Source organism: Drosophila takahashii, chromosome 3L (genome assembly GCF_030179915.1).
Source record: "Drosophila takahashii strain IR98-3 E-12201 chromosome 3L, DtakHiC1v2, whole genome shotgun sequence".
NCBI lineage: Eukaryota > Metazoa > Arthropoda > Insecta > Diptera > Drosophilidae > Drosophila > Drosophila takahashii.
The window spans coordinates 32137786-32281964 of record NC_091680.1 but is presented as its reverse complement, the minus strand read 5'-3'; the positions used below and the strand labels follow the sequence as shown (position 1 = coordinate 32281964).

At 38.7% G+C, this 144179-nt stretch overlaps 2 protein-coding genes and 1 long non-coding RNA gene across 10 annotated transcripts; all 3 read left to right on the top strand.

The window, feature by feature from the left end:
* Positions 1 to 27055: 27055 nt before the first annotated feature.
* Positions 27056 to 32157, top strand: LOC123002396 (uncharacterized). The gene is made up of 5 exons (XM_070215006.1): positions 27056 to 27437; positions 27655 to 28993; positions 29076 to 29588; positions 29754 to 30707; positions 31008 to 32157. The coding sequence occupies exons 1-5, from the start codon at positions 27056 to 27058 to the stop codon at positions 32155 to 32157; spliced, it is 4338 nt and encodes a 1445-aa protein (XP_070071107.1).
* A 24368-nt stretch (positions 32158 to 56525) lies between these two features.
* LOC108064316 (calcium/calmodulin-dependent protein kinase kinase 1) lies at positions 56526 to 129535 on the top strand. 8 transcript variants are annotated; one of them, XM_070214667.1, is made up of 8 exons: positions 56526 to 56676; positions 58894 to 58974; positions 96014 to 96335; positions 108110 to 108464; positions 128331 to 128518; positions 128592 to 128825; positions 128884 to 129173; positions 129234 to 129535. In XM_070214667.1, the coding sequence occupies exons 3-8, from the start codon at positions 96117 to 96119 to the stop codon at positions 129322 to 129324; spliced, it is 1377 nt and encodes a 458-aa protein (XP_070070768.1). In that variant the 5' UTR covers positions 56526 to 56676; positions 58894 to 58974; positions 96014 to 96116; the 3' UTR covers positions 129325 to 129535. The 8 variants fall into 8 exon arrangements, with proteins under 8 accessions (XP_070070768.1, XP_070070765.1, XP_070070769.1 ...); XM_070214664.1 differs by having other exon boundaries at positions 96014 to 96965; XM_070214666.1 differs by having other exon boundaries at positions 56618 to 56636; positions 96014 to 96965.
* A 1218-nt stretch (positions 129536 to 130753) lies between these two features.
* On the top strand, positions 130754 to 134012 carry LOC138913160 (uncharacterized). Its single transcript, XR_011418801.1, has 3 exons — positions 130754 to 131782; positions 131840 to 133185; positions 133242 to 134012. It is a non-coding gene; the product is annotated as an uncharacterized lncRNA (long non-coding RNA).
* The last annotated feature ends 10167 nt before the right edge of the window (positions 134013 to 144179 follow it).

Genomic DNA, 144179 nt, shown 5'->3' with positions numbered 1-144179 from the left:
GAGAAGAAAGCAACGGAGACATGCTTGGAGTATTTGTACAGTCTGATGGAACTGAACAAGCCTATTAAGATAGAGGAAGAGAGTTTGGTATCTTACTTTATCGAAGGAGTCCCTGACAGCAAATCAAACAAAGCTGGCTTGTATAAAGCCAAAACGGTAAAGGACTTAAAGGTTGAGATTGAAATCTATGAAAAAGTCAGAGGCAATGCTATACAAAAGGAAGAAAAGAAAGTATATCAGCACAATAACCAAAAGCAAGCAAAGATGGTTCAGAGCAATTCGGCAAAACAAGTGCTACAAGTGCAAAAAGGAGGGTCATTTTGCAAAAGAATGCATAGATGAAGTTATTTGCTACAAATGCCTCAAAACTGGGCACATTTCTAAACAGTGCGGTGAATCGTGCGTGTATGACGTGCGTGTCATAATCGTCGTCGTAGTCGGACGTGTACTTTATCGCTCCTCCATCTGATCGAACTGTACCCGTGTAAACTACATCGATTAATGCCGAATCAGGACATCTTGACAATTTTTCGGTTATCTTTATCATACTGACAAGTTTTGATAGCTAAAAGACAGTGACTTTATACGTAATTCGAATGATTACAACGTTTTGTGTTTTTGCTTTGTTGTTTTACTCTATTCTCGAGTTTACCGCAAACTTCTACACTGGTGTTGTTGTTAGTACATTTGCTCTCTTATCGTTTCGGCGCGAGCATCACACGCGCGGAAAGTTTATCACTGAATAAACTGCAAGCTGCGCTTTCTACATCTACATCTAAATCTACGTGGTTTTCTACACGTATTTTCTCAATTACTTCGCTATGTCTGCCTTCTGCATGAAACCTGGCCTTTTAAATGGCAAAATCACCTCCCGTCAACCCACAATTGGTTGCTGGCTGTGTAATAACATTGCTCACCCTGAAGGTGCCGACCTTGGACACAGTGCTGGCCTAGTCGCAGACCGTACTAAATCCAATTCTGGCCTGGATTGGACCTGCCCCAGTTGCCATCATATTAAAGTCAATATTTCATAAGGCAAACTGATCTGGAGTACCAGTCCTTACTAGCTGGATTTAAGGACTTATTTAATAGGTTTGAAAAGGCTGAATCCAACTTTAAAGGCCGAATCCTGGCAGCTGCTTGCCACAATGCTGTCGCTACCTCGGATCGCGTTCCCGTTGCTGCCGATTCCGGACCGGACACCGGAGCATCTTTTTGTCTGCAATCCGCGGCTCATTCATCTACTGCTTCAACTGCTGTCAGCTCTGGTTATGTTCCAACACTGGAATCCTACCGCTTGGCTACCAGTAATGCCTCTACTGTTGTTACTGACGGCTGCGCGGCAGACGCTTCCCCTGGACTTACAACTGCCGTGGCCTCTTTTGGACCGCCCGATCCCATCGCACCGGCTGATCTACATCCCGGCAACTTTGATCAGGCATCTACGTCGCATGCTGCTGCAGTTAGCTCTGGCATAATTTTGACGCCTGCTAATACGAACACGAGTCCATCACAGTCAACCTTATGTGGAGTAGCTCCAAGGGTTCCCATGCCCTTATCGGGCGTTGCACAAAAAAAACTAATTTTTGTCTCCCGCCTTAATCCTGGCGCTTCTGAAGATGACGTCAAAAACTACCTGAGCAGCAAACTGAATGTTTCTCGATCCGTACTTACCGCCTTGAAGTTCAAGTTTAAGGAGAGACGTGAGATATCTTCGTTTAAAATTGGACTTCCTGAGGAACATCTTGAAAGGTTCTAGATGTTTCTATATGGCCTGAACATGTAATTGTTCACGAATATGTACACAAGCACAATCCTCGGGTTCACGGGCCTCAGATTCCTTCAACCAATGCTTCAAAAAACTAAATAATTCGTTTTCTCTACACTACCAGAACGTTCGCAGTTTATTGGGCAAACTTAGTAAACTGCACGTGAACAGTGTCTCCTTTAATGTTAATGTGATTGCTTGTACCGAAACGTGGCTTAATTCTTCTGTGTCTGACTGCGAAATCTTTTCTGGTAATTATGTTATCTATAGATGTTACCGCTCAGTGCGTCTTGGCGGTGGTGTTCTCATTGCCGTCAAGTCCAATCTTGTCTCTCAACGTATTCCAATAATTGGTACGGATAGTACATTAGAGTTTGTCGCTGTTCGGATTAAGCTTCATGATTATTTTGTTTTCGTAACATGCTCATACATTCCTCCCCGGTCTGATATAAGCCTCTACCTCCAACATTTGGATCGAATACAGAGTATTCATACTACCCTTGGCAATAACGATCATCGTATTGTTATGGGTGACTTTAATCTCCCCGCCATTTCTTGGATGCCCTCAACTGATTCAAGTGCTCTTGTTCCTACCACAGCGCATGAGTTTGTACACGGTCTTATTGATCTTTCATTAGGTCAACTAAACTCAGTCATTAACTGCTCTAGCAAAGTTTTACACCTTATTTTTGCCTCGGAGTTCGCAAATGCATATGTAACTCGAATTAGCCCTCTCTCCAATCCTGAAGATGCGTATCATCCTACACTTGAGGTTACTTTAGAAGCATCAGCTCCTTTACTGTCATGTCCCGAAATCGAACCAGCAACTTTTCGCTGTTTTCGAAGAGCTAAATTTGCTGAAATGAATAGGCATTTATCCCAACTCGATTGGTCTTTTATGGATTCAAATGATAATCCCTCACATATTGTAGAACAGTTTTATAGCTTACTATATTCAGCCTTCGATAAGTTCGTTCCCTCATTTCCCACTGAAAAAGCGTCTCATAAGCCTCCGTGGTTCTCTCGTCGACTCTCTTTCCTTAAAAACACCATGTCTAGACTTTTTAAGAAATATAAGAGAACTGGGCTGCAAGTTGACCATTCTAGGTATCTAATTGCACGTTCAAATTTTTTAGTCCACAATTCCGATTGTTACAACAGTTAACTAAACCGTTGCAGAATCGAATTCCAAGACAATCCCAAGCAGTTCTTCGCATTTGTTAATTCGAAACGAAAATCGCAACTATTTCCATCATGCCTTAATCTTGATACGGTATCCGCCTCTAGCGACTCCGATATTGCGAACTTATTCGCACAATTCTTCCAGTCCACGTACTCTTCTTTTAGTTACGATAACACCTCTTCCTACCCATACCCTCTTCCTCATTCCAACTGCTTTTTCACAACCCTAATTAGTGAGGACGATGTTTTACAAAACTTGCAAGGAATCTTTTATCATTCCACTTCATAAAAAGGGAAGCGAGTCGGGCATTAAAAACTACCGTGGTATTGCAAAACTAAGCGCGATCCCCAAGTTTTTCGAACAGCTAATTACCGCTCAGCTACAGCACCAATGCAGTTCAGAAATGTCCCCAACTCAGCATGGCTTTATGAAACGAAGATCAACGACTACAAATCTTCTTGAGTTTACTTCAGTCATCAGAAGCGCTTTTAAAAATGATAATCAAACCGATGTTATTTTTACGGACTTCAGTAAAGCTTTCGACTCCGTGAACCATCAGTTAGGATTCCCGATCACGTTAACTAAGAGGATCTCAGCCTACCTGACGAACCGAACTCAAAGAATTGCTTTTAAAAGCACAGTCTCAAACCTTGTTTACGTGACCTCTAGTGTACCGCAAGGGAGCCACCTAGGACCCTTACTGTTTGGAATTTTCATAAATGACTTGCCCCAAGTTGTTCTCTCTGCTCATGTTATGATGTATGCTGACGACGTAAAACTCTGTTTGCCGTTATCGAATCCCGATTCCCAGGCACTTTTGCATGCTGATCTGAACAATCTGAATTCATGGTGCATCCAAAATTTGTTGTTTTTGAACAATTCTAAATGAAACTTTATGTCCCTTTATCGGAAGAAGCTTCTCCTCACTACATATTCCATTGGGTCGAATGAACTTGAACGCATAAATTTCGTTACAGACCTTGGAGTGTTATTCAACCACAACTTAAATTTCTCTAATCACATTGGTATCATAGTTAGTAAAGCAAAAGGGGTTTTTGGCTTTGTTAAGCGTTGGTCGAAGGAATTTGTGGACCCCTACACCACAAAACATTTATACATTTCCTTGGTTCGTCCAATTCTTGAATACTGCTCGTGTGTTTGGTCACCCCAATATACCATTTATCAGGACCTTATCGAGTCGGTACAGAAACAGTTCCTTTTGTTTGCTCTACGTGGTTTAAACTGGGAAACCCATCGACACCTGCCATCGTACGTGGATAGACTGCGTCTACTTAACCAGGCCTCCCTCAAGGATCGTCGAACCTGCCATGGTTACTGGACTTGTAAATTTAAGCTACCTTCTTGGTTAAATTCGTTTCTCCATCCCTGTAAGGTCTACTCGGCACTTTCGACCAATTGCCCTCGATGTTTGTAAAACTAACTTTCAGTTACATGATCCATTTCGCGTTTTATGTTCGCAATATAATGAACTGTATTTTTTGATATTTTCGGAATGCTCTGTTAATTTAATTGTAACAAACATCCTAACTTACCTGTCCTTGCCCCCTCCCTTTTGATGTGAGTAGGGTACTATGTTTATGTTGGCAGATATTTGCTAACTTTAAATAAATAATAAATAAATAAATAACCCGAAAATTCTGTGCTTTCTCACTGATCTACTGGGCGGTTACGTTCTATATAAATTTGGTGGGACGAACACACAACTATACTGAGCTAGCCGCACGAATCTCGTAGCGAGCAGACATAAATAATCAGTTCGTTACAATGCACACCCAAAAAAAAATAGTCATAGAAACGAAACTATTGTTACATGAATTCTACACTATTGGGTGTCAAATTTGCATCAATAAGATGAGTATACCTTCAAAAGTATTAAAATGACACTTTTGGTATAGAAATGAAACTACAAAATATTAGGTTAATAATTTTTCATATGAAATGGATACTACTGAGTATAGAATTTATATTATTTAGGATTGGGTCAATACCACTTTTGTTTTCTACATCTAGTATAGTTTTAATACAACGCTTGGAGAGTTAACACTTTCGATTTTTTTTTGGGTGTAGAAACTGTCTGAACGTAACGTAAAAATCTATTTTTTTTCAGATTTTTTGGGTTTTTTTTGGCTATTAAAAAATACTTTAACGTACAAATTTCTACATAAAGTAGTTTCAGATAGTGGCCAATTTTATTACAAACATTTCTTTAAAAGCAGCACGATGATCGAGGCATTACTTTTTGAGATACACGATCCGCAGCTAAGGAAAACGTGGTTTCGAGAAAAAGGCATTTAAAGTAATGGAATATATCTACTGCACAAGGAAGGTGGGTGCCGTCATCCTGGTATAAGTTCCAAAATAGGTAGAATTTCTTCGTGAAACTTTCATGACACATTTTTAGAGAGTTATGCTACCAATTTAAGGAATAAAAAAACTTGAATTTTTATTTTTTCTATATGTAAATCCCCCCTTAAAGAGTTATTACATTAAATGCGTTTTTCTTGAAACCATTTTTTCCTCAGCTGCGGTGTACCTCAAAAAGTAATGCTTAGATCATCTTGCTGGTTTTACTGTATGTAGAACTTTGTACGTTTAAGTATTTTTTGTAAAGCAAAAACAATAAGAAAAATATGAAAAAGAATTTATTTTTGACTTTGAAAGCCAGAGTTTTTGAGAGTTTGTAATAGTCTAGTCACACTGTGTGGGGTAACCTATCGAGTGATCCAATAACCCGATTACTCCAAAAAAGTGTTTCCACTTGGTTAACTCCAAATATCGAGTAATGACATCTAGTGTTTGTTGTTTGTGTTGTTCATTTGACTAGGGATGGACCTTCAACGATAGGAAATAAATACAAAATATACCGAAATATACAAAAAAATACTCCGAAATACCAAAGACCCTAAAAGTACCCCACTTTTGCCCACATCTAGTTGCCTATACACATCCTATGTAAAAAAAACAGGGTTATGTCAATAACCCCGTAACTCCATAACTCCACCCCAGTGTAAATAGACTATAAGTTTCTATGACAGTTTCTAGATTATTTCTAAAAGCCTAGTACTCAGTTCGGCTAAGAGTTTCACTAGTCGAAAAATCGTATTCTTTTAGTGTGTCCGAAGTTTTCGGTGTTCATCCGAAATGCATGTATCATGGTCTTACTCTCAGCAAACAAATCAACTGGCGCCAATTTTAAAATATTACAAAACGTTGAGCCGACCTGGGTCGCAAGCTTTAAATTCGCTGTTGGAATGGCGATATGTATTGCAGCAACTCCTACAGGCAGTTTTTCATTGGTTTTTGTGGTTTTCCTTCCATTTATAAATTGTTATTGGCACACCGCTTCTGCACAAACACTGCCAAAGATCTTATTCTTTGGGCCACAGCTAAAGGTGTTCATCGGAGTTCATCCGCTAAATCTAGTATTTTAGTGGTATTTTCTTACTATTTCCTTAGCTCAACTGAGTACCGCGTTGGAAAAAAGCCCCAGCTGAAGGCTTTAGCTACCTATTTGCCTCTCGCTTACTCCTATGCTTAGCTAGCAGTTTTCGTCGTACTGAGTACTAGGCTTAACAAAATAAATTTGGTTTCAAAAAATCGGATCTACACAGCGATCTGTGACCGATCCGCAGCTTACTTAGCTTACTTTTTGAAGTGTAACTTCTTTAGACGCGTTATGCATTTTCGGGGACGGAGTAAAACCAATTCATGACAGTCACGAAAATCTTCTTCTTCTCTATCACCGCTGACGAACGTTCTCTTTATACTTTGAGCGCTTAGAGCGAAGAGAGAAAAGAAGAGATATACGTACAATGTATATATATTTATGTGTATATATTTGCACATAAAAATATAAATATATATATTTGTATTTTTATGTGTATATGCGTATTTGCACCATGTGCGAGCACACTCAGAGTGAAGAGAAATCCATGTTTTTTATACAACCCTAGTCAAAAGTATTTTCACAAATTTGAATGTTAACTGTACTCATATTTTGAACTTATAATATAAACATTTTGGCACCTATGGAAAGAGCACTTCAATTCCGTTTAAATGACACATAAATTTTCTTAACCCATTAAGCACCCTTTGAAAAGTGGGCAAATTAGACAATTTTTTTCGAAAGTCAAATTTTCAACTTTTTTCCTGGGGCTTAAAACAAAAATGTTTTGATGCAAAGTTGTTCCCCAATCAAAATTAATAATAACTGCAAAAAAAAATGTTTCAAAATATTTTTCCTTGTATTTTTTATGATTTTTTGAAAATAGCTATTTTTGCCGCTTTTTCTTCCTTTTCATACAAAATTGTACTGAGAGGTCTCCATTCAAAAAATCATAAAAAATACAAGGAAAAATATTTTGAAACATTTTTTTTGCAGTTATTATTAATTTTGATTGGGGAACAACTTTGCATCAAAACATTTTTGTTTTAAGCCCCAGGAAAAAAGTTGAAAATTTGAATTTCGCAAAATTTGCTCACTTTTCAAAGGGGTCTTAATGGGTTAAGAAAATTTTTGTGTCATTTAAACGGAATTGAAGTGCTCTTTCTATAGGTGCCAAAATTTTATATTATAAGTTCAAAATATAAGTACAGTTAACATTATCATTTGTGAAAATACTTTTGACCACCCCTGTACATAAACAAAAACTGACTAAATTTGAAATACCATTTAACGGGATGCAGAATCCAAGTTGAAGCTTCTTTTTGTCAGAGGTAGTACATTTATATAATATATAAAAAGAACTCCCAGAATCGGTATAAAAAACCCGTGAGTTTTATTTTTGATAAAAAAAATTAAAATCAATCATTATTTTTGAGTTTTATTTTTTCCGATCAGAAATAATGATTATTTTCATGAAATAATAATTATTTTTGAGGAATATTATAAAAATCTTAAAAATAAAATGGATAGATTAACCAAAGAGGATTCCTATGGTGTTTTCCTTTTTTGCATACGTCGATCCTAAGTGCTTGATATCAATAATCATTATTTACGGTGCCTGGTAATTTGTAATTCTTATATTGTTGTTTATGTAGTTTTGCATAGGGGAGTGTATATCTCACATATGACGTCACGATAAGAATTTCGAATAAATGTAGTCGTCTCCTCTCATCGTGCCGACAATGTTTTTACAGTAATATTATTAAGAAGCCCCGTAATTTGTTCGTGTGGTAATTTTTTCTGAAAAGGTGATGCACAAACTTTGTGTTTCAGCTGTGCCAAAGCGAAGATGAGTGAAAAATAAAATCAGATAAATATGTAAAAGCTCGTACAAATGAGATCTTAATCAACAGTTTTTGGTACTTGGCGTTTTTTTTTGTTTGTGCCGTTTGAGAGTAACACCGTTTGTAGGGTATCGTGACGAACCTTTTGGTGACAAATATTTTTTATTCACAAATTTTAATTGTTATTGTTTATTTTGTGTAAAAAACTCTAATATTACCTGATAACATTAAATGCTGCAGTTTTATTGTAGTTTTGTATTGATTTTAGTCGTGCCGTCAGTTGGATGGGATGGCTCACGCCAAAAGCAGTGGGATCTAACTCCGATGGATTTTCGAATCGTACTTTCAAAAAAATATGCTCAGTAGATGTAAGCAACTTTCTGCTTTTACACTTTTAATAAATATTGATTTTTGGTAAAGTTACATTAAAAAACAAATCATTCGACACATTACCCTACAATTTTTAAAAGTGCAAAAAAAGAATGGTTCACGACCAACGCTGTAGGATTTAGCTGCGTTTGAATTTCTAATCGTACTTTCACAGAAATATGCTCAGTGGTTGTAAGAAACTTTTTGCTTTAACACTTTTGAAAAAATTGATTTTTGGAAAAATTGCATTCAAAAATCGAATCGTTCGTCACTTTACCCTACACTCCCCTACTATATGAAATAAGCCAAATCCATGCTTCGTCCTTGAATTATTGGACCTATAATCATCAAACTAAGGGGCTGTCCATATATTACGTAATCAGGTTTTTGGTGATTTTTGACCCCCACCCCCCCCTGGTGATCAAACGTAATCAATCGCTAAACAACCCCCCCCCCCCCCAATGATTACGTAATCCCAAGAATAAAATTTTTTTGTTTTAATCTGTGGATTCAAACGGAGATGCAACCCAATCTTATATAGGTATTGTTTATAAATGGAGTTTGGTATGACACATTCGGTTCGTCTACGCTGAAATTATCTCCAACATACTCTTCGTCAAGCCATTCCAGGTCTTCGCGTCCTTCGTGTGATTAAACCACTAAACATTTTCTTTTTCGCCGCCCAGCCACTAAAAAAATTTTTTCTCTGCTTTCCTATCTAAGTGTGTAGATATAATTAAAGGAAAAAAGTTTTTAAATAAATTCTTTAAATAAAAAAATGTATATAAAATGATTACGTAATCATTGTGCAAGACCCCCCCCTCCCCATGTAATCAAACATAATCATTTCAATGACCCCCTCCCCCCCCCTAGGTGATTACGTAATATATGGACAGCCCCTAACCTAAAACAGAAAAAAGAGATAATGAAATGATGGGAATACTACAAGTTTCACTTCTGTCGTGCGTAGGCTTGACATACCCATTTTTTTAAAAAGGCCTGACAAAAACATTCCCACGGCCGCCATTTAAAAGATACAAACAAAAATTAAAATTGGTTTTTAAAAAAATTTATTTAATAAAAATAAAAAATTATAAAATTTAATTAATTTTTTTTTTAATTTTAAAATAAATATTTAAAAATGTTTAATAATTACATAATATAAAAAAATAATAAATAAAATTAATTTAAAATTATTGTTTATTAAATAGACGGTTAAATAAATAGTTGTAAGTTTTTAATTGATTAAAAAATGACTTTTTACTTTTTGTCATTCAGAAATTGTCAAAAAACTTAAAACTTAACTTTTAATCATTAACAATTGTTAAAGGACTAGTAAACAATGAGAAAACATAAATTCCATTAGGATCCGATAAGAGTGAGAGAGTAGATCTACTTGCTGCGATGTTTTTTCATAGAAAAAAGCCGAGGCCCTGCTAAAACAAATTCGATATTTTAAAAACTAAAAGTGGTTCCAACTTTTTACAAAAACCGATTGTAACTAACAATATAGCGCAAGTATTAAAATAAAAAAAAAATTTTTTTTTTGTGGGGGCAATAGTTAAAATTTTTTTTAAATCTTAATTTGTTTTTAGTTTTAAGAAATTAAAAATTTTTTTTTAAAAAATTTTATTTTGAAAGCGGAGGTTTTAGAGGAATTAATGCAAAAGACATGAAGTCAATTGGATTCATATAACGGGAGATACAGATTTTCAATGAGAGGGTACTTTTTCAAATTTGACAATTTTTGGCACACTTAAAAAAATTCTAACTAGGAAAATAATTTTTTTTCGGTCAAGTCCTGATACACGTGTTTACTTATTTCCCGAATAGTACGTGTAAAAAAAGTTTCAGGCAAATCAAAAATGTGAGCCAATAAAAGGTGTTCGGTTTGTAAAAGAACCGCCCATATCCATCCGATTGGGCCAGTTTTAGTTTTATTTTAAAGTCAATAGATCAGAGCTTTAAGATAAGTAGTGGCAGCGCAGAATCTCGACAAAGATGAAAAATGTGTTTTTTGGTCGACTGTAAGTCGGCTGAATATATCGTAAAAACTCGAAATAAATCCGTTGAAAAATCATAATGGGTACAAACTTAAAGTTTACATCCTACCGAATAAAACAAGCCGAATATGGCCAAAATCCATGGAAAACTGGATTTATGGTGGATTTTTAAAGTTCGGATTTTTCTACTTTTTTCGGTTGACAGAGTCCAAATTTAAGATTTACCATAGGCGGCCACATGTAAACAAAAATAATTTGTGTTGGCAGCCGGGTCAAAAATAAGCTCTGATCTATTGACTTTAAAATAAAACTAAAACTGGCCCAATCGGATTAATATCTGCCAAGATATAAGAAGAAATTCGAAAAAAGTCCGATATTTAACATTTTGAACTTTAAAAAATCATCAAAATAAAACTGTGCCATCGAAAAAAAATTAGTGGTATTTTCGTGATTTGGGGGTTCAGCACTAGCAGAATTTGCCATCAATTGCTTTGAAGCAGTTTGGCTGTAAACTAGTGTTATTTGACTTAAAACAGTTTTGAGCGGCGAATTTTTCCTTTGTCATTTACCTAAATAAACTTTGCCACATTGGTTTTAAAATACGCATACGCGCAAATAACTGCATTTAATTGTACCCATTTACTCTACAAGTAATATTGTATTCGGCGAAAAGTGTGTCAGATTGGTTATCGCACAATAATAAATTTTGGCCTAAGAATAAATTAATCTGTTGTGCCATTAATTGTTCAAAGACCTCAGAAAGAGATGGAAAAATAGATATATATATGATGGACGTTGATGCACTACGAGCAGTACAACTAGTGGCCCAATGGCACCAAGCACGTGCTTGTTACGCGCGGGACCCTTTTATCAATTTTGGCAAGAATGCGAGTTCGCGAGGAAGAATACATAAAACAAATAAAGACAGGACACATAATGAGCTGAAATATTAGTATTTAATACCGGGATAAAAGTAGAAACGCAAATTAAATGATAAAGGTTGTTATAATTATTACATAGAGCGTAAAAGGGCTCGTGCAGACTAAAATTTGATGTACATCGTGGAAAATTAATGGCCAGTTTCTCGAGTGCCGGCTAACATTTCTCGTACAGATTAAGTCCCTGCTAAGGCATTTTGGCTTGCTCGAGCATTAGGGCGGTTTTTTATAAGGAATTCTTATCTCACCCTTTTAAACACAAGATATTTGTGCAAAATAGCTTAAACAAAAATCCAAAAAATTTTAAATTAAGTGTAAGGGCTTGCGCAATGGTCTCAAAGTTTCCAAAAAGATTACTCATACGGCACGTAAGCCAGTATGAGTTTTGGGTAGGCAAATCTTTTCCCATATCTAGACTTGTCAAATATTTGATTTCGTTCAAAATTTTTGATTTCAACAAAATGGAGAGCACCTTTTTTTTTGGTTGGAAAGCTGAATCTGAATTCAAATCTGAATGCAATATCAATCAAAGCGCCAGGAGGCATTCACCAGGCAAGGTGGATGGCCAGAGCCATTTATTCCATGAAAATACTTATGTTTCAAAGGCAATTTAACATTAGCAACGACGAAAAAATAGCTCTGGAAGACATTTGTGTGTTTGTCGTAACGGAATATTTAAAAGTGTGGTTTACCTGCACTATTGCTAAGAAATCGCCGTATCTAGATTTTCAGTTCATCGGACGAATGAAAAACTATGAAAAAATAGATCAAACTGCGTCTTCAGTAGCATTAAAAAAAATGTTAAATCATTTATGGTACTTTACAGATGAAACGGCTTCGCTTGCGTTTTTTGACGAAGAAATTCCAGTAATTGAAAAATCGCTAATGGTTAAAAGCTTGCAAAATGAAGAGAACTCGTGTGAAGAAAAGAATAACACGGCTTAACAAGAAAAGACAAACGGATGTGGCTTGATGGACTCTCCTGGTGATGCTCATCAAGAATATATATACTTTATAGGATCGGAAATGTCTCCTTCACTGCGTTGCAAACTTTTGACTGAAATTATAATACCCTATACCCTATAATGCAAGGATATAACAAAATAAATAAATTTATGAATTTTCGGTACAATTATATTGCTTTGTTTGTTTTTAATTATTGTTACCACTGTAATTTAAATTGTTAAGCCTGCCGCCAAATCGAATTGCCACTTATGCGAATATGGAACTACCAACATATAGTACACCCAGAAAAAAAAATTACCTTGATTTAAGTCCACGTTCCTTAAATTAAGGAACGATGGACTAAAAATGGCTAAATAAGGCTATTCATGGACTTAAAAGTTTTCATCCCATATACATTTTAAGTCTACATGGACTAATTTTGGACTTAAGGCCATATGGACTGTTACATGGACTTAGGTCCATTTTTAGTCCATGTAGACTTAAAATGTATATGGGATAAAAATTTTTAAGTCCATGTATAGCCTTATTTAGCCATTTTAAAGCCATTATTCCTTAAATCAAGGTCAATGGACTTAAATTAAGGAAATTTTTTTTTCTGAGTGTATGGCAGCTCTACTTGAGAAAAAAACAGCGAAGCAGCAACACAAAGTTTTTTAAAGCTCTCTATTATAATTTAAAATTTGATTTAAATAAAGACCGCTACATAAATTTGTCAACCCTAAACTGTTTCACCTATTATTAACATCGGTGCCACGATACACTCTTAAGAGGGTCACCCCATGTTACTTCTTTTAAAAATATGTTTATAGCTTTTTATCCACATATTCTGCATATGGCTTGGGGGCGATAAATTAAAAAAAAAATTTTTGATTCTGTGGTGCGACTCCCTTAAATATTGGAACTTATATAGTCATAGCAATTTTATTTTTCTTTACCCGTTTGTAAAGGTGACAAGGTTACCTTTATGTTTAGACTCAATAAGTAATGACAAGTCTACGCCACCTATATGAAATTAAAATTTTTGATCAAGGGCAACAGTACGTATGAGTGATAAACTTAAAGGTCAATGCGCAAGCACTAAATCGCATTTTTTTAAACTTTTTCTTTTTGGTATGTCTTAAATGCACCAATGCGCAAAGTATAAGGGGGTGAGAGTAGGACCTTAGAATTTTTCATACAAAAAAAAACCACCCTATCGAGCATCAATGTGAGAGCTAACTTTGACAGGGACTCGGAGTCTCTGTTAAGCGTTTTCGGCTCGATAGAATGACAGCTGATTTCCCAAAGCCAACTAAGAAGAAACGAAATCACAGCTGACTTTTCCTTTGAATTATACCCAAACAGCTGATAATATAATCGAACCACGCAATTTTTTGCGCTTTACAGCACAATTCTGTGCGTTAACAGCACTGTGTAATTGCTTCTCGTTCAAATCAATTAACGCAGTCGAGAAAGTGGATTTGCTTGAACAAACAGTTTATCTGGTCGTTAAGTTTTTCGGACAGATAGCTATCAGGGACTTTGACAGGGTCTCAAGAAACCGGAACCAAGAGGATTAATTAATAATTACGTGTTAGTCTAACTGGAACATTAAAAGTTAGGCGGCTTACAAGTTCTACAGAATCAATATCACCTCTTATAAGATTATGCATAAAAATAGTACCAAGCATTATTCTACGATTTGCAAGTGTTGGTAAATTAAGCAATAATAATCTACTCTGGTAGAAAGGTAGCCTTACGTTTTGATCCCAGTTCAAACTACGAAGAGCAAAAAGAAAAAAAATTTTTGTACCGACTCTTTACGGTCAATGTGCACTTGGTATTGTGGGCTCCAAGCCGAAGAACAATATTCCAATATAGGACGGACAAGGGAGGTAAATAGTAATTTGGTTATATAAGGGTCGTCAAATTCTTTTGACCAACGCTTTATAAACCCAAAAACACTCATAGCTTTGTTGACAGTCAGCATTATGTGGCAGTCAAATTTAAGCTTCGGGTCCAGAAGAACGCCTAAATCATTTACTGAATATATACGGTCAAGTGGCAAGTTCTGAAGCAAATATTATATAAACGTTTGAGGTACCCTATGAAAGGTCATCACGATACATTTGAGGCAGTTCAAATTTAAGATGTTATACTCACACCATACTTGAAAATTATTAATGTCTGATTGTAAGCCGAAACCAAACTCTATATTATTGTATGTCAAACAAAGCTTAACATCATCAGCATACATTAGTACTCGAGAATTTGTTATGATGGAGGGAAGATCGTTAATAAACAGAGTAAACAGCAAAGGACCCAGTTGCCAACCCGGGGCACTCCACATGTCACGTGGATCATTTTAAAAACAGCGTTCTTAAATATAACCCTCTGAGTCCTCCCGTTCAAATAACGGAGTCAAAGGCTTTACTGAAATCTGTATATATAACGTGCATTTTATTGTTAAACCCATTTATTACAATAGATGACAATTCAAGTAGGTTGGTGGTAGTCGATCTTCGCTTAACGAAACCATGCTGACACGGTGATATTAGCAGGAACATAAATGAGATGTGATGATACGTTCAAAGGCTTTTGGAATTGCCGACAATTTAGAAATCCCTCTATAATTCTGGGCATCCGCCTTCGCACCCTTTTTGTGAAGTGGAATAATAAAAGAGTCCTTCCAGATAGTCGGAAAAACTGATGATGAAATAGACAAATGAAAGAGTTTATGAATAGGTTTGCAGATGATTGATGCACAAAACTTAAGCACACACCCAGGAAGTGTATCAGGACCGGGAGAATAAGTTGGCGTTGTTGTTGTTAAATCTCTTAAGAGATTTTTACCATGAAGAGGACCTATAAGTAGATTGGAAAAAGTCGGCAAATAAATCAGCAATTTCAGAATCTGTCGATGCCTCCATTGAGTTAAAACGAACCGATGAAGGCAAAGCTGATGACTTACGTTTGGCGTTGACAAAGCTATAAAACTGCTTCGGATCATTTGTAAATTCAAATTTACAACGATTTAAATACATGGAATAGCAATGACTCTTAAGAATTACAATCAGATCAAGTCACCACATATTTCGAAAAATCGGATGGCTTACCCGATTTTTTATACTTTTTATAAGTGTTTGTTTTAAGATTTTTAAGTCTTTGAAGTGCATTTGTAAACCAGGGAGCCTGTTCGGCTTTGGAGGAAGCCTATCAGGAACGCATTCATTAAAAAAAGTGTTTAGAACGCTGTAGGAAAGTTCGGTTGCACTTTCGATGTCCACACAGTTATAAAGATCTGTCCAATTATATTGCTAAATCATTAGGTTAAGTTTATTATAGTCACATCTCCGAATGCTTCTCATTTTAGTTGGAGAAATAAAAGGAGAGGTGGTATCAAGATAGGGTCGGCAAACGGTCAATTCCATAGTTGGAGAAATTAAAGGAGAGGTGGTATCAAGATAGGGTAGGCAAACTGTCAATTCCATAGTTGGGTGGTATCGGTCTTCTGGTACCACAAGAACGTCAATTCTAGATACTGTGAATTCAAACGGCTCTGAAACAAACACAAGATCTAATTGTCTATTTAATGAATTTCGTATAAAGCTAACTTGCTGTAACGATAATTCTAAAAGACCATCCACAAAATCATGGGTGGATGAAGGTAATGCGTCAAGTGAGTCAGAAGGGGGGACCAAGATATATCAGGGAGATTAAAGTCACCCAAAGCAATGAAAAGGGGCCTATTGGAAAAAAAGGATAGAATAGATTTAATAGCAGATAGGCGTTGCTCATAAATTATTGGGTCAGAGCCAGGCGGAATATACTATTATGTAATAAAAATAGTCAAGGATTGCAGGAAAACTTTCACACAAACAAATTCAATGTCATTAGAGACATGAGAGTGACGGCAATTTAAACGCCGGCCCCCATACGGGAAAGGCGATCGGTTCTGTAGGTACTAAAGTTGTTTGACAGAACTTCAGAGTCGGTTGTCTCTGGTTTCAGCCAAGCTTCAGTAAAAGCCAAAAAATCGTCCGTAAACGACGAGGAGTCAGCATAAAGCTTGGGTAGCTTCATGTTAAGTCCTCTAACATTTTGGTAAGCCAAAAATAAACTTTTTAGTTTTTTGGAGTCGTGGAAGGCCTGTTATTTTTTCTCGGTTTATTTGGAACAAATTCTTTAATTACCAGATCATCATTAGGCCAAAAGCTTTCAGAAAGTAGTATATTAAACACATCAGGCGGAGCAAAAATATGAAAATCTAAATTGTTCCACCGCAATATCCTCGGATGGGAATTTTTCTCGAATAAATTCAAAAACATCCTCAGATGTGGTAACAGGCGTAAATCTTGAAACAAACAATTGCTCCCTATGTGGGACAACTGAAAGTATCTTACGCTCCCCAGCAGCAGTCTGAACATTACACAGCTGTGAGCCAGAAACGGCTCGTTTGGGTACAACTGGCAGTTTCTTTCGCCCCAAAATAGCAGTCTGAACGTCAACTGAGAGACAGAAACGGCACCTACTGAACCTGTGGGTATGCTCGACACCGAGTTGATTGACTCCTGCGGCATTTACATTCGCATTTACTGTCGTTGAGCTAGCTTTTCTGCGCTTGGGCGACTCGGTTAAAAGTTTTTTATTATTAAATTGGTCGCAAACGGGATTGAACCCGTCATTAAGCTGTTTAAAAACTTGTGAAAGGTTCAATAGGCCGTCTCGAGTCTGCCCCCTGCAGGACTCACAGACCAGTACGCAGTTCAATGTAGTCTTTTACTCTGCCGGTAAAACCTGCACATTTAACGTGCATCATCCCTTCGCAGAGCTAACAGAAAATAAAAGGGCCTTTAGTCGAAAGAGTACAATTTTTTTAGAACAGACGAGAGCCATTATAAGAAACAAGGTAATTAAAAAGAGTAAAAAAATAAAAATATGAATATGTGAAAATACCTCCGCACGAACGGTTAAAATGTAAAGAAAGTGAGAGAGAGATTATGAGAAAAGCACCCAAGAGTCTACAAGAAATTCGGCAGGTTACGAGGGACCGAAATTACAGTTATAATAGAGCGGAAAAGAGAGAGCGAGAGAGAGAGAGAAAGCAAGAGCAAATTTAGAGAGTGCAAATTACACTAACAAAGCCAAGATATTAAACCAATTTAATGAATTGTTAAAATAATTAATACCACATACCCGTTAACAGGGAGATCTATTTAAAACACTAACGCGATTGTTAGGCAACACTTTGTTAGTAAGCAAACATTAAGCACTTGCGAATAAATCACAGAAATAAATCAAAAACTCAGAGCACAAGGGTAAACACAACCTTTCACAAGCGACGCTAAATCGATACAGGATTTATAGGTCTGTATTCATCATTACCCTAGGGGACTGGAATAATTAAAAAAGAATTAAATACAGATATTAGGAAATCAGGCAGTCGTAAATACAGTTTTTAAATACAGTCAATGATTTTTGGCAGGATTATTTTTATGAAGCTAGTGTGTACATTATGAAGCCCTACCGCACTCGACTTCACTTTAAGAACCGAATCTGAAATATCACAAGAAAAAACACACATACAACTAAAGCTATTATCACAGATATTATTCACAATAATGTCAAGATAAGGGTTGGTCATAGTTTCGGGTAGTCTGCAGTTATATTGCTTTTGGACTTGCCAGTACCAGATTTTTTTAACTCCTTCCATTTCTGCTTCATCGACATGAAGGTCTGTTGTTTTTGTGAATAGTAAGAACGTTTCGCATCAACGATTAAGGTAGTTACTGTAGTTCGTAATGACTTAAATTCTTTATAGTAATCAGAAATTATGTATCTTTTCCATCTTCTGTAAGCAGTATCTCTTTGGCTTATCTTTAAAGCTATGGCATTTTTAAATCATGGATTTCCCGTGGCCTTCATAATTTTTTGTTCTCATACAACGACTCTATGCATTCTGTCAAAAAGCGTATTTGGGCATTAACGTATATTTAAGTATGCATATAATTTAGATCGAGGGCATCTAAATGCTGGCTAAGAAAAACAAGATCAATTATCTTAAAATCTCTGTAATTAATGGTGTGGTCAAGCAAAATAGGGCCAAATTCATATGTCAGATAGATTAAGTCATGCTTTGAAAAAGCTGGCACTGAGTCTTAGTTATATAAAATAGTTTTACTACGATTATTTACAAAGAAAACATCAATAAGACTGTATTTGAGAAGTGTGTAGGTATAGTAAAGTTCACAGGAATCAGTCCAACGCTCTCAATTTTTATACCCGTTACTCGCAGAGTAAAAGGGTATATTGTATTCGTGCAAAAGTATGTAACAGCTAGAAAAAAGTGTTTCCGACCCCATAAAGTATATATATTCTTGATCAGGGTCACTAGCCGAGTCGATCTAGCCATGTCCGTCTGTCCGTCTGTCTGCCCGTATGAACGCTGAGATCTCGGAAACTACAAAAGCTAGAAGGTTAAGATTTTTTACACATATTCTTGGGCCTCCTACGCAGCGCAAGTTTATTTCAGCCGAGCGCCACGCCCCTCTAACGCCCACAATCGCTCACTAACGATTTTAAAGTGTGTCCTGCGCCCACATCTTTAAAGATTTCCGAGAAGTATAAATGCAATTTTGTTGTGTATATATATACCTATCGAAATGTAGAAGACCATTCATTAAAAAGTTATACGCAATCAAAAAAACGTTATATGTCTTTCTCCCTCGCACTCCCTTTAGCTAAGGTTCGAATATTAGATAGTCGGGACACCGACCCGAGCACAGCGTTCGCACTCCCTTCAGCTGAGTGACGGGTATTAAATAGTCGGGACACCAACCCGACTATAGCGTTCTCTCTTGTTAATTTTAGATGTCGCTCAATAGGCAGATTACAATTAAAATCCCCGGTTATTACAACGTTGTTATATTTACAACATAATGAAACCACTACTTCAACAAAACTACTTCGGTAAACACACCTGAGAAGCATATTGGAAGCGCTTCGACTCCCGCTGACTTGTAAGAATAGGTATTCAACTGCACTTCCTGTTGGCTGCTTACATATTAGTTTTGAAGCCACTACTTCAACAAAACTACTTCGGTAAACACACCTGAGAAGCATATTGGAAGCGCTTCGACTCCCGCTGACTTGTAAGAATAGGTATTCAACTGCACTTCCTGTGCAGTACAGGAATTACAGTTATAATAGAGCGGAAAAGAGAGAGCGAGAGAGAGAGAGAAAGCAAGAGCAAATTTAGAGAGTGCAAATTACACTAACAAAGCCAAGATATTAAACCAATTTAATGAATTGTTAAAATAATTAATACCACATACCCGTTAACAGGGAGATCTATTTAAAACACTAACGCGATTGTTAGGCAACACTTTGTTAGTAAGCAAACATTAAGCACTTGCGAATAAATCACAGAAATAAATCAAAAACTCAGAGCACAAGGGTAAACACAACCTTTCACAAGCGACGCTAAATCGATACAGGATTTATAGGTCTGTATTCATCATTACCCTAGGGGACTGGAATAATTAAAAAATAATTAAATACAGATATTAGGAAATCAGGCAGTCGTAAATACAGTTTTTAAATACAGTCAATGATTTTTGGCAGGATTATTTTTATGAAGCTAGTGTGTACATTATGAAGCCCTACCGCACTCGACTTCACTTTAAGAACCGAATCTGAAATATCACAAGAAAAAACACACATACAACTAAAGCTATTATCACAGATATTATTCACAATAATGTCAAGATAAGGGTTGGTCATAGTTTCGGGTAGTCTGCAGTTATATTGCTTTTGGACTTGCCAGTACCAGATTTTTTTAACTCCTTCCATTTCTGCTTCATCGACATGAAGGTCTGTTGTTTTTGTGAATAGTAAGAACGTTTCGCATCAACGATTAAGGTAGTTACTGTAGTTCGTAATGACTTAAATTCTTTATAGTAATCAGAAATTATGTATCTTTTCCATCTTCTGTAAGCAGTATCTCTTTGGCTTATCTTTAAAGCTATGGCATTTTTAAATCATGGATTTCCCGTGGCCTTCATAATTTTTTGTTCTCATACAACGACTCTATGCATTCTGTCAAAAAGCGTATTTGGGCATTAACGTATATTTAAGTATGCATATAATTTAGATCGAGGGCATCTAAATGCTGGCTAAGAAAAACAAGATCAATTATCTTAAAATCTCTGTAATTAATGGTGTGGTCAAGCAAAATAGGGCCAAATTCATATGTCAGATAGATTAAGTCATGCTTTGAAAAAGCTGGCACTGAGTCTTAGTTATATAAAATAGTTTTACTACGATTATTTACAAAGAAAACATCAATAAGACTGTATTTGAGAAGTGTGTAGGTATAGTAAAGTTCACAGGAATCAGTCCAACGCTCTCAATTTTTATACCCGTTACTCGCAGAGTAAAAGGGTATATTGTATTCGTGCAAAAGTATGTAACAGCTAGGAAAAAGTGTTTCCGACCCCATAAAGTATATATATTCTTGATCAGGGTCACTAGCCGAGTCGATCTAGCCATGTCCGTCTGTCCGTCTGTCTGCCCGTATGAACGCTGAGATCTCGGAAACTACAAAAGCTAGAAGGTTAAGATTTTTTACACATATTCTTGGGCCTCCTACGCAGCGCAAGTTTATTTCAGCCGAGCGCCACGCCCCTCTAACGCCCACAATCGCTCACTAACGATTTTAAAGTGTGTCCTGCGCCCACATCTTTAAAGATTTCCGAGAAGTATAAATGCAATTTTGTTGTGTATATATATACCTATCGAAATGTAGAAGACCATTCATTAAAAAGTTATACGCAATCAAAAAAACGTTATATGTCTTTCTCCCTCGCACTCCCTTTAGCTAAGGTTCGAATATTAGATAGTCGGGACACCGACCCGAGCACAGCGTTCGCACTCCCTTCAGCTGAGTGACGGGTATTAAATAGTCGGGACACCAACCCGACTATAGCGTTCTCTCTTGTTAATTTTAGATGTCGCTCAATAGGCAGATTACAATTAAAATCCCCGGTTATTACAACGTTGTTATATTTACAACATAATGAAACCACTACTTCAACAAAACTACTTCGGTAAACACACCTGAGAAGCATATTGGAAGCGCTTCGACTCCCGCTGACTTGTAAGAATAGGTATTCAACTGCACTTCCTGTTGGCTGCTTACATATTAGTTTTGAAGCCACTACTTCAACAAAACTACTTCGGTAAACACACCTGAGAAGCATATTGGAAGCGCTTCGACTCCCGCTGACTTGTAAGAATAGGTATTCAACTGCACTTCCTGTTGGCTGCTTACATATTAGTTTTGTTTTTAGTTTTGTATTAATGTAGAGTGACGTGATTGTTCACCCCGCCGTGTATAGACCCAAAATAGGCGCTTAAGCGTCTGGCCCATGGTGGAACTATACAAGGTGGTCTCGTCAGCTCTGCTGAGGACGTTAAATATGTTTACCTCTTTGTCTCTCTTAGGCGATATAATGAGATAGCTAGATAGAAACTGACACAAATAACGTCCTCAAAAGAGGGCAGCTCTCGCGACGAGATCACCTTGTATAGTTCCACCATGGTCTGGCCTCTCTGAAGATTTCGTAATTTTCGCTTGAAAGCTGTTCATTAAGGTAAACAGCAGCCGGCGAATTCAGTCCCAGCAGTTGAAGGGTTAGTGGCTGCTAAAATGGCGGCTTTATCGCGCACGTGTTCGAATTTAATTAGGTGTAGGCCTTCGAAAGGCCTCCCGAATCTTAGAAGGCAGCGTGAGTTTCAGATTGAACCACAGTGAGTGAAATAATGACTTTAAGTTTTCATTCTTTATTTTGCGATGGACTCGTTCGCTTGTGTTGCCACCCGCGCTTCAGTCTTACCAACCTGCCCTAATAGAGCTTTTCCACCACTGCGACCTTCTTCTCCAGTTGGTGCACCCGTTGAGTGAGTTCTTTTATTTTTCCACTCATTACGGTTACTATTACGCGCATTTCATGTAAAATGCGATTCTCAGATTTTTGTATTGAGGCAGTTATCGTGGCAGTAATGTTAGCAGTTTCACAGCAAATTTCTGCTCTACCGACTCAATCAACGTAGGTGAGTGTGTATCATTTAGACGGTATTTTTGAAGGCCCGTGGACGTATTTTTACGCAAGCGTTTTGTTGCTGGAACCATTTGAGTGTTTTTTGTGGCAATTCAGTGAATGCCAGTGAGTTTTCCGGCTTCCGTTTGGCTTAGCTCGACGTTTTGTGTTTGCTTTGGCTGGCACTGGCAAATATAAATTTGCTTATTGCCAATGTATTCAATTGTTTTAGCAAAATTTACTGCACGAATCAAAACTACGCAAAGTTTACGCGACACTTTTCAACAATTTTGGATTTATTAGACGCGGAAATTTCACAAAAACAAAGACTTTTTGGTAAATCTATTTGTGTACGTGTGTCTAGTTTGAATAATAACACTGTGCAACATTTTTAGGGTTATAAAATGTAACCGCAATTCTGATTTCATGGACGGAAAGTACTCATCGAAATAAGCTAAAACCGATTTGGGTTTTTCGCGTTTACCTATTATAGCGAGTTAAAGTTTTACATACAAAATTTATTTGTAACGGCCATATCTTGTGAACCGATTAAAATTTCACTATCAAGTCTTCAGTGATTATGTAGCTATGAACCCAAGGAACTAAATTGACAAATGACTCTTGCAAAGAAGTGCACCTAGCGCGTTAAAAATCGAAAAATAATGAAGACAAACTAAAAGTTTACATCCTACCGAATAAAACATGCCGGATTTGGCTCAAATCCATGGAAAATAGGATTTATGGTGGATTTTCAAAGTTCGGATTTTTATACCCTTGCAGACGGTATTATGATTTCAGTCAGATGTTTGCAACGCAGTGAAGGAGACATTTCCGCCCACATAAAGTATATATATTCTTGATCAGCATCAATAGCCAAGTCCATCTAGCCATGTCCGTCTGTCCGTCTGTCAGTCTGTCCGTCTGTCAGTCTGTCCATCTGTCCGTTTCTATGCGAACTAGTTCCTCAGTTTTAAAGCTATCGCGATGAAACTTTCCCAAAAGTCTTCTTTCTATTGCAGGTAGTACATATGTCGGAACTAGCCAGATCAGACCACTATATCTTATGGCTCCCATAGGACTAATCAAAAAAATAATACAAAAACTATTGTACCTTTGTAGAAAGTAGGCGTTTTGATTTTTGACAACGTAAAAACAACATATTAAGGGCCGGTTTCTCGAGTGCCGGCTAACATTTCTCGAACAGATAAAGTCCCTGCTAAGGCATTTTGGCTTTCTCGAGCATAAATGTGAGAGCTAACTTTGACAGGGACTCGGAGTCCCTGTTAAGCGTTTTCGGCTCGATAGAATGACAGCTGATTTCCCAAAGCCAACTATGAAGAAGAAACGAAATCACAGTTGACTTTTCCTTTGAGTTATACCCAAACAGCTGATGAAATAATCGAAGCATGCCATTTATTGCACTTCACAGTGCGTTAACAGCACTCTGTAATTGTTTCTCGTTCAGATAAATTAAAGCAGTCGAGAAAGCGGATTTGCTTTTACGAACAGTTTATCTGGTCTTTAAGTTTTTCGAACAGATAGCTATCAGGGACTTTGACAGGGACTCGAGAAAGCGGCCCTAAGTAGGCATACCTGCAAGGGTATATAAACTTCGGCTGGCCGAAGTTAACTTCCTTTCTTGTTTTCACTTTTTTTAATCTTGAATTTAGACTCTGCCAACCGAAAAAAGTGGAAAAATCCGAACTTTAAAAATCAACCATTAATCCAGTTTTCCATGGATTTGGGCCTTATCCGGCTAGTTTTATTCGGTAGGATGTAAACTTTAAGTTTGTCTTCATTATGATTATTCAACGGATTTATTTCGAGTTTTTACGATATATTCAGCCGACTTACAGTCGACCATTTTAACATTTTAACATTTTAACATTTTAACATTTTAACATTTTAACATTTTAACATTTTAACATTTTAACATTTTAACATTTTAACATTTTAACATTTTAACATTTTAACATTTTAACATTTTAACATTTTAACATTTTAACATTTTAACATTTTAACATTTTAACATTTTAACATTTTAACATTTTAACATTTTAACATTTTAATATTTTAACATTTTAACATCTTAACATCTTAACATTTTAACATTTTAACATTTTAATATTTTAACATTTTAACATTTTAACATTTTAACGGCGAAACCCACCACTCCGCGGTCCGGGTCTTTTTTTCCTCTTTAGTTTAAGTTAGTCTTAATGGTGAAGCCTGAATAAAAACGTGAATTTTGAATCTCGCCGCGTTATATTTCGGGACTTGGGAATTTACCAGCAGCGGCAACCACCCCCATACGACTCCTACGGCCAACATCCGGCCACGATAGCCGGAGCTATATTTTGGACAACTCCGCCCACTCCATTTCATGGTCCTTCGTCGCCTGCGATCTATTCTGATCAGCGCCCCCTTTGCGGATTTTTCCAAGATAAGTACGACTATTTTCCAAACCTTTCGTCCGTGGTCGCCATATTCCTTTTCCAAGGCGTTATTTCCATCCGAGTCCAAATTCCAAGTGAAAAAGTGAAAAGTGATATATATATGCCTATATACAAGAATATAGGTATAAGAAACATACGCCTAGCCGCAGTGAATTTTTTTTCGATTTTAAATAGCAAAGTGCTTTGCCAATATTGGCCTTCTACATAGTTTTTTCACTGTGATCCGCTAGTTTCCAAGCGTACGTACATATATACATTCATATGTGCATATATATATTACAGCAAAATCACTTTCACATATCCACGTCCGGCACTAAACTGCATGTTGAAAATTCCAAAAATACACACACACAAATCAAACAAAGATTAAAAAATATTATATTCTTTACACATATCCAAGTATACACATACAAATTAATACATACACATATTGGCCAAAGCCATATAAAATTATTATATTATTTACACATTGTACATATATCTACATATATATTATTCCAAAGACCCATACACATATTAACAATTGAAAATCAAATTTACGCGCAATTTTTACATACACACAAATATAAAATATTTTTACGCCGAAATTTATAGTTTTATATTAATGGTTAAATTGTCAATTTATACGATTTATGAAAAATTTTAATAAAGAATAAAATATACCCAAAAACTAAAATTTCGTTCCAGCAATAAAATAAAAATATAATATTCATATACATATATCCAAAAAAAAAATTAATTGTGTTTTTAATTGCGATCCTGATATTCATATACATATATCCGAAAAAACTTAATTGTGTTTTTAATTGCTATCCTGACATACATACATATATATTCGCATACATAAGCTCCCCGCTATTCTGCGAGCAGCCAAAATTTTTCCATCAAATACATACATACATACATAAGCAGAGCTTAGCGCTATTCTGTGCTAAGCATCGAACTCCATATACACACATACATATATTTGGGCAATTTTTATTTCATCTCCGTTTTGTTCGTATGCAAGCATAGGCACTTATTCGATTCAAGTAGTAACGAGCAAAACACAGGGCACCAATCCTACATCCATACCAGAATACAAAATCGAGCGCAGAAACAAAAAATTAATATTTTTCGAATGATCGTCAAAGCAAATTTCAAGGTCGATAGCTATTTTGGATTCGTTTTTCAGCTAGTTTTTTTTAGCTTCTTTTTTCTTGTGTCGCAAAAGTGGTTAAACTTCGATTGTGTTCCTAAATTACAAAAAAAAATTTTTTGCCAGAGAATTCCAAATCTAAATTCTGCTCCTAGGCTACCAGCCATTTAATTTTTTTTTGCTATTTAATTTTTTTTTGATATTGATTGTCGAAGGTTTTTTCTTGCGGTTGATGTGTCGCTATTTTTTCCATCGTTTCGGTTGGTTTTGTGTTTAGCTGTTTTTCGTCAGGGAGCATTCAGCTATTGTTTGTTGTTTCCGTAACTCTTAGCTATATTTAGCTATATTTTTGTCAGTGGGCATTCAGCTATTGTGTGTTTCCCGAACTTGTAGCTATATTTAGCTATTTTTTTCCAATAAGCGTTCCGTAAGCGGTGGCTACATTCAGCTATTTTCCAGATATTTTCTAGCTATTTTTTTCTAGCTATTTTCTAGCTATATCAGCTAATCTGCTCCGAACCGAGTCTGCGGGTCAGTTTTTTCGTTTCCTACATTTTTTTTGGCGGCGGGCAGGCCGTCCGATTTGAAGAGCGTAGCTGAGTATGCCCGGAGAGGGTGACAAGAAGCCAACGCCAACACCAGAAAAGGAAACAAAAACCACCCTTTCCTCGCCGCTACCTTCTCGCGTCAAACAAGGGCCCAAGTCCGCTAGCCCGAGACCTAGAAGCTCGAGTGTCACGCCAAAAGGGAGAAACCTTCCGTCGACAAGCTCGAAAACAAGTCCGAGAATTGTCGTCTCCAAACCATTGGCGAAAGTGTCAAGCGAGTTTTCACTTGTGGCAGAGCCAGAGAATCCCTCTGCATGCGGGACTCAATTCCTGAGGGTCACACGCGCTAGTAGCAAAATGTCGGTAACCGAGCAGCCAACGGCCGCAACTGCTGCGTTGCATAAATTCATCGCTGTGAGCGATCGCGTCAGCGCTTTCGAGGATAAAATCAATACGCCTGGGCAGGATTCGCAATCTTCACACACACTGCAAGTCCGTCTTCAGCAAGTTCGAGCCTTATGGGATAAGGTTGAAAAAGAGTACGAGATCTGTTCTGACCTAATTGCCCAGGAAGGATCCCTCGACACATTGCCTCTCCTACAAGGAAAGTATGACTATTGCTACTCCGTATACGAGACGTGTGCCGCACAGATTAGCGAAACGCTCGAAAGAGTGACGCCTCAAGCCGTTCAAGCCGGACTACCTCCGATGGCCGACTTTCCGGGACCTATTCACGGCAGTTTATGTTAACAACCCCAGGCTGACACCGGTCGAGAAGCTTTTCCATCTCCTCATCAAAACTAGTGGCGAGGCAAAGGCCATAGTGTCCAAATCCCCGCTTACAAATGACGGCTTCGCGTCAGCGTGGGCAGCGCTTCAAGACCGTTTCCAAAACAAAAGACTTTTAGTCAACAGCCAACTCAAGCTTTTTTTCAACTTGAGCTCCGATTCTCAAGAGTCGGGACATGCTCTAAAGGAGCTGCAGTCTACGATTCAGGGGTGTCTAACAGCGCTAGCACATTCCAATATCTCCACTGACAACTGGGATTGTCTGTTGGTCTTCCTGTGCACCAGCAAACTGCCAAAGTTAACCCTTTCCTTATGGGAACAGTCGCTAACTTCGAAGTCCGAAATTCCGGCTTGGGAGGAGATGAACACCTTCCTGAGCGAAAGGTATCGGACACTGGAGGCTATCGAGGATATGAAGCCGACTCAGTCAGTTCCCAAAAGATCCTTCGAGACCAAGGTCACCCCCAAACCAAAGGGGTGTGACTTATGTTTTAAGGAGAATCATCCAATCAGATTGTGCCCGCGCTTTCTCAACATGTTTGTCGACGCGCGTTCCGGCTACATCAAAAAGAAGCAGCTATGCCTGAATTGTTTCGCTAGAGGCCATCAGCTACGTGATTGCACGAGCACACATAGCTGTTTCACGTGTAGGGGGAGGCATCATACTTTGCTGCATCGCGGCTCCCCCAGTTCCTCAAGCACGACTTCCTCAAACGCTCGACCCACGAGCTCTCCAACCTCGGCGCCCTCGGCGCAGCAGTCCTCCAGTCGCAATGCATCCGCGAGCACCTCAACGGTGCAAAATTATTTCGCTGCGAATACTACAGCCGTCCTGCTGAGCACGGCAATCGTTGACGTGTACCATCTGGGCACGAGCTACCGAGCCCGAGCTTTATTCGACTCGGGATCGGAAGCGACCTTCATCTCCGAACGCATGTTCAACCTCCTTAAGTTGCCTTTCCGAAAAACCCAAACCCAAGTCTCAGGGCTAAACCAATCAGTTTCGGCAAAGTCAACGAGACTCTGCCAGTTTGCTATCCGCTCCCCAACTAAGCCGGGTCTTCAACTAGATACCGCAGCCTATGTCCTTCCGGAATTAGCGGGCAAACTGCCCTCTCATCCAGTTCCCAGGAATTCTTTGCAAGACCTGCCCGATCTCCAATGGGCAGACCCAAACTTCTTTGAAAGTTCCCAAATCGATTTACTGATCGGAGCTGATATTCTACCGTCGGTGATGATGCAAGGCACTCGGAGAAACATTTGTGGCTCTCTCCTAGGCCAAGAGACCATCTTCGGCTGGGTACTTACCGGGCCGATCTCCAATACTAAGGCCAACAGAGTCGCATCCTTCACGACTCAAGTACACCACCAAAAGGAAGATTCGTTAGACTCGCTTCTCAGCAAGTTCTGGGAGGTGGAGGATCTACCATTCCAGATGGTAAAAGAGTCGGATTCCTATTGCGAAAGGAACTTCCTCCGGACTACCAAAGGAGACGCCAGCGGGAGGTACGTGGTTACGCTCCCATTCTGCGACCCCGAAAACTCGGGGTCCGATCTGGGATCTTCGAAACGAGAATCGTTTAAAAAGAGACTTTCCGTTAAAAGAGCAATATGACAGCGTGATTCAGGAGTATCTGGATCTGGGTCATATGCACGAAGTTCCATCGACTCATAGTTCCCCCACTTACTATCTTCCACATCACGCGGTAATCAAGCCCGAAAGTACTACGACAAAGCTTCGCGTTGTATTCAACGCCTCCAGTCCATCTGCGAATGGAACCAGCTTAAATGATATTCTTCATGCTGGTCCAGTCCTGCAATCCGATCTGACCATTCAAATTCTGAAATGGCGATATTTCCAATATGTGTTCAGCGCGGACATCACAAAGATGTACCGTCAGATCTGGGTCGATCCGAAGCATACACCCTTTCAAAGAATCCTGTTCCGAGATAAGGAGGGGGATATTCGAGACTTTAAGTTGAAACCAGTTACCTTCGGGGTCAACTGTGCGCCCTTCCTCGCTATTCGAGTGCTGCAGCAGCTAGCAGAGGATGTCCAAGGGGCGTTTCCAAAAGCCAGCCACATTCTTCAACAACATATGTAGGTCGATGACGTTCTGGCAGGGGCAAATTCCATATCTGAGGCCCATAGTTCAATCCAAGAGCTACAAGCAGCTCTTAGCTCTGCTGGTTTCCCTTTGAGGAAGTGGACTTCGAACCACATGAGCATACTACGAAATATTCCGGCCGAACACCTCCTTCATAGCGAGTTCCTCGATATCGATACCGAAAGCACGGCCAAAACACTCGGGATTCGATGGAGGGCTAAGTCCGACGAATTCTACTTCGTGCCGCCAGAAATAGTGGTGGAACCCTCCTTTACAAAGCGGGAGGTGTTGTCCCAAATCGCGAGGTTGTTTGATCCAACCGGATGGCTCGCTCCGTTTATAATACGTTCCAAAATGTTTATGCAGGAGATTTGGCTACAAGATTTAAGCTGGGATGATAAGCTTCCCAGCGAAATGAGTCAGAGGTGGCAGGCGTTTCTTCATGAGTATTCCGATCTCAACCAGATCCGCGTTCCGAGATGGGTCTGTTTTCAGCCTGAGATCAAAGTGGCGTATCATGGATTCTGTGATGCGTCCCAAAAGGCTTATGGAGCGGCGATCTACGTTCGCGTCGAAGTGGGTCAGAAAATACTTTCTAACCTCCTCACATCCAAGACCCGAGTCGCTCCAGTCAAGACCGTGTCCCTTCCACGTCTAGAGCTATGTGGCGCCGTGTTGTTAGCCAAAATGGTAACTGCGATTCTTCCTAATATGCCCACACCAAGTTCCGACATACGCTGCTGGACCGATTCGACCATCGTTCTGGCCTGGTTACGGAAGCCGGCGTGTAACTGGACCACGTTTGTTGCCAACAGAGTGGCCAAGATAACGCAGGCAGTACCAGTCGACTGCTGGGCACACGTTCGATCCGAACAAAATTCCGCCGATTTAGCTAGTCGAGGCGTGTCCCTACTCGAGTTAGCGGATAGTCAACTTTGGTGGCACGGGCCAGAGTGGCTGCAAGGGCCACAAGAGCTGTGGCCAGCCCAAAGCGATGTGCAACCGAACACAGAGCTCGAGCAGCGCGCGGTGGAGGTGCATTTCAGCCAGGTCCCTTCTGACGAATTTCTCGAACGCTTCTCAAAACTTGACAAAGCACTGCGAGTCCTGGCGTATGTTCGGCGCTTCCTAAGTCGCTGCCGTAAGGGCGCGATCTCCTCTACTTCCCGACCCACGAGGGAAGAAATCCGAGAGGCAGAACAAACGCTGATTTCCATCGCGCAACGTCGAGCATACGGCCAAGAGCTGAAGCACTTGGCAGAGAAAAAGCCCCTTCCGGGGGCAAGTCCAATTTGAAACTTGTTTCCGTTCACGGACCAACTCGGCCTCCTAAGGGCGTGTGGTCGCGTTACAGCTTCTAGAGACCTCCAGTATGATGAACGGCATCCAATAATTCTGCCCTACGGCTGTAGACTGTCTCGCCTTCTCGCCCAATTCACCCACCAGATTACTCTTCACGGCGGTAGTCAGTTGATCGTACGCCTGATCCGATCGAAGTATTGGATTCCTAAACTCAAGAATCTGGTCAAGGCAGTGGTGAATCCGTGTAAGATCTGCACAATTTACAAGAAGAGACTGCAAACTCAGCTGATGGGCGATCTTCCACAGGACAGAGTATCCTTCTCGAGGCCTTTTACATATACGGGCATTGATTATGCCGGGCCGTTCGAGATTAAAAACTATACCGGAAGAGCGTGTCTCATTACCAAGGGATATGTATGTGTATTTGTGTGTTTTTCCACGAAGGCTATCCATTTAGAGCCGACATCCGATCTCACCGCCGAAAAGTTCCTAGCCGCCTTTGCTCGTTTCGTAGCTAGGCGCGGGTGCCCTAGGCGGATTCATTCTGATAATGGCAAGACGTTTGTGGGGGCAGCTTCTCTACTTTCTCGGGACTTCCTTCAAGCCGTCAAAGAGTCTGTGACTGATGTACATAGCCATCAGGGACTTGACTGGCGCTTCATCCCGCCCGGGGCTCCGCATATGGGGGGTCTGTGGGAAGCAGGGGTGAAAAGTTTCAAAACTCTTTTCTATAAAGCCACGGCTACGCGCAAGTATACGTTTGAGGAACTTGCGACGCTCCTAGCCAAGATCGAAGATTGCCTCAACTCCAGACCCCTATCCCCGATGTCTGAAGATCCCTCCGATCTGCTAGCCCTCACGCCTGGCCATTTCCTGATTGGCGGGCCGTTGCTTTCCATGGCTGAGCCTGAGATAAAGGGCGAAGCCAAGTCGATAATCAATCGATGGCAACGTTTGAAAGCCCAACATCAGCAGTTTAGTGCGCGGTGGAAAGAGGAGTATCTCAAAGAACTCCACAAACGCAACAAATGGCAATTTCCGACCCGAAACATCCAAATTGTCGATATGGTGGTAGTCAAGGAGGATAATTTGCCCTCGAACGAATGGCGGCTCGGCAGAATTGTTTCTGTTTTCCCCGGAGCCGATGGCCGAGTTCGAGTGGCTGAAGTCCGTACGGCGCGCGGCACAATAGAACGCCCCGTGCATAAGGTTATCCTTCTCCCTATGGAGAGCAAGGAACCGGCTACTTCCAGCCATTAATCTATTTCCGTCTGCGAGGTCACATACTAAGCCAATTTTTTGTCTCTTTTCCTCGCAGAACAACTTCAGCATAATGGTACCGCGTCCCCGCACAGCCCAGGATTTGGACAGCAGACGTACCCGAGGTACTCAATCCTACCGCTGCCGAGTCTGCCGGGGCATCCATCCTCTTCGGAAGTGCAAGAGGTTCCAGAAACTGAGCGCTGAGAAGCGCCTTCGGGCAGTACTGATTAATAAGTACTGCTCGAATTGCCTCGCCCACGAGCACTCAGGAGGGACCTGCCGAAGCACCGAGGGATGTAAAACGTGCGGGGGGGACCATCATACGCTGCTCCACATGCACGAGGAGGTGCCATCGACCGCTCGTCCACACCCTGAACGCCCCGCTCGTCAGCCCGTCTTCAGGGAGCCTGCTCGGCCGGCGGCCCCCACTCCTGCGCCGGTTCGTCATCCCGTCCCAAGGGAACCAGCGCGTGCGCCGGTTCGTCATCCCGTCCCAAGGGAACCAGCGCGTGCAGTGGCCCCCACTCCATCTCAGACCGTGGCGGCCTATCTGCGCCAGAGGGTGGTCCACATCCTCCCGACCGCCTGCGTGCTGCTCGACACCGGGAGCACCACGTTTGAGATGGGGGCCCTGATCGACCCGTGCATGGCGGTCAGCAGCATTGACCGGTCGTTGGCGACGGCATACCGGCTGCCCGTCACGCAGGCAGGCGAGGATGAGGTCTGCACGCCGACCATCCGATCCCGCACGGGCGACTTCAGGCTCGAAGTCGTTTTAAGGCTTGATCCCAGCCTTAGGATTCGCACGCCAATACGGGTTCTGAGTGACACCATCCGGGCCAAGTTCGCGGATATCCGGCTCGCGGATGAACAGTTCCATCGCCCATCGACCATTTCTCTCGCGTTGGGATCAGACTTGTTCCCCAAGCTGATCCAACCGGGGTTCCTAAAGCTGGAAGATGGGCTGCCCGTCGCTCAGAGCACCGTTTTCGGATGGACCGTCTCCGGAGTGTGCCACGAGGAGTAATCCTGACGCTTGCTGCCGCAAGGGGGGGGAGAATGTTCGCGCCATAAGGGCGCTTAGTTTCGAGCGGCAGTGTAAGAGCGAGCGCTGCACTGGTGCTTGCACTCCCGCTCTCCGTTGCTCTCCCGCTCCCGGCGAAACCCACCACTCCGCGGTCCGGGTCTTTTTTTCCTCTTTAGTTTAAGTTAGTCTTAATGGTGAAGCCTGAATAAAAACGTGAATTTTGAATCTCGCCGCGTTATATTTCGGGACTTGGGAATTTACCAGCAGCGGCCACCACCCCCATACGACTCCTACGGCCAACATCCGGCCACGATAGCCGGAGCTATATTTTGGACAACTCCGCCCACTCCATTTCACATTTTAACATTTTAACATTTTAACATTTTAACATTTTAACATTTTAACATTTTAACATTTTAACATTTTAACATTTTAACATTTTAACATTTTAACATTTTAACATTTTAACATTTTAACATTTTAACATTTTAACATTTTAACATTTTAACATTTTAACGTTTTAACATTTTAACATTTTAACATTTTAACATTTTAACATTTTAACATTTTAACATTTTAACATTTTAACATTTTAACATTTTAACATTTTAACATTTTAACATTTTAACATTTTAACATTTTAACATTTTAACATTTTAACATTTTAACATTTTAACATTTTAACATTTTAACATTTTAACATTTTAACATTTTAACATTTTAACATTTTAACATTTTAACATTTTAACATTTTAACATTTTAACATTTTAACATTTTAACATTTTAACATTTTAACATTTTAACATTTTAACATTTTAACATTTTAACATTTTAACATTTTAACATTTTAACATTTTAACATTTTAACATTTTAACATTTTAACATTTTAACATTTTAACATTTTAACATTTTAACATTTTAACATTTTAACATTTTAACATTTTAACATTTTAACATTTTAACATTTTAACATTTTAACATTTTAACATTTTAACATTTTAACATTTTAACATTTTAACATTTTAACATTTTAACATTTTAACATTTTAACATTTTAACATTTTAACATTTTAACATTTTAACATTTTAACATTTTAACATTTTAACATTTTAACATTTTAACATTTTAACATTTTAACAGTTTAACAGTTTAACATTTTAACAAGCAAACAAATTTTGAAGTCTGTGCATCCACGCCCTCTTTTGCCTCCCATACAAGCAAATTTGTATTTCTATAAGCAGCCTCTGAATTAAAACTATTAAGTTACATTTATTTTGGGAAGGACTTAAATATCTTACATATACGAAATATACATTAAATAAAATATTGTTCTTTGATTTAAGTATCATCTTCTTCTTCGTCTAGTACTACAGAGCATCCCTCGTTAAGGTCCTCATCCGAATCAGATTCAGATTGCACGTCCAACTCTTTTTTAAATGTGTTGTTGTTTTCGGAAGACGGCAACTCCAGAAGATTTAATACTTCTTTGGGAAGAGGTTTTTATGTTTTTTCTTTCTCTATCATTTAAGTAGACACTTGATAGTAGTGGATCCGAGGAATCTATCGCCCTGTGAAAAATGTCAGTAATAGTATTGATTCGTCTATTTTTTCTTGCGTGTGAGAGTCTGTCTTTTTTGTAGATTTTATTTCGTGCCTTTGAAGCATTTTCGCCTAAGCATCCTAGTGGTACCAACGTCGAATTATTTATTTGAAAACCGTGGACCAATACTTTGTGAACCGTAGGTGACATTGGGTACCACGGGTATGTCTTCATATATAAGCAATATGTTTGCTCGCAAAAAGTCCGAAATTTGGTAGAGTTTATGTAATGGTTACAGGAAATTGCAATTAATATTATGTGAAAATGATTTAAAAGGGTTTCGTCAAAGCTGGTTATGGATGACAGTTGTTTGCTTTTCGCGAAAGCTCTTCTGGCCGTATTACCATCATTGCTGTTGCCACTGCCATTCTGTTTTGGAATGCTTATTTGGAGACCCATATCGTTCCAAATCTTCCAACTCTGCGGCTAGTGCGCTCCATTTGGCATCTACAGCCACCCTGTCGCCCTTAACGAATCCCCTCGCTATGTCCACGTTTTCTCCCATGAACTTAAGGAAGATTTCGTCCTGGACAGTAATTTTATGCTTCCGCCTAGCAAAGATTACTTGAAATAAATAAAATCTTGGGCGTTTTAGTTACTTACATGTTGTTCGCTAAACTTTGTATCAGGCCAGTTGTTTTGGTAGCACTTTTGTTTTCAAATAGTGTTGCAAACTGCTAAAGCATACAGAGATGCCAAAGTCGAAAAACAAAATCCCTATCAAATGTCCCCGTTAAAATTTTACATCAAATATTGTGGTATTCCGAGCCAAAACACTTATTTTGTTAATTAGGATAAATTATCTTTCTTATAAAAGAGCCACGAACCTTATCGGATAAGTTTAGAAAAAGTCCCAACGAAATATATACCTATATCCATACCGTGACAACTCTAGGCCATTTTTACCAAATCCGAGCGGAATTTAGAACAAGGGAGGCGGATTTGCATTCATTGTCAAGGCTAGAATTTACCAGGTTTTAAGGTGCAACCACAAAATAATTATTAATAAGTCATATATGCAAAAAATTTCGATTCCGATGATGCAATTAGGAACATAAAACATCAAGGAATAGCATAAAAATATTATTGACTTATAAAGCTATCGCGAAGTATATTTAAAAAATTAATTTTTATATTGCCGAATTTAAATCCGCCTGTCATATGCTTGGCGGAAAGTTTCCGTGTGAATTTTTCGGAAGTTAACAGAGTAACAACAGAGGGAAATTCGATTCCGTGCAGTTCTTTCGGAAGTGAGTCTTGGAACAGGTCTGGGAAATTCGAATCCGTGTGAAACTTTCGGAAGTGAAAACTAGAACAGGGCAGATAGTTTTTACAAATTTAAACTGATGTTGGGGGTACTTAAAATAATTTAAACCTATTTCTCTCATTATATTAACGGTTTTGAAGGTGTATAATTAATGTTGATTTAAAATTCGGTTCGCTCTTAATTATTTTTAATCCATTGGGAAGTTCGTTCCAATACCGAACAGAAAAAATAAAGAATTGTTTTTCAGAAAAAGTTCTTTTGTGTCTTATGCATGCAATGTTATTCGTTTGTCACAAACTGGTATGTGTTAGTTTTTTGTAGAGATAGTCGGGTTCTTTGGTGTTAATTATTTTGTGCAATGCCACTAATGCCCTGAATTGGATCCATGATTGAAGATCAACTTCAAATATCTTTAACGCTAAACTTGAAATCGGATGCCCACGCCTTACATTAAACACATATCTCGCAACACTATTAAACGCTACATTAAGTTTTTGTTTACTTGTTGCATCACTGTTTCCGAATATCTCGACGCCGTAGAATAATGCCGGTATTAAATAGGTTTTAGCTATAAGAAGTCTTGTCCCTTCTGGTAAGAGTTTTTGAGTATGGAACAGTGACCTTAAAGAACCATATGTTTTTCCAATAGCTTGGTTAATATGGTCGCTCCAAGTGAGTGATTTGTTGAATATGATACCCAGATTATTTGCTTTTTCAACATACTCAATTACTTCACCATCTATTACTAATGGTGTCAGGGCAGTGGTATCGATTAATTTATTTTAAATAACCAAACATTTAGACTTTTTTGGGTTTATTTGTAGACCATTTAGCTTCGACCATTTGTTTACTACCGACAATTCAGTATTTGACATAATTCAATTCAATTCGAACTGTTGACTTCCAAAGTGAACGGTTGTGTTTTTTTCGCGCTCCGAATTTTTATTTGTTTTTGTGTTTACCTTTAGACGGTTTTAATTAAAACTTAAATATTCGGTCCCTAATTTGATTTATCATATTGCATAACGCGCACTGCATCTACCTTTGCCTAAGCCGGTCGTGTTTTTCTGTTGCTCCAGAATCTTTTGTTTATTTGAGTGATAAAATTTTAAATATAATCGCTAAATTAGCCTACAAGTTCTGTGGTTCATAAACTCCTCCTGTTCAAATCAAATCCGAGCTCGAACAGTTAATATAAACGTGTTTAATTTATAAACAAACCAGAAAATTAACTTCAGCCAGCAAACAATAACAAAGCGCCTGCTTTGTCACAGCAAGTATTGTGTTGTTGTTTTTATTCTCCCGCTCTCCTGCTGTACGCCTCTCGGAGCTGCCGGTCCGTTACCACTCTAACGGCACTTTTCCCGCTCTCCGCTTTGTGCGTGTCGCCTAAATTCACCGATCAGTGCAAGCCCTCCTGCTAACTTACGCTCTTAAATCCGAACGTTGTAGCTTGCTGCTCTTGATTCCGCTGCTCTCCACGCGTTGCCTTAATCTTTCGCCGCTCTTACTTTGCTCTGCATAGTGACCTGAGTGCATTCAAAAATGAGTCTATCCTGCTCAGCCAAAAAATGCGAGTTCAACGGCGTTATTGCTGGCGAAACTTATTTGTTGTGCTGGCTATGTGAGAATACTGCGCATTGCAAGTGCGCCGGTGTCGGCGTACATGGTCGTATTGGGGATCTTATTTCCAAAAGAATTGGATTTCTTTGAACCTGCTCCGCGTGCCGTGAGATTACGGACGAGATGCGTTCCTTCATGCGGCAAACTCGAACTGGCTTCAGGGAGATCAAGAAGCTATTTAGTCACCTTCACGAGAAGCTGATAGCCGTTGAGTCCCAGTTTAATGGGCTAAATAAAAAATAAAAAACTCCAACAAAGCTTTCTTCTCCTCCAACTGGCCAATTAATGAACCACCTTACTCCTACTATTCCACCTTCATCCATGAGGGATCCTGGCTCCTCCAATAGCTCACTAATGTACGCTTCATTAGTTTCTGCCAACGCCAGTGAAAACGATAAAAACTACGTATCCTCGAATAACCTTGTGCCTCCACTGCCGGGTCCTTTATTATTGTGCCCTACCATTGAATCAGCCATGTCTCCTACTAGATTGGCAATTTCTGCTCCAGTGCTTAATTTTGTAACTTCTAGGTCTATCTGTGCAGACCTGGCCCCTGGCTCTCATCCTGAGCCTGATCCTGGTGCCTTACAATTCAACCTTCCACAATCCGCCAACGCGGTACCGTTATAACGGCACCGCCAGTATCCTCTGGTCAAGTAACGTCGGTTGTACATAATGTACATAATGGTCCTGGTTCCTCCAAAAGAAATCGCAGGCCCCTCCTGGCTGCGGTTAATAATGGTCATCTAGCAGGCGCAAACCGTAGACGCCTCGAAGCTGTAGCGCCACAAGCAATCATGCCAAAGAAGGCCATTTTTGTGTCTCGTCTAAGGCCTGATACTACCATCGATGAAATTAAAGGTCACCTAAGCGATGAGCTCCAAGCCTCTCCTGAAAACTTTGTTGTAACAAAATTTATTTTTGCTTACAAAAGGAAAGTTTCTTCATTTAAAATAATTCTGCCTGATACACATTTTTCCCGAGCTTTAAATCCTGCACTATGGCCAGTTAATACGATTGTTCACGAGTTTGATCGGAAAGAACCAGCTATAAATACAAATCCGTCAGTTCCAAAAAACTAGATTTTGTATTACATTATCAAAATGTCCGTGGCCTTCTCAGTAAGCTGTCCAGATTGCATACTGACAGTGCTGCTTTTGATCCCAGCGTTATTGTTTTTACTGAGACTTGGCTTAATCCCACGGTATCTGATAATGAAATACTTACCAATAATTTTTTCCTCTATAGACGTGACCGTCCCTCTAAACGAGGTGGGGGTGTCCTAATCGCTGTAAAGTCTGAAATATCATCCCAAGTTGTATCCATTCCCAATGTTAGTGATATTGAATTCATGTCAGTCAAAATATGTCTTCCTAACTGCAACATATTTGTAACCTGCTCCTATAATCCTCCATGCTCTGAGGCTTCGATCTATATGCGACACCTCTCCGCTATCCAGAATATCTCATCATATGCCTCTGACTCAGACCATCTTATAATATTGGGTGACTTTAATATTCCGTACCTATCCTGGTCTCCTTGTGTCGATCTAATTGCCCTCGTTCCTGGTGATCAAAACGATTTTGTCGACGGTCTTATTGACTTATCTCTTGGTCAAGTTAACTCAATTTCCAATGCGAATGGAAGATTTTTAGATCTTATTTTTGTGTCTGACCTTTGTGATGCCATTGTCACACGTACCTCTCCATTGACCACTCCTGAGGACTCTCATCATCCTACACTCCAACTATCCATTAGTGGCATTTTTCGGGTACCCAATTCCTTTGAGGCCCCATTGCGGTCTCGTTGTTTTCTGCATGTAAATTATTTGCAAATGTCGAGATCCCTATCTTCAGTGGATTGGTCTTGTCTTGATAGTCTTCATCTTGATGAGGCCATTTCAACTTTTTATAATGTCCTTTATTCCATATTTGATGAATTAGTCCCTTCCACAGTTGTTAATAACTCTAACAGCCCTCCGTGGTCTTCCAAACACTTGGCTCACTTAAAAAATATAAAAACTAAACTTTTTAAGAAGTACGCCAAATCAGGACTTCAGTCTGATTTTTCCAAATACAGCGTTGCTAAATCCAATTACTTCCTGCATAATTCTGAATGTTATAACAGCTACCTCCTACGCTGTAAAAACGAATTTCGCAGCAATCCTAAACTATTTTATTCCTTCGTCAACTCAAAGCGCAAAGCTAACAAATTTCCTTTATCACTACAGCTAAATAATGTATCTGCATCGAATGATCAAGATATTGGCAACCTGTTTGCGGACTTTTTCCAATCCACCTATTCCACAAATAATACCAGGATCAATTGTAGCTACTCCTACCAGCTACCCCACACTGACGCCATTTTCAACCCTCTAATTGATGGAGAAGAAGTTCTACGTAACCTATCCACGACTAAATTATCATTCTCTGCGGGTCCCGATATGGTTCCAAGCTGTGTCCTCAAACATTGCGCCATACCACTTGCAGTTCCATTAACTATGATTTTTCATAAGTCGATTGCTACTGGCACATTTCCATCTATTTGGAAAGAATCCTTTCTTATTCCGCTACATAAAAAAGGTAGTAACTCTGATATCAGCAACTATCGCGGCATAGTCAAACTTAGTGCTATTCCTAAGCTCTTTGAAAAACTTATTTGCGATCAACTGCAGCACCAGTGTCGCTCCTTAATATCCTCTAAGCAGCATGGTTTCACAAAGTGCCGGTCTACAACAACTAACCTGCTTGAGTTTACGACCTTCATTAGTCAAGGCTTTAAATCCACAATGCAAACTGATGTTATCTTTACTGACTTTAGTAAAGCCTTTGATTCGGTCAACCACGAGCTACTGCTCCACAAGCTCCTCCTCCTCGGATTTCCTCCAACTCTACTGACATGGCTTCGTTCTTATTTAACAAATCGTACCCAAAAGGTCCTGTACAACAGCATTTATTCAAAAGCTGTTTCCGTATATTCGGGTGTACCACAAGGCAGTCACCTCGGTCCTTTACTATTTGACTTATTTATCAATGATCTTCCTCAAGTAATTGAGTTCTCCAAAGTACTTATGTTTGCGGATGATGTCAAGTTGTGTATGCATCTGACCTCACCTAGTTCCTACATGCAGCTCCAGCTCGACTTAAATAACCTTCAATCCTGGTGCCTAGTCAACAAGCTACTGCTCAATCCTGATAAATGTAAATCCATGTAATTTTATCGATCCAATCCATATATTTGTACGTACTCAATAGATCACTCTGCACTTGAACGCATTGATACTGTTCTTGATCTTGGTGTCCTATTTGACCACAAGATTTGTTTTAATCGCCACGTCACTACCATCTCCAATAAAGCTAAATGCTTATTAGCTTTCATAAAACGCTGGTCTAAGGAATTTGATGACCCTTTCACCACTAAGCTCCTTTACGTCTCTCTAATTCGTCCTACACTTGAGTACTCCAGGAGGAGGGACGCCGTTTGCCATCTTATAGAGACAGGTTGCGCCTCTTGGATCTACCTACCTTAAAGGATCGTCGGACCTGTTATGGTGTGATATTACTTCACAAACTCATCACTGGCGCCGTCGACTCAGTTGATCTGTTAGTCACCCTCAATTGGAACGTTCCTTGCAGAGCTACTCGCAGATTCCGTCCATTAGCTCTTCCTGTGTGCAGGTCAAACTACTCCCGTTTCGACCCCTTCCGAATCCTATGTGATAACTATAATGAACTTTATCACCTCATATCCTATGAGTGCTCTGCCAAGGCTAATTCGCTAAAAGTCATTGCGTTCCTTTCTACATCGACTTAATTAGTTCTCCTACGGTACAATTTAAATTATTGTTTTTTTTAATTTATGATGTTTTTATTTTTATGCTATGTATATAATTCTAAGTCTTTTGAGCAGTTTTTTTTTTTTTTTTTTTTTTTTGATATGCATAACAAATATTTATTGAAGAGTGTTATGTGAAACTCAATTCACTTTCACCCATGAAAAAAAAAAAAATAAAATTAACAAAAAGTGAATAAAAAGATTGGTTACAAAAGTTTAGCAGTGTTGCAGTCTAGGCGTCTAAGTCTGGAATGAGTTTCCCACAAGCGTGCCGTCCAAGTATCCAATTGTCAGATGGGTGCAATCTCTTTTGAGCAGTACATTGCTTTAAATAAACAAATACAAATATTACTTCTTACTTCTGTGTTTTTTGTTTTTGTGATTTCTTTTGCCTTTCCTTTGTGCGGTGTCCGTAAAAGCTACAGTGCAGTTTGTGTTGTTGTTTTCTGCATTCGCATTAACTGCATTACGCTCCCGCTCTCACGCACTCTCGCACTCTCTCTCTACTTTTCCCTCTTTCGAAATTTAAAGCGTGCGGAGTCGGTGCTCTTGCGGTACTTTTAACTGCTCGTTCGCAAATTTCGGTCCCTACATTTCTGTTTGGTACAGTGGGCAAAATATTTACATTTATGGATACTTTTGTCTGCTCTATTAATAATTGCCATCAATTAATCAGAGCTGATCAGTCAAAACTGAAAAAATGTGCCGGTCTACCGGCACAAGTTGGCGCTGCAGAAACTCAATCTGCAGTACCAAAACCTCTTTCAGTGGTTCAACGTCTTTCGCCTAACCAAACGGCATCCGAGGTGTTGGACTATATACAGCACAAAACAAATGCCAAAAACATTAAAGTGGAAAAGTTTAATTTCACTTATGCGAGGGACACCTCATCTGTTAAGATCTTTGTTCCGAACGATCTCTTTTCAACCATTTGCTCAGAAGCTTTCTGGCCAGATCTTATGGTGGTAAAAGAGTTCGAAACTAGGAATACAAATAAAAGAAAAAGACCCGTGCAGACTAGACTCCCCAATCAAGGCCAGAGTAGTGCGGCATCTTCATCTTCTACCCTATCTTCGTCTTCAAAAAACTAAAAACTAGCTTAATTCTTTCCTATCAGAATACGAGAGGCTTGCGCAGTAAGCTATCTAAATTGTATTCGAATAGTCTTTCTTTTGCTTCCCATATTATTGTACTTACAGAGACCTGGCTAAAAGAGGAGACCTTAAACTCCGAAATTTTTCCTGGTAAGTACACCACCTATAGGCATGACCGTCCATCCAGACGAGGCGGTGGTGTTTTAATTGCCGTGAACTCAACTCTCACGTCAGAAGTGGTCACATTTGAAGAATTCTATAATATAGAGTTCATATGCGTAAGGCTGTCGTTTCCCGGTAGTTTTATATATATCACCTGCTCGTATATACCGCCTGCATCTGAATTTCCAGACTACTTAAATCATCTTTTTGCCATACAGTCAGTGTCGAACAAACTGACCGATAGAGACCAACTTTTAGTTCTAGGAGATTTTAATATCCCGGGTACATCGTGGTTAACAGATGAACAATCAAATGTTTTACTTCCACTAGCCCAGCATGACTTTCTTGAAGGCTTGCTAGATTTATCATTGTCTCAAATTAACAATATTAAAAATTCACTAGGTCGTTTATTGGACCTATGTTTCGTTTCAAATCCGGACCGCGTATTTCTATCCAAGATAGCACCTCTTACTCAACCTTAAGATCCATATCATCCGGCGTTTGAGGTTTCAATCGACACTGGTACTGTGATAGATGCAAAATCAGAGAAGTCTACTAAGCGACTACTTTGTTTTCGCAAGGCCGACTTTTGCATGCTAAACTCTTATTTATCTGCCTTTGATTAGTCCGATCTTTACTCATGTCATAATATGGATGATGCGATAAATATTTTTTATTCAACAGTAAATTCGTTTTTTAATTCTTGTGTTCCGTTGTACTATCCGTCAGTCTCCACCAAACCACCTTGGTTCAGTAAAGAGCTGACACACCTAAGAAACGTAAAGTCCAGACTCTATAGGAAATATAAAGATACCGGTTCTCAATCTATTTTTTCTAGATACTTAAACGCTCGGTCTAGTTTTACCGTGCTTAACGCTCTGTGTTACAAAAATTAATTGAACCGTTGTAAGATCCAATTCTCTCAGGATCCGAAACAGTTCTTCAATTTTGTTAACACTAAGCGTAAATCCACAAATTATCCTTCATCGCTATCTTTTGAAAACATGACAGCAACAACTGATCAGGCAATAGCCGATCTATTTGCTCCGTTTTTTCAAACGACATATTCTCCTCATCTCACTGTACACGGCCTTATTCTTACACTGTATCCAAGACGAACTTAATATTTTGTCCCACATTAAACGAAAGCGCCCTATTAATTGATCTCCAAAAAGTCAAGCCCGTCTATTCACCTGGTCCTGATGGAATTCCCGGCTGCGTGCATAGATATTGCGCAGAAGCCCTTTGCAAACCCCTTCTCAAATTGTTTACCTTGTCTTTAGAAACGTCTCAATTTCCTTCTATGTGGAAAGAATCGTTTGTGATTCCCCTCCACAAGAAAGGTAATAAATTGAAAGCAAACAATTATAGAGGCATATCTAAATTGTCAGCTATCCCGAAGCTTTTTGAAAATATTATTACACCTTATTTGCAGCACCTATGTAGGTCAGTTATATCTCCATGTCAACATGGTTTTATGAAACGTAGATCAACAATTACTAACCCTTTGGAGCTCACTTCATTTGTGATAAAGGGATTCAAAAACAATTTTCAAACAGACGTCATCTACACTGACTTTAGTAAAGCATTTGACTCCGTAAACCACCTACTTCTGGTTAGAAAACTCGATTTAATTGGGTTCCCAGTTGATCTTTTGAGATGGATCTCAAATTATTTTTAAAGGCAGAACGCAAAGGGTACTTTTCAAAAATTCTCTTTCTTGTACACTCCAGGTTACCTCCAGGTAAAAAAATTCAAGTCAAACGGGATTGAATCAATGCGAAACGAGATTGAAAACAGGGTAAGCCTGAATATGCTAAAATTGATCCAAAAAAGATTGAAGTAATCCCGTAGTTTTGCAAGCCAAAATAGATTGAATTTATCGTTATTGAGTAGGCCGGGCTCGATACTATCCCAAACGTACTAAATTTAATCCCGTACGGGATAGTTTCAATCCCGAAAAACGGGATAATTTTTATCCCAAACGTACTTGAATTGAGCTCGGCCGAGATTATATAAATTCCAATAAATCCCCAAAAACCCAAAAACCGATACAAAATTATGTTTTTGTTTAATTTTTTTATTTTAATATTAAATATACTTGATTCTAAACTACATATCATTTTGTGGATATAACCGTAAGGAAGGTGTTATCTGCCCTTGACTATCAGAAAAGGAGGTGTTTTTGGATATAATCTCCTCTATACGGTCTTGATAGTCGAATATTGTTGTCAGCTGAAGAAATGATCTTCCTCCGCGCCAGAAAGGGTCACTTTTTCACTCCTCTTTCCACTGTTACTCGATTTGAATTGGGCTGAGAATGGTAAGCAGCAGTGGCGGATCCAGGAATTGGATGTGGGGTGGTGAGTTGTTCCTAAAACAAGTTTGTTGGTTAATTATTTTTCATTCCATTATTTTTTCACAAGAGTGAGGCGCAATTTATCCCTTAGGGCCTTAACTTGGATTTGCGCATGCTAGTCAGCATTTTCAAAATTAATTCTTGACAATCTATTTATAAACGAAAAAAACAAGAAAGGAAGCTACCTTCGGCCAGCCGAAGCTTATATACCCTTGCAGATAAAATAATGCTCACTCGGTGAAATTCCAGGGATTCCAGATTCAGCGTTTCTATTTCAATTTTGTTTTTAAGTAGTCAAAAATCAAAACGCCTACTTCCTGCAAAGTTACAATGAATTTTCTTATATTTGTTCGAATATTCGGTAATACTATACATTAGCGGACTCACCCCCGAAATTCGCGAAAAAATTATCCTCGATGGACCGCGATTTCTTAAGAATTTACGTGCAAAAAGAACTTGGCGGTCGGCCATGGTTCTCTTGTACTTGAATTTCAAAGTTCCCGGGTTTGCTATAAAAAACAAGTATGCTTTTCAAACGTTTGCTATAAAAATCATATATGTATATATGTACCCTTTTCCTTTTTTGTCAAAATAGGACTATTTTAAAATTCCAAACATCTGAGTAATTGGTATTAGAGGGAAGTAGTCCTCACAACCGCGTAAAAATGATCCTCGATGGACAGCGATTTCTTAAGAACTCTCATAACCATGGATGACCACATGTGTATTTTTATTCTGATAATCAGAAGAAATCGCGGTCCAAGAAGGATTATAATCGCGCGATTTTTTCTTAAATTTTTTTCGCCTCCGACGCACTTTTTCTTGTTCTGTATTAAACAAGTAGTTTTAGCTAAATAAGGGTTGTTGTGTCACTCTGAAAAACAAATTCAATCTTTAAGTTTGGTTTTGGGTGGAAAAGACTAAAAGAAAGGTTAAAATATATAATCCTCCTTGGACCGCGATTTCTTCTGATTACCATAATAAAAATACACATGTGGTCATCCATGGTTATGAGAGTTCTTAAGAAATCGCTGTCCATCGAGGATCATTTTTACGCGGTTGTGAGGACTACTTCCCTCTAATACCAATTACTCAGATGTTTGGAATTTTAAAATAGTCCTATTTTGACAAAAAAGGAAAAGGGTACATATATACATATATGATTTTTATAGCAAACGTTTGAAAAGCATACTTGTTTTTTATAGCAAACCCGGGAACTTTGAAATTCAATTACAAGAGAACCATGGCCGACCGCCAAGTTCTTTTTGCACGTAAATTCTTAAGAAATCGCGGTCCATCGAGGATAATTTTTTCGCGAATTTCGGGGGTGAGTCCGCTAATGTATAGTATTACCCTTAGCTTGGCCTCACTATTACCGGATCACTTTCCACACAGTGAACTGACTCTCGGACACACTGAATTCAAATAGCACTGATTTATTAAACGTTTTGAATTATTGTCGTATAAGTAAAAGCAGTCTACACGAGAAGTTACCAGTTTGGTTCGATTAGTGTTGGTATGAGTTGGGGGTCTTTAATTATCGGAAAATTAAAGTTTTGGCTAAGGTTTTCCAATTTACACATTTTCACATTTAGATGGCGCTACCTTATTAGATAGTTTTTATTACTGTACGATGCAGTGCCATCTGTTGGAAAAAAAACAACGTTACTCCTTTAGACTAAAAACATTAAACGTGGTAGTAGTGTTTTGTAAATCATTTGGTTTATAAAAAAAAAACAGGTTTGTGAACAGTTTTAAATTCCTGTTGGGATCTAACAAAAATCTTTTTCAACCAACAAGTCGGATCGGAATTTAATCCCGTTTGGATAAAAAAAGTCATAATTTAATCATTTTAGGATGACATATATCTTTTCAGACTTAAAGTACAAATTTTTATTCCAGATTCGGATAAAAAAGTATTAATACAATCTTTTTATACCCTTGCAGAGGGTATTCAGTCAGAAGTTTGCAACGCAGTGAAGGAGACGTTTCCGACCCCATAAAGTATATATATTCTTGATCAGCACCAATAGCCGAGTCTATCTAGCCATGCCCGTCTGTCCATCTGTCCGTCTGTCCGTTTCTATACGAACTAGTCTCTCAGTTTTAAAGCTGTCGCGATGAGACTTTCCCAAAAGTCTTCTTTCTATTGCAGGTAGTACATATGTCGGAGCGAGCCGGATCGGACCACTATATCTTAAGGCTCCCATAGGAATATTCATAGAAATATAAGAATATTCATTGTAACTTTGTAGGAAGTAGGCGTTTTGATTCTTGACTACTTAAAAACAAAATTTAAATAAATAGAAACGCTGAATCTGGAATCCCTGGAACTGCACCGAGTGAGCATTCTTTTATCTGCAAGGGTATATAAGCTTCGGCTGGCCGAAGGTAGCTTCCTTTCTTGCTTTCATCTATAGTAGCCTGATATTTTCCTTGTTGAACTGAGACCTGTATACATACAATACATTTGATAATTATCACTGCTTCATTTAGCTATAAGCGGTAGGAAGCAGAAACTGCAGGACAGACTTCGGGTGCATGTCATAACGCCCGGTGTCATAACGCCCGCGGGCGCTATGGCACACTCAAAAGGCCTTCAAAAAAAGGGACATAGCGCCCGTGGGCGTTATGACACGCACCCGGAAAATCATTCGTAAACGGGTTGCTATGAGGGGGCCAAAATTTAAGGTGTTCTGCGTATAGAATATGTTCTAGAATATGTTCAGAATATGTTCTACAATTCGTAAATACTAACCAATTTTTATTAAAAGTGTACTATGTACTTCCATAAAGTTCCAAAGTTACGAAAAATTACCAAAACAGCACACATTTGGCTTTGTTTAAAAATTTTTCATATTTGTAAGCTGTGTAATTTCAGTATATAATATTATTTAGTATATTCAGTGCAATCTAGTATTAATCGATTTAGTTTTTAAGGAAATTGTAAATAATGTTGGACGGACACACTATCCAAGAGACGCCGATCGAGAAGATCAAAAACGTGAAAAAAATAAAAAGATTTAAAAATATAAAAACCTACAAGTTTATAAATCAGGTGTGGGGTTTGCCCAAGTGTTACGCGATGTTACCATACAGCGATGTTATTAAGATGTCCAAAGACGAACTGCTGGAACTCCTTTCCGAGAAGAACATAACGTTCGGGGCCGATGCAACAATTCACCAACTCCGTGCGGCGTTGAACCGTGCATAGAATCTAGAGGCTATCATCGAGGACAACGAGAATGCAGAGATCGAGAGTCAGGATGAGGAGCAGGATTCTTCGAACACACCGAAGTTTGCAAACCGCATGCTAACGCTGATCGGTGGTGAGGAATTGCAAATGGCCGACGCTGTGACGCCGTTCTCGGAACCTTCTGGAAGTTCGCAGCAAACAGGTATAAACATGTCGAGGCAGGAACCAGTTGGGCAGAACATTCGCGCAATTGCTCAGTAAACATTGGAAATCAATCAGATGATGCAACTGTACACCGCCAGAAAGAAACTAGCCGAACTGAAATTGAAAGTCGCCGAATTGGAAGACATGACTACACCGAATGCTTCCGTACATCAAGTCGATCTAAGGGATGTTGAGGCCATGATCCCGGAGTTCTCTGGAGATGACAACTTGTCAGTCCAACTTTGGATCCGTGTATTGGAAAAAGCTGCCGAGGTCCATAAACTAAGCGTTACACAATGCCTACCTATTGGCACCCGTCTTCTCCGAGGATCAGCTAGGCAATACATGCTGTACGAGAAAGTGTCTTCCTAGCCAGAAATGAGCGCCATGCCTTGGAAACAGAATGTCAAACCAGGAAATTGCGAAACAACTGCAAAAACGCACAATTGGGAAGTCCGAAACCTTGATGCAGTATTTTATCACGATGCGCAATATTGCCCAGCAAGGGAACTTTGATGAAGTAGACGTCGTAAAGTACATCGTCGATGGACTGGAGGACCACAGTGGGCGCGCTGCTCCACTCTACTATTGTATCACGTTGGATGAACTACGCCAAAAGCTAATGCGATTCCAGTCTGTACGTCCGGAGCCCAATCGTAAATCCGTCACCATGATCCCTCGCCCAGGAGCCGTAATTCCGAAGGATATTAGGTGTTACAACTGCCGACAAATAGGGCACACCGCCAAGGACTGCAAGAAGCCGAAAAGACCGGACAACGGATGCTTCATCTGTTTTGAAGTGGGCCATACGCACCGCCAGTGTCCCAAGCGCACCGTGGGCTTCACCTTGCCAGAAGCTGAAGAAACCATGGATGACAAACCGTTTATTCAGTTAGTAAGTTTAAGATTAAGTAGTTTAGCAGGATGCACTGTTATTAAAGATGTTTTCGCTTTATTAGACTGGAAGCCCAATAAGCTTTTTGGGAAAGTCATATTACCCATATTTAAATGAAGATCATCAGCTAAAGAAAAGCCCCTTTCGCGGTATTGGTGGCACATCAATACCCACGTACGGAAAAGTACCTTGTTTAATTTTGTTCGAGAAAAAGTATTATGATTTAGAAGTCTACGTTATTCCCGATCTCATCCTACCTACAGCGCTCCTTCTTGGCAGAGACGCCCTTAAGTTACTCAATATAAAATTTGTTGTGAAAAGAAATCATGAAAGAAATGAATCAAATTTAATTTCAATAAACAATCGTATTGCTTTCGTTAATGAATCATTCTGTGCATCTTTGCTAGGCGATATAAATAATAGATTAATTTTAGATAAAACACAACCTTTTAAATTAAGTACTGGTTCTGTAAACCCAAATGCTCCCTTGATTCCTGATAATTCCCTCGCTGATTGGCTTTTTGATATGAAAAGCATTTGTGGAGCTATGTCGAATGACCTTGATAATGTAAATATAGGCCTTGATTTCGGTGTTTCTTCGGCCGAGACATGTAGACCTAGTCAATCCCCTTATGCATCTCCCATCGTCCTTGTCAAGAAAAAGAATGGAGAAATCCGCATATGCATTGATTACCGAGCGTTAAATAAATTGACAGTTAGAGATAACTTTCCGTCACCATTGATAGAAGATTGCTTAGAATATCTCGAAGGCAAAAAGGTTTTTTCAGTTGTAGATTTAAAGAGTGGATTCCACCAAATCGGTATGGACCCCGAGTCCGTGAAATACACTGCATTCATAACACCCGACGGGCACTATGAGTATTTGCGTATGCCATTCGGCCTAAAAAATGGACCTGAAATGGACCTTGAAATTAATTGCAAGAAAAGTGTAGTTCTAAAAAAGCGAATTGATTATTTAGGATACAACGTCTGTATGAATGGTATTCTTCCGAACGAGACACACCTAAAGGCCATTCGTGAATACCCTGAACCTCTGAATTGTAAATCTCTACATTCTTGTCTAGGCCTTTTCTCATACTTCCGTAAGTTTGTTCCGTCATTTTCACGTATTGCTAATAGGGTCTTCCCACAGAGCTCCATCCACCATCTACCATCCGTTGAACGGATGGTCCGTAAGGTTTTGCCGTTCCGAAAATTTCCCAGTTAGTCCGCCATCCAATTTTGACGGACTTTGACGGGCTCTTTTATGCGATAGTTGGGCGATGTTTTCTCGGTGCAACTCTGAATTCTTCCTCTTGACTGTGAAAATTGGAACGATGACTGCGAGAACAAATCAAATCGATGGCGGGAAAAAATGAAATAATGCTTCAGCTCATTGTTTTTTGGGTCTTTTTGAATTATTTGTAGTTTGTTATGAGCGGAAAAGCGTTCGCGAGCAGGTTGCTATGTGTGGGCCAAAATGTGCGTACGAAAATATCAATGTTTGCAGCAAAGTGTCAAAATATGTTCTGCACTTCGTAAATATAACTAATATTAATTAAAAGTGTACTTTGTACTCCTATAAAGTTCCAAAGTTGCTATAATTTACCAATTTTGGTTTTGTTTACAAATTTTTCATATTAATAATGGCTAGGCAGGGGCGTAGTAAGAGCGGAGTGTGGGGTACGAGAGGTTAGGCTCCCCCCTGTCAGCAATATGTATGCATACTCGTTGTAGGATATGTTATAAACGTTCAGATATGTTTTTAAACTATTTTCTTAATCTAATTATTGTATTATTCTACAGTAAAACTAGGAGAGCGCAATTTTACAACAGTTTTCCCGAGTTGAAATCCCCCTTCGTTAATGTTGAGCTGAGCAACTGCTCTTCAGTCAGCTGTTATTGGATGGTAGATGGTGGATGGAGTTCTGTGGGAACACGAGTTTCACATTCGTCAAAAATCCCAACCGTTTCTAACGGATGGACTCTATGGGAAGAGGCTATAAGCCACTGTCCGATCTGCTTAAAAGTGGAGGTCCGTTCCCGATGGGAAAACTTGAAGAGGAAGCTTTCACTAGTTTAAAGAAAGCATTGTCAAGTCCGCCCGTTCTTTCCTTATTCAACCCTCATAGTGAAACCGAACTTCATACCGATGCGAGCTCTCACGGGTTTGGAGCCGTGTTGATGCAACTCCAAGATGATGGCAAGTTACATCCAGTCTTTTTCTATTCTCGTGAAGCAACAGCCGCCGAATCTCGTTATAATATCTTTGAGCTTGAGACCCTTGCGATAATATATTCTCTCCGTCGTTTCCGTGTGTATTTAGAGCACAAACCGTTCCGTATAGTTACCGATAGTAATTCCCTTGTTCAGACGTTAAGTAAGAAATCAATAAATCCTCGTATTGCGCGATGGTCTTTAGAATTGGAAAACTATAACTACTCTATTGTACATAGACCTGGTTCTAGTATAACGCACGTTGATGCCTTGAGTCGACAACCCGAATTGTTAGATCCCGTGGTAGATGAAATTTGCGATCCGTGTGTACTTTCAACTAAGCCGAAATCTTTTCATGATATTGTTAAAGAACCGATACAGCGGTATGATTCCTTGAGCCCGATAGATCCGTGTGAATCCGTTAGCCAAATGAACCCGGTAGACCCGCGTAAGACCGTTAGATCCTTGAGTCCGTACGATAATAATAAGCCGTTAGCACTGTGTGATTCCTTAAACCAGTTAGATCCCGTTAGTCGTCCCGTGTTAGCTGTCCCCGATAGTTCCATAGACCCTTGTGAATCGCATCAACCGTTTTCCCCGTGTGATGTAAATATCGATACCGTTGTAAATGTAGGGGGGGCTACTCCGGGGGATATAGATTTACTTTTACAAACCGAGCAGATTAGGGATCCGGAAATTGTCAAACTCCGTGATAAATTAGAAAGAGAAGCCGTTAGTTGTTTTGAACTTGTTGACGGAATAATTTACAGAAAGAATAATGCCGGAAGATTATGTTTGTATGCCCCAACTCAAATGGAAGAACAGTTGATCAGATTAAGCCATGAAAAGTTGGGTCATCTTGGTGTCGATAAGTGTGTTAATGACCTGAAAGACAAGTATTGGTTTCCATTGTTGAGGACCAAGGTTGAATCCTTTATCCGCAGTTGTTTGCCGTGCATCCTTCATTCAATACCTAAAAGTATCCATGACCGTACCCTTCATAGTATTCCTAAAGCCCCAATTCCGTTTGATACCCTTCACATCGACCATTTGGGGCCGTTGCCTTGCATCAATTCGAAAAGGAAACATCTGTTGGTCACTATCGATGCTTTTACCAAGTTCGTGAAATTGTACCCGGTTAATTCTACCAGTACCAAAGAAGTTATTTGCAGTCTTTTGAAATACTTTGAGTATTATAGCCAACCGCAACGAATTATTTCGAATCGTGGTACCTGTTTTACATCATTTGAGTTTTCTAGTTTCCTAAGTGAACGAAATATAGAACACGTTAAAGTTGCTACCGCTGCTCCTCAGGCAAATGGTCAGGTAGAACGCATTAACCGAGTGTTAACCCCGATGTTAGGAAAACTATCTGAGCCGTTGAACCAATCCGATTGGTACAAGTTAGTCAACCGAGTTGAATTTGCAATTAATAATTCCGTTCAGAAGAGTACCGAAAAGACTCCTAGTATTTTGCTTTTTGGTAGCAACCAGCGAGGACCCGTTGTAGACGAATTATCCGAGTACATTGAGGAGAAGTTTAGCCTTTTTAACCCGTGTGATATTACCTCTGAAAGGATAAAAGCTAGTGAGAATATTAAACGATCACAAGAGCAAAATGAGTTTCGATATGCTTTGAAACATAAGGCACCCCTACGTTATAAGGTTGATGATTTTGTAGCTATCCGAAATGTTGACGTTACTCCAGGATCTTGTAAGAAATTCTCGCCGAAATACCTTATAAAATCAACCGTGTGTTTCCGAATGATAGATACGAAGTCACCGACATAGAAGATTGCCAGCTCACCCAGCTTCCTTACAAGGGCATTCTTGAAGCCGCCAGACTTAAACCTTGGGTGCAATCGTGTACAAAAATCGTTAATCTGTGTTGTTGATTATGTAGTTAGTAAATATGTGAAGATCGAGATCGATCTAGAGTCAGGATTGGCCGAATGTAAGCTGTGTAATTACAGTATATAATATTATTTAGTATATTCAGTGCAATCTAGTATTAATCGATTTAGGGCCGGTTTTTCGAGTCCCTGTCAAAGTCCCTGATAGCTATCTGTTCGAGAAACTTAATTACCAGATAAACTGTTCGTAAAAGCAAATCCGCTTTCTCGACTACTTTAATTTATCTGAACGAGAAACAATTACAGAGTGCTGTTAACGCACAGAATTGTGCTGTGAAGCGCAAAAAATGGCTTGCTTCGATTATTTCATCAGCTGTTTGGGTATAATTCAAACGAAAAGTCAGCTGTGATTTCGTTTCTTCTTCATAGTTGGCTTTGGGAAATCAGCTGTCATTCTATCGAGCCGAAAACGCTTAACAGGGACTCCGAGTCCCTGTCAAAGTTAGCTCTCACATTGGTGCTCGAGAAAGCCAAAATGCCTTAGCAGGGACTTTATCTGTTCGAGAAATGTTAGCCGGCACTCGAGAAACCGGCCCTTAGTTTTTAAGGAAATTGTAAATAATGTTGGACGGACACACTATCCAAGAGACGCCGATCGAGAAGATCGAAAACGTGAAAAAAATAAAAAGATTTAAAAATATAAAAACCTACAAGTTTATATATTAATATTGGCTAGACATAGGCGTAGTATGAGCGGATTGTGGGGTTCTGGAGGTTAGGCTCTCCCCCAGTCAGCAATATGTATATATACTCGTTATAGGATATGTTATAAAAGCTCAGATATGTTTTAAACTATTATCTTATGCTACTTATTGAATTATTCAAAAATAAGATTAGGAGATGGCAATTTTACGAAATTTTTTGCCGAGTTGAAATCACCCTGCGTAAATGTTGAGTTGAGCAACTGCTCTTCAAGTCAGCGGATGGAAACTCTATGGGAACAAAATACAAACCGTTTCACACGGATGGACTCTATGGGAAGAGGCTTTAAAATGTATTTTTGAAATCACAAAAGAAAGAATTTTGGTACTAAAATGTAAAATGCGTGTTAAACGGTTGGGAATTTTGACAAATGTGAAACTCGTGTTCCCACAGAGCACATCCACCATCCGATAACAGCTAACTTGAAGAGCAGTTGTTCATCTAAACTTATAGCCTCTTCCCATAGAGTCCATCCGTTTGAAACGGTTGGGATTTTTGACGAATGTGAAACTCGAGTTCCCACAAAAATCCATCCACCATCTACCATCCAATAACAGCTGACTGAAGAGCAGTTGCTCAGCTCAACATTAACGAAGGGAGATTTCAACTCGGGAAAACTGTCGTAAAATTTTTTCGTTCTCCTAATTTTATTGTAGAATAATACAATAAATAAATTAACAAAATAGTTAAAAAACATATCTGAACGTTTATAACATATCCTACAACAAGTATGCATACATATTGCTGACTAAGGGGGAGCCTAACCTTCCGTACCCCACACTCCGCTCATGTAAACAAACCAAATTTATGTTGTTTTGGGTAAATTATAGCCACTTTGGAACTTTATAGGAGTACAAAGTACACTTGTAAATAATATTAGTTATATTAACGAAGTGCAGAACATATTTTTACACTTTGCTGCAAAGATTGATGTTTTCGTACGCACAACAGCTTACATTTTGGCCCACTCATAGCAGCCTGCTTGCAAATGCTTTCCGATCATAACAAACTACAAATAATTAAAAAAAACCCAAAAAACAATGAGCTGAAGCATTATTTAATTTTTTCTCGCCATCGATTTGTTTTGTTCTTGAAGTCATCGTTCCAATTTTCACAGTCAAGAGGAAGAATTCAGAGTTGCACCGAGAAAACATCGCCTAACTATCGCATAAAAGCGCCCGTCAAAGTCCGTCAAAATTGGATGGCGAACTAACTGGGAAATTTTCGGAACGGCAAAACATTACGGACCATCCGTTCAACGGATGGTAGATGGTGGATGGAGCTCTGTGGGAAGACCCTATAATTGAAAAAAATTAGTATAGAAAATTAGGACGGAAGCTAACTTCGGCAAGCCGAAGTTATAATACCCTTACAGATTTCACGATTGAAAACTTGAGTAGAATAGCAACATGAATTAATAAACAACGTTAAAAAAAATTCTAGCTTCTGTGTTTTTTCAAATATAACGTTCTACTCTTGGAAATATTACTTTTTATATATTTCTGAATTTCGAATAAAATATTTTTAAAATCGGATCACTATATCATATAGCTGTCATAGGAACGGTCGAAAAATTAAATGGAAATTAATAAGAAACAAGAAAGGAAGCTACCTTCGGCCAGCCGAAGCTTATATACCCTTGCAGATAAAGTAATACTCACTCGGTGCAGTTACAGGGATTCCAGATTCAGCGTTTCTATTTTTGAATTTTGTTTTTAAGTAGTCAAGAATTAAAACGCCTACTTCCTACAAAGTTACAATGAATTTTCTTATATTTGTTTGAAATTTCCTATGGGAGCATTAAGATATAGTGGTCCGATCCGGCTCGCTCCGACATATGTACTACCTGCAATAAAAAGAAGACTTTCGGGAAAGTTTCATCGCGATAGCTTTAAAACTGAAAGACTAGTTCGCATAGAAACGGACAGACGGACATGGCTAGATAGTCTCGGCTATTGGTGCTGATCAAGAATATATATACTTTATTTAGTCGGAAACGTCTCCTACACTGCGTTGCAAACATCTGACTGAAATTATAATACCCTCTACAAGGGTATAAAAACAATTTGTTTAGATTTAAGTAAGATCTTTTTAATAAAATCACGTTTCTTTGGTTAGGAACCAATTTTTGTTAATAAATAACAGTCTGAAATATATCGGTGTCTGTCACCGTCGGTCAACCATCGATACTATCGAGCAGCTCTGCATAAAGCTTTAAAAGCTGGCATTGAAAACTTTAAACTTACCTTTCATTTAAAGCTTAGCGAACAATGTTCGTACCTGCATACATATGTATGTATGTAATGCGTGCTTTTGATATAGATGAAGGACTAGTGTTTTGATGAAGTGCAAAAATATTTTGAAAAAAGTCAGCATAAATGTAAATGTTAAAAAGTTAATTAGTGCTTATAATTATTTATGTATGTATATGTTTTTTTTCCATTCAGCTTAGAGTACTTCATTTACTGTTTGATATAAACGGCGATTTCGAAAAACTAGATTTTCATACAAGTTAATTTATTTTACAATAAAATGTGATGGTTCGTATGAATACATTGCATCTGCATACAAGCATAAAAAAGTGAACTTACATATGTACATAAGTTAATATACATACATATGTATTTGTATTCCTTTACAATCTGTCCCAGAAATCGGTTGGCTTATTGCAATGACATATGTATGTATGTATGTACATAGTTTTAACTACAACCATTTGTACGTAAGAAACATCCTGCAGTTCCGTTCATCACCTTTTTAGAAGTAAAAAGCAGGGACCGTACCTGTTCTGAGTTTTATGTTAAAAATCACACTTTAACAGTTATTTTCTGATTTGTAAAGTAAAACTCAAAGAATAACTGTTATTTTTTGAGTTTTATAATAAAAGTTGACAATAACAGTTCTCCGTCGTGATCAAAAATAAAACTGAAACTTGATTTATGGCGATTTTGTGTGTAAAACAAATTTAAAAAAAATATAGTTATACAATATGCACGGTTGGCTGTTTTTTAAGATTTGTAGTAAGTTATATAAAACACGGTTAGCATGTTTTTTAAATTTTTTAACTTGTTTTTAAATGTCAAGGGAATAACTGTTATACATAAAAATCAACAAATAACAGTTATTTTTTGAGTTTTATTATAAACAAGAAAGAAAGCAAGCGTCGGTAAGCCGAAGCTTATATACCCTTGCAGATCATTCTATTAATTTACAAATGGCTAAAATGTTAAATTTCTTATTATTTCACATTAATTTTTCGATCGTATCTATCACATCTATATAATATAGTAGTTCGATCTTTTAAAAATTAAAATCGAAATTCGGAAATATTTCAAAATAGTCATATCCCAGAGTAGAAGGGAATGTAATAAAAACCAACAAAGATATAATTTTTTTCCCATTAATTTCCATTTAATTTTTCGACCGTTCCTATGGCAGCTATATGATATAGTGATCCGATTTAAAAAACAAAAAAACCGAAATTCAGAAAAATATAAAAACAAATATTCCCAAGAGTAGAAGGTAAAATTTCAAAAAACACCGGAGCTAGAATTTTTTTATGTTTTTTTTTTATCCTTCCTATGGGAGCTATAAGATATAGTTGTCCGATCCGGTTGGTTCCGACTTATATACTACCTGCAATAGAAAAAAGACTTTTGGAAAAGTTTTATCCCGATAGCTCAAAAACTGAGAGACTAGTTTGCGTAGAAACAGACAGACGGACATGGCTAGATCGACTCGTCTTGTGATGCTGATCAAGAATATATATACTTTATGGGGTCGGAAACGTCTCCTTCACTGCGTTGCAAACTTCTGACTGAAATCGTAATACCGTCTGCAAGGGTATAAAAATCAAATAAATAAATATCATTACGCATTTTTAAACTACAATGGCTAACAAAAATAATGGTGTATTTAAAAAAATGTTTGGACTTCTAAGTGCATGATTTGTTGGTAAGAAAAATTTACAATAACAGTTATTTTCGGTCCCTGGTAAAAAGTAGTAAGCGCTTTTTTTTTAAGGCACTCTGCTTTTTCATCCCCTTTAATTTCGTAGAGTCAGATTGTGAAAGAGGGGGTTGGTGACGTTTCGGACGATTCTGCCGGCGTCGCAGTCGGATTTGGTCGACGAACATTTTCGCGAACACAGGCAAGATAGAATCGTTTCTATCTTTGTCGAACAAAACGTCGAACAAATTTACATGAAATCTAAACGCGAACACTACCACCAACGATGAACACACAAACATGTTCGCCGAATATATTCGACTGTGGATGGCCTGCTTAAACGAGAACACTATCACGTTCGCCAGACAAATTCGACTGTGGATGGCCTGCTTTAGGCAAGCGCGATCGTAACAAAGGGAAAAAAACAAGAGAGATTGAAATTGCAGATGTTTTTCTCGCTCAGTATTCTTTTTCTATTTTTTCAAAAGCAGGGGCCTTTTTTCGCGGTTTTCAATTGCGTTTTAACTGTGATAAGTTGTTTTCGAGTTTAAACAAAAGTGCTATTAAGCAAGAATACAATTTTAGGTTAGTATTTTTCAAGGGTATTACAACTTTGTCTTGTCTAAATTATTATATCTTCTCATATTTATAATACGTATGTATGTATGTTTTATTTTTAATATTTTTAGGTCAAGGTGCATAAACAATATAATTTCAGATGAGATCATTTTGTCCTACAGCCCAGAAGGATGTTATTCTTGCACTGCTAAGTAAGTTTTTATCATTCTTGTCTAATATTCTAATATTATATAATAATAGAAGAGCAATTCAAATTCAAAATTAGATACTGGGTCTAAACTGTTAATGTCGCTCTTAATATTACGCTGCAAGGGTGATACACTTATACTAATTTCCCCAATCCTACAGTTGTTGAGATCAGACCTCCCAAACCTTTTTATTTTGAAAGGTTATTCTATTTTGCAATATTTTAATAAACAATGGATACAGTAAAACTTGTCTACTCCATGTCAGCTATACATTTGTGCAAAAGGTCGGTTTTGGTGTGGTCAAAATAATAAGTTCACTTGTGTTACTTATAATTTTTTTAAATATTAAATCTAGAATGGGGCTACGGTTAGTATTTTATCTTAAGTTAGGATCATGTTTATAAGAAGTCTGGGCCAATTGGACGATCCAAAAAGTTTCCAAGCCTGGATTTCTTATTTCAAAGTCATTATCCATGCTAAAATCTGATTTGCAGCTTAAAAGGAACTTTAACACTTAAGTATGGCTTGTGGTTTTTTGAATGGAAAGATCTTAGTAAAATTTTGTATGAAAAGGAGGAAAAAGCGGCTAAAATTGTGATTTGTAGTTATTTAAAAAATATCATAAAAAATACAAGGAAAAAAATTATGAACATTTCGTTTTTGCAGTTATTATTAATTTTGCTTGGGAAAAAACTTTGTATCAAAACATTTTGGTCTTAAGCCCCAGGAAAAAGGTTTAAAATTTGACTTTTACAAAATTTTCTAACTTTTCTAAGGGTGCTTAATTAAGAACATTTTTGTGTCATTTAAACGGACTTGAAGTGCTCTTTCTATAGGTGCCAAAATTTTAAATTATAAGTTCAAAATATGAGCACAGTTAACATTCAAATCTGTGAAAATACTTATGCCGACAATTTTATTGTGAGCAGGGACCGTAACAGTTATAAGTTTTTATCAATAAAACTCGCACTGAAAAACTTATTTCTGATTTTTATTTTTATTCCTCAAAAATAACAGTTATTTTTTGAGTTTTATTTTTGCCATGTAGTTGTAGTACAGATAATAAAGAAATGTATTTTAACATTAAACTAAGGTTAAGTATGGGCCTTTTTGTACAACTTTTTTGTGAAGGCAGGATAAATATTGGTTTTTATGGATCTGATAACTTTCGATTAAGTTGCAAGATCTTTGAAATTGTTCGCAATACAAAGTTAAGACGGAAGAACTCGCGAATTTTTTTTGATTCATTCTTTCATTAAATTATGACGGGAAAATATCATGGTCATAATTGAGAATGCATCAATATTTCAGTTATTTGAGTGCTTGCAATACTCGCGATTCATTTGACCTAAAGAATTTGCGTATTTTTTGACCTGAAGAATTCGCCGATTATTTTAATTGAAGCATTCGGTATGATTCATATGATTCTGATATTGTTAAAGTCAATTAATCTGCGAATTCTTCAGGTCAAGAGAATCCATTAATTCTTCAGGTCAATTAGCGGATGACAGGAACGCAGTGACTCTGGTTGAATTAAAATCATAAGACAAGAGAGAACGCTATAGTCGGGTTGTTGTCCCGACTATCTAATACCCGTCACTCAGCTAAAGGGACTGCGAACGCTGTGTCGGGTTGGTGTCCCGACTAATAATCGTAACTCAGCTAAAGGGAGTGCGAGGGAGATAGATATATAATTTTTGATTGCGTATAACTTTTTAATGAATGGTCCGATTTGAAAAATGTCTTCTACATTTCGATAGGTATAAATATAAACAACAAAATTGCATTTATACTTTTTGGAAATCTTTAAAGATGTGGGCGCAGGACCCATTTTAAAATCATTAGTGGGCGATTGTGGGCGTTAGAGGGGGCGTGGCGCTCGGCTAAAATAAACTTGCGCTGCGTAGGAAGCCAAAGAATATGTGTGGGAAATCTCAACCTTCTAGCTTTTGTAGTTTCTGAGATCTCAGCGTTCATACAGACGGACAGACGGACAGTCAGACAGACAGACAGACAGACAGACGGACAGACGGACATGGCTAGATCGACTCGGCTAGTGACCCTGATCAAGAATATATATACTTTATGGGGTCGGAAACGCTTCCTTCTAGCTGTTACATACTTTTGCACGAATCTAATATACCCTTTTACTCTACGAGTAACGGGTATAATAATAAGTGGTACAATTCATTATAGTTATTGCATAAAACTCGGAATGGGTCAAAACGGGAGCAGTTTGACCTGGCAATTTCCAGTGCTAATGGCCGAAATCGACGAGTTGGTCTAGAAGAAACATTGCAATTTATGGACGTTATCAGGTGAAGTGAATCCACACCGCCACTAAGGAGCTTGTGAAGGAAGATCACGCCAGTTCATATTCGACGGTGCTTTAAAGCTGGCAGATTTAAAAGTCGCAGCCTGTCTCTGTAGGAAGGTAGTCGGCTTCCAGAGTCCCAGTTCAAACCACGTAAGGCAAATAGGAGAAACTGCTTCTGAACAGACTCAATCATGTCTTGATAGTGCTCATACTGTGGAGACCATACGCATGAGCAGTATTTCAGCGTTGGACGAACTAAGGAAACATAAAGGAGCTTTGTGATATACGGATCAGCGAATTCTTTGGACCAGCGTTTGATGAAAGCTAATAAGACCTTAGCTTTATTGGAGATAGTGCTGACATGGCGATTGAAGCATATCTTATGGTCAAATACGACTCCAAGATCTAGGACGGTTTCAATGCGTTTTGGCGCGGATTGTCCAATGGAGTATGTACGCACAGCTGGATTGGAACGAAAAAATGTCATGGATTTACATTTATCTGGATTAAGCAGTAGCTTCTTGACTTGGCACCAGGATTGAAGGTTATTTAAGTCAAACTGAAGCTGCATGTGGGAACGAGGCGATGTCATATACATACACAACTTGACATCATCCGCATACATAAGAACTTTGGAGGCCAGGATAATTTGAGAAAGATCATTAATAAAAGGACCAAGATGGCTACCTTGAGGTACTCCGAAGCTTACAGATACAATTTTTGAAAGTACATTATTAAATTGTACCTTTTGGGATCGGCCTTTAAGGTATGACTGAATCCACATCAGAATGGTTGGTGGGAAACCAAAAAGGCGCAGCTTGTGGATAAGAAGCTCATGGCACACTGAATCAAACGCTTTGCTAAAATCAGTGAAAATGACATCAGTTTGATTTATTAATGTAGGTCGTAAGTTCCAGCAAGTTAGTTGTAGTTGAACGACATTTTGTGAAACCATGTTGATTCGGAGATAATAAGGAGCGACACTGATGCTGCAATTGATCGCATATGGACAGCGGAGTAAAGCGCGTTATAGTGGTATCGCAAAAGTTAGATACAAATATAAGGTCTAGGAATCGACCATTCTGATTGGGTATGGAATTTACTTGGCGAAGGGATAAGTCGATAACACCATCTAGGAAATCATTCTGATCGCTGGGGACTAGTGCAGTAAGATCATCATATGGCAGCCAGGAAAGTTGAGGAACATTGAAGTCACCCAAAACAATTAGGTGATCTGAGGCATCAGCGGATGAGGAAATGCGGAAAAGCTTCGGAACATGGAGGAATATACGAGCAAGTTACAAAGAGGTTGGAGTTTTGCAGGCTTATTTTTACAGCAATAGACTCAATATCGGCCGTGTCAGCAATTGACAACGCATGGGACGATATTTCGAATTTTACTGCAATAAGGACACCACCACCTCGACGAGAGGGGCGGTCACGCCTATAAATGAAATATTTATTGGACATTATTTCACTGTTGGATGCGGTAAAATTAAGCCAAGTCTCTGTGATGGCAATAATGCTCGAGTCAAAAGCAGCACTGTTTGCATGCAAACTAGTTAGCTTGCTGAGAAGGCCACACACATTTTGATAGTGCAAAATGAAATCTAGTTTTTTGGAGCCGAAGAAATTTTATCAGTTATAGTTCCTTACGAGCAAACTCATGGACTACGGTGTCAACTAGCCACAATCCAGGATCTAATGCTCGAAGTAAGAAAGATTCCGGAAGAAAAATTTTAAAAGAAGCAACTTTTCGCTTATAACTAAAATTGAATTTGGAAATTATGAAATTGTCGGAAGAGACCTGGAACATATCACATAGATGTCCCCTAACTTCATCTTCGGTGGTATCAGGACGAAGCCGAGAGACAAAGATAGCCTTCTTAGTTTCCTTTAAGGACACGGCAGCGAGATGTCTACGAGTACCACGTATGGGACGTGCATCCTGGACGTTCGGATGAGGCTTGGACGGATTTTGAGTACTATTAGAGCTTGTGGAGGGTTGAGTATGGACTTCGGATCTGCCTAGATTGACTGGATCTTTCGGCATAGAATTTGGTGGAATTTGTAAGGCCATAATTGTGGATGTTGCTGGCGTATTTAATACACTGTTTCTAGGGAGTATTCCCGGAGACAGGTTTGCTCGCTCAGAGGCTGGAGGCACAAAGTTTAGCAGTAGGTCATGTCCGGTTGGGGTCAGCATAGATGGGGACCCATCTGCCGGCACCTCAAGGCTGTTGTTGTTAGCGATTTTCCTTTTTTGAGATTCGTCCGAAATTTTGTATTCACGGAATTGCGATAAAACTTTGGAATCCTTATCAGTTAAGGCGGTAGCAAGTTTATGGACATCTTTGAAGTTATCACGCGTTTGTCTCATGAAAGTGCGCATCTAATGCGCCGCATCAAGGCAAGCGGTGCAGGTCCAAAGAAATCCTATTCTCTAAGAAAGTAGATTAGCGATGCGACCATTATCGTCGGCACCAGCGCATTTAATATGTGCACAATTGTCGCACAGCCAACATAGTAAATATGAATCACCAACAATGGTGCCATTGTATTCGCATTTTTTGGCAGTGCACGGCACACTCATTTTGGTAGTTAAGAGATTTAACAAGGGAGAACGCCATAGTCGGGTTGGTGTCCTGACTATCTAATACCCGTAACTCAGCTAAAGGTAGTGCGAACGCTGTACTCGGGTTGGTGTCCCGACTAATAATCGTAACTCAGCTAAAGGGAGTGCGAGGGAGATAGATATATTAACTATTTTGATTGCGTATAACTTTTAAATGAATGGTCCGATTTGAAAAATGTCTTCTACATTTCGATAGGTATAAGTATACACAACAAAATTGCATTTATACTTCTCGGAAATCTTCAAAGATGTGGGCGCAGGACACATTTTAAAATCGTTAGTGGGCGATTGTGGGAGTTAGAGGGGGCGTGGCGCTCGGCTGAAATAAACATGCGCTGCGTAGGAGGTCCAAGAATATGTGTGGAAAATCTTAATATTCTACCTTTTGTACTTTTCGAGATCTCAGCGTTTATACAGACGGACAGACGGACATGGCTAGATCGACTCGGCTAGTGACCCTGATCAAGAATATATATACTTTATGGGGTCGGAAACGCTTCCTTCTAGCTGTTACATACTTTTGCACGAATACAATATACCCTTTTACTCTACGAGTAACGGGTATAAAAAGATTAAGGGAACTTAAAGACCAAGTAGGCGAGCTCGGATTAAAGAGCGATGAAAGAGACTGCAAGAAATATTAGGCAGGAGAGCCGTTGATTATCCGGGCTACCGGTGAGTTTCAGCAGCACGCACAAAGAAAAACAGCGAAGGAAGTACCGTTAGAGAGGTAATGACCGCTCAGACAGTAATACGTGTTCGAAATTATAGCACGAAATAGCACGATTCGGAGAGCAACGGAGAATGTACACAACAACAAAACACAAGCGGCAGCAACGCGGAGTTATGCAAAGCTTTGTTTTTGTTTTGGTTTATGTTGATATTAATTCGTTAAATACGTTTTTAAATCACAGTCTAAGTTCGAAATGTTATCAAAACGACGATAATATGGAACTATCTTGTTTCTTTATAGATTTTTAGATAAGCGGATAGACTTTATTAATGAAATCGAAAAGAATTTAGGAGCGAATGAAAAACACGACCGACTTGGTGTAACGCTTGTAAATGATTCACGAATTGTCACCACTCGCGATTCATTTGACATGGAGAATTCGCAAATTTTTTGACCTGAAAAATTCGCGGATTACTTTACCTGAAGAATTCGATATGATTCATATGATTCTGATATTGTTTAAGTCAAATAATCCGCCAATTTTCCAGGCCAAGAGAATCCAAGAATTCTTCACGTCAAATGATTCTGATATTGTTAAAGTCGAATAATCCGAGAATTCTTCAGGTCAAAAAATACGCGAATTCTTTAAGCCGAATGGTGAAAATAGACACAACTTATATTTTTCTAAGTACTTATGTTTATCTAAATATCACCATGATATTTTCCCGTGATACATAAAAGTTTTGTTATCCTGCCCTCACAAAATAGTTGTACATCAGCCCCATTTTCCACTTTATTATATGTGTAAACTACATGGCCAAACGAACAAGAACCAAGTTAAACCATATTCAAATTCCCAATACAATGGCCGCAAAAGCGAATTAAGTTTTATTTTGAGTTTTATAAAATAAAACTCACACATAATCGTTATTGATGATTTTTTTTTTTTTACTTATCAATAACGATTACTGCCTGAGTAGTATATATATTCTTGATCAGGATCAGCCGAGTCGATCTAGCCATGTCTGTCTGTCTGTCTGTCTGTCTGTCTGTCTGTCTGTCTGTCTGTCTGTCTGTCTGTCTGTCTGTCTGTCTGTCTGTCTGTCTGTCTGTCTGTCTGTCTGTCTGTCTGTCTGTCTGTCTGTCTGTCTGTCTGTCTTGTCTGTCTGTCTGTCTGTCTGTCTGTCTGTCTGTCTGTCTGTCTGTCTGTCTGTCTGTCTGTCTGTCTGTCTGTCTGTCTGTCTGTCTGTCTGTCTGTCTGTCTGTCTGTCTGTCTGTCTGTCTGTCTGTCTGTCTGTCTGTCTGTCTGTCTGTCTGTCTGTCTGTCTGTCTGTCTGTCTGTCTGTCTGTCTGTCTGTCTGTCTGTCTGTCTGTCTGTCTGTCTGTCTGTCTGTCTGTCTGTCTGTCTGTCTGTCTGTCTGTCTGTCTGTCTGTCTGTCTGTCTGTCTGTCTGTCTGTCTGTCTGTCTGTCTGTCTGTCTGTCTGTCTGTCTGTCTGTCTGTCTGTCTGTCTGTCTGTCTGTCTGTCTGTCTGTCTGTCTGTCTGTCTGTCTGTCTGTCTGTCTGTCTGTCTGTCTGTCTGTCTGTCTGTCTGTCTGTCTGTCTGTCTGTCTGTCTGTCTGTCTGTCTGTCTGTCTGTCTGTCTGTCTGTCTGTCTGTCTGTCTGTCTGTCTGTCTGTCTGTCTGTCTGTCTGTCTGTCTGTCTGTCTGTCTGTCTGTCTGTCTGTCTGTCTGTCTGTCTGTCTGTCTGTCTGTCTGTCTGTCTGTCTGTCTGTCTGTCTGTCTGTCTGTCTGTCTGTCTGTCTGTCTGTCTGTCTGTCTGTCTGTCTGTCTGTCTGTCTGTCTGTCTGTCTGTCTGTCTGTCTGTCTGTCTGTCTGTCTGTCTGTCTGTCTGTCTGTCTGTCTGTCTGTCTGTCTGTCTGTCTGTCTGTCTGTCTGTCTGTCTGTCTGTCTGTCTGTCTGTCTGTCTGTCTGTCTGTCTGTCTGTCTGTCTGTCTGTCTGTCTGTCTGTCTGTCTGTCTGTCTGTCTGTCTGTCTGTCTGTCTGTCTGTCTGTCTGTCTGTCTGTCTGTCTGTCTGTCTGTCTGTCTGTCTGTCTGTCTGTCTGTCTGTCTGTCTGTCTGTCTGTCTGTCTGTCTGTCTGTCTGTCTGTCTGTCTGTCTGTCTGTCTGTCTGTCTGTCTGTCTGTCTGTCTGTCTGTCTGTCTGTCTGTCTGTCTGTCTGTCTGTCTGTCTGTCTGTCTGTCTGTCTGTCTGTCTGTCCGTATGAACGCTGAGATCTCGGAAACTATAAAAGCTAAAAGATTGACATTTTGCATGCAGATTCTAGGAGTTCCTACGCAGCGCAAGTTTGTTTCAAGAGAGTACCACTCCCCCTCTAACGCCCACGATCGCTTATACACGATTTTAAAAATTTCAATATTTCGGAAAAGTAAAAATGGAGTCTTATGGTGTTTATTTATGGTTTATCGAAATGTAGAAGAAATTTTTTTAATCGGACCATTTGTTAAAAATCAGTCGTCAGCTAGCTTTCAATGCGTTCGGACGTGCTTATCTTTCGGTATGTTTATTCCAAATTGCTCAGAGTGCAATTTGTCGGTCACTGCAGCCCAGCTTCTATGTTTTGATGCTGTCCGCTGCTCTTCGTTGTGCCGTCGCGCCTTCCACACTTCGTGTGTAAACATTTCGCCGGATGTGTCTAAATTGCTGACCAATTTGCCGAATTTATTGTGGCAATGTGACAACTGTCTTGTCGCTAATGATTCCCACTCCAAAATTGACGAGCTCAATGAGAAAATCAATAAGCTGGAAATATTTTGTATGGATCTCAATAACAAATTCTTAAGTGCGATCGCCCATAAACCTGGGGTCATTCAATCTCAGCCTCAGCCTCAGCCGCAGCCGCAGAAGAAAACTAACAACATGAACAACGTTAGTACCAGGCCGCGGACCCTTAGACCTTTGGCAGTGTCCGCCAGTAATGAGGTGCATGTTGCGGACCCGTTAACTGTGGTTAAAGAGGGTGATTGGAGCATCGTTCGTAAAAAGAGGAGGAATATTCGAAAAAACAACAAAAAGCGTTTAGTTGGAGAGGGTCCCAGCTGTTACGATTTGGCAGTAATGCAAAGCAAAAAATATTTGCATGTCGGTAAATTTGCCGTTGACACCGAGCCAGAGGCGGTGTTAAAAGATGTGGCTGAAAAGATTAATGTGGCCACTGAAACTTTTACATGCTTCAAGCTGGTCAAATTGGATGCTGACTTGTCGGTTCTTAAGTTTGTCAATTTTAAGCTGGGAGTTCCTGAGCATCTCCTGGCAGCAGTCTTCAATAATAAATTCTGGCCAATATCAGTTAAGGTGGGACATTTCGTTCAACGAGAGAGGTCCAAAGCGGATCACGTTGCTCTTCGAATTCCAACAACAGATGAATCTTCTACCCCCGTAAACTCCCCATCAAAAAACTCCCAATAATCGGCGTCACTGGCATTGACGTCTGTTGCGGGTTCTTCGTTTCTTATGGCTGCAATTCTGAACTGTATTATCAACAACAACGGCAGAAGCGAGCGGTTAATCTGCTTGCTCTCTGCATCCATCTCTCTCATCAACTCACGCACCAACAGCTGCATTCACAACAACAACGCTCTCTTCACCTCCCGCTGCCTGGGCGCAGCGTCCATCGTCTCGCAGCGTTTCCAGTATAAATGACAGTTTAGTTGACGGTGTGGGTATCTGTGCGTCAGGAGATTTCAATTTAGGATCTGTTGTATGGACATGTGACCCGCAATCGCTCTTTATGGTGCCTGGTAATGTCCACCAGCCACATGAAATTATTGTCATTGATGATTGTTATAGTATGGGCCTCACCCAAATAAATAATATCTTTAATGATTTGCATAGGCTACTAGATTTAATTTTCATCAATTCGATTGTTCATTCCTCGGTAAGCCTTGCTGAATATACTATTTCTATTTGTGATTCTCATCATAAACCAATTTGCTTTAATATTGAATTTTTAACTTTTTACCAACAGTTAATGCAGTTCCTACGTATAACTTTGATGATTCCAGCCTGGCTGCCGTAAGTGATTGCCTCGTATCTATTAATTGGGTCTCTTTACTATCGGATGCTTGCATTGAGACCAATTATAATAATTTTCTCTGGATAGCATTGTCCCAACTAAGGTGCGGGGTTCCTATAGGCTTCCATGGTACACTAAGGGCCTCCAGAAGTATAAAAATTTAAGGAATAAGTTCTATAAAAGGTTCTTGAGATGGGGTAATCCGGTTGATGGCGATAGATACAGGCAACATAAGCGAGAATTTGAGTTTGAATCAGTACATTTCTGATATTGAAAATAGCTTAAAGTCCAATCCTAATTCGTTCTGGCGCTTCGTTAATTCTAAAAAGTCTTCTAAAAAGTCTTCATCCATCATCATCCTTCAACTATGACATATAAAAATATGGTCGCCAACTCTGGGGCTAATATTGCCAACTTATTTGCTTCCTTTTTTCTGCCAACTTCGAGCCCGCGTCTAGCTGGAATAACCAGGAAGTCTTAAACAATATTCCAGAATTCAGTAGTATCGGCTCCCTTGATATAACTGATGGGGACATCTCTGAAGCTATAGTTCACTTTGACGATTCCAAGAAGCCCGACGTTGATGGAGTATCTTCGTTTTTTCTAAAACACTGCTATACTGGTCTTCTTGAACCTCTTAAAATCCTTTTTTCTGCCTCTCTAGCTCAGGGAAATTTTATATCTAGATGGAAAATGGCTAAAATTCTACCGGTCTATAAATGTGGATGTAAGTCTGAGATCTCCAACTACAGGCCTATTGCCAAAATAAGCAATATAGCTAAGCTGTTCGAGAGAATCGTAGTTAAAATGTTATCTTTCCATTTAAGTGCCTATATTGACCCAAATCAGCATGGGTTTATGCCTGGACGTTCTACGACCACGAATCTAGCTTCTATCTTCACAAAATTTTGTTTACAATCTTCACTTCTCAAATGGATTTCATCTTTCATGGTAAACCGATCCTATCAGGTTGAAGTCAGTGGATCTGTATCAAACTCATATAAAGCGACATCTGGGCTTCCTCAGGGAAGTTCTCTGGGCCCCTTGCTCTTTACCATTTTCATTAATGACATTTGCTTCTGCATTCAGTCAGCCAAATATCTTCTCTATGCTGACGACTTCAAGATTTACCTTCCGGTGAATTCGATAAGTGACACTTATTTGCTGCAAGCTGATCTAAGCAAAATTAGTTTATGGTGTACTCGGAACAAACTGCCACTTAATCAGCAAATTCCTTTTCAATCACCACATTAATTACATCTTGCCCAAAGCATATGCTATGTTCGGTTTTGTCAAACGTAATACTGTACTGTTTAGGGACCCGGACTGTCAGTGTTTTCTGCATTTGTTCGCTCAAGGGTGGAATATGCTTCATTTATTTGGAATCCCTCAAGCGTAGTGCATAGCAATAGGGTTGAGCGGCTTCAGAAAAAATTTCTGAAGTTTTCACTCCAGCCGTTGCATTTTTCTGATCCATTCCCATCTTACTCCAGCCAATGCCGCCTACTACATACTTGTAAACTTAAAGACAGGCGTTCAATAGCGGGCCTACTTTTCGTGAATGACTTAATTATTGGTAACATTGATAGTCCTTTCCTTTTGAGTTTAATAACCTTTAATGCCCCAGCCAGGAATCTCCGTACCATGGTCCAATTATGCTCGGAATGAGCCACTTTTAAGGGCTTTGCGTTTATTTAACTCCCTACCAGCCAGCATCCGGTTATGTTGGGGATCCAAGAAGGATATGCTTAGGCAATCACTTAGGGAATATTTTTTATGTAGTTCTTAGTCTTAGTTTTAAGTTTATAACTTACTAGCCAGATAAATAAATAATAATAATAATAAATAAATAAAAGTTACGGCGGATCAAAGTTTTTATCTCCATCTCTTTCGCACTCCCTTTAGCTGAGTAACAGGGCACCCGACTATAGCGTTCTCTCTTGTTTGTTTTTTGGAATGCTCTTTTATTAATTGTGACGATGGGTCAAGTACCGGTGTATTAAAAAATTAAAATTAAAATAGCCCAGCTTTCGAAAATCATAGGAGCCATAGATTGCACGCATGTAAGAATTCAATCTCCCGAATGCCGAATGAAAAAATATTAGAAAGTCTATTTAATGAAGGTGTATGTTGAAGGTGCGATCGTCACTAGTTTTTTACCTCGTTAAGAGGTGTTTTTATTTGATATCAGAAGTTTTTGTTTGTTTACATTTGTTCTCATAGGAGCTAATATATACATTTAAATTTAAATTGGTCAATCATAATTTGTAAGCCATTGTATTTAAACAAATTAAGTTAAAAAGGCGTTTAAGTATTTCAAAATTTCTTTTAAACGAGGTATGGCACATGTCTGTATCTTTATTAGTGTAGAACTTACAAACTAACGAAATTTAGCCATTTTTAGCTTTTTTCCCGCTAAAGTAGCGGCTTTTTCCAAAAGTCGTAGAACAAAAGATTCCTATATGGAACTCTTAAGTGCAAATTTACTGATTCCATGACCCTAAAATACAGTTCGGATACCCTCACACAAAATTCAATACTCAGGAAGCTTTAGTTGTTCGAGCTGGCAAAAGTGGCTATTTTCGTATAAAAATAACTTTTAAACGTGACTTTTTACAGTAATGTGTTATATACCAAAATTTAAGGAATCTCAAGGGCTATACAGTTTAAGGTTTTAAAGAAAATCGTTAGAGCCGTTTTTGAGAAAAATAAAAAAAAGCTAAAAAAAAAGTTTTAAAAACTTGTCTTTTGTTCATATCTTTTTAATTATTACATTTACACAAATTGCATATAGAGGGCGTTTATAGCATTTAAAAATACCTTTCAAACAAGATGCAGCACAAGTCTGTAGCTTTAGTAGTATAGAAGTTACGGTTTTCCGAATTCTAGCTATTTATAGCTGTTTTCCCGCTAAACTAGCGAGTTTTTCCAAAAGTGGTAGAACAAAAGTTTTTTATATCGATGTGATGAACGTCATATTAAATTTTCAAAACTTAAGAAACATGTTTTGGACAAACTGACAAACTGACAAACTGACAAACAGAATTAAATTTTCATTTTGGGAAGAAGAAGGAAATCTTATATTGGCTATAACTTTTGAACGGAATTTGACAAATGACCCCTCATTCGACGGGTATTTTCAAAAGGAATACAATTAAAACACTGCGAGGGGGCATTTATCCCCACCGGCCCCAACAGCTCCAAATTTCGAAATTTTCACTTTTTCACTTTCACCGCTCTCTCTCCCAAGCCAATTGATTTTCTTATAGTCTTGGTATGCAATCCTTTAAGTTTTTGCAATACCTTTCGATTGGTGTATTACTCATTACGATCGGACTATCACAGCAGATTTTCAATTTTGCGGCTATATAATAGTAGTCGCCTTCGCACACTCTCCTGGTGCGTTTCGTCACTACATGGACTGCCGTCCATAGTGATTTTACTTTACAGGACGGACGAGAAAATCGAAATCAAGAGAGCGCGAGAGAAAAAGCCTTCTATTGACATAACGCACAAACAGTTAATTTTGTTTATATCATCAGCTGTTAGTATGACTGTTTTTTGTCTAATTTTTGACAATTAGCTACCCTTCTGTTGTGGTTAGTCTCAAATTAGTGCGCCTTTTATTTTGAGTTTTAAATGACGGACGAGAAAACGAAAACCGATTTGCCGCCTGCCGCCTTCTATTAGCTAAATTTACAGGACGGACGAGAAAATCGAAATCAAGAGAGCGCGAGAGAAAAAGCCTTCTATTGACATAACGCACAAACAGTTACAATGTAAAGCAAAACGAGAAAGAGAGACTATGATAATAGCAACCAAAAGTTTTCAAGAAATTTGGCAGGTTCCTAGAGAGTGAAATTACAGTTATGATAGAGCGGAAGTGAGAGAAAGGAGAGAGAGTAATAGAGAGAGTATAAGAGAGAGAAAGAATAAGAGAGAGAATACAAGAGCCAATTAAGAGAGTACAAATTACGAAGCCAACATATTAAACAAATCTAATGGAAATCTTAAAATAACTATAACCACGTACCCGTTAACTGGGAGATTAATTAAAACACTAACATGATTGTTAGGATAAACTTTGTTAATAACATTATGCAACATTTTTAGGGTAATGAAATGTAACCGAGATTCTGATTTCATGAATGGATAGTACTCATCGAAGTTAGCTGAAACCCATTTGGGTCTCTCTGGCTAAGCTCGCGATTACCTATTATAGCGAGTTGACGTTTTAATTTAATTACCGATTAAAACTAAATTGACTGGGGCGTTAAAAATTAAAAAATGATAGAAAATGTTTGGTATATTACCGTTAAACGGCCATATTTCGCGAGTTAAAGCCATCTATGAAAAGCAGCAGGCTTACCAAGAATTTTACGTTTGAATTAAATTGCATTGCAAATTACAGTTTATAAACTAGTGCAGTATTTTTCCAAAGGTAATATGATTTTAGAAATTATAGGGGAGAGGTCTGTAGGTTGAGACAGTCTGTAAGTTGAGACACTCAATTTTCTCAAAACTTTTCGACTAAAAAAATTTTTTTTATTTTTTTTTTTGTAGTCCTTTTTAGTGACAAAACTTTTGGGGAAAACATTATAAGCCAGGCTCTAGCCAGATTTAAGCTGTGAGAGTCGTGTACCATTTTGCACCAAAAAAGTTTTTGTCTACTTTTTTCAAATTTTCATTTAAAATTAATAACGTCCTTAAATTAACTTGGTAAGGGACTTAAAACTTTAGTATATTAACTGTTAACTAATTAAAAAAGAATCAGCTTAATGTGACAGTCAGAACAAAAGTTATTAATTTTTTCCCGAAACATCCCATTTTGTGTAAGTTGAGACACTTTGAGCGTGTAAGTTGAGACACCCGTTTTTCATACAAAAAGGCCTGAGGCCAACAGAGGTCGCTTTCTGCCTAGTACATTTCTTTGATATTAGGGGAAAAGTGAATGTTCAAAGAGCCTTTTGATTTTGATTGTTATTTGGTCTAAGTTCTTAAAAAATGGATGGGAAATGATTTAGGACGAGCTAAAATTGATTAAATTAACATAAATAAATAGTTCCTTATAGTTTGGAGTACTTTTTGTGTGAGTATTATTGACTTTAAAAAGTGTCTCAACCTACAGACCTCTTTTTCAAATTGTCATTTTTTGGCACTTTTCACAAAAAATTTTTTTTTAGTTTTCCCAAGGGAAAAAAAAAATTTTTTTTTAGTTTTCCCAAGGGAAAAAAAAAATTTTTTTGTTGCTTTATTTTACAGCTAAAAGACTAAGCTTTCGATCGGTACCTAACACGTGAAGTTTCAAAAGCGAATGTCCAAATGGAAGACTGGGAGACGATTATAGTCGAGACACCAACCCGAGTACAGCGTTCGTCCCCTTTAGCTGAGTGACGGGTATTAGATAGTCGGGACACCAACCCGACTATAGCGTTCTCTCTTGTTTTGAAAACAGTTTGTGTAGACTACCATATAATTTCAAAACCTACATAAATATTGACAGAGCACGGATAGTGGTAGATCTTTTATTTAATAAAAAAATATTGGGGGTTGACATAATACATATATAACAAGAGATAACGCTATAGTCGGGTTGGTGTCCCGACTATCTAATACCCGTCACTCGGCTAAAGGGAGTGCGGGGGAGATGGATATATACAATTTTTTTGATTGCGTATAACTTTTTAATGAATGGTCCGATTTGAAAAATTAGATGGGTATAAGTACTCTACGAGTAACGGGTATAAAAATTACTTTCTAACATAAACCCATAAAATAAAATTTGCAAATCCCAGAAAGTCCGACGTTCACTCCTCACCGAGTGCAGTGTGTTGAAATGCTAGACTGTTGAATTATAAACTCAACTTCTAAAAATGACCTCGAGTCCGCTAACGTACTCAACAGTAAACATAGGTCGATTAAAATCACTAATTAAAGCCATTTGTATTAGAGCCCTGCACGAGTATACTCGTAGAGCCCTTTTTCTCCCATTTCAAAAAACAGCTCGAGTAAATCATCTCACAAAAATGTTCAAATCGAATAGCTCAGCTCCTAAATTTTTACAATGAGCTACTCGACTCGTTCTAAAACAAAGGGCTCATGGAATCATAAGCTCATGGAATCATGGGCTCGAGTAGCTCAGTTTTTCGACCGGAGCTGAAAAAACCTTTTTTTTTTTATTTTGCAATAAGTTGGATGAAGGATTTTTGTGGCTTTTTATGCAACCGCAATATCTTAAGATCAACTCGATTTAATATGTTGTCGTCTTTAACAATTATCTTTGTTAAAAATTATAATAATAAAACCTTTCTCCGCCCAAGAATCGCTATAAATAAATAGCTACCCTCGATGGACCGCAATTTTTTTTAACAGTTTGCCAAAAAATTGCTTGTCGACCATAGTTTTCCTGTAACCGTCTCTTCTTTTTTTGATTCTTAAGAAATCGCGGTCCACCGAAGATAATTATTTTGCTGCTTCTACTAGTGAATAATAAAACGTTTCTCCCCCCAAGAATCGCTAAAAAAAATTACCCTCTACGGACCGCGATTTCTTAAGAGTTTGCTAAAAAAAAGTACTGGCGGTCGGCCATGATTCTCTTATAATCGTTTTCTCTTTTTGTAAATAAAATACTGTATATTTGTTTATTGTAAATGTTTGACATTAAGCCCTTGGAGCTATTTCTGTTCGAATAACGTGAGCTGTTTGTTTGGTTTGTTTTTTTGACATGAGCTACTCGAGCCAAACTGTTTGAAAGGGCTCTTGGAATCATAGGCTCATGGGAGGAGCTCTTACTCAATGATTCTATGATCCCATGACGTATGATTCCAAAGTCACAAACAAACAGCTCAAGCTCAAGCTCAGAGCTGATTTTAAACTCTACTCGTGCAGGGCTCTAATTTGTATATATTTTTTAATTAAAAAAAAGAGCGTGGTTTTAAAACCGTCAGCTGATCACCGTGCATATAAACAGGGCTTCCCATTCTTATACACTTGGCTTCCCGGTTCTGCCCCAGATACCAGATCGTTTGAATGAAAAGCGCCCATACATGCAAAGGTGTCTCCTATATCGATTCGTCAAAGAATTGATTCCTATATCTTTGCGCCTCGCTTAGGAAACCAATTAGATTCGGCCAATTTTCTCCGTTTAGTACGTTTTGGAATTTTACGTAGCCAACTCGTGTTTTTCCCAGTATAATCAACTTATCTCCCGTAAAATAGGACATGTTGCTATGAAGTGGACGGAGTCTTCCCGGTTTCTTCGGTTACAGAGTGTGCGTTCCTATGTTTGGGCTCGTCTATGTTCGCGTAGTTTAGTCGTAGTACCTCCACTCTAGCTTTAAAGATCATGGATATCGCATAGATCTTGATGTTGTCGCAAAAATAGTTTTTCGTGTCTAGATTGTACTCAAGCTCTAGCTGTGAAAGCCACGCCGTTGCAGATAACTTGTTACAAGTGCAGGGGTCGACATCATACGCTTCTTCACCGCGATGTTGCTTTTCAAGCTCCATTTAGACCATCTATGTTTCGAACCATTAGTCCTGGTCCCGCTCAAAATCAAAATACTGTCCGGGAGTATCATAAGCTTCTGCCATGCGACGGATCAGCCCGAGCTGGTTCTGGTCCGCCTACGGCGAGTACCAGCAACCCCATTGCTCCAAACGTAAACACTTTCTTTGTCGGCAACATGCTAGGCGTTTTGCTAGGGACTGCACTTGTGCAAGTTATCTGCAACGGCGTGGCTTTCACAGCTAGAGCTTTGATCGACTCTGGGTCTGAGGGCACCTTTATTTCTGAAAAACTATTCAGGACTACAAGGATTCCTTATACGAAGGTGCAAGCACGAGTCTCAGGGCTGAATCAAGCTGTTGCTGGCCAATCTCAAATAATTCGTCAATTCAGTTTGGGCTCCTCGCATCGTCCTCGCATTCAAGTACAAATTTCCGCCTATGTTCTTCCAAAGTTGGCAGAGAATCTTCCCTGGCGTGAGGTTCCATCCGTTGCGTTGAGGGATTTGCCAAATATCCAGTTAGCCGACCCGTCCTTTTCACAAAGCGCACCAGTTGATGTTCTTGTCGGAGCCGATATTATCCCGTCGATTCTGTTAGAAGGGGTGCGTCCGAATTTATGCGGAACCCTCTTAGAACAAGAAACGATATTTGGCTGGGTAATTTCCGGTCTAGTCCCTACTTCGATTTCATCATTCTCTACTCGAATTTTGTTGACAACCATGACCAGTTGGAAAACCTTCTCACTCGTTTTTGGGAGGTGGAGGATCTACCGCTTCCAGCAGCTGTGGAGCCCGATACGGTATGTGAGCATTTTTTTTAAACAACCACGAAGCGACAAGAGTGTGGGAGATACGTGGTATTGCTTCCATTTCGTAACCCAGGCGCAATTTCTTTGGGTCATTCCAGATCAATAGCAATGTCCCAATTCCTAAAGAATGAAAATCGTTTGAACAAAGATTCCGCTTTGAAGGCCCAGTACAGCCAAGTCACTCGAGAATACTTGGAGTTGGGCCACATGTGCCAAGTACCAGCTGATAGCAGCTCACAAAATTTTTACCTTTCGCAATACGCGGTCTTTAAGCCTGATAGTACAACAACAAAGGTGCGAGTTGTGTTCAACGCATCAAGCATGTCGATGACGTGTGGCCCGTCGCCCTAGCCGAAGAGTGGCTATCTTTCCTCCAAAGCTTTCCGGAGATCAATAAAATCCGAATTCCGCGATGGTTGCAAACGTGCCCAAAAGCGAGAGCACAAATCCACGGTTTCTGCGATGCTTCACAACGCTCCTATGGGGCGGCCATATATGTTCGGGTAGAGACGCCTCAAGGCATAGTATGCAATCTCCTTACGGCAAAAACACGGGTCGCCCCGGTGAAAACTATTTCACTGCCACGACTTGAGTTATTTGGGGCAGTACTTTTAGCCGATTTGACAGCAGCCATTGTTCCGCAACTTCCACTCGACGTCACCGAAAAGTATTTCTGGACAGACTCGACGATCGTCTTGGCGTGGTTGAACAAGCCTCCATGTCAATGGACTACTTTCGTAGCCAACAGAGTGGCTAAAATAGCTCGAACGGACAGGCTAGACAACTGGCGCCATGTTCGCTCAGAGGATAACCCCGCGGATTTGGCAAGTCGGGGGGTATGTGCCACAGAGTTGGTGACTAACGAAATGTGGTGGCATGGTCCAGTGTGGTTGAAGTCACCGCAAAGTAGCTGGCGAGAATCGATGGTGTCGGCTCCAGACACGGCGATCGAACAACGCTATGTGAAGGTTCATGTTGCTATTCCTAGCCCACTTAGTCCATGAGATCTCATTTTACGGTTCTCCGACCTGGGGAGGGCACTGCACGTTACGGCATATGCTATTCGCTTTATAAAGGGCTGTCGAAATACATGCCGATCGTCCTCATTAGAGCTTACAGGGTCAGAGCTCGCAGAGGTTTTGGAAACGATAACTCTTGCAACTCAAAAAGCTTGTTATCAGGATGAACGTCGGCTTTTTGAGAAAAAACAGCATCACCCATTGTCCAGCCCAATTGTAAATATAAATCCTTTCATTGACAAGCTAGGTGTGCTACGAGCGTGTGGACGGGTCCAAGCATCGGACTCCATGTCTTATGACGAACGGTATCCGATTTTAGTGTCAGCATCCACCCATTTGGCTCGTTCGCTGGTTCGCTTCACACACAAAATATCCCTACATGGTGTGAACCGGCTCGTCGTAGGTCTAATACGCTCGAAATATTGGATTCCAAGACTACAAAATATTGTAAAGTCCGTCGTCCGCGCATGCAAAGTATGCATTATCTACAAGAAGAAGGTGCAATCACAACTAATGGGCGATCTTCCATCAGAGCGAGTTACCTTTTCTAGACCTTTCACGTACACGGGTGTGGACTTTGCGGGTCCGTTCGAAATTAAGAGTTTTAATGGCCGCGCGTGTCGTATAAGAAAGGGGTATGTGTGTGTATTTGTATGTTTCACCACAAAGGCAATCCATCTTGAAGCAACATCCGATCTATCCTCCAAAGCATTTCTTGCTGCTTTTCCATTCCGACAATGGTAAAAACTTTGTCGGGGCAGGTAGAGCCTTGAACTCTGATATTCTTGAATACACAAAGAGGTTAATTGTTGATACATACCAGCATCAACATCTTAAGTGGAGTTTTATCCCTCCCGGTGCGCCCCACATGGGCGGGCTGTGGGAAGCGGGAGTAAAAAGCTTTATAAGCTCACTTTTATAAGGCTATGGCTACGTCTAAGTAGACGTTTGAGGAAGTCGCGACGCTACCTTTGTAAAGTTGAAGCCTGTCTGAATTCGAGGCCAATTGCACCAAGGTCTGAGGACGCAACGGACCAGCTGGCGCTGACACCTGGCCATTTTCTCATTGGAGCACCACTATTCTCGGTCGCTGAGCCGGAGATTAAGGAAGGGGCTGCCTCAATCCTAAATCGTTGGCAACGACTCAAGGCTCAGAGCCAACAACTCTGCGTCAGATGAAAGCGAGAGTATTTAAGCGAATTGCATAAGCGAAACAAGTGGCGTTTCCCGTCAAACGAATGGCAGGTGGCTCGAGTCCAGCGAATCTACATGGGAAACGATGACAAGAACCGAGTGGTCGATCTTACCACGTCGCGGGGAGTCATTAAAAGACCGATCACTAAAACTATTATGCTTCCAATGGAATCCCAGATCCGGTCCTCCTATTCGTCGATCAATAACAAATCATCAATTAATTCATCATTCATTTCACTCATTCATCATTTATTTCACTCATTCATCAGTCATTTCACTCATTCATCATTCATTTTACTCATTTATCTTTCATTTCATTATTCAGATCATCCTGCATCAATCCGGTTTTCGTCCTCAGATCACCATGACGCCACGCCCACGCCGAGAGCAGGTACAAGCCAATGAGCGCAAATGTACTCGAGGTATTCACTCCTACCGTTGCCGAGTTTGCCGAGGCGTCCACCCTCTCAAGAAGTGCGTACGGTTTCTGAGATTGACGATGGAGAAGCGGCTCAGGGCAGTACTAGTCAATGGGTACTGTGCTAACTGCCTGGCTCATGAGCATTCGGGTGAATTCTGCCGAAGTGGTAACAAATGCCGTCAATGTGACGGGGCCCATCATACACTGCTACACATGCGGAAGCTTCCACGATCTAGGTCCAGATCGCCCTATACTGGGTCACGGTCACCCCGTCATACAAGAAGCCCGATATCGGTGACTCAATCGCCGTTCCAGCCTGGAACCGGGGTTTCGTCATCGTCCCTGACGGCTTTGTTACAACACAGAAGCCCCCGAGTGTTTCCCACCGCATCGATCCTGGTCCACAATGGGGCGACACAGTTCGATACGAGAGCGATCATCGATCCTTGTGAGCCGGTGTCTCGGATTAGCGCCTCCATGGCACACGCATTTCACCTCGAGAAGTTCTCGGTTGGCAGCGAGGAAGTGTGTAGCGCGGTTATTAAGTCCATAATGACACCAGAATTCCGTCTATAAGTTTACTTGAAGATTGACCCGCATCTAAGCCATCGCACGCCATCTACTCCAATTGATCTGCGGATTCGTCAGAAGTTCAAGCACCTAACTCTGGCTGATGAGCGGTTTGATCGCCCATCCACTGTGGCTATCGTTTAAGGAGCGGACGTTTATTCGGATGTTATATGCGCAGGAGTCTTGCCGAGTACAGACGGTCTGCCAGTCGCTCAAAACCCCGTCTTCGGTTGGACGCTTTCGGGAGCATGTCGATGCTGAAGATATGAGGCGCCAACGGATGCATTGTTGCAACACATTGCAAGGCCGGCGGAATGTTCGCGTGTGGAAATCGCATATTAATCCAATAATGACCGATTCCGGGGTTCCAATTTTGCGATAACGTTTTGTGGATTTGTTATCTTGGCTTGAAGCCGGGTTTATTGTTGAGTCAATTCAGTGAAGTTGAGCTAACGTGTTCTCAAATTGGGCAGTACAGAATTGAAAGAGGAACGTCTAACAACCAAGACCTTGCCACAGACATGGCCCCAGAATGTTTAGAGAATATTCTGGTGGCTGTCCTTCCAAGAGGTCTGATCGTCCCAGTCGAATTGCACGTTAATACTGCTTGCAAGATGACACCACTCTTGGAAGCACTGCGATTTGCTTTGTAGCATGTGTGATGCCACAATTTTTGGGAGCCTCCTAGAGTCAAGGAACATCACTTTTCTGATGTAGCTGAAGTGATGATTCAGTGTGCTGCAAAAGAGGGGGCTGGTCCTGCTTCTAGCGTAATCGCGTAATTTGGTGTGTTCGATGGCAACCTAAAGAGTCTTTTTAAGAAAAAAGTTAGCAATTTTTCAACTTCTTCGGAATACGAGTCCCCAGACTTCGGCAGAATTACACATTATGGCTTTTGCTGTGGGTTCGAATGATTTGTATTTAAGGCTGCTCTTGACTTCTTGCTTTGCTAGAAACGAACGCCAAGTACTGTTCAGTGCAACTTTGGCATCTTTGAGCTTTTGTTGCAGATGTTTCTTGAAGCTTCCTAGATATTTGTACTCCTTTACTACTTCAATTTCGCTACCATTTAAGGTCCATCTTTCATCTCTGGCCAGGCGACCACTGGGATCTTAGATGCACATAACTATTGACTTGTCCAGGTTAATTTGGAGATTCCAGTTGGTACAGTAGGTTTACGTGTAATTGATTAGCTTTAGGATTAATGCCCTCCTGTCGATCGTGTCGAAAGCTGCTTTAAAATCAATGAAAAACAAGTAAATTGTTTCCTTTTTTTTATAGAACTTCGCAGCAGCAGATGTTAATGTAAAAATACTATCCACTATCAGTAGCCGTTCCTAAAACTGGCTTGGTATTCGCTTAGAATTTGGTTTCGCTCTACGTACTTGGATATTCTCTCTAGTAGTATCGACGTAAAGATTTTTTGCACACTGTCGAGGAAGGATATACCTCTGTAGTTGACAGCAGCTTTTGGGTACCCTTTCTTAAAGATCGGGAAAATGATGTTTCGCTTTAAACTCTCCCATACGGTCTTCTAAAATGCGATTATACACCAGCGTTAATAGTGAAATTAGCTCCGTTGAGGCGTTTTTGTAGAACTCGGCCGGAACTCGATCGATCCTTCGGACTGCATCTTGGACTTCGCTGAGTTGTATCGGTTCGTCGAGCTCATTTATTTCCAAATATGGCAGTGCGTAGTTAATCTGCGTTCTGCTTGACAACTGAAGTAGTTCTTTAAAGTGCAAGCAAAGCGACAATGCGGTTACCTTGATTCCTCCCTGTCTGGTATTCGATCCGATTCTTATGCTCTGCATAGTGACTTATACGCTGTTTGGTTTCATCGTTGGCGTTCTTCCTAATATTCTGGAGCTGTTTAAAAGAGTGCTTTCGTGCGCGTTCACTTTGCATGGCTTGTGCAGATTCTTGAATGACCCGTGTGACTTCATTTATTGTGCATTCATTGTTTTTGCTTCTTTGCCTCAGACATCTATCCAGCCTGTTTCTGTATATTCCACCCATCTTAGCTTGGGAAGCAGATGGTCGCCGTTCAATTGGGAATGTTTTTCTGATAGCGGCATATGATCGGAGAAAGTTTCCTGTAAGGCCTATTACTCACTTCAATCAAAAAGGCAACGAAACGAAAATTTCTATACAAAAATGACAGGCGGAAAATTTCTTGATCAAAAATTTGTATGGAGATTTTCATTTCGTAGGCTTTTCGATTGAAGTGAGTACTAGGCATAACACTGGTGTCAGGCTCCTCTTATAGCACAATAGTCTATCGCGGAGCTGGCTTGTCCTCTTACGAAAGTAAAGTTGCCATCCGTATCTCCACTCATTTTGCCGTTTAGAATTGCCATATTTGTGGTTTCGCATAGATCTATTAGCTTAAGACCATTTCCATTCGCTGTTTTGTCGCAGGCTCTTCCAGTCTTGTTGATTAAGCACGCCGTTGAGAATCCAGTCTCCGTTTCGATCTGGTGCTCTCCTGTCCTCGCATTCAAGTCGCCAACTATTATGACGTTGCCAATTGTTGAGTTCCTCGAAATCTTGCTTCCAGTTGTTGCAGTTCAGGTATCCGGGCAGTATGGAAAGTTTGTTTTGGGCACAGGACAAGGATATTGTGGTAATTGTGGCATTGTTGTGTTGTAAAACTGCAGCTTACTCCAGGGTCCATCTGTATGCTTATCCCGAGAACCTGTCGTCCACTCGACCGCGTTGCGGGAATCCAGTGTAGCTTGTGGTTTGGGAAATACGTTTCATACTGGCCAAAGCTTCAAATATCAGGAATATTTCAAAAGTGTCTATAAAAGAGAAGAATTTACTAAAAATACGTTTATTTGGTATTCCAGCTATATTGTATGCTACTATATTTAAACCATAGCTCGCAATTAACTGTTGACCGATTCGTGCGGTCCCCAAATAACTGTTTTTCTCTGAGACTTTGAGCAAACAATCAGGGAGCAACCGATTGAATTGTTCGTACGGAAATTTTGCTCGCACTCAGCCGACGAGCAGTTTTTTCGGCTTTCTTTTGCTCGGCTCGCTTACAGACCGATTGCTCCTGAACGACGTTTCAAAAAGTCTTTTGCGCATGTGTTAACGTTAACGTGCTTGGGCGATATTGCTCTCCCTTTCACTCGCACGTACTTTCAAAGGGAATACATTGTATAGTTGTATTAGTGAAAAGACTTTTTGCGATGACTTTTTCAGTCAATCGGTCTTTTAATAAGTCTCCCTGTGCGAGCGACATTCGTATCTCTCATTGAACGAGGTTCGTAACAGAGCGTCTCACGAACAGCTCAACGTAAAAGGCTCAACCGAAAACCAAAACGAAAGGAAACGAAGTGTGCTGCGCAGAGAGAGAACGAGGGGCATGCTATTTTTCGGTTGTTCTCGGGAGTAGAGCGTAAGGAAAAAAACGGTTAACAGTTATTTGCATGCTTTGATTTAAACTAATTTTATTTACCGGGTTAGGGCTTTGGCTGCTGTACTGATTTTTGTTTTTTTCTAGTTTTTTGGCAGTCTTGCCTTAGAGAGGACTTATGTCTTCTTGGTTTATTCCATAAATCGCATTTAAATGGTCTGGTTGACTTTTGTGAATTAGTGTTTTTTCGGGATTATAATGCACTTGCCTTGTATGTTAATTTCATCTTCCCGACCATTACTTTGATACTGTTGTCAACCGCTGCTAGATGGCGTTTTAGCAGGAGTAGAACTAATTTTTGTTCCTGCTCTTTAATGCAGAGATCTTTTTCGACGAATATTTTAGTTCCTGCTAGTTGTTTTCCGTTACGTAAGGATTCGTTGACCTTGGATGCGGAGTCCAGCTCAACTATTACTCCAACATTGTTTGCCCTCTCGTAAATTATTCGCGTGTTTTGCACCTCAATCTGTGGGAACTCCAGTTTGTCTCGCAGTAATTGCTGAACTGCAGTTTTTGTGGCTTTCTCTTTGGTAAGTCCCTTTATTATTATATTTTATAAATTCAAAAGCGTGGAGATCACCAAGTGCTGCGGAAACTGTCATCGGAGTATTGTTCGTTTGTCAAAAGACGTCTTTATTTTCCGATCTTCTCCCTGGTTTGGGTGAAATTGGCGGCGGTTTTCGACTCTTCAGATCCTTGCTGATCTATAGACGCCTCCTTATCGAGGACGGTAGAAGAGGAAAACGGGTTCTTATCTCCTGGTGGCATTGGACTCCGCGGGCTAGCCTCTACCGTCGGTATAAGACCACATTCTGTCTTTTGAACTTCTTCGTGCGCGACTGGTATTATTGCCGGCCGTATCTGAGAATCTGACTGCTTCTCCGTGGAGCTTTAGTTCTTTTTATACCGGTAGCTAGAGCTTTTATTTTTGCTTCCGGGTTCTTAGCTGATAGAATAATCAAAGCACGCTTTACAGCACATTGTTTCTCGTTCAGATAAATTAAAGGAGTCGAGAAAGCGCATTGGCTTTTACGAACAGTTTATTTCAAGGATTGTAATTTTTATGATTTTTAAAATAAAAATTATAAAATAATATTAATTTAATAATAATAATAAAATAATTTGTATAATAAAAATTGCAAAATAAGTCTTATCCCTGCAGGAAACGGAATCAGTTTTGGACCATTAATATACTAGTTGGGTCAAGAAGGTTAACTAGTTAAAGTTATGTCCATTTCCTTGTAACGAAGTGGTCCATTTTTGTCGTCAGAAACAACTAGTCCATTTGCTACTAGTTTTGCACTAGTTACTGTTAACCAATTTACGGTTACAGCTGTTAAACTACACTGAAAAAAATATTTTCACGAAAAAACTAAAAATTTATCTCTAATCCATCAAGTGATTGAATTTCACTAGTACTTGACGATGCCTAACTTGACGCTCTCCTAATTTAGTATCCAATCAATAGGCGCGGTCCTTAGAGAATTTATGATAATTATTATGTAATCAAATACAGTAAATGATAATTAAATGGAATTAAAACAAACTTACTTTTTTTGAGGCAAGTCGCCCTCTCTAGGACTTGAACCCGGGACCTTTGGATTTGTAGACACACTAACTGATTGAGCCATACACGCATCACATTTTGTATTGCCCTAACAAGGTTTATGAATTTTAGTGTGACATAATTCAAAAACAGCGATTTTTCACATATATATTGCCTCGGACAGATTAAACAAAGTTTTAAATAAAACTAAAGCATCACCAAAAAACAAAAAACAATGTACAGAGACTGGGGATTGAACCGAGGACCTCGAGTGTTTGATTTGTTTAGTGTTATAGTCTATTTACACTGGGGTGGAGTTATGGAGTTATGGGGTTATTGACATAAACCTGTTTTTTTTTACATAGGATGTGTAGGGGAGAGGTCTGTAGGTTGAGACGGTTTGTAAGTTGAGACACTCAATTTTCTCAAAACTTTTCCACTAAAAAAATTTTTTTTATTTCTTTTTTTTGTAGTCCTTTTTAGTGACAAAACTTTTGGGGAAAACATTATAAGCCAGGCTCTAGCCAGATTTAAGCTGTGAGAGTCGTGCACCATTTTGCACCAAAAAAGTTTTTGTCTACTTTTTTCAAAAATTATAATTATTAATAACGTCCTTAAATTAACTTGGTAAGAGATTTAAAACATTAGTATATTAACTGTTAACTAATTAAAAAAAGAATCAGCTTAATGTGACAGTCAGAACAAAAGTTATTAATTTTTTCCCGAAACATCCCATTTTGTGTAAGTTGAGACACCCGTTTTTCATAGAAAAAGGCCTTAGGCCAACAGAGGTCGCTTTCTGCCTAGCACATTTCTTTGATATTAGGGGAAAAGTGAATGTTCAAAGAGCCTTTTGATTTTAATTGTTATTTGGTCGAAGTTCTTAAAAAATGGATGGGGAATAATTTAGGACGAACTAAAATTGATTAAATTAACATAAATAAATAGTTCCTTATAGTTTGGAGTACTTTTTGTGTGAGTATTATTGACTTTAAAAAGTGGCTCAACCTACAGACCTCTTTTTCAAATTGTCATTTTTTGGCACTTTTCAAAAAAAATTATTTTTTAGTTTTCCCAAGGGGAAAACAATTTTTTTGTTGCTTTATTTTACAGCTAAAAGACTAAGCTTTCGATCAGTACCTAACACGTGAAGTTTCAAAAGCGAATGTCCAAATGGGAGACTAAAAACAAAAGGTGGCTCAACCTACAGACCTCTCCCCTATAGGCAACTAGACGTGGGCAAAAGTGGGGTACATTTAGGGTCTTTGGTATTTCGGAGTATTTTTTCGTATATTTCGGTATATTTTGTATTTATTTCCTATCGTTGAAGGTCCATCCCTAGTCAAATGAACAACACAAACAACAAACACTAGATGTCATTACTCGATATTTGGAGTTAACCAAGTGGAAACACTTTTTTGGAGTAATTGGGTTATTGGCTCACTCGATAGGTTACCCCACACAGTGTGACTAGACTATTAAATTTCCCAAGACATTTACACTCTAGGCTATATTTTTGGATCATATGTGTTTCATTTGCAACTAGTTAAATTCCAGTTGCATTTTAACTAGACCCTAACATGTATTTGTTGTACCAGTTACATATTTTTAAGGTTTTTTTTGTCAGAAAGGTACTAGTCCAAGACAAGTTTCTTTTTTTTACTAGTTTTGTATTAATCATTTTTTCGACTAGCACAAATTTTCTAGACCCTGTGTAGTCCAAATGCATTCAGAACAAGAAAGGAAGCTAGCTTCGGCAAACCGAAGCTTATATACCCTTGAAGATCATTCTATTAATTTACAAATCGCAAAAATGTTAAATTTCTTATTATTTCACATTAATTTTTCGATCGTTTCTATCACAGCTATATGATATAGTAGTTCGATCTTTTAAAAATTAAAATCGAAATTTGGAAATATTTAAAAATAGTCATATCCCAGAGTAGAAGGAAATGTAATAAAAACCAACAAAGATATAATTTTTTTCCCATAAATATTCATTTAATTTTTCGACCGTTCCTATGGCAGCTATATGATATAGTGAACCGATTTAAAAAACAAAAAAACCGAAATATAGAAATATATAAAAAAAATATTTCCAAGAGTAGAAGGTAAAATTTCAAAAAACACCGGAGCTAGAATTTTTTTACGTTTTTTTTTTTTGATCCCTCCTATGGGAGCTATAAGATATAGTTGTCCGATCCGATTGGTTCCGACATATATACTACCTGCAATAGAAATACGACTTTTACGAAAGTTCCATCCCGATAGCTTTAAAACTGAGAGACTAGTTTGCGTAGAAACGGACGGACAGACGGACGGACAGACGGACAGACGGACATGGCTAGATCGACTCGTCTTGTGATGCTGATCAAGAATATATATACTTTTTGGGGTCGGAAATGTCTCCTTCACTGCGTTGCAAACTTCTGACTGAAATCATAATACCCTCTGCAAGGGTATAAAAATTCCGGTTGCTTTATTTTAGTTGTATTACTAGTTGTTTTTCAGACTAGTTCGCATTTTTCCTGCAGGGATTTTCAATTTTTATAATTTAAATTTTAAATAAGAATATTATTCTCCAATTTTTTTTATAAAAATTGAAAACATTAATTGAATGCACATATCTTTTAAACCAATTGGTATATTGCAAAATTATAAAAACAAGATTGATCTTCGAGTCAATACCTTTCATACATTTTAAGGACTTAAAATGGACTTTAATGTTCTATATATGTAGCTTGTATGTTCTGTGGAAGTTAAATGACGTAAAAAAAACCATGTAGCACCAGAAAATCTAAATGATAAGATTAAATAGCCCAGTCGAAATGCAACTGTCCCTCTGTCTCTTTTTGCATAAACTAATAAAAAAATGAAAGCCGCAAATTTAAATTTTTATTTATTTTAAAATGTTTTCCCAACGCTACAAGTTAATAACCTATAATTAGTGCGACAAATTAGGGACAAATTAGACATAAATACAGATTTGACGTAGTTGTTTGGAAGCTTAAATGAAATTCTTAAAGTTACGCTTAAACATTAATGGTTAAAGAAAAAGGGTCGCTTTGTGTAATGGTGAAATGCATGCGCGGATCGACGGGGGGTGATATGGGTGATATATCACCCCCACTGGTGTGAAAAATGAAAGAAATTTTGGTATTCAATAAGTATGCAACCCCCCATAAATTCTGGATCCGCTACTGGTGTAATGTGATTTTTGACTTAAACTGCGTGGCGCTACTAATATTTTTTAAAGGGTTTGTGAGCTGGTTCCATAGCTTTATTGCGTTTACAAAAACTGCCTTTCAGAAAGTAGAGATCAGTGTCTTATTTGAATGAGGTTATTTGCTCTTCTTCAGGAAGTGAATCTTAATGCTTCAAAGAGATAAGTTGGTTCCCTCGTGTAAATTATTTTATGCAGATATATTAAAACTCTCAGTTTCATCCAATCGGTCAAATTAAGTTCAAATATTTTATATGCGTAGCTTGTCACCTGGTCAAATCGACGTAGATTGAATATAAATCTTGCTATATTATTATGTGCAACTTTTATTTTTTGATGGCGGCTGCATCGCAGTTTGAAAAAATGTCTATACCATAAAAAAGTGTTGGGATTAAACAGGTCTTGGCAATTAACATATGAACATTTATGGGTAACAGACTTTTAACTGGACAGAGAGATCTTAAGAAACCGAACGTTTTTCCTACAGCCTTATTTACATATATTACATATATTCACACACTCGTTAATTTTACTAATGGAACGGCTACAATATAACTGGACATCATCTGCGTACATGTGAACATCACTATTTGACAACACACAGGGAAGGTTATTGACATACAGAGTAAACAGTAAAGGTCCAAGAACTGAACCTTAGAGGCACACCACGTTTAAGGTATACAAAATAAGACGAAACCTTTGATAGTACTACAGACTGCCGGCGATTTTTTAGATACGAGGTCATAAGTTTGACAGAAGCTGTTGAGAAATTGAACTGAGTTTTAAATTTTGAACACAAAACTTCATGTTTAACAGAGTCAAAAGCATTACTATAGTCAAGAAGTACTAGAAGCGTCACGTTGGATTTGTCTGCATGTTTACGTATGTAGTCCGAGATTTTTAGGATTGCTGAGGTGCAGCTAAGTTTTATTCTGAATCCCGATTGGTTGTTGTTAAGTAAAGAATTATCACCTATATATGCGTTTATTTGGGCTGCCATAATGTTCTTAAAGGCTTTCGATAAGAACGGTAGAATTGATATAGCTCTATATTCCTTGTTGGCTTTCATAGTTGGGATAATTTTTGCTATTTTCCAACAGTCAGGAAATGCGGATGTTGTAAATTCAGTGTTAACAAGAAAGGAAGCTACCTTCGGCCAGCCGAAGCTTATATACCCTTGTAGATAAAAGAATACTTACTCGGTGCAGTTCCAGGGATTCCAGATTCAGCGTTTCGATTTATTTCAATTTTGTTTTTAAGTAGTCAAGAATCAAAACGCCTACTTCCTACAAAGTTACAATGAATTTTCTTATATTTGTTTGGGAGCCTTAAGATATAGTGGTCCGATCCGGCTGGCTCCGACATATGTACTACCTGCAATAGAAAGAAGACCTTCGGGAAAGTTTCATCGCGATAGCTTTAAAACTGAGAGACTAGTTCGCATAGAAACGGACAGACGGACAGACGGACAGACGGACAGACGGACATGGCTAGATAGACTCGGCTATTGGTGCTGATCAAGAATATATATACTTTATGTGGTCGGAAACGTCTCCTTCACTGCGTTGCAAACATCTGACTGAAATTATAATACCCTCTACAAGGGTATAAAAATGTGAGTTATGTATGTATGTAAGAATTTTAGGAAGTATTATTTTTATGAATTTAGGATTTATTTCGTCTAGTCCGATTGCGTCTGATTTCATTTTCGAGAACTTCATACTGATTAATACAAACAAATCTAAAATAATTATCACAGAAATGTTCAGATAATGAATTCAGGTACATTCCACTTTTGAAATGCAAAGTTTCGCTTTTGTATTGCTGACTTAATTTCATTATTAAACCACGGTTTAATAAAATGTTTAATGGGTTTGCTTTTAATTGGAACGAAACAATTGTACCTGTAACTAATATTACGTTGGAGCAAACTGAGTTGTTCGTCTACATCTGGAAGACAGTAAATGTTATTCCAATTGCACTAATCAAGTTCGTTATAAAGAAGGTAATAGTCTATAATATTAAAATCCCCAAATACTATATTTTCTTCAATAACTGAAGGTCAAAATTATAGGTCAAGTATATAAGATCATGTTTTGAAAACTGCTGAAATGAGTCAAGCCTAGTGATTCCATGTTAATTTTAAGGTGCTCTTCCCGAAGTATGTTGCTGTTGAGATCACCAGCTAAAAGTATATCTTCATAATTTATAATGATGTCTGATAGCTTTAGCTGAGTGACGGGTATTAGATAGTCGGGACACCAACCCGACTATAGCTTTCTCTCTTGTTATACCCTTGCAGAGGGTATTATAATTTCAGTCAGATGTTTGCAACGCAGTGTAGGAGACGTTTCCGACCCCAAAAAGTATATATATTCTTGATCACCACCAATAGCCGAGTCTATCTAGCCATGTCCGTCTGTCCGTCTGTCCGTTTCTATGCGAACTAGTCTCTTAGTTTTAAAGCTATCGCAATGAAACTTTCCCGAAAGTCTTCTTTCTATTGAAGGTAGTAACTTTGAAGAAAGTAGGCGTTTTGATTTTTGACAATGCACACTGGGCCAGAAAGTTAATTTTTTGGCCAAAAATCTGTAATTTCTTTCCTAGGACAGTTAGAAGGATGCAGTTTTTTGCGTTTTTTTTCTTAAAAGATTGAACTTTCCAACGAACTAAAAGTAAAATTTCTTGGAATTTTATATGATATAGATAATCCAGACCAAAGTCGGAAAATTTTACGTACTTTTCGGTTTTTTATTTAAAAAAAAATAACTAGAAGACGCACTTCTTCCATTTTCGAAAACAATAAAGTATGAGATAAAACAAACTGAAAAAAAATTAACATCACTAAAAAATATTATGTCGTTTAAGATTTATGAACCGTTAAAAACTGCAACTTTCGGAGACTCCCACATCAACGTTTATCAAACAATTGATTTAAAAAAATTTTCTATTTTTTTTTCTTGTTATCTCTTAAGTTTTATATAATCAAATTTTAAAAAAAAAATGGTTTTAAAAAAATTGTTTTTTAAATTGTTTAATGTTTAATGTTTAATTTGACATATTCTGAAGTCATCACAAAAGTATGCTACATTTATACTTGCATAGTTCATATTAGTCATATTTTAGTTCTCAACTGAAGGAAGAACAAGAAAGTACAGGAAATGCAGCATACTTTTGGGCATACTTAATTCCTTCCTTAAATCCCTTAGGCGCTCTGCCGGCATTTCGTCTCTACGCTGTAATTTCCTGTTTTATAGTTTCCGCATTCAAACTATATAGATTTTGAAAGGACCTGGATCGACTAGCGTACGAGAGCAGCACTTTTCAAAAGAAGCTTTGTGTATGTTAAGCCAAAATGAAGATATATACTTAAGCGACACAGACATTTCCGATTCAGATTCTGAAGATTATTAATGAGCATGTCAGACGATAGGTCTGCTCCTTGATTGTCCTTCCTTTATGTCATCTGCCTTTCGCGAGGCTTATGTAATCGGCAAGCCGCACGTGGCCAGTACGGGTGAAGTGCCGAATTGGGTTGCGGTTGGTGAGATGCCGGGCTAGAGATTTGCGCCGTTGATGGACAAACTGTAGCCTCGGTCACCTTCCAGAATATGGGCGCCTTTTGTAGACAGAAGCTGCACACAGTAAGGCACGTGTCCGCGGGATTGTAAGATTTTTCTTCAGACAATTCTAGGTAATTTTGGTCCTCAGAATCTGAATCGGAAATGTCTGAGTCGCTTACGTAAATATCTTCATTTGGGCTTAGCAAACACAATGCTTCTTTTGGAAAGTGCTGTTCTCGTTCCTTGCAATTTTTTGAACGTAAGGAGGAAATAACAGGGTCGGAACAGTCCATTGATCTGAAGAACAGGTCTGACATCGATGATATGCGATCACACTTTCTGGTATGGTTTAACCTATCCTTTTTGTAAAATTTGTTTTTGGCCTCAGAAGCTTCTTCCGTGAACCAATATTTTGTGCAAAGTGGCGGTCATTGGGTACCAAGGATATGTATCTATATAAAGAAAAGCTGTTTGTAAGGCATATTGTTCAAATTTGTTATCATTTATTTCTTTTTTTGAATTAATAACTATTAAAATAATTTTTAATTTATAAAGGAGCTCGGATTTTAAGCCCGTTATTTTTGAGAGAACGTCGATGTCCTTGCACGCTCTTCTGGCTGTATTTCCCGTATTGGTGTTCCCGTACCCGCCGGGCTTTGGCTGGCTTACCCTTAGGCTCAGCTTTTCCCAAAACTGATTTTGAATAAAAGATTTTCTGGAATTAATTTCCAGTTTGTGTTTGTTAGCCTTTACGATATTTGTAGGCACATTTCAAAAATCCGAATATAGGCATGCAATGGGCTTATGCCGAAAGTAAGTGCAGATTTTATTGGCACAAAAAGACGACCCTCAATATTGGCCTTTACATTAAATTCCTTGGGATTTCGGTGACAAATGGGGCATGTTTGCATGGATTTGGTGCCTGTCAAAACGTTTAGAACTTTTCCGTTTATTAATGTAAGAGCTAACTGAAACTCAATTGAAATATTTGTATTTTCAATACTTGTTTGGAACAGTTGCGTACTGGAAATCTCCTTTTCCAAATTTGTGTACTCTGATAATATTAACTCTTTACTTTCCTTCGCGAACTGTAGCTTTATCGGCCTGCAAAACTTGTCGGACTGAGCCGATTTGTTGGTCCAAATTATTTCCCCAGATGGTCTTAGAACAATTCTGAGGGGAATAAGAGTTGTTGCGAACAAATTTTCATCCTTTCCAGGCCCATTTAAATAGTTTTGGTTGTAAGCAGAATGTCCGCTGCTTCCGTCAAACCCATAGGAAAATATCATCTGCAAGTCAAGAGAATTGCTGCCTAAACTTATTAAAAGGTCTGAACATACAGTTAAAAGCCGTTGGGCCGTGTGATTCACTAAAGCTTGTAGCTTAACTTCAGCTCTTTCTTCGGAAATTTCCACAGACTGCGGACGGACGGCATTTATGTTTAGCCTCCCTTAAAATATTATAAGAAGGCCAGATGTCGGCACCAGATTCATTAGATGATACTCGAATGGCAGTATATTGGGCTTTAGAGAAGGAATTATTTAAAAAAAAAGCCAAGGCTTCATCGGCATTTTTTTTTAAAAGTTCCCTTTCTGATTTGATTCCGAGAATTTCGCATGACTTTTCCGGGCTATTAGAAATTGTTTTCAATGCTGAACTGAGATTTTTATCACCAGACCTCTTTGCAGCATAAGCCAGCTTCAAGAAACTTCTGTGAATTATTATTATGTTCGACACTTATATTTGAAATTTCTCGACGCTGCGACCGGTTAGACATTTCATTTTAATTTTGGACGACCCCTCTCGGATGGATCACGTTTTAAGGGAATTGGAAATAAAAATAATGAGTTTAACCAAGTCGAATGACGTTCGCTAAAATCGATACGTGATTTTTTCAAACTACTTCTTTTAACATGGTATTCGGATCTCAGTTTGCATACTTTCAACTTTATAGCTTTAATGCAAGTGTCATCCGAAATTCCAGCTTTAGATGCAATAAACCCAGCAACTAAAGATATATCATTGTTGTATTTGGAAAGAAGGTCCACAATTTCCGCTTTTTTAAAGTCAGCCATGGTGTGCTCGCTTCGAGTTCCAAGCACCGAATGACAGAAATTGTGAACATTTTCTAGAGAAGAGCTAAAAAAGTTGATATTTCTCCTTTCGATATATCGATATTACATTCGATTGTTTGGATTAAAAATTAAAAGAAGCGGGAATGAGTGAAAAAGTAGATTTTTGATGTTAGGCACACTAAAATCAAATTTTGGCGCGCAAAATGTACACTAAAACCTGAAGAAGAAAAAGTACTGCATACTTTTGGGCATTTTTAGCAAAGCTCATCAAATTGGCTCGACTTCGAGTTAAGCCTTCAATTAAAACTAAAATTACCGGGTACTAAGGCAAAACCGCATCGAGTCGGCGGTATACGCTTTTAGTAAATTGATCAAAGAATTTTTTTTTGAAGGAATGAACTAATTTGGGGATGGCACTCGAAAAGCAAAGTACTCATTTGCTGAAAAAAAGCGTAAAAATTAACAATTACATTTATTTTAGCAAACAAGTAAGACGTACGAGCTATATTATATTTTTTACTTGTTGAAAATAATCCCTTCTGCAAGTTTCGGAAAGAAGTCGAACAGCAACATCAGCATCTTTGACTTCTAAATTTTTTTTCATTTCCATCAATATTTTATGAATTTTTCACTTTGAAAATATGGTAAAAGGAAACTACTTGCCCGAATTCTTTGAAACTTTGGCATAAATTAGTTTAATGTATTATAAAAAGGATCCCAAACTCAATTTGGTCATTTTCTTAAAAAAGAAAAACGCATTTTTGGCCAAAAATCTGATCGGCTGGCCCAGTGTGCAATGTAAAAACAACATTTTAAGTAGGCATACCTGCAAGGGTATATAAACTTCGGCTCGCCGAAGTTAACTTTCTTTCTTGTTTTATTTTGTTATTTGTTTTTTTCTTGAGAGTTGAGTGTTTTTTGTTTGTTTCTGAGTGGTATTCTTTTTCTATTGCGTTTGACTGTTATTTATTATTTTATATTCTATACTGTTTGTAAGTAGTTTGTTTGAGTGAGTGGTATTTTATTATTTAATTTATTTTACTGCACTTTTTTGCCACTAGAAAATGTATGTTAATTGTTTTTTTGAAGTACAATTGTTTTATGTGCACTGAATCAGTGTAACGCGCAGGCTAACTTTAAAATTCTAGCTTCGGTGTTTTTTGAAATATTACCTTCTACTTTTGGGGATGTTATTTTTTAAATATTTCTGAATTTCGAATTAATTATTTTAAAAATCGGACTACTATATCATATAGCTGCCATAGGAACGATCGGAAAATTAATGGAAAAGTAATAGGAAATAAATTCTAGCTTCTTTGGTTTTTATTGTATTATCTTCTACTCTAGGATATAACACTTTTTAAATATTTCCGAAATTCAATTTTAATTTGATCAAAATCGGACGACTATATCATATAGCTGCCATAGGAACGATCGGAAAATTAATGAGAAATATTAGAAAATTGAACATTTTTGCGATTTGTTAATTAATAGGAATGATCTGCAAGGGTATATAAGCTTCGGCTGGCCGAAGCTAGCTTCCTTTCTTGTATATTTTATGGAATTATTAGTATATTTTAAGGGAACTTAATATTAAAAAAATTCTGTACGTTGGAATACACGCGGTTTCCGAATAAAAAAATTATCCTCATATTGCTTCATCAATTCTTCACGAAGTGGTAAAATACCTTTAGCAACTTTGCATCAAGCAACAGCAGTACAACGTGTAAGAAATTGAAAGTACTATTCCTGCTCTCCCGTGCTCGTATTGCTTCTCTTTCTTGTTGAGCACTGTTTATGATTTTGCCAGGGTCAAGAAAGAGAGAAATATAAACGAATTTGACTAACTTTTCACAAATAAAACAAACGCAATTTCCCCTGAGAGAAATCTTCAGCAAGACCAATTGACCAATTTTAAAATACAATTTAATTTAATTACCAAAACCTATATTTTAATATATTATTAACAATTTGTTTTTTTCTGCAGACAAACAATTGACTGAAGAAACTTCAAGTAAAAAACAAAAGGAATATAATAATAATAATGAAAATAATAATACCAATGATAGATTTCTGATATACAGTGGAAAATGGATCACCTAGTACCATCAATAAAATCAGAAACTCGAAATACAGGTTGCCAAGTCAAGATGCAAGGAGTTGAATTCCTCAAAACTAATCACAAAATCGAAGATGAAACATTGTCTGCTAAGTTCAAGAAAGGCGATCAGAGTTGCGAATCATTGGCTGAGCAAAGAAGAGGTTCTGTTGACGAATGTCTTGAGAGAATAAAATTTGAAAATAAAGATGTATGTTCATTAAATAGTCCACAAAAATGTTTGAGTGAACTTTCCTTCCACAAAAACGGAGGGCCGGTAGCTGAAAAGATAACATTAGTCAACTTAAGCTTAAAAACAGACGAAAAAGAACAACATCAAAGTCCAAAAGTCCACAATTTTAAGGCACCACAGTCATCGAAATTAGGACAGACGAAGTTTATTAAATCTCACTCGTTAGAATTCTATCTCGAAAAGAGTTTATCTACAAGTAATTACCGGACTCCAAGTTCTCGTTTACTAACAAACATACACGAAAACTATTGCACTGATACTCAAGAATCCGCAGATATGTCAAAATGTGGGTCGAATACATCAACGGAAATTGAAAAATGTTTGAGAATGGACAACGAATACTTTGAAAAGCCTTCCACCAAAGTTTCTTGTGCCTCACATCAACATAATACCGCATCCAAACTTCAATCATTTGAAAGTCGTCCTATCTTCCCGAATGTTCCGTATAGTCCGTACAGTAGTCCTTTTGGTAGTCCATTGTCTAGTCGACGGCGACCGGCTTTCCGCGAGTCTAGAAGAATATCGATAGAAAAATCTGGAAGTTTTCTTCAACTAAACCAATATAAATTAATGGAACAAATTGGTCAGGTAACAGAATTGTATTAAAATCGAATTTATATTATATAGCTTTTTCAGCAGTTTACACCAGTCACCGTAGACTTGTCAAAAATGTGACAGGTCAAAGAAGGCATTATTGACCCTGAAGTCATTCTAGCTATTCTGACTAGTTCTTTGAAAAACTGATATTTTCATTGGTTTTCGCTTAACTTTTGAATTCCTTTTTTTTTTTTCTCTCGCACCGCCTAAACTTTTTAAAGCGAATCGGAAACTCCTAGAAAGGCTGGAGCCAGAGATTGTAGAGACATCAGCTAAAGTACTCCAAAATAATTTGATAAAAATCATCAGAGTGAACGCTATGGTCGAGTCCCTCTTATATATCCGTTATTCGTCTAAAATTTAACATTAACTTTAATGGTCCACTTTAAGCCCTTTTTATACCCTTGCAGAGGGTATTATGAATTCAGTCAGAAGCTTGCAACACAGTCACCCCATGAAGTATATATGTTCTTCATCAACATCACTAGACTAGTCGATCTCGATTTCAAATCGCTATAAAAAAACAACGAGTATATATTTTCCAAAAATTTGTATTTATTGGATAGCCACAACATTGCGGTTTATGTATGAAACACCACTTCGTTCATATGTATGGCTGCCTCGGCTAGCTTTACAGTAGCCCATTCGGTCGACCCAATTTTTATACCCTTGCCGAAGGTATTATGATTTTAGTCAGAAGTTTGCAACGCAGTGAAGGACACCTTACCCAACGAAGTATATATATTACACAGGCCGACAGTGTTTTTGGTGCAGCCCTATGGGCATTAAATTGTGTTAATATAGACGTATTTAAGCATATATGCATACTTAGTTTTCGGGTTTAACGGGTGCTATTTGTAAAATCATTTAACAACATTTAATTTTTTGATTTAAGATATCTTTGAAGGTCTGTGCTCAGTTGTAATAAAACCTATGCCAAAATATTGCTTAGATACCCTTCTACATAATTGCATTTAAGGTTCCATCATAATTTGAGTCAATCAAAGCCTATGAGCCATTGAAGTAATTTGTTCCCCTCTATTCCGAACCAGCTTTATGCGGTGAACAGGCTTAAAAAAATACAAGGAGAAATATGTTGCCTAAAATAATTGACAGGCATCTAGAGGCGTCTTTTCCCGAATTTTGGAGATAAATCACACTGTTTTACTTCGAAGGATGGAATTTATTGAATTTTTTCCATAAGAACGTAAAAAGTAACAATTATGTTTAAGTCACACTTACGTAACGAGTTTGTCGTGATTTTAAAGATAACAGTGGCGTAGCCTTAAAATTGTGGGGGGGATTTATTTTAGGCATATTAACCCCTTAAAAATATAATTTTTCTACACTAGTCGGCATAATTCTTTTGACAGATTTGAATGTTAACTGTACTCACATTTTGAACTTTTAACATAAACTTTTGGCACCTATAGAAAGAGCACTTCAATTCCGTTTAAATGACACAAAAATGTTTTTAACCCATTAAAACCCTTTTGAAAAGTGAGCAAATTTTGTGAAAGTCAAATTTTCAACTTTTTTCCTGGGGCTTAAGACAAAAATGTTTGATGCAAATTTTTGCCCCAATCAAAATTAATAATAACTGCAAAAAAAATATTTCAAAATATGTTTCCTTGTATTTTTTATGATTTTTGAATGGAACGATCTCAGTAAAATTTTGTATGAAAAGGTGGAAAAAGCGGCTAAAAGTGTAATTTTTATTTTTTCAAAAAATCATAAAAAATAGAAGGAAAAATATTTTGAAATTTTTTTTTGCAGTTATTATTAATTTTGCTTGGGGAAAAACTTTGCATCAAAACATTTTTGTTTTAAGCCCCAGGAAAAAAGTTGAAAATTTGACCTTCACAATAAATGTTCTAATTTTCTAATTTTCGAAGGGTGTTTAATGGGTTAAGAACATTGTTGTGTCATTTAAGCGGAATTGAAGTGCTCTTTCCATAGGTGCCAAAATGTTTCTATTATCAGTTCAAAATATGAGAAGATTTAACTTGAAATTTTTTCAAAATAATTATGCCGACCAGTGTATGTTTGGCGCCTACTGCTAAGCAAATTGAAAGGCACATTTTTACGAATGTGTCAGATATTTATGTAAAATGAAATTTAAAAATACTTGTTACTGTTGGTAAAAATTCTATAAATTCCATGCTTCGACGTACAATGGTCTTATTTTTCTTAAAAATTCGGTGAAAAAGTTCTCTAGATGCCTGTAAAATATTTAAGGGCACATATTTATACCCTTGCAGAGGGTATTATGATTTCAGTCAGAAGTTTGCAATGCAGTGAACGCAGTCTCTCAGTTTTGAAGCTATCGGCTTGAAACTTTCCCAAAAGTCTTCTTTTTATTGCAGGTAGTATATAAGTCGGAACCGACCGGATCGGACAACTATATCTTATAGCTCAAGGAAGGATCGGAAAAAAAATCGTTAAAAATTCTAGCTTTGATGTTTTTTGAAATATTACCTTCTTCTCTTGGGGATGTTATTTTTTAAATATTTCTGAATTTCGAATTAAATATTTTAAAAAGTCGGTCGACTATATCATATAGCTGCCATAGGAACGATCGGAAAATTAATGGAAAAGTAATAGGAAATAAATTCTAGCTTCTTTGGTTTTTATTGTATTCTCTTCTACTCTAGGATATGACTCTTTTTAAATATTTCCGAATTTTAATTTGATCAAAATCGGACGACTACATCATATAGCTGCCATAGGAACGATCAAAAAGTTAATGGGTAATTAATTGGAAATAAATTATAGCTCCGTTGATTTTTATTGTATTCTCTTCTACTCTAGGGAATGTTTTTTTTAATATTTCGGAATTTTACAAAAATTGGATGACTATATTATATAGCTGCCATAGGGAAGGATTTAAAAATTAATGTCAAAACAATACCTACGAAATTTAAAATTTTGGCGATTTGTAAGTTAATAGGAATGATCTGCAAGGGTATAAAAGCTTCGGCTGGCCGAAGCTAGCTTCCTTTCTTGTTTTCCTTGTATTTTTTTAAGCCTGTTCACCGCATCAAGTTGGTTGCGAATAGAGGTGAACAAATTACTGCAATGGCCTATAGGTTTTCATTGAATCAAATTATGATGGAACCTTAAATGGAATTATGTAAAAGGGCATCTAAGCAATTTTTTGGTATAGGTTTTATTATAATTGAGCACAGACCCTCGAAGATATCCTGAGTCAAAACATTAAATGTTGCTTTTTTTTCAAACCGCGATTGCCCAAATACCACCCGTTAAACGCGAAAACTAAGTATGCAGATATACGTCTATATTAACATATTTTAATGCCAATAGGGCTGCACTAAAAACACTGTTGGCCTGTGTTATTTATTATAACAATTAAGTTAATGTTTGTTTACAGCTTATGTTATGTTTAACAAAAAGAAATATGTAGGTATAATAATATTTTGTTTCAGGTGCTGATGCTTCTTATAAGTATATTAGAGTAATTCTTTGGGAAACGTATCGAGAATTTCTACATGGTTTTAAAACAAAGTCTCATTTCATATCACTAAATTTCACATTTTTAATGAGATTTTTAAAAATTAAAATACTCAAGAAAGAACTATATAGTCGAGTAATTCGACTACACTGGACAACAAAATAGACTTCATTAAAAGGCGTTAAAGGTTAAAGGTATTTAAAAGGCAATAAATGCACCCTTCCGAAAAGATATTATTTGTTGTGAAATTTGAAGTTGTAAACTAGTTTAATATTACGTTAAAACAAGAAAGGAAGCTAGCTTCGGCCAGCCGAAGCTTATATGGGACGTTCCATGTCAACCCGGCCACCCCACTTTTTTATTTTTTTTTGTATGTGGACAGTACCACATTGATTGCAAAGCCACTTGCTTCCAATAGTTTACATCATACCTATTTTGTCAATGTTACCACTCTTTCGCCCTATTATCGCGTTGAAAAGAAAGCACAAAATAATTTTTATCCTGCGAACGGAAGAAACAATTGGCATGGTTCAAAAGCAGAAAAATCTGTCTTTCCATAGCCGATTACGAGTAAAAAAATAGATTTTATTAGACCGTAGATGACCAAGCGATAGCGTTTTTAAAGTCTAAAAGTAGGACTTCGTCCAAAGGGTCAGTCTGCAAAAATACCATCATATTTTTATCAGAAAGCCCCATAGTTAACGCATTTTATGCCACTGGTTTCAAAGTGGGATCTCTCTTGAGGAATTAGCTATAAATTCTTTTCATTGATTTGTTAATTTTTTCCAAAGCATATACGACTTTTTTATATTACTTACTAGTTTTTTTCTGACAGTTAACTACTACAAATACGTACAAAAGAATTCATAGCTAATTCCTCAAGAGAGATCCCACTTTGAAAGCAGTGGCATAAAATGCGTTAAATATGGGGCTTTCAGAGAAAAATATAATGGTATTTTTGCAGACTGGCTACTTTTAGACTTTAAAATCGCTATCGCTTGGTCATCTACGGTCTAATAAATTCTATTTTTTTCTCGTAATCGGCTATGGAAAGACAGATTTTTCTGCTTTTGAACCATGCCAATTGTTTCTTCCGTTCGCAGGATAAAAATGATTTTGTGTTTTCTTTTCAACGCGATTATACGGCGAAAGAGTGGTAACATTGACAAAATAGGTATGAGGTAAACTATTGGAAGCAAGTGGCTTTGCAATCAATGTGGTACTGTAAACATACAACAAAAATAAAAAAGTGGGGTGGCCGGGTTTTTAAGTTGTCAAAAATCAAAACGCCTACTTCATACAAAGTTACAATGAATTTTCTTATAAATGTTTGAATATTCCTATGGGAGTCTTAAGATATAGTGGTCCGATCCGGCTCGCTCCGACATATGTACTACCTGCAATAGAAAGAAGACTTTCGGAAAAGTTTCATTGCGATAGCTTTAAAACTGAGAGACTAGTTCGCATAGAAACGGACAGACGGACATGGCTAGATAGACTCGGCTATTGGTGGTGATCAAGAATATATATACTTTTTGGGGTCGGAAACGTCTCCTTCACTGCGTTGCAAACATCTGACTGAAATTATAATACCCTCTGCAAGGGTATAACAAGAGAGAACACTATAGTCGGGTTGGTGTCCTGACTATCTAATACCCGTCACTGAGCTGAAGGGAGTGCGAGGGAGATAGATATATAACTTTGTTTGATTGCGCATAACTTTTTTTAATGAATGCACTATGGGGAACTTGACCACTTTTTTTTGGCCAAAACCCATTTTTTAAAGTCGTTAAACTAAAAATGTGTTTTGTAGAATACTTTAACAGAAGACCAATCTTCAATGTTACGTTTCAGGAATTTTAATTCCTGCTAACTTACAGCTGTTAGATCAGCTGCTGTATGTTGCATTTTCACGACTCAGAAATTTAACGCAATTCTAAGACTATTTAATTGCTAAAAATAAGAGTCTAAAAGCAATTTAAGTGGAGTTTTTGGAATTAATTCAAAGGATGGTAGTGTGCACTAAGTATTTGTGTGATTAAACAATCTAAATTAATCGTAGTTTTCTTGTAATCGATTATTTTTGTGACCGGTCTAACACGAATATTTTTAAAGAAAACCAATTTTTAAAAAGAGATATAAAGCGAGTCCAGCGGAGTCCATCCATCAAACCTTTGGGAATTAAAGAGTAAAAAATTCTCTTTAAAATGAATATAGTCAGAAAATTCACTTTTTTCGATTCTTGGAGAAATTTAGTTTTTTAGATCATAACCTCAAATTTTGCAAATGCCCCTTTGCTTGCACTGTGGGATAAAGATATCAATAGACTTTAATTTGAAATGTCTACTAAAGTATGGCAAACACACTTATAGCTATCATTTGACAATAAAAACGGATTTTAGAGGTTGTACAAAGAAGAATAAAGTTATGACTGTAGCAAAAAATGAGAAAAAAATGGCATTTATGCTCTGAGAATTTTCGGTTTCATGAAACTAAAAGAAATATTCTTCAGATTTTAACCAAATTTTTTATGTTATTTTAATACCGCACTCTTATAGATCTTATCATCTAGGTACGCCAACGCGTTGGGCTCCATGTCTGGTCCAATTACGCTATCGAGCGCCCGCTGGAATGTGTTTGGTGCTGAATGGAGGCACAACGGCATGACTTTCCAGTGATACGGTCCCCTTCCTGGAACTGTAAATGCAGTGCACTCGCGACTATCTTGGCCGATTTCTTGCCCACGAATCGTTCCGTAACAAATCGTCGATCTGCTCATCAATAATCCTCTACATTGTGGGATTCTTGGGAAAATACCTCTGTTTAATGGGCTTATCATCCCGCATTGTGATCGAGTGTTCGGCGATGTGTGACACTCCGGTCAGTCCGTCGAATTTGACCTATTCCTCCTGTAGAAATTTACGTTCTAAATCTTCAGGCCCTGGGGCCTCCTTGATAACTGCTAATGCTCCTCCAGTGTCAGATGCATACGCTGGTCTGGCTGGGGAAGGCAATCGCGATTCCTTGGTACAGAACTCTGATTCCGACGAAATAAATTATTTCGCACGGCTGTGTCCTCTCTGGGCCCTAGAATACTGCTTGTTGGGGCAGTTCGTTGCTTTGTAGCTCTGGGACGGTGGCTTCGAAGTTGTCGATTTGTTCTGAAGGAGACTCATTTATCAGAAGAGGGGACACGATTGGTACTGTCTACGAGAAGAGGGTTAAGTTGTACCGAAACGCGACCACATTGGAGGGTGGCGGACACGACGCATAGAAAGTCCATGCCCAACAGCACATCTTCCATGATTGAGGGTAAGACAAAGAGTGGTAATGTGACCCAACGTTGGTCCAACTGGACTTTTGCCACCAGTGACTTGGTTATTTCCTTGCGTGAGCCTTCGGCCAGGCTGACTCGGGTGTGTACCGTGCGTACGTTATGTGGTGTGCCCACGAGTTGAACGACTCTTTCGATCACGAAACTTCTGCTGACTCCGGTGTTTATGGTTGCGTTAAATAGTCGACCCTCAATTTGTACTTGTGCGATGATTCTGCTCGCCTGGACCTGTAAAATATTTTTTAATTCTGGGGACTCCTCCTGGCAGTCTCCGGCCGCTCCCTGAGGGGACGAAGACTCCTCTCGATTCCCGGATGACTACGACCGCAACACTCGTTGGTTCGTATTCCTCGGCAACCACATTCCCAGCAAAAGAGAACTCTGGGAGTGCGACACTCGTGTGAAAAATGCCCAGCCTGCGCACAATTCTTGCAGGCTACTCTAAAGTTTGGCACTATTGACACGTTCCCCGCCCAAGGAACGATTTCCGGTACCACGGCGGCCGGTGTGAATGTTCGTCGGGGTGGTCGTGCTGTATCTTGGCGACCCGTTGGTGGCGCCCCTGAGTACGACGGGATCTGGTCGTTTCTCTTCGGCGGTGACTGCAGTTCAGCCAGCATCCTTGCATGACTTCCTGTGTCTCGATCGCGGGTGACTTCATAATTTACCGCCATGTCTTCTCATTCATGTCTCCTGGTAAACAGCTGATAGTCCGGCTGTAGATTTTCATAAATCCTTTCTAACTCCTGTTCTGAGTTATATCCCGCTCTGTGCATCATCAATAAAATATTTACGAGGTATTGCTTAGATGTTTCTTCTTGTCGCTGGTGCCTGGTGCGGATCTCATCCTCGAGCCTCTTAAAATACCTCGGTGGCAGGAAAAAGTCAAGAAATGCCTTCTTGAAGTTTGCCCAGGTTTCTCCCAGTAAGTGGCTTATCCGGAACCAGTGTTCGGCCGTCTCTGTCAAAAGATCAGGGATGGCCTGCGGCATCTTCTCAACGTCGACGTCGTAAGCCGTGGCTCGTTCCTCGAGGTGCTGGATAAACAAGATCGGGTCCGTTGTCCCGTCGAGTCCCTAGTTTCTCAACTTTTCTGCTGGAGTTGCCGCTGTCATATCCGGCTTTCTGGGAGAAATATCCCGCCTGGCAGTGTTGACTTCTATGTCGACCCCTGCCTCAGCGGTGTTGGCGCATCCATTTCCATTGCCTCCATTTCTCGCTTTCTGAGATACGAAATCCAACGTGCAAATGAAAAACAAGAAAAAAACAGATTTTTGGTGTGGCTGCAAAAATTTTAACGAGCGTCAAACGAAGCTCAAAAGGTTTAATAAAGTTCAACAGCGAAAATGTTTATTTATTTGCTAACGGGTTTATAACTGCCCAGCGTAACGATGGCAACGACAATAAGGCGTAAGACGATTTAAATTTTCCTCGACGGCGATGTAAAAACTGGATGTAGCAAACAAACTCTGTGAAAAATGTTTTGACTCGGCGACGGTGGTTTTCAGATTCTCTTGCTATGATTCCGATGACTGTACTTGCAGTCGATTGCTGTGGATGTAAGAGAGACGACGACGAGAGTGAAAAACAAGATGGCTGCGCTGTGGGGAGTATGGATTAGCTTCTCCCTACCTTGTGCTTTTAAAATCTCGCGGCCTGATCGGTTCACCTATAGAGGACCCGCTTTTTCTCTCGTCGCTATGCTTGTATGTGTATGTGACTTACGTGATCTGTTGGCCACGTGATCTGTTGGCCACGTGATCTGTTACCTCTGACAACCTCTCGTTTTAGGTTATGTTTGGTCTTGATTTCGGTATACTTTTATATCTCCCGCCTTTTCCCGCCTGTGTCTTAAATATATATATATATTTATTGATTCTGGTTCCATGTCCCTCGATTTTCATTTCTCTCATTTCAATTCGCTCTTATATGGCTGTACCCAAAGAAACACAAATCGAAGAAAGTAACCAGATGGGTCTTATAATCATCATCATATAATCATCTAAAATTCGTAAGCCCCAAGTCACTGCTCGGGCGCCAGACTGTGAAGTAGTTTATTAGGCTGGGGTGAAGCTCGGTCACTCCAGGATCTCTTTACAGACAAATTTATAAAGATTGGGTCTTCGACGATCGGTGGGCTGACGTGAGATGTAGTGTGTCAGCCACCGGGTTACTGAGTAAAACACAGTTTCGAATTGATTTGAGTATCAAGAAAGAGCGAAGGGAGTCGGCGGTAGTGCGTACTGGGTCTGGCTCGCGGCACTCGCCATGAGGAGACCGAGAGGGAATCGATTAGGGGACGCCTGGCAATTCTAGGCCATGGTGCTGCCTTACATTGAAATCCGCCAGCACTCGCAGTCGGACCAAGTTATGCGGCCGGCTGAACCTGACCTCTGACAAAACGTCTTGTTAAATAAATCGGGGGAGGGTCAACGGTGACAGTGTGGGCAAGAAAATTTAGTGGTATTTCTAGGCTTCAAGTTGATCTTTGCTGTTTATTAGGATCTTGGACATTTTTATAATATTTGCTTTGACAAAGATATATATAAGTTTTTCGTGGTATTCTGGGTTTATTTAAATGTAAACATTATTTGGTATTTGGGCTCTTCATGTTTGGCTACAGTGTTTTGTATTTCGCATTTGTCGTTTTGAGGTTAGGTTTTCATTCCCATTAGGGTTACATGTGTTAGGTTTTTATTTAGGCAAGGGTTATGGCTGATCTAGCCGGATTCTACAAAGCGATACCGCATCGAGGCCTGCCGAGATTTCTAAGTACACACACAGCCCTTTTTGGCCGGAGTCACACTGACTTGGCACTCACCCGTCTCGCTCTCGCACACACACACACGCAACCGCGCGGAAAAGTTGGTGCTCCGCCGCTGGTCCTGGCCCGGCACAACTATTCCCCAAATCCTCTGCTGCTCCTTCTCCGCGTCAGTCGTCACTCGATGACTGGGTTTTCCGTCGCCTTCAGGTAGGGCGGGTATCCTGCCGGTTCTCCTTTCCGACCACGTGGGGCTCGTTGAGCGCTTTGGTTCTTCTCGTTTGCTCGTTCACTGTCCCGGAGTGGCAAAATCGACCACTCTTTACACACCACAAATTATCCGTCCGTGTCACTCAACCTCTTCCAAAGAACTCCTCGAGTTTCGTTTTGCGAAACCTCTCGCCGTTCTGTTTTCTTGGCTTCTCGAAGTTTCGGCATATCTCCCTCTTGTTCTCCCTCATGGGCGCGTGCCAGTTTTCTCGCTCGCTCTTACCGCTTTTCGTGGTGAATTTCTTGTTTCTGTGCTGGTATGTGTGTGTCGATGTGAGGTAAGCCTTCCAGGCTAGCGATGCAAATCTCGGTGGTGATGATAGTTTTATTAACTATCGTGTGTGGCCTTGCAGCCTTAAACCTAACGTATAATAATATTTTACATTATCGCTAGCCTTGTTTAATTACTTATATTCTAGTTGGGGGGTTATATATATAGGTATACATTTAGGTAGAAGGGAGCCAATCGACTCCTCACATTGAATACCGCATTTAATGCCTAATTGTTAGTTTTATTGTTCAAGTCTAAGTTAGCAGTTAATCGCTAAAAATAAATAAATAAAAAAAATAAATAAATAAATAAATAAATAAATAAATAACAAGAAAGGAAGCTACCTTCGGCCAGCCGAAGCTTATATACCCTTGCAGATAAAGTAAATACCTATAGTTTAATGCTCACTCGATGCAGTTCCAGGGATTCCAGATTCAGCGTATTTAAATTTTGTTTTTAAGTTGTCAAAAATCAAAACGCCTACTTCCTAAAAAGTTACAATGAATTTTCTCATATTTGTTTGAATATTCCTATGGGAGCCTTAAGATATAGTGGTCCGATCCGTCTTGCTCCGACATATGTACTACCTGCAATAGAAAGAAAACTTTCGGGAAAGTTTCATCGCGATAGCTTCAAAATTAAGAGACTAGTTCGCATAGAAACGGACAGACGGACATGGCTAGATCGACTCGTCTTGTGATGCTGATCAAGAATATATATACTTAATGGGGTCGGAAACGTCACCTTCACTGCGTTGCAAACATCTGACTGAAATTATAATACCCTCTACAAAGGTATAAAAATTACGAAAGACATGGCATCTGTTTTGGGTGGCTGGTTTTTCAAAAAATGCTTCAAATACTTAAAAAAATAAATTACAAATAAAATACTATGACCTCTTTATGAAATAAATCGACTTAGGCGCTATCCACCATAAATTTTGCGGAGAATTTAGATATTCTTCTCTATTTTGTTCAAATGTAAGTTCAGGACAAAATATTAATGACCCTTTATTTAATTTCAGGGTTCTTATGGACTCGTTAAGTTGGCTTACTCTGAAGAAGACTCTACACATTATGCAATGAAAATTCTATCGAAAAAACGCCTTTTACGACAAGCTGGACTTATATGCCGGGGACCAAGAAAAGCAACGTCACCGCTGGATCGGGTTTACAGAGAAATAGCAGTTTTAAAAAAACTCGATCATCCTAACGTTGTAAAGTTAGTAGAAGTGTTGGATGACCCACTTGAGGATTCATTATATATGGTTTTTGAATTGGTGAAGCAAGGAGAAGTTCTAAGAATTCCGACTGAAAAGCCATTGTCTGAACAAAGAGCTTGGAGTATATTTCGGGAGTCTTTGCTTGGATTGGAATATTGTGAGTAAAACACACAAACACAAAACACAAATTTACCTAAATTTAGGTTAAGTTAGGCTAGGTTAAGTTAGGTTAGGTTAGGTTAGGCACACTTAGATCTCTGTGGGTCCATTGTGGCACCGTATGATCTCCTTTAGGTCTCCTAATCTTGATGTGTCAACCTTTAAGTTGGTTAATCAGCATTTCCCCCACTCGGAGGATTTCATAAAAGAGTTTTAATTTTCATGGTTAATCTCCGATATTTCGCTTAAATTATGAAGGGATTTTCTAAGTGTTCCGTTTTTGAGGGATTTACCCCGAGTCCATTCTTTATTGTCCATTTCGATAGTATTTTTAGTTTAACTTTCATACGATCGCAAAGTTTTTGTGAATACTTACCATTAAAGATGATAGCGACATCGTCTGCGTATGCCACTACTTTACAGCATCCTCCAAAAAGAATCCGCAGTAGTTTATTTACCGCGATATTTCACAGGAGGGGTGATAGTACACCTCCTTGCAGAGTGCCTCTGCTCACTGGCCTACACCAGCGGTCGGCACACACATACAATAACATTTTGTTTAATATCCCTGTAGTTCTCCGGGACTGGTCCCGAACTAGCGAAATCGCCATATACCGGGGGCGTGGGACTAACTCCCGTTCATACGGCGAAGTTCTGCATTACCTTTCACAACAAAAGGGACCGATAGGTGGTCCCATATTATACACCTTTTCGCCACAAAAGGGACCGATAGGTGGTCCGATAGGATGGGGTTGGTGTTTTCAATACCAAAAAAGCTGACTGCTATGATACTTCCCAAAAAAAAATACTTTTTGTTAAATTAATTTATTTTATTATAAGTAGACATTTTTTCTATTTTTATTATTTTAATTTATTGAACATTTTCACATCTAGCACGTTTTTATTGAGTTTCTCATTGTTATTGTTATTTGATTTTGATTTGGTTTTAAAAAATCGTATCTTCTGCGTTAGGGCTAGTACTCAACCCAACAAAAAGTCGTCCAAAACAAAAACTTCATATGAAACAAAATTTTTTGACGTTGTTTTTCATATGAAGTTTTTTGTTTTGGACGACTTTTTGTTGGGTTGAGTACTTAGCCTTAACAGATTCTGAAACAATATTTAAAAAAAGGTACGATTTTAGAGTTTTAAAATAAAACGAGAACAGAAACTAACTTCGGCAAGCCCAAGTTGTAATACCCTTGCAGATTTCAGGAATGAAATTGTGACTAGAAAAGCATAAATATAAAATAAGAATAACTAACAAATAAATTTAAACTTATTTAACGCTTTTGAAACTTAAACCGACAGACAGATATGGTTAAATGGATACACTTTATAAGTTTGAAAAGGTCTCCTTTACTGCGTTACAAACATCTAGACTAAATTATAATTCCCTCTGCAAGGGTTTAAATATATATTTTTGGTTTTTGTTATACAAGCCTTTTACAAAAAAAATTATGTTTTAAAAGTGAAAAGCAGAAAAAGACAGAAAGAAATTGGAATAAAGACACATGGCATTCTAAGTAAATAGATTGAAATTTAATCAAGAAACTAAGTTAAATTTAAAAAATACAGTTATAAAAATAACATACTTTGAAGTGCACCATAGAAATGTGTTAAAAAGTTTAGGGCTTTTTTCAAGAAAGGCCCTTAACATTAAATCCCACAAACGACTCATCTGTGAGAACCCTCCGCAAGTTTTTTAAAACCCCTTCTGGCAGCATTAACGATCTCATGGCTTTAATCTAAATAGGAAGAACATTTCACTAAAATATTTATATCAAAGAAAAAAGAATTACGTAGGAGTCCTTTGCACCACTATTTCTCCTTCTCCTTGTAACGATCCTGCTAGGGCTAAGATATTTCAACGGTGTCCAGGAGTTCGTTCCAACATTTATTTATGTCAGGAGTGGTTGCTGTAAGAGTTTGACCCGGTTCCCAGAGTACGACACGAGCGGGGTTCGGTGAAATTGAAGGGTGTTGCGTTTATTTACTTAAAGGTTACAGAGTTTAAGACAAGGATAGAGCGGCGAGGCTGGCTCCGTCTTGGGCGGTGTCGTCGAGTGCGGTCGTGGGCGGCTACTGGTCGTCCTTCGGTAGGTGCGCCTCGGCTGGCGTCCTGTAGATGAGAAAGAAAGAATACGGTTCTCTACGCCGGGAAGTATGCCCCCCGGTGGGTGGACACGAGCGTCACGGCTACCTGTTTGCGTCGGAAAGTATGCCCCCGGTGGGTAGCCACGAGCGCCACGGCTACCTGTTTGCGCCGGAAAGTATGCCCCGGTATTATCTCTAAGTAATCTGCCCCGAGATCCCTGATGTGTGTGTGAGAGAGTTTGGAGACCACTTAGGTCTTCCAGGTTATGAGAGAGAGTTCTGGAGGCCACTTAGGTCTTTCAGGTTAGGCGAGAGAGAGAGAGAGTGTGGAGACCACTGAGGTCTGCCAGGTTGTGAGACGAGTCGCACCCCACTGTGGGTCTACGAAGGTGAGTTCGGTAAGACGAGGGATGGATCGAGCTTTAGAGTCCGCTGCCACTGATAGCGGCTTAGTCGCTCGGAGTCGGGTAGTGGCCGGTCTTTCAGAGAGTGGGTAGAGGAGGGGGAAGGGGGTTTCGCTAAGTACAATGTATTTGGACGGGGTACTAGACCCTATCCTAAAAAAGACTCCACAAGTAACTCCCATTGAGGTTGCTCACACCAATGCGCAATCCGATCGCTGTCGTTTGCAGAGTGACTTAAACTGGGTAACCGGTGCCCTTTTTATACCCGTTGGCGTTAAATAGTGTGCCCGCACCAACGCAAATTCCCGGGTCATACGGCTTGGCGCGTGTGACCAGCTGATCGTGGATCAGTGTGACCAGGTGATCGTGGATCAGTCTGCCCAGCTATTCCTAATGGCGCGCCCGCCTTCTTATTTGAATTTGAATTCGTTTCAGGTTTTTATTCTCTTAAATTGATCTTATTATTATATTTATCCTATTCCCTATGTACTATGTTGTCGCTTCATGCTTTTTTATCTCTCTTAGCCTAAACTTATTGTTCTATTTTTACTTATATTGTGCTCTCTGGAGCGTTCCTCTATAACTAATCGACGAATGTTTCTGTTGCTGTTCATGGCTGAATATTACACATTATTAGGTATTTCACTTGATATATGTACTTGTTAAAAATTTCATTTTTAAATTTTTATAATCATATGGAAGTGTTTACTCTCCGATAACTCTTTTGTACTTGTAAAAAATACACGAGCCACCTATTTACCCCTAAGGGACCACTCGGTGGTCGATCCCTTTTCTACCCCAAAAGGGCCACCGGCCCCCTCGAGAACTACAGGGATTTGTATGAGTAAATTGCACTGGGCAGATCATCAGAGTGTGTGTGCAGACCGCTGGTTTACAGTATACGTGAGCGAGCAGCGGCTGGGCAGAACAAAACCCTATGGCCTAGAATTAAGGTAAAATTGGGCTAAAACTGAAGCTAACTCCTTGAATGGCCTAAAATTTAGGATTCCGAGACATAAAATGTTGGACCAATAATGGCATAAAATGGGGGTAATTATACCCGTTACGCGTAGAGTAAAATGGTATATTGTATTCGTGCAAAAGTATGTAATAGCTAGACCCCATAAAGTATATAAATTCTTCTACTCGGCTAAAATAAACTTCAGTCAGTCAGACGTACAGACGGACATGGCTATATCGACTAGGCCAGTGACCCTAATCAAATATATATACTTTATGGGGTCGAAAACGCTTCCTTCTCACTGTTACATACTTTTGCACGAATACAATATACCCTTTTACTCTACGAGTAACGGTTATAAACATTTCTTGAAACGAGAAATTAAATTTCATAAAACAAGAAATGGTTTTTTAGAAAGCCACCATTAAAACAAGAAAAATGTTTCTTGAAACAAAAAAAGGCGATTCTTTTTTGAAAGAGTGCTTCTTTCTTGATTCAAGAAAATAAATTTCTTAAAACAAGAAATGGTTTTTTTAGAAAGGCACCTTTTAAACAAGAAAAAATATTTCTTAAAACAAGAAAAACCATTCTTGTTTTAAAGGTAGACTCTTTCTTGTTAAAACTTCCTTTCAAGAAATTTTATTTCCGCGTCCTCTGCTTCTCTGACTCCTGCGTCGAGCCGCTAGGCAGTCTCTTCTCGCTCTGTCTATCTCCTTGTTCCACCACGGAACTGGTCTAGGGTGTTGGCTTTGTAGGACGTTAGGTGACAGCTTGGGGAGGCCAATCTGGGGCTTGTCAGCGCGTGGTCGCTGAGCGTGTAGATGCGCAATTACGTGCCAGTTCTGGGCTAGCGAAGGTCAAGTAGACTCCCGACCTGACTTTTCGCTTTGCAGCTTTTTCATGGACCTCAGTGAGTTGATCGTGACGACCTTCTTGTTCTTACTCTTTGTGTCCGTGAATTTCGCGATCATTTCGTCGAGCATTTTGCCCAGTTCATCGGTGAGGGCTGCGGCGTTTTTCTGGACCCGCTGCTTGTTATGGGCTCCATTGATCGCCTCTTCAGAGCTGGTTGGTTCCCGACTTCTCTTCGGCGTGGTTTGTTCATCTTCATTACTGCGGAAGTTGAACATTGTCCCGGTTACTTTGGGAGGTGCTGACAATGGGTGAGCCTCGGAGGTCTGCTCTAACCTCGTAGGAAACCGCGGCACCTTCTGTTTAATCATTTGAAACTTCTTTAACAGCTCTGCAAAAGCCTGGGTCTCGTCATGTCTGGACTTTTTCTCCGTGTCCATCGCCTGCACCTGTCAGAGGTCGCTCGGTGAACCGGGATTTCCCCTGGTTTATGCCTGATGGGAGCTATACCGCTCCGACTCGAGCTGGCGCCGCTATCGCGGTGGGGTTGTGAATTGGCCGGTAACTTGGCTTTTTGCTCACCCACCCCTGGAGGCAGTGTCGAAGGTGGTTACGTTGGGTTTAATGTTTAGTTAGTGTTTATGTTTCCAGCAGCCGCTGTAAAACTCAATTGGGAAAGCTTATTGTTAAGCTCGGCGCTGTATAACACTGCGATCAGCTGATCGCTGTTGTTTGGTTGTGCCGGAAAAACGCGCGTGTGCGGCTTGTGGAAGCTGAGAGAAACGCCAAAAATATGCGACGCTCTGGAGTGGATCGTTGCTGTGTGCGTGCGGCAGAGAGAGGATCCACCCTTCTGTCCACCAAGCTTGGCCGTCTGTTGCAAGCGTAGCAGTGTGTTTTGTTGGCTGGATAGAACCTTCCCGTCGCGTCTGTGGTACGTACCTGCAACCTGTGATGTCCCGCACTAAACAAGTCACACTTTTAGTTATTTTAGGCCGTTGCGCCGCACACTGGGCCAGAAAGTTTATTTTTTGTCCAAAAATCTGTAATTTCTTTCCTAGGACAGTTAGAAGGATGTAGTTTGTTGCGTTTTTTTCTTAAAAGATTGATTTTTTCAACAAAGTAACAGTAAAATTTCTTGAAATTTTATATGATTAAGATAATCCAAACCAAATTCGGAAAATTTTACGTACTTTTCGGTGTTCAATCCATTTTCATTTACGATAAAGTATGAGATAAAACAAAATAAAAAAATTAACATCACTAAAAAATATTATCTCGTTTAAGATTTATGAACCGTTAAAAACTGCAACTTTCGGAGGCTCCAACATCAACTTTTGTCAAACAATCGATTAAAAAAAAATGTATATTTTTTTATTGTTTTCCCTTAAGATTTTTATAATCAAATTATTACAAAAAAAATTGTTTTAAAAATATGGTTTTTTAATTTGTTTAATGTTTATTTGACATATTTTCAAGTCATCACAAAAGTATGCTACATTTATACTTGCATAGTTCAGATTAGATATTTCAGTTCTCATCTAAAAAAAGTACAAGAAATGCTGCATACCTTTGGGCATATTTAAGTCCCCCCTTAAATCCCTAAAGCCCTCTACCGGGCATTTCGCCTCTGCGCTGTAATTTTCTGTTTAATAGTTTCCGGATCTAAACTATATAGATTTCGAAAATACCATGATCGATTAGAGTACGTTAAAGGTAGATTTTAGATGTTAGTTACACTAAAATAAAATTTTTGGTTCGCAAAATGTTTACTAAAACCTGAAGAAAAAAAGTACGGCATACTTTTGGGCTCTCTTAGCAAAGCTCATCAAAATAGCTCGACTTCGAGTTAATCCTTCAATTAAAACTTAAATTACCGAAAACTTAGGCAAAACCGCATAGAGTCGGCGGTATACGCTTTTAGTAAATTGATCAACAAAATTTATTTTTAAGAAAAGAAGTGATTTGGGGATGGCACTTAAAGGCACTTGAAAAGCAACGTACTCATTTGCTGAAAAAAAATCCGTCAAAATCAACAGATACATTTTGTGTGACCACTGCCACAAGTGTGGAAAGGGCCACCACACTCTGCTACATAAGGAGGTTCTTGCTACGGATGTCCTCGCAAGGGGAGGAGGAGAATGCTCACGCCAAAAAGCCACCCCCGCCCCAACAATGACAAAGAAGTCGATTTTATTTTGTAAACTGGTGTAAGCGAACCCATTTTTCTTCACAATTATTTTTAAATAAATATTTACTGACAGTCAAGAAATCAGTCCTTAATAGTAGGGGAGAGTGGGGGAATTTCGTCACAGGGGCAATTTCGTCACCTGCAATATCTCGGAATCCATAAGTCCTAAAAATATATAATTTTTTTGTTTTAGTCCTTCAAGACGGCCAGACACAACCAATGCATTTGTATTTCACAGAAGGCCAAGATAATTAAGCTATAATATTAAATGTGTTTTAACAGTTCAAAAGCTACATTTAGTTCTCGACGAAATTTTTTCTGTATGCCACAATTCAAAAGGAATAAGATACACGATTTTTTATATAATACACAGTGCTATAATGTGCATTTCGGCGTCAGTGATTTTTAACTTCGCGCCTAATTTCGGAAGAAAAATAATTATTTCTAAAAAAGTACTATCTGGGGAAATTTCGCCACCCTACGCTAAGGGTAAATTCGCACCTACTTTAAATACATATTTTTATATTTGACGAGCTGGCTAACGAACAGACTACCGGCAGCAGCAACAAATATGGGACGTCAACAAAAATGGTACGCTTGATCAGTGTAGCATATTTACAGGCGTTAAACTCCCTACATTTTTCAGGTGACGAAATTGCCCCGGTGGTGTGGTGATTTTACCCCCCTGTGTGGCGAGATTGCCCCAGTATATTGGTTTTACATTTTATTTTTTTATAAATCACCAAGGTAATTAAAAAAATAGGGGAATATCACATTTTAAAGCTTGGTGCTAACCGCATTCAACAATAAAAATAGAAATATGATAACGTGTCTCAAGATGGGCAAAAAATAGCTTTGAAAAAATGCTGACGAAATTCCCCCACTCTCCCCTATATTTAAAACTCGTATTAAATGGTTTTATTTTCCTTGTTTGTATTTGTTTTGGTTTTGAGTATTTAAAATTATATTTTTAATGAAACAAGAAAGGAAGCTAGATTCGGCAAGCCGAAGCTTATATACCCTTGCAGATCATTCTATTAATTTACAAATCGCAAAAATGTTAAATTTCTTATTATTTCGCATTAATTTTTCGATCGTTTCTATCACAGCTATATGATATAGTAGTTCGATCTTTTAAAAATTAAAACCGAAATTCGGAAATATTTCAAAAAAGTCATATCCCAGAGTAGAAGGAAATGTAATAAAAACTAACAAAGATATAATTTTTTTCCCATTAATTTCCATTTAATTTTTCGACCGTTCCTATGGCAGCTAAATGATATAGTGATCCGATTTAAAAAACAAAAAAACCGAAATTCAGAAAAAAAAAATATTCCCAAGAGTAGAAGGTAAAATTTCAAAAAATACCGGAGCTAGAATTTTTTTACGTTTTTTTTTTTTATCCTTCCTATGGGAGCTATAAGATATATTTGTCCGATCCGGTCGGTTCCGACATATATACTACCTGCAATAGAAATACGACTTTTACGAAAGTTTCATCCCGATAGCTTTAAAACTGAGAGACTAGTTTGCGTAGAAACGGACGGACAGACGGACGGACAGACGGACATGGCTAGATCGACTTGTCTAGTGATGCTGATCAAGAATATATATACTTTATGGGGTCGGAAATGTCTCCTTCACTGCGTTGCAAACTTCTGACTGAAATCATAATACCCTCTACAAGGGTATAAAAATACTCACAAATTATTATTTTTGCCAAGCTTTCAGATGAAAATAACAGCCATAATGGTTGCAATGCAAAATACAGTCCAAACTTAAAAAAAAATATTTCATTCGCGGTTTTCTGCAAATCGGCATTTTTAATCTTTATAAAAAAATAGTATATTGTTCTATACATAATTCTTGTTGGCTCCTGAGCTTTTTTTGAGGAAAATATCATAGTAGTCAGCTCAGATGTATTACTAATTTTGAAATAAAAATTTGAAATTGATATTCAGTAATATATCTGTGCTGACTACTATGATATTTTTCTCAAAAAAACAGTATTTTTCATTCGCGTTTGGGGGGGTCAAACGTCATTTTAGACCATAAGTATGTTCGCCAATATGGCTTAGGTTAGGTTAGGTTAGGTGAGCATGGTTGGGGATTATAAACTAATCCCCTCACTTAGGCCGCCATGGGCCCCTTGTGATACCATATGATCTCAGAAAAGATCCATTTCCCTAGCTCATGGGTTATTGGGTTTCTCGAACCAGTTGGTTCTTTTCAGAAAACAAAGCAGTTTGGGTATGCTGGTGCCTTGTATGGCTGCAAGGTTTGGAAGCGTGTAGCTTCCTAGTGTTTGAAAACGTTTGAGGTTGTGTGCTGGGCAGAAGCACAGGAGGTGTTCAATGTTCTCCTCTTCTTCTATCTGTTTGCAGCTGCGACAGTAGTCGTAGCTGCTGAGTCCTAGCCTGCGCGCGTGTGTCCCTAAAAGACAGTGGCCCGTGAGGGCATTAATTAAGGTGGAAATGTCTGCCCTGTTACATTGTAAGAGGGTTTTGGTTCTTTTCGGATTATAGTTACCCCAGGTAAGCCTGGAGGTGTGGCATGTTGGGATCGTATTCCAACGGTTGTTGGAGAGGGTGTACAATCTTTGCTTGAGGAGAAGCTTGCAGGTAGCTATGGGCATGCCCACCGTGTCCTTATCGCGAAGGATGTCGGTGGTTGTTCCTTGTCTTGCTAGTTCGTCCGCTATGCAGTTGCCTTCAATGTTACGGTGTCCAGGCACCCAAATGAGGCTGATTCTGAGATAAGTGGCCATCTCGTTCAGAGATTTGCGGCATTCAGAGATAGTAAGTGAGTTGGTTGAGTAGGAGTCGAGGGCCCTGAGGGCTGCTTGACTGTCCGAAAATATGAAGATGTCTGTGTTGCAGTGTTTTGTTGTATCCAGGTAAGACATGGCTTCCTGGATTGCCATCACTTCAGCTTGGAAGACACTACAGTGATCTGGTAGTCGAAAGGAGACTTTTATGTCCAGTTCAGGCGAGAAAACTCCCCCTCCTGTTTGCAAGTTAAGCTTGGAGCCATCCGTGTATATGTTGACGGTGAGGGAGGTGGAGTAGTTTTGGGAGAGTTAGACTTGGTATCTTATACTTCCTTGTAAATAGAACTAATTCTGTCTTTTCTGGGTTGACACCCAGTCCGCAGCACGCTGTCCACCTTGAGAGTGAGGATAGGGCTGTCTCCATCAGGTTGCATAGCGTTTGAGGAAATTTTCCTTGCATTAGGATAACCACGTCGTCCGCATAGGCCACCACTTTTGTTCCCGCTTCCTCTAGAAGTAATAGAAGTTTATTAACAACTATAACCCATAGCAGAGGGGAAAGTACACCGCCTTGCGGTGTTCCTCTACTAACGTTTCTAGTCGAGTGTGCTGATCCCATAGTGGAGTACACTACCCTACTGGTGAGTATGGTGTGAATGAGTCCCACTATAGGACGCTCAATGCCTAGTTCCGTCATAGTGCCAGTGATAGCCGTTGGGGTGACATTGTTGAAAGCGCCTTCTATGTCTAGAAAGGCTGCCAGGGAGTATTCCTTGTTATGGAACCCTCTCTCTATATACGATACTAGGGAGTGAAGGGCAGTATCTGTTGATCTGCCTTTACGGTACGCATGTTGTGCATTTGAGAGTAAACTAGGGTTGATAGTTCGTCTGATGTGTGTGTCAATTAGCCTTTCCAGGGTCTTTAACAAGAAGGAGGAGAGGCTTATTGGACGGAAGTCCTTTGGAGAGGTGTGAGAGGGCTTGCCGGCCTTTGGTATAAATATTACTTTAATGTCCAGCCATCTGGATGGTATGTGATTCAGTGCCAGACAGCCGTGGAATATGACCGTCAGCCATGGAAGGGTAGTATCTATTGTTCGTTGAAGTTGTGCAGGGAAAAAGCTGTCAGGGCCAGGTGATTTGAAGGGCTTAAACGAGTTAATCGCCCATTTGATGCGTTCAGGGTTTGAAATGTTGTCTATGCTCTGTTCGTCGAGGCTTTCCACTAAATGGAGGTCCTCTACTGCTTGTGTGTTATTAGGGAAGTGGGTGTCTAGCAGGAGTTCTAAAGTTTCCTGGCTGTTTCCCGTCCAGGTGTCTTCATTGGTTTTTAGGTATCCAACGGTTACTGGAGATTTTGCCAAGATTCTTCTGAGCCTGGACGCTTCCGCTGTAGATTCTATGCTACTGCAGAAGTTGGCCCATTCTCTTCGCTTTGAAGCTCTAATTTCCTTTTTGTAATGGCTTAGCTTCGTATGGTACGTGTTCCAGGAAGCCTCGCTGTTGCTATATTTAGCTCTGTTAAAATGACTTCTGCAGTCGCTTTTAAGGGCCGCTAGGGTAGTGTTCCACCAAGGCGGTTTGTGTTTTGTTTTGACTGTTCTGCTTGGGCAGGCCTTTTTAATGGCCTCCCCACAGATGTCAGTAAAAGTATTGACTAGGTTTTCTAGTTCATGACTGTCGAGTACGCGAGTCGGTGGAGTATTTAGGTTTCTATCGAGGAGTTTTTTGTAGTACCCCCAGTTAGTGCGTCTTAGATTTCTTATGCTCTCGGGGGGAGGGCATTCTAGAGATATTGTAAATTCTACATACCGGTGGTCGGAGAAGGAGTGTTCGGCTCCCACTTTCCACTCTTCAAGATGGTTGAGTAGGGTGTCGGATATCAGGGTAATGTCTAAAACTTCCCTCCTATTTCTAGTGATGAAAGTAGGGTCATTACCTTTGTTGCAGATGAATAAGTTGGATTGAAGGAGATAGTCATAAAGTAACTCACCCCTTTCGTTCGTATTTGTACTTCCCCATTGTGTGTGGTGTGAGTTGGCGTCTCCACCCAGGATGAGTTCCTTAGATGAGTATGTTTGTATGAGTTGTTGTGTTATGATGTTTGGTAGTGGCTCTTGGTCATGAGCCAGGTAAAACGATGATATGGTGTGATGAGTGTGTGAGTTTAGCTCCAGCCTGACCGTGGTAAGGTCGCCTTCGCTAAACTGTGGGATTAGAAATGTATTAAAGTGTGTCTTAGTGAGAATGCAGGTCCTAGGTTTACCCTTACCCTTAATGTGAAAAAGCTTGTATGTGGGGGTTGATAAGCCACAGATGTTGTCACCAACAATCCATGGCTCTTGGATGAGGACTATGTCTATTTTGCCCGTTGCCAGGCGGGTGAGGAGGGCAGCAGATGCTGCCTTGCTGTGGTGCAGATTAATCTGTAGATACTGCACCATTTTGCGGGTTGGGCTCGGGCTGGGTACCCTCTACTTCCTCCACAATGTCCTGGAGCACACTGCGGGTGCTCAACTGCTTCAGAGACTCTGTGAGCTCCGAATCGGTCGACACGTACCCTGTGTGGAGTGACTCCTCATGCTCCATCTCGTCGTCGCTTGGGGGTTCGTAGGACGCACATGCAGCCAGATTGTCTGCCGCTAGCTTGTCCGTGTCGTATATTCGGAGTGTCGCCTTGTCGAAACCGTAGTTGACACGGTTCTGTGATGCTGCCAGGGGTTCCAGGCATGCCTGGTTGAGTAGAATCACTACGTTCATGGTGACGCGTTCAGTCTTCTCAACCTTCACCACCTTCCAACCTTCTGTTGGGAGCTTGGGGTTGAACCCTGTCAAGAGGCTAAGAATAGCCTCTGGCTCAGAGGGTTCAGACGGCAACCACACCCTCGCCCTTGGTCTGGACGGGATATCCGCTGCCTCGCAGACGGCTAGCTTGGCCCCGGGGTAGACCTCGCCAACTTTGGTAATGGCAGCTTTGTAGAGCGCTGCCGATCTCTCGTCCTCACAGGCGATCAACTTTACGTTGCCCTGGTACCACCCTGCATCTGTGCAGTCAGGTGGTGGTCCTGGGTTTTCGTCCAGCACTTTCAAGGCCACCGTCGCAAGTGCCCGCCTAACCTGACCCCACTGGTTCCTTGGGATCCTGCCGCCTTCATCGTTCTGGTCGATGACGCCGATGATCTTCCGATCCTTCACCACTTCGGCAAAGGATCTAGACCACGTGCCGCGGCTGGTTGTCTTGGCCTTCAGACCGAGACAGCAAACGAAAAATCGATCAACTGTTTTTTACATGCTCTGATAATAACATTAATAGACAATATTAAATATAAAAGGACACACACAGTTAAAATGGGTCGATAAGTTTTTGGTGTGCAAATATCTCATACTAACTACATTCAGTGTCGCTCCTTATTATCTCCGAATCAACATGGTTTCACAAAATGTCGTTCAACTACAACTAACCTGCTGGAATTTACGACCTACATTAATAAAGGCTTCCTATCCTCCAATCAAACGGATGTAATTTTTACTGATTTTAGCAAAGCGTTTGATTCAGTGTGCCATGAGCTTCTTATCCACAAGCTGCGCCTTCATGGTTTCCCACTAACTCTTTTGATGTGGATTCAGTCATACCTTACAGGCCGTTCCCAAAAGGTACAATTTAATAATGTACTTTCAAAAATTGTATCTGTAAGCTCCGGAGTACCTCAAGGTAGCCATCTTGGTCCTTTGCTATTTGGTCTATTTATTAATGATCTTCCTCAAATTATCGTGGCCTCCAATGTTTTTATGTATGCGGATGATGTCAAGTTGTGTATGCATATGACATCGCCTGGTTCCCACATGCAGCTCCAGCTTGACTTAAATAACCTTCAATCCTGGTGCCAAGTCAATAAGCTACTGCTTAATCCAGATAAATGTAAATCCATGACATTTTTTCGTTCCAATCCAGCTGTGCGTACATACTCCATTGGCCAATCAGCGCTAGAACGCATTGAAACCGTCCTAGATCTTGGAGTCCTATTTGTCCTATTTGACCATAAGATATGCTTCAATCGCCATGTCAGCACTATCTCCAATAAAGCTAAGGCCTTATTAGCTTTCATCAAACGCTGGTCCAAGGAATTCGATGATCCGTATATCACAAAGCTTGTGTATGTTTCCTTAGTTCGTCCAACGCTGGAATACTGCTCATGCGTATGGTCTCCACAGTATGAGCACTATCAAGACATGATTGAGTCCGTTCAGAAGCAGTTTCTCCTATTTGCCTTACGTGGTTTGAACTGGGACTCTGGAAGCCGACTACCTTCCTACAAAGACAGGCTGCGACTTTTGAATCTGCCAACTTTAAAGCATCGTCGAATATGTACTGGCGTGATCTTCCTTCACAAGCTCCTTACTGGAGGTGTGGACTCACTTCACCTGATAACGTCCATAAATTGGAACGTTCCTTCTAGACCAACTCGTCGATTTCGGCCATTAGCACTGGAAATTGCCAGGTCAAACTACTCCCGTTTTGACCCATTCCGAGTTTTATGCGACAACTATAATGAATTGTACCACTTATTATCCTATGAGTGTTCCTACGATGTAAATTCAACCAGAGTCACTGCGTTCCTGTCTTCCGCAAATAATCAATCATATTGAAAATTTCTTGTATATTTTTTAAGTCCAATGAGCTGTTCATAGCTTTATATATTAAATAAATAAATAAATAATTAACTATATTTTTGGTAACCACAAACCTAAATGAACATAAAACATATAATTTTAGACTTGAGTTTTCTGAGTAAAAAACAAGAAAGTTCAAATACATACATGACTTCTTTAAGCGTTTTATCTCGAGGGGTCCTGTTCAGGTATATCAGATGTATATTGGCAATTTTATACCCTTGCAGAGGGTATTATGATTTCAGTCAGAAGTTTGCAACGCAGTAAAGGAGACGTTTCCGACCACATAAAGTATATACATTTTTGATCAGCATCACTGAGCGAGGCGATCTATCCATGTCCGTCTGTCTGTTTCTACGCAAACTAGTCTCTCAGTTTTTGAGCTACCGGAATGAAACTTTCCCAAAAGTCTTCTTCCTATTGCAGGTAGTATATATGTCGGAACCGACCGGATCGGACAACTATATCTTACAGCTCCCATAGGAAGGATCGGAAAAAAAACGTAAAAAAATTTTTAGCTTTGGTGTTTTTTTTTTAATACTACCTTCTACTCTTGGGAATACTATTTTTTAAATATATCTGAATTTCGAATTAAATATTTAAAACAAGAGAGAACGCTATAGTCGGGTTGGTGTCCCGACTATCTAATACCCTTCACTCAGCTAAAGGGAGTGCGAATGCTGTACTCGGGTTGATGTCTCGACTAATAATCGTAACTCAGCTAAAGGGAGTGCGAGGGAGATAGATATATAATTTTTGATTGCGTATAACTTTTTAATGAATGGTCCGATTTGAAAAATGTCTTCTACATTTCGATAGGTATAAATGTACACAACAAAATTGCATTTATACTTCTCGGAAATCTTTAAAGATGTGGGCGCAGGACCCATTTTAAAATCGTTAGTGGGCGATTGTGGGCGTTAGAGGGGGCGTGGCGCTCGGCTAAAATAAACTTGCGCTGCGTAGGAAGCCAAAGAATATGTGTGGGAAATCTCAACCTTCTAGCTTTTGTAGTTTCTGAGATCTCAGCGTTCATACAGACGGACAGACGGACAGACGGACAGACGGACAGACGGACAGACAGACAGACGGACAGACGGACATGGCTAGATCGACTCGGCTAGTGACCCTGATCAAGAATATATATACTTTATGGGGTCGGAAACGCTTCCTTCTAGCTGTTACATACTTTTGCACGAATCTAGTATACCCTTTTACTCTACGAGTAACGGGTATAAAAATAAAAAGAATTAAATGGAAATGAATCGGAAAAAAATTATATCGTTGTTGATTAATTTTATTTATTTTAAAATATTTCCGAATTTCGATTTAAATTTAAAAAAGATCGAACTATCATAAAGCTGCCATAGAAACGATCGAAAAATGTATGTGAAATAATAGGAAATTTAACATTTTTGCGATGTGTAAATAATTAGACTGATCTGCAAGGGTATATAAGCTTCGACTTTCCGAAGCTAGCTTCCTTTCTTGTTTAGATTTGGTTTTTAAAATGTCAGAAATTAAAATGCCTGCTTCATAACAAAAAACGTATAATGTTCGAATATTCCTATGAGAGCCATAAGATATAGTGGTCCGATCCGGCTCGTTCCGACATACAGCTGCGAAAAAAATAATAGCACCACTAACACAAACAAGTTTTAACTAGTCACTCTAGTCACATTTTTTAACTTTTTTAATTTTTCAAAACGGGTTTTAAATAGTACGACTAAAAAAAATATTCAACAAAAGTATGTAACAGCTAGAAGGAAGCGTTTCCGATCCCATAAAGTATATATATTCTTGATTAGGGTCACTAGCCGAGTCGATCTAGCCATGTCCGTCTGTCTGTCCGTATGAACGCTAAGATCTCGGAAACTACAAAAGCTAGAAGGTTAAGATTTTCCACACATATTCTTGGGCCTCCTACGCAGCGCAAGTTTATTTCACTCGAGCGCCACGCCCTCTAACGTCCACAATTGCCCACTAACGGTTTTAAAATGTGTCCTGCGCCCACATCTTTAAAGATTTCCGAGAAGTATAAATGCAATTTTGTTGTGTATATTTATACCTATCGAAATCATTAAAAAGTTATACGCAATTAAAATATCTACATATATCTATCTCCCTCGCACTCCCTTTAGCTGAGCTACGATTATAGTCGGGACACGAACCCGAGTACAGCGATCGCAGTCCCTTTAGCTGAGTGACGGGTATTAAATAGTCGGGACACCAACCCGACTATAGCGTTCTCTCTTGCTTAAATATGTCTTTATGTTCTTCTACGTTGTTCTCATTTTCTTCAAATGAATCCAAAACCGGAGTTTCAGGTATTGCTGGGTATGGCATATTAAAAGGGCAGACTTCCCTTAAACATGAAGCGCTGTGCTTATGGCGCTGATATTGAATTACTGCTTCCATAGTGGGGATCATCCCCGCTGGTAGTAATAACAGGATAACCAGGCGGGACCCCTCTTCGGCGTTCCAAATATCTCGGAGCTTTCGAATTTTTTTCCCAAAACGACTCGTCAAATGATTTTGATATTGCTTATGTCGAATAATCCACGAATTCTTTAGGTAAAATAATCCGAGAAATCTTCAAGTCAAGAGAATTGACGACTTCTTCGCTTCAAATGATTTTGATACTATTTATGTCGAATAATCCGCCAATTCTTCAGGTCAAGAGAATTCCAAATTCTTTAGGTCAAATGATTCACGGATTTTTCAAGTCAAGATAATGCACGAATTTTTCAGGTCAAATGATTCACGATTTCTTCATGTCAAATAATCCGCGTATTCTTCAGGTCAAGATAATCCACGAATTCTTCAGGTCAAATGATTTACGAATTCTTCAGGTCAAATAATCTGCGAGTTCTTCAGGTCAAGAGAATCCACAAATTCTTTACGTAAAATGATTCTGATATTGTTTAATGAGCGATTTCTTCAGATTAAATTATCAGGGAATTCTTTATGTCGAATGATGAAAATAGACACATAACTGAAATTTTCTAAATACTTAAGTTTTTCTTAATTATCACCAGGATATTTGGCCGTAAAGTTATAAGATCACAAAAAAGTTGTACAAAAAGGCCAATTTTCAAGCTTAAATCAATTTTTAAAATAGCTTTATGTTAAAATACATTTTTTGTATTATACTATTGAAACTAATTGGCGAAACAAACACGAACCAATTTAAACCATATTTAAGTTCCCAATCCAATGGTTGCAAACGCAAATTGAGTTATATATTGAGTTTTATAAACTAAAACTCAGTAATCGTTATTGATGTTCTCAATTTTGTTTACTCATCAATAACGATTAGTGTCTGAGTTTTATAATAAAACACAATAAATAATTTTTACAATTGATTTCGTGTCCCGATCACTATGGACGGCAGTCCATGTAGTGACGAAGCGCACCAGGAGAGTGTGCGAAGGCGACTACTATATATACACGAAGAAATGAAAATCTCCTGTGATAGTCAGATCGTAATGAGTAATACACCAATCGAAAGGTATTGCAAAAACTTAAAGGATTGCATACCAAGACTTTAAGAAAATCAATTGGATTGGGAGAGAGAGCGGTGAAAGTGAAAAAGTAAAAATTTAGAAATTTGGAGCTGTTGGGGCCGGTGGGGATAAATGCCCCCTCGCAATGATTTACTTGTATTCCTTTTGAAAATACCCGTCGAATGAGGGGTCATTTGTCAAAATCCGACGCTCCGTTCAAAAGTTATAGCCAAAATAAGATTTTCTTCTTCTTCCCAAAATGAAAATTTAATTCTGTTTGTCCACTTGTCCACTTGTCCACTTGTCCACTTGTCCACTTGTCCAAAACATGTTTTTTAAGTTCTGAAAATTTGATATGACGTTCATCACATCGATATAAAAAACTTTTGTTCTACCACTTTTGGAAAAACTCGCTAGTTTAGCGGGAAAACAGCTATAAATAGCTAAAATTCGGAAAGCCGTAACTTCTATACTACTAAAGCTACAGACTTGTGCTGCATCTCGTTTGAAAGGTATTTTGAAATGCTATAAACGCCTTCTATATGCAATTTGTGTAAATGTAATAGTTAAAAAAATATGAACAAAAGACAATTTTTTAAAACTTTTTTTTTAGCTTTTTTTTATTTTTCTCAAAAACGGCTCTAACGATTTTCTTTAAAACCTTAAACTGTATAGCCCTTGAGATTCCTTAAATTTTGGTATATAACACATTACTGTAAAAAGTCACGTTTAAAAGTTATTTTTATACGAAAATAGCCACTTTTGCCAGCTCGAACAATTAACGCTCCCTGAGTATTGAATTTTGTGGGAGGGTATCCGAACTGTATTTTAGGGTCATGGAATCTGTAAATTTGCACTTAAGAGTTCCATATAGGAATCTTTTGTTCTACGACTTTTGGAAAAAGCCGCTACTTTAGCGGGAAAGAGCTAAAAATAGCTAAATTTCGTTAGTTTGTAAGTTCTACACTACTAAAGGTACAGACATGTGCTATACCTCGTTTAAAAGGTATTTTGAAATACTTCAACGCCTTTTTAACTCAATTTGTTAAAATACAATAGTTTAAAAATTATGATTGACCAATTTAAATTTAAATGTATATATTAGCTCCTATGAGAGCAAAAGTAAACAAACAAAAACTTCTGATATCAAATAAAAACACCTCTTAACGAGGTAAAAAACTAGTGACGACCGCACCTTCAACATACAAAAGTTCTGATATCAACATTTGTGACGAAAAATTATTACACTCGTCATTAAATAGACTTTCTAATATTTTCTCATTCGGCACGCTGCAATAGAAAATGCCTGTGAAGGGAAAAAGGTTGGAATAGTTTGCTAGGGCGGGCCGAATGAGAAAATATTAGAAAGTCTATTTAATGACGAGTGTAATAATTTTTCGTCACAAATGTTGATATCAGAACTTTTGTATGTTGAAGGTGCGGTCGTCACTAGTTTTTTACCTCGTTAAGAGGTGTTTTTATTTGATTATCTAATACCCGTCACTCGGCTAACGGGAGTGCGAGGGAGATGGATATATAAAATTTTTTTGATTGCGTATAACTTTTTAATGAATGGTCCGATTTGAAAAATGTATTCTACATTCCGATAGGTATAAATATACACAACACAATTGCATTTATACTTCTCGGAAATCTTTAAAGGGAAGCATTTTAAAAAATAAATTGAAATTTAATTTCTCACCGTGTAAAGGTGTAAAGACACATTTTAAAATCGTAAATGGGCGATTGTGGGCGTTAAAGGGGGCGTGGCGCTCGGCTGAAATAAACTTGCGCTGCGTAGGAAGCCAAAGAATATGTGTGGGAAATCTCAACCTTCTGGATTTTGTAGTTTCCAAGATCTCAGCGTTCATACAGACGGACAGGCGGACATGGCTAGATCGACTCGGGTTCGGAAACGCTTCCTTCTAGCTGTTACATACTTTTGCACGAATACAATATACCCTTTTACTCTTCGAGTAACGGGTTTAAAAATAAAACCCACAAAATAAAAAGCATGGCAGATTTGGAAAACTCCATTGTGTTCTTGATTTTTTGTAGCACATTTGTAAGTAGATAATTTTTTTGTCGGGAAATTTTGAAATAATTGTTATTTTCAATCCATGGATATAAGCTCAGAAAGATTTTTGGATTGCAGCCAAATGTCCAATAGCTTTCAAAATATACTCTCCATACACTCCTTTTAATTATCTACCACCGCTGATAACGAATTTTTTTAAATCGATGGACGTCGTTTTAATTATTTTAGCTTTACCTATGGGATTTTGATGTTGATAAGTGTTTATGGGGACATACATCGAAAACTGAAACTTACCTTTGGCTGGCCGAAGATAATTAGCTTATTAGTTCATAAAAATAATAATACGAATAATTCTGAAATTTTTACTAACAGTACACCATCAAAAAATTATCCATGCCGACATAAAGCCAGGAAACTTGTTATTAACTGAATGTGGCCATGTCAAAATAGCAGATCTTGGTGTGTGCAACGAGTTTCTCGGAGAAGATGCGAAAATAAGCAATGGGTCAACGGCTGGAACTCCAGCCTTCAGAGCACCTGAAACTCTAGTCCTTGGACAGGTACACCTTTTAACTTTCCTTTCCTTTAGTTTCAAAAAAATCTTTGTAAATTACTAATTTTTTTTTTTATTAGAACAAATACTGTGGAAAAGCAGCAGATGTCTGGGCTTTGGGTGCAACTCTATATTCTTTAATTTTTGGAAATGTGCCGTTCCTAGCTGATTCGGTGCCCTTGCTGTATGAAAAAATAAAAAGAGATTGTGTAGTGTTTCCAGAAAATCATTCAGCTACTCAAAATTTGAAAAGTTGCATATTTCAAATGTTGGAAAAAGATGCTGGGCACAGAATCACAGTACCACAGCTAAAGGTAATTAAAAAAACTATTTTGCACTTAATATTATAAATATACAAATTTTTATTTTTAGGCAAATAAATGGGTCACTTCTGAAGGGGAATTCCCTTTGCCGACAGAAGAAGAAAATTGTTGTTTGGTGCAAGTGGACGATGAAGACATAAATTCTGTCGTTCGCAGCATTCCAAAATTAGACACTCTTATTTTGATTAAAACAATGTTGAAAAAGCATTCTTTTGGGAATCCATTTGTAAAAGAATCCGTTGGAAAATCATCTGCACCAAGTGGCTTGCGCATAGAAAGGTTTGTCCGAGCTGGTCGCTCTAACTCAGCACCTGGCTCATACCACATGTCAACAGATAGGTATTATAACATTAATTTTAATAAGAGGTTGTTTTTAACATGCATTAAAATTATTTCCAGGCAGCCCTCGGCGGATACTCTCCTTCCATCCCTAAAGGAACATTGTTCAGGTCAATGTAACGGAGATTCATATAGCAATTTAGATTGCTAGAGGTCTGAAAACAGTCACATCCTCCGTAATGTAAAATATACATTTACAAATAAACACAATATGGGCGTTCAGCAAAACAACATGATAACTTGTGGATCAGTAATCAATGATCAAGTTTGTTTTCCTAAACGCTTGTGATACATTTCGATGATGTTTGATTAGTCGATAGGTATTGACAAATAAATATAATTCAATCATTTTCTTACCATCAGAGACGGCTTTTTTAGCAGGGGTGTGTGTTGGTAAATCCAGATAAGTCAGTAAATAAAAACGGTGGTCGAACTTGGTTATTTCACGTTATAATATTTCACGATTTATTGACTTCACTTCGACGTTTACACTGGTAAATTATAACTAACTTAAGGGGTTATATACCTTTTTGAGCGAAAAAATTGAGGGAACTTTGGGTTTTTTTTAGGTGTGTAGCAATTATTTTATGAAACTGAAGTTATTATTTATTGATAGTACATGTTTTTATCGAAACAACAAGCGTTTGATCTTGAAAATATATGAATAATTTACAAAGTTATGGCAATTCTGCGGTGACCACGATTGCACAAGAACTATTTGATCGATCTTCTTCATTTTTTTTTTAATTATTCGTAATGATTGTGCCGAGTTCGTGAACGATTCAGTTTTTATACCCTTGCAGAGGGTATTATAATTTTGGTCAGAAGTTTGTTACGCAGTGAAGGAGACGTTTCCGACCCCATAAAGTATATATATTCTTGATCAAAATCAATAGGGGAGTCGATATAGCCATGTCCGTCTGTCCGTCTGTCCGTCTGTTTCAATACCGTTTGCGAGCTCAGTTTAAAAGCTAGCGCCTTGAAACTTTCACAGTCGTCCTAAAACATGTGTACGCAGATCAAGTTTGAAAGCCGACCCGATCGGACGTCTATATCCTATAGCTCCCATAGGAACAATCGGATATAGCTTTCACAAAAATGAAGATATTTCGCTCAGTGTAAGAGCTATTGGCATGAATCTTTCCAAATCGTATTTTTTTGTGCGTACCTTGATCAGGGTAAAAGCGCGTGCCGATCGGACGTCTATATCTTATAGCTCCCATAGGAACAATAGGGTGAAATCGGTCAAAATTTGACGTTTTTCAGGATATTTCGCGCAAAATATTAGCTATTCCCATGAAACTTTCCAAATCGTATTTTTTTGTGCGTACCTTCATTAGGGTAAACGCGCGTGCCGATCGGGCGTCTATATCCTATAGCTCCCATAGGAACAATAGGGTGAAAAATTTTAAAATTTTATTTTTTCAATTATAAAATATTTTGTTGTTTATTAATGCATGTTGCTAGTCTAGTCAAGTTTTAATTCGTAAAATCTGCAAGGGTATTAAAACTTCGGCTTGCCGAAGTTAGCAGAAAAAAATTTTTTAATAAAATTTTTAATACCTGAAAAATCAACTTTTTGGAAAAATTTTTACTGTATCCAGAAAAAAGCAAATATTCTTGAAAATAATCGTTCACGAACTCGGCACAATCATTACGAAAAATTAAAAAAAAAAATGAAGAAGATCGATCAAATAGTTCTTGTGCAATCGTGGTCACCGCAAACCGCTATAAAAAAAAGGGTTCCGAGAGAATTGCCATAACTTTGTAAATTATTCATATATTTTCAAGATCAAAAGCTTGTTGTTTCGATAAAAACATGTACTATCAATAAATAATAACTTCAGTTTCATAAAATAATTGCTACACACCTAAAAAAAAAATCCAAAGTTCCCTCAATTTTTTCGCTCAATAAGGTATATAACCCCTTAAAGCTGCGGGATGGAAGTTTCAAGAGCGGCTTGGAGAGCGGAGTGGAGACACTTAACAGTGCGAGAGAGCGAGATGCGAGCGCTCTGAAGGAACTCGACTGTTAAGGCTCCAGGGCCAATTGAAAGGGAACTGGAAAGCGCCGCTTAGGTGCGAGCCTTCTGTAATGGTCGTCATTCTGGACTGAATGTGCGTCTATTAGTTTGCAGCCAGAATAACCCAAAACCAATAATTGTATTAGACCCCTTTTAGAGTATACTTTGCGGCAGCGAGGGGTTATCTTACCTTAGCTTTTGAGTATCAGCTGCATTGTTCAGCGCCGCCAACTTGGTGCAATATTTCCAAGACGTTCCAAGAACTAAAAGCTTGAATGTCTGGAAATGTTCGGTATATAAAAGTCCACGCGGTGGCAATCAGTCTCTTTCACGACCCGCAAAAGTATTCGTATCAGATCATCGTATAAGCGATCTTAAAAAATGCCACGAGGTTAATTTGTAAAAATCCCAACCCAACCAAAGGTGAAAGAGAATATTCCTATCGAATGTGGCAGATTGCAATCCGTTCGTGAATGGTATAACCTTTGGTGCCCAAACACGTGGTGGGTAGTGGAAACCCTTCCGGAAAATCTCCTCCGCTGCTGCTTTAATTTTAACTTCCTGGAAAAACCTCTTAGATCACAGGTATTGGCCACCTCTAAAGTATACCCGTTCCCCAAATTAAATCAGCTTTCTTGGCAGTTAACGGGCTGCCCTTGCCCAAGCTCCCATACTCCGCGGCTTGCCAACGCTGGAAGGCCAAAGCCAACCATCTCGTGAGCCAGTATTCATCGTCCGGCGAGAGAGAATTTCCCTGGCTTTGACGGGTCTGGAAGGTCTCCTCCGGCCCCAACAAATACAGGCATTCACGACCGTCCCACCTCTTAACGCGCCGAAGGAACCAAGATTTGAAGCAGCATAGCGAGTCGATTGACTACCCACCTAGGAATTGTGACAGACCCCTCAACACTAGGAACTTCTAGAACTCTATGCAGCCTTCTAAAGAAAATATATATTAGGAGTGGTTAATACTTGTGGAACCCGACCCTCCCTGAATCCAAATCATCGTTCACCCATATAATCTTTATCAATGTACCTGCCAAAATAGAATCCACAGCTAACCCCAACACCGTCTCATCACTATCCCGCTGGAAGGCCTTTCAACGCTGGAAGTTTAACAAAGTGAGTCATACTTATGTGCTCTTGCACACCTATATTGTGATCTATTTTTAAGCCGATCCAATCTCTCGAATGTCTTGCTTTGTCTAAACCCCGATCGGGATGCTTATTAAAGTTCTGTTTTGCATATGCCTACCGAGAGCTTAGTGACCGCTTGTAACTCATATAGATTATGGCCTAGCAATTATTATACTCCCAAAAGAAATAAATACAAAAAGCCAAGTGAATAAAAAGAAAAAACATACATAAAATTCTCTCGGTTCCACAATATTAATAACTCCGAACCCACCAAAAATAATGACCCAAAACAACAAACCGTAATACTGCATAGCAACCATACAACACAAATGTTCAAACCTATTTTTGTAATAGAAAAATAATGAATTTATTAAAAAGAATAATTAGTTATACATAGAACGTTAGAATGTTGCCGATAAACAATTAATGAAATCTAATTCGGAATTAACGACGACCGAAATAATTTGTAGATCCGTAAAAAAACTTGTACACTTTTTCACATTTCCCGGTGTCTGTGTACACTGCTCAAGTAAACCCACTTGGATATAATGAAATCGTAGCTCCTTGGAGAACAATGTTAAGCCAACAAAAGCCCTTTGTAATTAAAAATAAATAACACGTTGAAAATCATGAACTGATAAAGGTGTGTTGATTCCTGAATTGACATGGCAACTTAAATAAAAAAAAAATCGGAATAATCTCTAGGGTACCTTCATCAAATAGTCTAGAAGATTATGATTGGGTGGGTAGAGAAAGCAAGTGTCGAATATCATCTCAGACCTTGTAAAACGTAAACCTGCCAGTAGCAGATTTAAATTTGGTTTTTTTTTCCCATTCTTTGCTTTTTAACGGTAAGTAATAAAGTTGTTTCTGTAGGAATCCTAAAAAACTAAAGTATGTATGGCAGTTAGAGAACGCACACAGACCCACCCCATCGCCGAAAGAGCTAAGGCACTAAAGGATTCCAACCGCTGTTCTCATAACTGGGTAGAAGGAAGGGAACGCTGCTAACAACTAATCTGGTGTATCGCGCTGGGAACACTTTTATTGTGCGCGAAATATCCGCTTCTCATCCTGAGTCAACCGCTACAATTCTCCTTCCCCTTGCGAGGGCGAGCGTAGCAAAGGATTAATCCTTAGGCGTGTCTGCATGCTCCAGACACGATCCGTCCAAATACCGTGCTCTGTGCGACGGGCAGCCCATCACGTATAATTAGGAACCCGGGCCGGATTACGTCAGGGTATAAGTCTGAGCCCAACACCAGCGAATCTGTTGCTGGGCGATGGAACTGGTCATCGGCAAGACGGATGTCGTCGAATTGGGCTCGCATAGTATCACTAAGCGCATAGATTGCGTAGACTTAAGCTGATCTTCAGGAGCACGTCGATATAGAAACCGCCCGTTCTTGACCGGATTGTCGTCGAGCTGACTTCTTCGCCTTGAATGCAGTTGCCAGGGAGCTGTCGATGGTGCTGACGGCAGTGCACCGGTCGATCAACGCGGCCGTCTCGAAAGTGGTGGACCCAGATTCCAGCAACACGATGCAGTCGGGAGAATGTGGAGGCTCTGATGCAGCAGTAGAGCCGCCAGTGATGGGATTGCCGCTGTAGCCGGACGTCGCACAGTGGCGCCTTTTGACTTTTTTTTGGTAATAAATCATAACTTTTGAACCAGTGAAGATAATTGAATTTTGTAAACGGCAAATGATAGATAATTGTATTTTGTATTTGTTTATTTAAAGCAATGTACTGCTCAAAAGACTTAAAATTATATACATAGCATAAAAATATCATAAATGTAAAAAAAAACAATAAGTAGGAGAACTAATTAAGTCGATGTAGAAAGGAACGCAATGACTTTTAGCGAATTAGCCTTGGCAGAGCACTCATAGGATATGAGGTGATAAAGTTCATTATAGTTATCACATAGGATTCGGAAGGGGTCGAAACGGGAGTAGTTTGACCTGCACACAGGAAGTGCTAATGGACGGAATCTGCGAGTAGCTCTGCAAGGAACGTTCCAATTGAGGGTGGCTAACAGATCAACTGAGTCGACGGCGCCAGTGATGAGTTTGTGAAGTAATATCACACCATAACAGGTCCGACGATCCTTTAAGGTAGGTAGATCCAAGAGGCGCAACCTGTCTCTATAAGATGGCAAACGGCGTCCCTCCTCCTGGAGTACTCAAGTGTAGGACGAATTAGAGAGACGTAAAGGAGCTTAGTGGTGAAAGGGTCATCAAATTCCTTAGACCAGCGTTTTATGAAAGCTAATAAGCATTTAGCTTTATTGGAGATGGTAGTGACGTGGCGATTAAAACAAATCTTGTGGTCAAATAGGACACCAAGATCAAGAACAGTATCAATGCGTTCAAGTGCAGAGTGATCTATTGAGTATGTACAAATATATGGATTGGATCGATAAAATGACATGGATTTACATTTATCAGGATTGAGCAGTAGCTTGTTGACTAGGCACCAGGATTGAAGGTTATTTAAGTCGAGCTGGAGCTGCATGTAGGAACTAGGTGAGGTCAGATGCATACACAACTTGACATCATCCGCAAACATAAGTACTTTGGAGAACTCAATTACTTGAGGAAGATCGTTGATAAATAAGCCAAATAGTAAAGGACCGAGGTGACTGCCTTGTGGTACACCCGAATATACGGAAACAGCTTTTGAATAAATGCTGTTGTACTGGACCTTTTGGGTACGATTTGTTAAATAAGAACGAAGCCATGTCAGTAGAGTTGGAGGAAATCCGAGGAGGAGGAGCTTGTGGAGCAGTAGCTCGTGGTTGACCGAATCAAAGGCTTTACTAAAGTCAGTAAAGATAACATCAGTTTGCATTGTGGATTTAAAGCCTTGACTAATGAAGGTCGTAAACTCAAGCAGGTTAGTTGTTGTAGACCGGCACTTTGTGAAACCATGCTGCTTAGAGGATATTAAGGAGCGACACTGGTGCTGCAGTTGATCGCAAATAAGTTTTTCAAAGAGCTTAGGAATAGCACTAAGTTTGGCTATGCCGCGATAGTTGCTGATATCAGATTTACTACCTTTTTTATGTAGCGGAATAAGAAAGGATTCTTTCCACATAGATGGAAATGTGCCAGTAGCAATCGACTTATGAAAAATCATAGTTAATGGAACTGCAAGTGGTATGGCGCAATGTTTGAGGACACAGCTTGGAACCATATCAGGACCCGCAGAGAATGATAATTTAAACGTGGATAGGCTACGTAGAACTTCTGCTTCATCAATTAGAGGATTGAAAATGGCGTCAGTGTGGGGTAGCTGGTAGGAGTAGCTACAATTGATTCCGGTATTATTTTTGCAATAGGTGGATTGGAAAAAGTCCGCAAACAGGTTGCCAATATCTTGATCATTCGATGCAGATACATTATTTAGCTGTAGTGATGGAGGAAATTTGTTAGCTTTGCGCTTTGAGTTGACGAAGGAATAAAATAATTTAGGATTGCTGCGAAATTCGTTTTTACAGCGTAGGAGGTAGCTGTTATAACATTCAGAATTATGCAGGAAGTAATTGGATTTAGCAACGCTGTATTTGGAAAAATCAGACTGAAGTCCTGTTTTGGCGAACTTCTTAAAAAGTTTAGTTTTTATATTTTTTAAGTGAGCCAAGTGTTTGGAAGACCACGGAGGGCTGTTAGAGTTATTAACAACTGTGGAAGGGACTAATTCATCAAATATGGAATAAAGGACATTATAAAAAGTTGAAATGGCCTCATCAAGATGAAGACTATCAAGACAAGACCAATCCACTAAAGATAGGGATCTCGACATTTGCAAATAATTTACATGCCGAAAACAACGAGTCCGCAAATGCCACTAATGGATAGTTGGAGTGTAGGATGATGAGAGTCCTCAGGAGTGGTCAATGGAGAGGTACGTGTGACAATGGCATCACAAAGGTCAGACACAAAAATAAGATCTAAAAATCTTCCATTCGCATTAGAAATTGAGTTAACTTGACCAAGAGATAAGTCAATAAGACCGTCGACAAAATCGTTTTGATCACCAGGAACGAGGGCAATTAGATCGACACAAGGAGACCAGGATAGGTACGGAATATTAAAGTCACCCAGTATTATAATATGGTCTGAGTCAGAGGCATATGATGAGATATTCTGGATAGCGGAGAGGTGTTGCATATAGATCGAAGCCTCAGAGCATGGAGGAATATAGGAGCAGGTTACAAATATGTTGCAGTTAGGAAGACATATTTTGACTGACATGAATTCAATATCACCAACATTGGGAATGGATACAACTTGGGATGATATTTCAGACTTTACTGCGATTAGGACACCCCCACCTCGTTTAGAGGGACGGTCACGTCTATAGAGGAAAAAATTATTGGTAAGTATTTCATTATCAGATACCGTTGGATTAAGCCAAGTCTCAGTAAAAGCAATAACGCTGGGATCAAAAGCAGCACTGTCAGTATGCAATCTGGACAGCTTACTGAGAAGGCCACGGACATTTTGATAATGTAATACAAAATCTAGTTTTTTGGAACTGACGGATTTGTATTTATAGCTGGTTCTTTCCGATCAAACTCGTGAACAATCGTATTAACTGGCCATAGTGCAGGATTTAAAGCACGGGAAAAATGTGTATCAGGCAGAATTATTTTAAATGAAGAAACTTTTCTTTTGTAAGCAAAATTAAATTTTGTTACAACAAAGTTTTCAGGAGAGGCTTGGAGCTCATCGCTTAGGTGACCTTTAATTTCATCGATGGTAGTATCTGGCCTTAGACGCGACACAAAAATGGCCTTCTTTGGCATGATTGCTTGTGGCGCTACAGCTTCGAGGCGTCTACGGTTTGCGCCTGCTGGATGACCATTATTAACCGCAGCCAGGAGGGGCCTGCGATTTCTTTTGGAGGAACCAGGACCATTATGTACATTATGTACAACCGACGATACTTGACCAGAGGATACTGGCGGTGCCGTTTTAACGGAGGATACCGACGGTACCGCGTTGGCGGATTGTGGAAGGTTGAATTGTAAGGCACCAGGATCAGGCTCAGGATGAGAGCCAGGGGCCAGGTCTGCACAGATAGACTTAGGAGTAACAAAATTAAGCACTGGAGCAGGAATTGCCAATCTAGTAGGAGTCATGGCTGATTCAATGGTAGGGCACAATAATAAAGGACCTGGCAGTGGAGGCACAAGGTTATTCGAGGATACGTAGTTTTTATCGTTTACACTGGCGTTGGCAGAAACTAATGAAGCGTACATTAGTGAGCTATTGGAGGAGCCAGGATCCCTCATGGATGAAGGTGGAATAGTAGGAGTAAGGTGGTTTATTAATTGGCCAGTTGGAGGAGAAGAAAGCTTTGTTGGAGTTTCCTTAATTATTTTTAGCCCATTAAACTGGGACTCAACGGCTATCAGCTTCTCGTGAAGGTGACTAAACAGCTTCTTGATCTCCCTGAAGCCAGTTGATCCACCTTTCAAATTATTGCTTGAGACAGGGAGTGGGCGTGGCAGAGGCGTACTTACAAATCGGCAAAGTCAGAATTTAAAAACAAATCCATTTTTTTCCGACAAAAAAAAACTTTTTTTAAAAAGTTTTTGTTTTTTTTAGTTTCTTTTTTCATGTTGTAATTTTTAAAACTTATTAAAAAAAAATAAATAAAAAAATGGAATTTAAAAAAAAAAATTTTTTTTTTTTAAAAATTACGTTTTGTTTAGTTTATTTTTTTATGTTTTAATTTTTAAAAACTAAAAAAACAAAAAAAAAAAAAAATTAAAGTTTTTTTTTAAAAATAAAAATTTTTATATTTCAAGTTTTTTGAAATAATGGTCACAATTTGGTAAACTTGGTAAATCCAATAGACTTAACATTTCTGGACTATAATTACTAGATTCTAACTCTGTGACAAGGTTGTGATTCCATGACCCTGGAATACAGTTTGGATTCGCACATACTAAATTCAATGCTTAGGCAGCGTAAGTTGTTTTGAGCTGGCAAAAGTTGCTATTTTCGTTTCTGAATAACTTTTAAACGTTTTTTTTTTACAGTAACATGATACATACCAAAATTTAAGGAATCTCAAGGGCTATACAGTTTGAAGTTTTAAAGGAAATCGTTAGAGCCGTTTGTGAGAAAAATAACAGAAACTAAAAAAAAGTTTTAAAAAAATGTGTTTTGTGCATATCTTTTTAAATATTACAGTTACACAAATTACATATAGGAGGCGCTTAAAGCATTTTAAAATACCTTTTAAACAAGAAAAAGCACAAGTCTGTAGCTTCACTAGTTTAGAAGTTAAGGCCTTCCGTATTTTAGCTATTTATAGCTGTTTTCCCGCTAAACTAGCGGGTTTTTCCAAAAGTGGTAGAACTAAAGTTTCTTATATCGAGCTGTTGAACATCATATCAAATTTTCATGACTTTAAAACCATGTTTTGGACAAATCTTTCACAAGGATGCGCCATATGCAATTTCTTGGACCATGACTTTTTTCCCTTTTTTGGCTCTTAAAACCGCGGACGCAGGCGGACGCAGCTACAACTTTCGTAATATCAAGAAGAAAGTCCAAATAACGTTTTACGGAAGTATAAAAAAAATAGTATTAAATAGTTATACCCGTTACTCGTAGAGTAAAAGGGTATATTAGATTCGTGCAAAAGTATGTAACAGGTAGAAGGAAGCGTTTCCGACCCTATAAACTATATATATTCTTGATCGGGATCACTAGCCGAGTCGATTTAGCCATGTCCGTCTGTCCGTCTGTCTGTCCGTCTGTCTGTCTGTCTGTCTGTCTGTCTGTCTGTCTGTATGAACGCTGAGATCTCGGAAACTATAAAAGCTAGAAGATTGACATTTTGTAAGCAGATTCTAGGAGTTCCTACGCAGCGCAAGTTTGTTTCAAAAGGGTGCCACGCCCCCTCTAACGCCCACAATCGCTTGTATACGATTTTAAAAATTTCAATATTTTGGAAAAGTAAAAATTCAGTTTTATTGTGTTTATCAATACCTATCGAAATGTAGAAGAAATTTTTTAAATCGGACCATTCGTTAAAAAGTTACGGCGGATCAAAGTGTTTCTCCATCTCTTTCGCACTCCCTTTAGCTGAGTAACGGGTATCTGATAGTCGGGGCACCCGACTATAGCGTTCTCTCTTGTTTTTTTTTATTTTCCATCAAGGTTGAAAAATATGGAAAAAATGGACGTTTCGCAAATAACTCATAACTAAGAAATGCGCATGGCAAACTGCAATATGTTTTACTTTTTTTACTCTTAACTAACACACCAATCCGTGGAAAAAAGAAGCAAAGCGATTCGATACCTAGTTTTTAAGAAAAACCCCCCGGAAGTGCGAAAAATTACCTAAAAACGGTGTGTTTTTTTTAAGTGAAAAATTGTTCAACTTTGAAAATTCATATCTTTTACAAAAATTTTGATTTGAAAAAGGGTTACATATTTGTAATAGTGGATCAATTACCTGTCGATTGGTATGGGTCACAACTTTCTAGGACAAAGTCGAAAAAGTGATTTATTGCACGTTTTTTGGCCCAAGGCGCCACTGTGCGTCGTACCGGTGTACGCGAATGCCTTGCCTATGCAGATGGCGAAGGAGACCAGGACATTGCCCTGGACAGCCGAGCGGTTGATCGGCCACGTTGCGGGGACTGCATGTGCACAAAGTTAGCAATGCAACTTTTGAAAATGCAAATTTTTTTCAATCGACAATTTGCCGTTTTTTATCCGTAAATTATTCGTGAAAGTAAAAAATTTTCCGCTCAATTATTTTTAAAATTATGAGATGTTCTGCTAAGGGCCGGTTTCTCGAGTGCCGGCTAACATTTCTCGAACAGATAAAGTCCCTGTTAAGAAGGTAGGCTTTGAAAAAATTTTTTGTTTCAGATTGTAATTTTAATTTTTCAAAGCCTACTTTCTTAACAATAACAAAACCCATCGATTTGTATGACAGCTATATGAAGGGACGGTGGTAAAATTATGATATTAATATATGTGCATAATATCAGTGAGTAATCGAGTTGTGCAAACTTTCAGCTTAAACATGTAAGAATTGTACTCATTGGAAATATAAATAGGGTTTTTCTAAATTCGCATAAAATAATATATATCTTGGAAATGATGAAAAGGAACAAAAATGTTTCTTCGGGTAGATTAAGTTGGTTATGAGATGGCCAATCTTGGATAGTTAAGTTTCTTTTATAGGATAAAGAACACATTCAAAACCGCGATAAAAAATTTCAAATAATTAAAATTCATACTTATTGGACAACAAAAAACTTAAGAAAATTATTTTTTAACTCCCCCAGATTACACATTTAAAAACATGTAAAGTTGCACGTTGTTCTTCTAAGCCTTTCTCGAGATATACTAATTTGAAGTTTGAGAACATTTTTTAAGTTCTTAACTTCAAAAATTCATAGCGCCCCCAAATGGACACCAAATGATATCCAAACCAAACTCTACAAGGTACCCGAGTTTAAAGAAAATCTAAAATTTCATATGCGCAGTTGAGATATTCTTACCCTGCTAAGGCATTTTGGCTTTCGCGGGAATTTTAGACGTTTGACGTCGACGCACGTGCAATAAATCACTTTTTCGACTTTGTCCTAGAAATTTGCGACCCATACCAATCGACAGGTAATTGATCCACTATTACAAATATGTAACCATTTTTCAAATCAAAAAAATTTTGGAAAAAATATGCCCTTTCGAAGTTGAACAATTTTTTACTTAAAAAAAACACACTGTTTTTAGACAATTTTACCTACTTCCGGGGGGTTTATCTTAAAAACTAGGTATCGAATCGCTTTGCTTCTTTTTTTTCCACGGATTGGTGTGTTAGTTAAGAGTAAAAAAAGTAAAACATATTGCAGTTTGCCAGCCGCATCTCTTAGTTATGCGTTATTTGCGAAACGTCCATGTTTTCCATATTTTTCATGTTTGATGGAAAACAAAAAAAAACTATTTAATACTATTTTTTTTATACTTCCCTAAAACGTTATTTGGACTTTCTTCTTGATATTAGGAAAGTTTTAGCTGCGTAGCTGAGTATGGTGATATGATGTTCAACAGCTCGATATAAGAAACTTTAGTTCTACCACTTTTGGAAAAACCCGCTAATTTAGCGGAAAAACAGCTATAAATAGCTAAAACACGGAAGGCCGTAACTTCTAAACTACTGAAGCTACAGACTTGTGCTGTATCTCGTTTGAAAGGTATTTTAAAATGCTTTAAGCTTCTGTTTCTAATTTGTGTAAATGTAATATTTAAAAAGATATGCACAAAACAAATTTTTTGTAAACTTTTTTTTTAGCCTTTTTTTATTTTTCTCAAAAACGGTTTGTACGATTTTCTTTAAAACTTCAAACTGTATAGCCCTTAAAGATTTTGGTATACATCATGTTACTGTAGAAAATCACGTTTAAAAATTATTTAGAAACGAAAATAGCCACTTTTGCCAGCTCAAAATAACTTACGCTGCCTAAGCATTGAATTTAGTATGTGCGAATCCAAACTGTATTTTAGGGTCATGGAATCACAACCTTGCGCAGAGTCTAGAATCTAGTAATTATAGTCCAGAAATGTTAAGTCTGTTTGATTTACCAAGTTTACCAAATTGTGACCATTATTTTTAAAAAACATGAAATATTCAAATTTTTAAATAAATAAATTAAGTTAAATAAATTAAATTTTAATTTTTTATTTTTTTTGTTTTTTTAGTTTTTAAAAATTAAAACATAAAAAAAGAAACTCAACAAAAACAACATTTTCAAAAAAAATTTTTTTTTAAACCCCAATTTTTTTTAATAATTTTTAAAAATCACAACATAAAAATAGAAACTAAAAAAAACAAAAACCTTTTTAAAAAAAGTTTTTTTTGTGGGAAAAAAATGGCTTTGTTTTTAAATTCTGACTTTGCCGATTTGTAAGTACGCCTCTGCCACGCCCACTTCCTGTCTCAATAATTTGAAAGGTGGATCAATTATCTTCACTGGTTCAAAAGTTATGATTTATTAAAAAACAAGAAAGGAAGTTAACTTCGGCCAGCCGAAGTTTATATACCCTTGCAGGTATGCCTACTTAAAATGTTGTTTTTACATTGTCAAAAATCAAAGCGCCTTCTTTCTACAAAGTTACAATAGTTTTTTTTTTAATTTTTTGATTATTCCTATGGGAGCCATAAGATATAGTGGTCCGATCTGGCTGGTTCCGACATATGTACTACCTGCAATAGAAAGATGACTTTTGGGAAAATTTTATCGCGATAGCTTTAAAACTGAGGGACTAGTTCGCATAGAAACGGAACAGACGGACAGACGGACATGGCTAGATGGACTCGGGTATTGATACTGATCAAGAATATATATACTTTATGTGGTCGGAAACGTCTCCTTCACTGCTTTGCAAACATCTGACTGAAATTATAATACCCTCTGCAAGGATATAAAAAAAAGTCAAAAGGCGCCACTGTTCGACGTCAGCAGAGCTCTGCTACCATCCACGTTGTACATACTTATGTTAGCAGAACAACTATGTTTAAAAAAAAAAATGTCAGAGCAAGAGCAACTAAATATTTTCTTTCACGAATAATTTACGGATATTGCCGTCCCATTAAAAAGATTTTGCAAATTATGCACTTTGGTATGGGTGTTCTTTATTCGCGAAAGAAAAAAATTTGCCGCTCAATTATCGATAGAAAAAAATTTGCATTTTCAAAAGTTGCATTGCTAACTTTATGCACATGGGGACGGCGGCTGGCGGCGCACACTGGGGTAAGCGACCCCAAAAGTGACGACTAATTCAAAATTCCAATTTTTGATTTGCTAAATGGTCATATGTGGCGAAAGTAGATAAAATTCTGCATTAGGAAGTAAAAGAATTATGGTCCTAGGTCTTAAGAAACCTCACAATGTAAAGCCAAAATTGAAAATTTGTTTTCTGTCCGTCTGTCCGTCTGTCCGTTTCTATGCGAACTAGTCTCTCAGTTTTAAAGCTACCGCGACGAAACTTTCCCGAAGGTCTTCTTTCTATTGCAGGTAGTACATATGTCGGAGAGAGCCGGATCGGACCACTATATCTTAAGGCTCCCATAGGAATATTAAAACAAATATAAGAAAATTCATTGTAACTTTGTAGGAAGTAGGCGTTTTGATTCTTGACTACTTAAAAACAAAATTTAAATAAATAGAAACGCTGAATCTGGAATCCCTGGAACTGCACCGAGTGAGCATTCTTTTATCTACAAGGGTATATAAGCTTCGGCTGGCCGAAGGTAGCTTCATTTCTTGTTTTCTATAACTTTATAAAAGAAAATGTAATAAAAATTACCTGTGAAATAAGACGTTTTTTATAGTAAATTAGGCCAAAAGTTTCTTCAAACGTGACCAAACGTAACCATTTTTTTAATTCCCGTTATGCCCCTGACAGTTATTTTAATTCAAAGTTGCACTGTATTTTACAAAAAAAATCGTTTTTTTTTTTAATGTCAGGTGTTGGTAAGCTGTTACGGTCAGTTGTTTGGATCAGCTGTGTCGCTCATCTGCTTTAGCCAGCTGTTTTGGTCAGCTATTTTTGGAACTTTTAATACACACTAGGGTTGTCAAATTTTTAAAAAATATCGTGTCAATGATATTTGGTTTTTAAAAAAATATCATTATGATATTTCCAAATATCAATTTAAAATATCGATATATCGATGATATTTTCAATTTTTTCCAAATATGAAAATTTTAATGTAAGGGGACATCACAGCCTACTTATTAAAAATTCAGAGGGCATGGTGCCCTTAAAATGTTGCTTTAACACATATGATATGAAGAAATTCA

What these genes read in the sequence shown, in the direction of transcription:
- LOC123002396 (XM_070215006.1), top strand. Translation starts at nt 27,056, where the DNA reads ATGTCGGTAACCGAGCAGCCAACGGCCGCAACTGCTGCGTTGCATAAA. An exon ending in TCCGGGACCTATTCACGGCA is followed by an intron (nt 27,438 to 27,654) that starts GTTTATGTTAAC and finishes CCGATTCTCAAG; the next exon opens with AGTCGGGACATGCTCTAAAG. An exon ending in AAAGCACTGCGAGTCCTGGC is followed by an intron (nt 30,708 to 31,007) that starts GTATGTTCGGCG and finishes CTACGGCTGTAG; the next exon opens with ACTGTCTCGCCTTCTCGCCC.
- LOC108064316 (XM_070214664.1), top strand. Translation starts at nt 96,117, where the DNA reads ATGGATCACCTAGTACCATCAATAAAATCAGAAACTCGAAATACAGGT. An exon ending in AAACTCTAGTCCTTGGACAG is followed by an intron (nt 128,519 to 128,591) that starts GTACACCTTTTA and finishes TTTTTTTATTAG; the next exon opens with AACAAATACTGTGGAAAAGC. An exon ending in TCACAGTACCACAGCTAAAG is followed by an intron (nt 128,826 to 128,883) that starts GTAATTAAAAAA and finishes TTTTATTTTTAG; the next exon opens with GCAAATAAATGGGTCACTTC.